The sequence below is a fragment of the Cibotium barometz genome, chromosome 12 (assembly GCF_041138505.1).
Source record: "Cibotium barometz isolate CiBa-2024 chromosome 12, ASM4113850v1, whole genome shotgun sequence".
NCBI classification, from domain to species: domain Eukaryota; kingdom Viridiplantae; phylum Streptophyta; class Polypodiopsida; order Cyatheales; family Cibotiaceae; genus Cibotium; species Cibotium barometz.
Window position 1 is genome coordinate 4,619,344 of NC_141057.1, and position 144,179 is coordinate 4,763,522.

Sequence of the window (144,179 nt, forward strand, 5' to 3'; positions counted from 1 at the left end):
ATTTTCTATTATTCCTTAAAAATCCTCTACTTTTGGGGAGCTTGGAGCTTCTCTCTCTCTTCAACAACTCTTGGAGCTCTCTTATCCACTTGCTAAACCAATTGATTGGTTGGGGGCTTCACTTCTAGAAAAAGAAGCAAGCTAATCTTTGAGGTAAGAATGAATTTTATGGTTTTTTGTTAATATTCTCAAATGATTCTCTTCTCAACCCCTCTCAAGCTTGAGAAGTTTCTAATTGGTTGTTTTAAATTCAAATCAAGCTTTCCCCAAGAATTTTAATGTGTAATCAAGAAAATTTTAATCTTTATGCTTAATTAAAATGCTTTCTTATGTATATATCTCTCTCAAAAAGAATGGTCATTCCTATGGCTAATTCTTTAGCAAAAGAATGCTTCTCATTGATAAATTCTTATTTCAAAACCAAACTCTAAGCTTGTTAAGCTAGAGAATAAGAAAATGGTATTTTTATACTTTTATGTTAATAAAATAATGATAAATTCTTTTAGAATATTTATAAGTAGTTAAAAACTACTTTAATTGATTCTAAATGAGAAAGAGATAATCCTATCAATTTGGGAAAAGAGGAATAATGAAAATAGCTTAATCTAGTAGAATAATCATAATTAAGTTTATGATTATGGTTAAAATTATGATTCAAATTCATAATTTAGATTTAAGTTTAAGCATAGATCTTCTATCATATTTGCATTACAATGTTTTATTCTTTTAACAAAAAAATTAAAAAATTATCAGTAATAGCAGCGAAGCTATGGTAACATTTTCAGAAAATAATACATATCTTATTTTTATGCATAATGCTAAAAGAGGACTTCCTACCATATTCTAGGATTGGACATCCTATGCAAAAAGAATGATTTTCATCATATTCATGTGAAATAAATTTTAGTATTTATGCATAAATATTTAATTAAAAGAAAAGAGAAATTTTAGATAAATTTATTTTATGCATAAGAAATTTTTAAATGATAAAAGAGGAATTCCCATGACATTTGGAATTTAATCAGTAAATACAAAAATTGAAATTTTTGACATATTTAAAATAATGAATATTTTTATTTAATTTTAAAAAAAAAGAAATTTTAGATAAATTTATTTTATGATAAAATAGGAATTCCCATGACATTTGGAATTCAATCATTTAAATGCAAAAAGAGGAATTTTAAGCATATTCAAAATGGATAGTTGTATTTAATTAAAAGAAGAATTTTTATGGTATTTTAAGTAGAGAAAGGTTTAAATTAAATTTTGGTGACAAAAGAGTAATTTTCACCATAATTCCACCTAGAAACTTAGGGTTGATAATTAAATTGGTAGAAAGAATATTCTTAGATATCTTAGGTGGATAAATCACCAAATCAATATTTACCCAAAATTAGATTAATGGAAGAAGAGTATTTTTATAAAAATCCAATATTCTCATATAGAACCATTTCTGCATCTATTATGGAGTTAGGAAGGAATGAAATTCATAAAGTTAGAATTTTCCTTACGGTTAAAAGTTCAATAGATTTTGATCTGAAGAAAATCCTTAGGAATCACAATTAGAAGTAAACCGAATAATTTTGGTTAGACCACGACTGTGAGAGGGGCAGTCAATAAACTACTTGCCCATCTCTTGAATCTAAATCAAGCAAAAACCTCATGAGACCAATTCTAATTATTGACACAAAGAATAGACTACCATTGAATTAGCATAGTTTTCCCTTAACCAAAATCATCAAGAATCTAGTTGGAAATTCAGTTAAATGATGGGTAGATTACCCTAATGAGAGATCAATGATTCTCATTAAGAAAATCTGGATTAAGGGAAAAGGGTTTTGTGGAACCAATCTCTCATCAGGGTAGATTACCTTGATGAGAGATCAATGATTCTCATTAAGAAAATCTGGATTAAGGAAAAACGGTTTTGTGAAACCAATCTCAAACTAGGAATTCTACTTGCATAGAATCTCTGTTTTCTTTAAAGGACTGTTTTACGCCAGAATGCTGGAGGAAGCATTTGGTGTGTGATTAACTAAGGAGAGACTCGTTTTGCAACAGCTGGCGGGGAGTCGTCAAGGGACATCGCTCGTCGTCGCGGCAAAGTCTACCGAGGTCTTGACCAACCTCGGTATGGTTAAAATGGTGCGCTTCCGGTACGATGAGCGAGGACCGATGAAGCGGTCCCTGAGTGAAGTGCTAGGACACCTAAGTAGGATCGTAGAGGGTTCTAACCAGGTGATGCACAGGCTCGCGATTGTTAGGACACCCATGCGTACGTCGAGGAAGATACGGATGAACTGAAAAGAGACTTTTGTGAATGGAATTTTGATATTGGATCTCGTTGGTTAACCAGCTAGTCTTCAACAGAGAGTCCAGATGATATATTTTGTAAAATAATGGAGTCAATATTTTTGAGGATTATGATCAATAATACTATGATTTCATTGAAAGATTATTTTAAAGACCGAATCTTTTAAAATGGCAATTTCATATTGGGTGTGTAAGTGGTATGACTACCTTGAATTTTGCTTGAAACGCTGGCTACGGAGCCTGGGAACTCTTTTCCTCAGTACCCGGGCAAAACATAACCAAATTTTTATAAAGAAATCCCACCAATACACTGGTTGCCCATGGGCCAATTGCCCATGGGCCAATTGGGGTTAGGTTGGATCGGGGTATTCATGCGATACAAATAGTTACGATTAAGTTACGTTAGGTAGAATAAGTCCTAGGAAGGCCCTTGTTCTGTGTTGGGAGGGAATCAGCGGCGACTGTGCCTCGCTCTAAAGGAGGAAAAAAGCGGTGATTCTATGGACCAAGTGCAAGTCTCTTCCTTGATCTGAACAATGACTTTCGGGTTTGGTTAGATCAGTTTAGTTAGTTAAGACTTTGACTCGTTAGATCAATTCTCCCATTAAATGATTTTCTTGGCGGAATCGCCTGTGCCTTCCGGGCGAGGAAAGTTTTTTCAGGTTCGATTTTGGAGGAACCACCGGGCTAGTCTCTTGTCTGGATATCCCTGGGCGAGGCCCCGAGTGTGGATTCATGCCCCGTGCAAGAGGCTGACACTACTTCCGCCCCACCAACGCCCCGTGCAAGAGGCTGACACTACTTCCGCCCCACCAACGCCCTCGGAGGGGGCATCGCGGAGGAGGCGGGGGTCTCACAAAGTCCTGACAGGAAAGCAATTAACACAAAGTGGACACAGAGTAGACAGAACTATGTACTCCTTAAGAAGGTGCGACTAATGCTTGCTATTGTTTTGTAAGGAACACTTGTCTCTAATGATAATGTAAAAGAGACATGTCCTAATTGTTGTGATAAACTATAGTTGTTGGGATGTTTTTTGGGATAAACCTAGCATAGGATCGACACCAAATGTTTAAAACATTGTGGCATTGATCACTTTCTATGAGGTTCTTAGTCTCTTACTCTCTCTCCCCTCACTAGCACTTCACCCAAAAAGTTTTGGAGATTCACAGGGGTATTGTTTTACCGGGAGTAGATGGAATATTGATGAGAAGGTGTATAACCATCCAAGAGCGAGAGATAATACTACATGAAGCACTTTTGTCTTTGTCCATTGTGCCTATTATTTTGTACTCTTTGGCTCTCCTCTCTAGCAGGCCAAACTCTTTAATTAAGTCATCATCCTCTAAACGATTGATCTCTTCTCCCTCTGCCAGCAATTGGAATACCTCGGCTACATACAAGGGACATAATTCCCTCTTCTCTCCTGAGGGCATAGTAATAATGTTGGATTTTTTGACCTCTTCTAACTGCTCCTCGGCTCTGAAATTGTGTTGGAGCTCCTCCCAGGGCAGCTGAAAACACTACTTCAGGCCCATCTTCTCCAGCCATTCTACATGTTTATCTGCCTCCTTGTACAAGATGGACGACATCTATTCAAATTTCACCATCCTATTAGACAAGTGATAGCTAGGGCTGAGAGAAAGAAGGTAAGGATGACATCAGAGCTTAGCAACGAGAGAGTAGGAAGTGCAATGAAGTAGAGAGCTTTTTCACAATACAGACATGCAAATTAGGCATTCGATTGAGAAAGTGAGATGATTTCCAGCCGTGTCGTGTGGCACATGCCTCCCTTTGGTATGGCCATAACTGCATGATATCTCCATGATTCTCCCTAATCCTTTTCAAATTCTATCCCATGAGTGCCTACTCCACGAGCCGCACGATGTTGAGAAATGCAATTTGTGAGGGTGCACCATGATTAGAGCAAGGGGAGAAGCATGCACATTAGAAAAGGATAGACTAAGGGTACATTGGGATAGGTTGATTTGTATGGTCATTTGTAAAAGGTGAAGTCAAAGGTCAAAAAGGTAGCACATGGAAAGTAAAGGGGAGTACATGTAGTGTGAGCATTTATGGACACATGGTTGGCACTAGGGTGCACACATCTTGTGAGTTGGGAGCTCCATAAGAGCTATAAAATGATGTACTTGGATCAAATATAATGCAATGAGATTATGTGGATTTGTGCTTAATCACTTGTCATTATCTTGGTATTAGCTTAATCACACTTTGTATTATCTTAATCAATATGCTTAATCATGTTTCTCGTATGCTTTGATCCACTATGAGCCCAACCATACTTGATTTCTCAACATGGCATCAGAGCCATGCCTCTTCACTCATCCCATCTCAAGCCAATAGCTAAAATAGGGTCCATTAATCTTGATTAAGCTCACTAATCCCACATTATCCCTCTTTCTCCTTTGTGCCCAAATTTCAAGTGGCTTGTGTCTCCAATTCTCTTCATCATTTAGGGAGATCCTCTTGCTACATCTTAATCACATCACTAGGTGAATCCATGACATGGAGAAATTGATCAAATTTGACGAGTCAATGACTGCTTGATTTTTACATTGGTTTGCTGACTGGTCTTCTGCGTCGTTCTTCGCATATGTGCGAATTAGGCCAAGCCCTCTTGTGGGTATCTTGCCTATACCCTAAGGAGCTCACATATCAAAGATTGTCAAAAATCATCACAAGGGTATATGCCACAACAACCAGAAATACAATTGCCTATTTGCAGTCATCTAGCACCACATACCAGAAATACAGTCATCTAGCACCATTTTTTGGAAAAACATTGAGGTATAATCTTTAAGTTGCCTACTCCTCTCATTAAGGTCTTATAATGTATGTAAAAGTCCCTATCAAGAAGTTCTCCTACAAGCTCAAATAATGAAGGCTCCAAGCTCACAAGCTTACTAGTCACAGTTTTGGGCACTAATCCAATTATTAAGATATAATTAATAGTAATTAGGGTTAATTAAAGGTATAATTAAAAAATTGGAACTAAGTGTTGCATCAGGAAGTGTCACTTGCATTCAAATCTCCTTTGTATTGAGATTAGACACACACTGACCTTGGGTAGTACTCAAGTATTAAGACCTTCTCAAACCCAAAAATGACTACTTCATTTGTGCTTGAAAAGTTCAAAGGGAAGTCCTTCCACACATGGCAAGTTGAAATAAAATTATGTTAATGAAGGATGATCTATGGGGCATTGTAAGTGGAAGGGAAAAATGTCTAGAGGATGAAGGGGATGAAAAGAACAAATGGTTAAGCCAGAATGAAAAGGGATTAGCTATCATTGTATTAGGATTGGGAGATGGATTTATCCATCACATTGCATCACAAGATACATCTAAGGGTGTTTGGGATGATCTAAAGAAATTGTTTGGAGCAAAGCAAAAGAATTCAAAAATAAGCTTGAAAATACAATTATTTGGCTTGGACATAAAAGATAGTGAATCGCTTTTAGCACACCTTAACAAAATGAAAAGCATATCACACTGGCATTGGGGCACTAGCAGCAGAAGAGGATGACAGCCATATTATTCAAAATCATGACACTTGCGAAGTATGGTCCCCTAGTGGCTACCTTGATGAACCTCCCAAATCCAACCATTGCAGGAGTGGAAGCAACACTCATAGAAGAAGAGAGGCAGATTTGAGTGAAGACAAATCAAGATACATTAAGTGAGGAGAAAGAACTCTTCTCAAGAGAACCATGACCAAGGACTAGAGAAGGACCAAAGAACAAAGTTAACCTCTCATTATTGTGGCAAAATTGGTCACATTTCTAGCATAAAAAGAGAGCCAAAGAAGCCAATGTAATGTCATTCCGCTTAATTTAGAAAAGTAGATGACTGTTCTGCTAAAACATTAAAAAAACAAAAAGTAAATAGTCCATGCTAGAGAATTGAGATAAAGGACATTTTATTATTGCAACATGAAGGATCTTTTACACAATGTCATCAACAGTACGAGGCCCTTTTCACATTGTTCTCCTACTGCTGAAAATTCTCATTAGGTCCTCCTTTTTTATAGTGGGTTGATGTATAAACATATTATGGTTCGCATCTAACCTAAAGATATGAAAATATACAAAATAAAGGTGCTCGCATGCACAATATGGTCGTCCAACACCTACCCTGATTTGAAAATCAGGACATGTGCATGATGGATTCTTTCCCATAGTCAACCAATATTTTTCATTGCATACTAGTGATTCCTCAGTCTTAATTTTAAAAACTTCCATCTGCCTGGCCTTAATGACCAAATGCTCAAAGACCATAGCTGTGCTTGAAATTGCCAAATCTATTCTCTTAGCTGCCATATCTGATATGTCACTTCTGTACCTTGTTAAAACTAATGGCCTACATCATGTGCGTCCTAATGTAATCCCTCTTGCAGCACAAACCCACCAACCTCCAATGCTCGGATCTCATCCACAATTAGGTTTGTACCTCATCCCACGAGCCAAACAACTGAGGGTCTAGCAAGTGATTGATAGATAGTGTTACATACTGTCCAAGTATGATCCATGTTGCTGTTACACAACCACATGAACTGACATATTTTTCCCCCAGACCATTCTCTTATACCATAGAAAGAAGGAGCTGGAACACCTTGCCCCCACAGTTCTTGATGTTTTTTTTGCACTTGCCATCTTGGCCACCTAACCATCATTGGCAAGTTACCTTGCTGTGTAGCAATGTTCGATATATATAGCCCACATTGAGTCGTGTATGTCACTCTCCACAATTTCTTGCACCTCTACTTCAATTATCTCTCGCTCTGCATTGTGTTGTGACCACCTTCTATAGCTAAAGGAATATTGGATGGAAAGTTTAATCTCCTACCTTGTTTCTTGCATGGCTGGTTTTTTGTGACATACTCTGGATGATGTGATGAGTTATCTTCCTCAAGATTTATAACTGTGGGTTTTTGACGTCGGCTAACGGTAATGTTATCACCAAAAAAGTTTGGTTGCAAGTGCATTGGTGTGGCACACACTGCCCACTAATCTACTAGTGCGACGAACTTGGAGCTTTTAATGTTCTGGCCTTCTCCATCTACTTTTTTATTGCAGGGCCTACTCCGTGATATTTACCTTGCATAAATGCATGCTTCTTTGTGGATTTCAAGAGGACATTAACGAGGTCTGAAACAGCTACATCATATAAGGAGATTGGTGATTGGTGGTGGTCAGCATGTGCGACACACTGGCATTGTCGACATCCTACCAGGAGATTAAGTTAATTGCAAGCTCCAACCACATTCCATAACTAGAAGATTAACTTGACAATTCAGATTCCAAATACAAGCTATTCTTTTCTAAAACCAAGAAAGTAATACTTACCCCTACAAGATGTTTCCTCCAATGGGGATATATAGTATGCCACCAACTAAGCCAACAATCCATGGCTGGTAAGTTTGCATCAGTGACTTTACCGTTCATCCACCATGATCTAATGTGTCTGTGTTTTAAAGTTCCTCTTCTTCACTCAATGCACAACACCACTGATGACATAGTCGCTTCTTGTGCTCTTCCTAGAAATTCCTAACTACATATTATACTGTATGGATGTTCAAGCTTTGCTCCCAATGAAAAAGACACAAATGCTCACTACCTTCTAATATATTCTCTGGTCCATTATTATAGATTATCCTAACTGCCCTCAAGTTGGCTCCAGCCTCATCAGTCCCCATGAAGCCAAAAAAAAAATCTGGTTTGGAAAAGTCTTTTTAGACCACAACATTGTTAATCATTTCCCATAAAAGCACTTGTGCCACTGTGTCCTCCTCTTTCATTTCGCAAGTTGCAACTGTCATGAGCTCTTGCAACTGTATGCCATCATACAATAGTTGGAAAACTACTGAAAACAAGATCAAATTTATTAAGAACTTTACAAGGCCAAACTATACCTTCAATCATATACATGTGCAGCCATTGTTGTCCATCCTTGCACATGCTTGGTTGAAAAGATGCAGGGGGGAAGAGAGCTTGAGCTCTTGCAAGCACACACACACACTCACAAAACCCTAATAGAGAACACACAAGGTGAGAGGCTGAAAATCTTCTTCTTCTCTACTCAACACTCAACACACCATATACAAGAATAAGAGTACACATAATATGAAAGGTACTCAACCAATACATACACGGGTTCTCTATAGTGTGAACCCGACTAAATGAGCTGGCGCTATAACTATGCCAGTCTCTAGAATGGCTGTCACACAGCCTGTCATCCCACTGGCCGCATATCTCCCATGATCTCACCAACCATGCCAGTGGTGTAAGTGTGGGGCCTATCCCCCACCAGTGTCCACCGCCTCACTAGATGAGCTCGATATCTCAACACTCCCCCTCGAGCTCAACTCCATCTCATGTACACCAAGTGAAGCCCTGAATCTGCGGAGCTTCTCTGTACCCAATGCTTTGGTGAAGATGTCAGCTACCTGATCCTCTGTGCTGACATAAACAAGGTCAAGGTCTCCTGCCAAGACCTTCTCTCTGACGAAGTGGTAGTGGACCTCTATGTGCTTCGTACGAGCATGAAAGACTGGGTTTCTGGCCAACTGTATACTGCTAATGTTGTCACAAAAAATGACAACTTGTCTATCCACTGATAGACCCAAATTTGCAAGTAGCTTTCTCAACCAAGCTACCTCACATGCTGCCATAGCAGCTCCTCTGTACTCGGCCTCTGTACTCGATAGAGCAACCGTAGGTTGCTTCTTGCTGCTCCAAGTCACAGTAGCACTCCCCAAAGAAAACATGAATCCACTGGTAGATCTTCTATCTGAGATACTACCAACCCAATCAGCATCTGTGTACCCATGTACACATATCTCTGTCCCAGTCTCATAGAATAGTCCACAATGCAAAGTAGACTTCACATACCTCAGTATGCGTCTCACTGCATCCAAATGCGGTTTCCGTGGAACCTGCATAAACTGACTCACCAACCCAACAGCATAGCTCAAATCTGGTCTGGTGATCGTCATGTAGATCAAACTTCCTACTATGCGTCTGTACATAGTAGGATCCTCCAAGATCTCTCCTGAATCTGCACTCAACTTGCCATTCTGATCCAATGGCACAGAAATAGGCTTACAGCCTGTCATACCATACTTGGACAACATGTCCAAGCCATACTGTCTCTGCAGTAATCCAATACCATGTGGTGACCTAATCACCTCAATGCCCAAGAAATATCTGAGCTCCCCCAGATCCTTCATCTCAAACTTCTGTCTTAGCAAGATCTTTACATCAAAGATCTCTGCATCATGGTCCCCCGTAATGATCAAGTCATCTACATAGATGACAACAAGCACAACTCCTCTATCACCATGTCTCACATACAGCGAGAAATCTGCATTGGCTACATGAAAGCCAATAGTGACAAGATATTCAGAAATCTTGTCAGACCATGCTCTTGGTGCTTGTTTTAAGCCATACAAGGCTTTCTTCAACCTGCAAACATGCTCGGGGTGACCCACATCCTCATATCCAGGTGGCTGCAACATATACACCTCTTCTTGCAAATCCCCATGCAAGAATGCATTCTTTACATCCATCTGATGTAAAGACCATTGCTTTGACGCAGCCACTGCTATCACAACTCTCACCGTTGCCATCTTGGCAACTGGGCTGAAAGTTTCCTCATAATCAATCCCATATGTCTGTGCATATCCTTTGGCTACCAATCTAGCCTTGTACCTGTTTATGCTTCCATCACTGTTATGTTTAACTTTGTATACCCACTTGCATCCAATGGCTTTCTTGCCTTCAGGCAATTGCACTAAATCCCAAGTCTCATTTCCATATAGTGCATCCATCTCCTCATCCATGGCTTTCTCCCAATACACATTTCCAACAGCCTCATCAATGCATGTGGGCTCAACAACCTGCACAACCTTTGCCATATATGCATAGTGATGTGCCACATAACCATCATATGTAAATCTCTGCACAGGGTTCTTCACTCTCCCTGATCTTCGCAGCTTTTCATTCATGGCTTCCATAGCCTTCTTTACACCAGGTGTTCTCATAGCTGGGATTCCAAGCTCCTCATCAAGGCTCATATCTGAGCCACTAGACTCTCCATCAACATGAGAATGCCCTGCAGAAATGTCAGGCATACCAAGGGGCTCAACCACTTTCTCTTTTCCTTTACGTGATGTACTAATCAAATTTGGAGGACTGGTATTATGACGCAGCCTGCCACACCATGGTCTATCAACAGACCCACTAGATGAGGACTCTCCTGGTCCACTCAAAGACTGTGATTACTGACCTGCATTCTGTGCAACCACACTTCCACTCACATCAGCCCCAACAGCTTCTTTTTCAGCAGCATACCAGCTGCTCATCTCATCAAATACTACATCCCTGCTTACCCTCAACTCACGTGTAGCAGGGTTATAACACCTGTATCCCTTTTGCTCAAGGGAATATCCAATAAACACACATTTTTCAGCTTTCGGATCCAGCTTAGTTCTCAGCTCATCTGGCACATGCACATATGCAATGCATCCAAAGACTTTCAGATGAGACAAATCTGGTTTTCTGCCAGTAAACCTCTCCTCTGGAGTTACATCATGTATGGCTGCAGTTGGAGTCCTGTTCATGATGTATACTGCTGTAGAAACAGCCTTAGTCCAATAGCAATGCGGCATATTCTTCTCTTCCATCAATGCTCGCGCAATCTCAGCAATGTGCCTGTTTTTCCGCTCAGCAACTCCATTTTGCTGCGGAGTGTATCTGCATGTGTACTGTCTCCGAATACCATTCTTCTTCAAATATTTAGAGAACTCATTGGAGAAGTACTCTCCCCCTCCATCTGACCTTAGGCACTTTACATATTTCCCTGTTTGCTTTTCAACCAAAAATCTGAAATTCTGAAAGTGAGTGAACACCTCACTCTTCTCCTTCATGAAATATACCCACACTTTCCTTGTGTGGTCATCAATGAAAGTCACATAGTACCTGCAGCCTCCCATAGATATGGTCTTCGTAGGACCCCATACATCTGAATGCAGAACATCTAGTGCATTTCTGCTCACATATCTGTTACGTGGAAACACATGCTTTGTTTGCTTCCCAAATTGGCATGCTTCACATATTTTCTGCATACCTTCAACTTTAAATTTTGGCAGCCCTGTCACAATTCCTTTTGTCTACATAGACTTCAATCTCTGCACATTTACATGTCCAATTCTTTTATGCCATATGTCTGTGTCTGCAACAACTCCTGAACCATTTGCAAACATCGCAGCACTCACATTTCAGGCATGTCTACATTCAACGTAAACATTCTGCCCACTCTGTTGCCTTTTGCAACCAACCTGCACTTGTCTTTGAAATCTTCAACATAACACCCATCAGGGTTAAACCGAACCTACAAACCCTGCTCAATCATCTGGCCAACTGAAACCAGATTCTTTGTTATGTTCGGTACATGAAGTACATCTGCAAGGTACTTCACTTTGCCATCCTGCATAGACAATGGCACATCTCCAATGTGGGCAATTGGATGAGCAGTGTCATCCCCTGTTTCCACAAAACCTGGTCTTTTCGGGTTTTTCATCTCCTTGAACCACTCCCCATGACTCGTCATGTGGTTCGAAGCGCCTGAATCCACATACCATACATTATCTTTTTGTGCTGCATCAACATTTTCAGACATGGCATTCACGACATGCTGCATAACAAACAACCTTTCATTATCCTCATTATTTCTGCTTGAGGATGCATAGTTGTTTTGTTGCACTTTCCCATTTTGCATGTCAGCCTACTTCTTATAACATTCTGCCTGCACATGTCCAGGCTTACCACAGTAATAGCATTCACGTGCATCATTAAATTACCTTTGCCAATTTCCACGGCCTCTTTGACTCCCCCTGCCTCTGAATTTTCCTCTTCCACCTATGTGTTGTTGTTGTTGTTGTTGATTCTGGGACTGTTGTTGCTGCTGCTGCTGCTGACCATAATTCTGATTACCTGTTCGGCCACCTCCTTGACCGCGTCCACGGCCTCCTCTACCAAGGCCTGTTGCTCTGAACTGTTTTTGCTTTGTGAAGACTGTTGGTCTTCACCCAAGCTCTTCTCTTCGATAATCAGCATAGACACCAAATCTGTAAAGTTGGGAATGTTTTCCCGAGTCTGGATAGACATCTTGAACGCCTTGTATTGTGGCCCGAGACCACGTAGACAGACTTCCACCTTGTCATCATCATCTACTGACACACCAATAGATGCAAGGGATTCCACAATACCCTTTATCTTCAGCGCATAGTCATTCACAGACATGCTCTTTTTCTCCACAGTATGAAGTTCATTCTTCAACTGTATCTTGATATTTGTTTCATAAAGCTTTACCAAGGTGTCCCACGCCTCCTTGGGGGACTTGGCATCCTGAATGTGCCCAATCATGGTGTCCTGTATACTAATGGATAGCCAATACATAACCTTCCTGGCTCCTTGGTTCCAGTCTTTAAACTCTTTCACATCTGCAGCAGTCGGCCGGTATCTCTGGTGCCTCTTCATGCTCACCTTCTATGTAGTCCCAATAGCCTTTTCCCATAAGGAAATTCGTCAACCTAAACCTCCAAGCATGGAAGTTATTCTTATCCAGCTTCTCAGCCACAATCTGTGTTATGCCATCATTAGACATCTTGCCAAACACACAATTTCACCAGAAACTGCACTCTGGTTTTTCTACACAAATGCTGTATTTTCTGCACAGCGGTACTGTAGTACTCTCAAATGTCACAACCAGTGACTGCAATGTGCATACATACACCCAATGGCAACTGTAGACCTCTTTGCAGCACCCACAGTGTCTGCACAGTCAATCTGTCTTCCTGCAGTTCTTAAAACAGAGTTCTGCAGAGAATCGATGACTTACCCGCAGTGCTCGAATTCGCCTGCTTTCTGAAAAACGGAGGTCTAGACGCGCCCGAAACGCGTTTTCGGCCCGAAAAATATAGTCCAAAGGACTGTATAGTTGCCCTGTAGCTTTACTCCCGCGAAGAAAGCTCCTCAATCAGAGACCGTTTGCTGGTGCCTCCCGTAGAGCTCCCGACAAGGGTGTAGTCACCAACACAATAGGGAAGAGTAGTTGAAGCTCTTACCCTCGTACCACTTCCTGTGGTTCTCTTGCTTGTCCCCTTAGCACGAACCAGGCTCTGATACCATGAAAAGATGCAGGGGGGAAGAGAGCTTGAGCTCTTGCAAGCACACACACACACTCACAAAACCCTAATAGAGAACACACAAGGTGAGAGGCTGAAAATCTTCTTCTTCTCTACTCAACACTCAACACACCATATATAAGAATAAGAGTACACATAATATGAAAGGTACTCAACCAATACATACACGGGTTCTCTATAGTGTGAACCCGACTAAATGAGCTGGCGCTATAACTATGCCAGTCTCTAGAATGGCTGTCACACAGCCTGTCATCCCACTGGCCGCATATCTCCCATGATCTCACCAACCATGCCAGTGGTGTAAGTGTGGGGCCTATCCCCCAAGCGGGTCATCAGTGTCCACCGCCTCACTAGATGAGCTCGATATCTCAACATTGGTGTGATCAAAACAAACCCAAGTCCTCCTCAAGTCATCATCTCCTATTTGGCCCATACGATTCACGAGATCCAAACCTGCTGATGTAGGCCCTGTGGTTGACATTTTAAACATGTAACACCACTCTAACTACTCTAAAGCTTACCTAGGAAAATGACTACCATGGAAAAAATCAAAAGCACATTGTCTCTTCAATTCTGTGATATTTGACTCTGCTCCTTGTACTGAACCATTGATTCTAGAAGCACATACCATTCTCCTGAATCTACAAGAGAATTAGACAACTTAACAATCTATGTAAACTTAATTTCACAAGAATTAAAATCAATATGGAATTAACATTACCTTCTTTGACATTGAATTAGAGGATGCATGTGTTCCAATAATAGTGACAACTCCATGTTGCTAATATTTGATTCATTCTTCCTATGCCTCCTAACAACGACATCCAATATGAGTTGTTTGGTTATATCCATTTGTATCTTCCTTGGACCACTTGTAGCCACCTCTGAAAGTGCCCCATCACGCCAAAGATCACCTATTTGGGGGATTATGTTGACAAGGTGGTGCAGGGAAACATATTGCTAGATTAGGAGACAATGCAATAGATACACAATGGAGAGAATGTTAGAATTGTGCATCTCAGTGTTCTGGGGCTTTACCATTTATTTAGGTATTTTATTGTATTTCTCCTATTTATTTATCCTGTGAGCAGTCGGCCAGCTCACTCATGCACTATATAAGGAGTTCCCCATTATTCACTTCTTCATCCATTTCCCTTGCACATAGTTCAACACTCAATTGCTGGCCATTGCCATTGTAAAGCTTTACTACTGTTATAAAAGGTGATCTTGTCCAACTCTCACATTCTACTTTGCACTCTCTCATATGTTCACTATTTATGCTTCCGCCTGTGCTATCTCCTTCATGGTATCATACGCTTAGGTCCAGGCTGCTCCAAACTCTGCAAATCTACCCACCTTTCCCTCCTTTTGCTGTGTGTTTTTTCTTCACTTCTCTCCCAGCTGTGCAGATCGGTGACAACAGTGGCTGCGTTTCCCTAATAGTGCTACGTTTTTAGGTCCAGCCAACCGACTGTTTGTTTGTTGCAAGCCAATTTTGGTGGCTGCATTTTCTCCTGTGCAGAGGCGATCCGGCTAGTTCACTTGGCTACATTTGCTTCTACAAAGTTAAAAGGTGAAGTTATGGCTGTGTTTTCTGCACTGGCATTTGGTTTTTAGTGAGTTCTTTACATTTGGTGCTACCATACAAGCGTCCCTATATTGTCCTCTTCCTCCATGAGTCCCTTCCCTTCCAGTAGGAGGTTCCTGATGGATCTTAGACTATTTTGCTGACATCCCGCCTCTTTCTCTCTATGGTTTGAGAGGGGCCCGATTGTTCCTGGTGCCTCGCTTCATTTGGAAAGCACTTCAGAGAAGTGTTTGAGAGCTGAAATTTGTTCTTTGCTATTGTGGATATGGCTCCCCCTATACGAACAAAGATGACAAGTTGAAAGGACCCAACTACGCTCATTGGAAGCTTCAGATGCAGGTCTGGTTCATCCATAAGGTTTTGTGGGACATTGTTCAGGGCATTGAAAGGAAGCTTGAGCGTCCTCAAAACTCTAGGAGGTGGACTTAGGATCAGGAGGATGAATTTGCTATGGAATTACAAGACTGGGAGAATAGGGACTCAAAGGCACATTCTCTACTTGTGCGGACCATCACCAACACAAGGAGGTCTCACCGGCAGTGCAAACTCTCTCCACTGCTCAATAGGTATGGTCAAAGTTGGAGGATCTCTTTGCATGAGATTCATCTCGATGAGGGCACAACTCTACAGTTTGTTATTTCTTGAAGCCAATTCCATGTAGTCTTTTCTCATGAAGGCCAAGGTTATCCATGACCAGTTATTTACTGGCTATGGGTGCTGCTTTGTCCTCTTCTTAGCTGGCTGCTCTTATCCCTCACCAAGATTCCTCCAAACTATGATGTTATTTCTTGATCTTTGTTGCGGTGCCAAGTCACTTTCACTCAGTTGGATTTTGATGATCTTAGCTCCCCTACTTTTGGAGGAGGAGTCGGTTCTCATCTTACAGGGCAAGTTAAAGGTGTCAGTAAATAGTTTTGACTAGGCACTTTCCTCAGTTCAAAAGAAAGATTGGAGTCGTTACTTCTCTTGTGGGAAAAGAGGACATCTGTCCCAGGATTGTTTCTCCAAGAAGAAGGACAAGAACAAGGGCAAGGCTTCATCTCAATGAAAAGTGAAAAGGCAAAGACACAACACAGGATAGTGATACAGATTCTAGTACTACTTCTAGGGCTCCCAGGGTGCTTCCGACTCAAGAGACCCCAAATGGTGTGCTTCTCTAGTACACATGCAGCTTCCCCCCATGTGCTTCCAGCCAAAAGAGGCTTGTGGGTGGGAGAGGGGGCTAATTGCAGCTCCACCTATTTGTGCATGGGGACCATGATTTGGAGTTCTAAGCATTAGACATCTGGTAAGAGAGAGAGAGAAATGAAATGAAATGTTATATTAACATCTTCAAAAGGCCAAAGTGACCTATGAGACCAAAGTTCAACCATGTGACATCTGATATACTGTCTAGAAAAGAAAAGAAAGAACTGAAGGTAAGTATCTAGCCCTACAATACATTAGTAGAGGGAGTATCCGAAAGCAGCAACTAGGGAGAGTGGGAAGCTAATGCTACTAGTCAAAATGGGGTACATGAGTACATGGATACATGAATAGATGAATATGGGGGAGTACAAAAGTGACAGTGAGTACAAAAGTATATGGCTGGAGTGGTAATCATCCTAGGAGCTCTAGCATGGGTCTCTGCCGGATGGCCTGGATATCTGCCATAGTGAGAACAGAGATTATGAACTGGATCTGTTCCAAGTTCATTGTTCGAGGCTTTTGGAATGTGATGTGTTCCATCCACTATTGGGGATTATGGGCACGGTGTGTCCAGCAGCTCATCATCTATTTTGGGAGTTCACTACACACTTGTGTAGGAATTCGTGGCCAAGCAAAGTTCCTTGCTGTTCATGGTGGCATCTTGTTTTGAGGAAATAGGTCGGTGGGTGCTCTCTCTGAGGTGATTCCAATATTCGTGGTGCTGGAGGGTCCATGGTTACATCTTCATCAACTTATCTTCTTTCGACTCTTACACACTATGAGCTGTTAAGAGGGTGTTAAAATTGTGCATCTCGGTGTTCTAGGGCTTTACCATTTATCTGGGTATTTTATTATATTTCTCCTATTTATTTGTCCTATGAGCAGTCGGTCAACCCTAGAGGCAATCAGCCGGGGGCCAGCTCACTCATGCACTATATAAGGAGTTCCCCATTATTCACTCCTTCATCCATTATTCACTCCTTCATCCATTTCCCTTGCACATAGTTCGACACTCAATTGTTGGCCATTGCCATTGTAAAGCTTTACTGCTGTTATATAAAAGGTGACCTTGTCTAACTCTCTCATTCTAATTTGCACTCTCTCATATGTTTACTGTTTATTATGATTCCGCATGTGCTATCTCCTTCTTCAGAGAATTTAAAAATTTTGATTATACCAAAGAGGTACAAATGATGGTGCTATCCACCTGTGCGCTCTCAAGTAGAGCTTAGATGGCGATCTAGACAAACTCTGGATGGAGGATGTACGAAGTATAGAAGAGGTACAAATGATGGTGCTATCCACCTGTGCGCTCTCAAAGTAGAGCTTAGATGGCGATCTAGACAAACTCTGGATGGAGGATGTACGAAATATAGAAGGGAGTGGATAGTCATAAGCATTGGATGCCTTAGCTCATGGCAACCATGTCCATATATAGTATTGTAAGCGATGTGGTAGACGCATATACAACAAGGGCAGTTACACTTCATAGACACAGTAATCGACCACATATCAAGAACGCGGCCCACATATCAAGAACGCGGCCCACCGAACGACCACCGCCCACTAATGATGGACCTGGTATCCAAGGGAATATTCCTCATGATAAAAAAACAGAACCAGGAGGGAGCACACACAAGAGAAGCAAACCCTAATCCATATCCAATCATAAAGAAGGAGAGAAGCCATAGTCATCATCTCTCTCACACACACAAAGAAGAACACAACATAGTGTTATGTCCACACTACAAAAGTAAACCTAATGTAATGTCCACACCACACATGACCAGCTGGACGCGGTCATAAACACACCACACGATATCTATCTACCATACTGTCACTCTGTCAGCACCCATGTGCTATCCTCCAGCTATATACGAGCTTGACATTTCAACACTCCCCCTCAAGTTCGACATGTCCATCTCTAGGACTCCCAATCTAGTACGGAAATACTCGAACTTATCCTTACCAAGTGCTTTGGTAAAGATATCTGCAACCTGCTCATCTGTCTGCACATATGTCAAATCAACATGCCCATCTAGCACTTTCTCTCTGACGAAGTGATAGTGGACCTCAATATGTTTGGTCCTGGCATGATAAACTGGGTTGCTTGCAAGCTGAATACTACTCATGTTGTCACAATGAATGACAACTCTCATATCACTCTGTAACCTGACATCATCTAGCAACTTCTTCAACCACATAGCCTCACATGCAGCTATGGTGGCTGCTCCACGATACTCTGCCTCTGTGGTAGATAAAGCAACTGTAGGTTGCTTTTTACTGCTCCAACTCACAGCTCCACTACCAAGGCTGAAAACATAGCCACTAGTAGACCGCCTGTCATATGCACTACCGGCCCAATCTGCATCTGTATATCCATAGACATGCATGTCTTTTCCTGCCTCATAGAAAAGACCATAATGCACGGTAGTTTTGACGTATCTCAGAATACGTCTCACAGCATCCAAGTGAGGTTTACGAGGACTCTGCATAAACTGACTCACCAAACCAACTGCATAACTGAGATCGGGCCTCGTAATGGTCATGTAGATAAGGCTACCAACCATTTTCCTGTACATGGTGATATCATCAAGCTCATCACCCAAATCAGCCCTAAGCTTCATGTTTTGCTCTAATGGTATCAACATTGGTTTGCATGCTGTCATACCATACTTTGCCAGCATGTGAAGTGCATATTGCCTTTGCACCAACCATATACCCTTGCTTGTTCTAATCACCTCAATGCCAAGAAAGAACCTTAAATCACCAAGGTCTTTCATATCAAACTCTTTGCATAAAGAGGCCTTAACCTCATCAATGCCTTTCCCACAATCACCTGTGATAATCAAATCATCAACATAAATGACTATCATCACAATACCATCATGTGTCTTCTTCACATAAAGTGAAGACTCTGCATTTCCAACCACAAATCCAATACTGACAAGATATCTGCTGATCTTGTCACTCCAAGCACGAGGTGCTTGCTTCAAACCATAGATTGCTTTCTTTAACCTGCAAACAAAAGTCGGATATTTTGGATGTACATATCCTTCTGGTTGTTCCATGTACACCTCTTCTTGTAGTTCACCATTCAAGAAAGCATTTTTTACATCCATTTGATGTAAAGCCCAACCTTTTTGTGCTGCTAGTGCAATGATAGACCTCACTGTAGCCATCTTAGCCACTGGGCTGAAAGTTTCATCATAATCAAGACCATAAGTTTGTGCATATCCTTTAGCGACCAGCCTTGCCTTATGTCTCTCTAGGCTCCCATCTGACTTGCACTTTACCTTATACACCCATTTGCAACCAATTGCATTCTTTCCTTGAGGTAACTCAGCCAATTCCCATGTATCATTTTTGTCCAAAGCATCCATCTCTTCATCCATGGCTTTCTCCCATACATGCTCTCCAATAGCCTCTGTATAGCATGTAGGTTCCACATGCTTTACCATAGATGTCATGTATGCATAGTGCATAGCAAAATCTCGATATGTCAATCTTTCAACTGGATATCTGACTCTCTGGGATCTCCGCAATGCATGCGGGTCACTCTGTACACCTGTAACTCTAGCATGTGGTGGTACATATCTGTCCTGCCTAGCACCAGGTGTGCGTAAAATAGGTATGCCAAGCTCCTCATCCAAACTCTCAGAACTAGATGACTCATAACCTGTGATTCCAATTCCTTCGACTTTCTTCTTGCCTTTATCCATAGCACTACTCCCAGTGCTCACACTCTCATGCCTCAAACGTCCTGACCACGGACGTACACTGCTACTCTCAGCTTCTGCTCTGCTGCTGGCCCAGACATATTAGTAGAACTAGAACTTGCTTGTGGCAAGTTCACAGGCACATCTGCCTCAAGTGAGTCAAGGACTCCCTCATCTTTTGCTTTGTACCAACTAGCAAGCTCATCAAACACCACATCTCGTGAGATGACTACTTGTCTAGTTTGAGGGTTATAACATTTGATCCTGTGCATATCCAACAAATACACATTTCTCTGCCTTAGGATCCAACTTCCGTCTTCTTTCATCAGGCACATGGACATAAGCTACGCATCCAAAGACTTTGAGATGTCCAATGTCTGGCCTGTAACCTGTAAGCCGCATCTCTGGCATGCTTCCATGAATGGCTGCTGTAGGTGTTTTGTTCAGGATATACACTGCAGTAGCACATGCTTCTGCCCAATAGTAATCTGGCATGCTCTTTTCATTGAGCATTGCCCTTACAAATGGTTATGTGGTCACAGGAGATGATACTCAGCATCTTATAACACATGTTGGCAGTGTGCCTTTGAAGATGCATGATGGAAATGTGAAGAATATGTCAGAAGTGCTATATGTACCATCCATTACAAAGAATTTAGCATCAGTAGGCCAAATGGTTGAGCAGGGACTACAAGTAAGATTCAATGAGAATGGCTGTTTTGTGGAAGACTTTAAGCATGGCTGTAGATTGATTACCAAGGGCAAGAAGGAAGGAAGGTTGTTCAAATTGGATGCAGGCATACCAGAATTGAGCTCAGCCATGTTTTCAAAGAGCAATGGGATTGTGCAGGACATTGACATGTGGCACAAGAGGATTGGACATGTCAATATACAGAGATTAAAGAACACGCAAACAAGAGGCATTGTCAGTGGATTGCCTAGATTCAAATATGATGGACATATGCATGTTTGTGAAGCCTGTCAGTTTGGAAAGCAGGCAAGGTTGAGGTTTCCTAGATAAGGAAATATGAGTAACAGGCCACTTGAGATAGTACACAGTGATGTATGGGGCCCTGCACAAAATCCATCTATCAAAGGAAGTCTATACTATGTGACATTTATAGATGATTTCAGCAGGATGACATGGATATACTTTCTGAGAGAGAAGAGTGAAGTGCTGGAAAAGTTCATGGATTTCAAAGCTCTTGTAGAAAAGCAATATGGCTGTTGGATTAAATGTTTGAGAACACATGGAGGTGGTGAATACACCTCAAAAGCTTTTGAACATTTCTTGAAGAAGCATGGGATAAGAAGACAGTTGACATGCAGGTATACACCTCAGCAGAATGGTGTGGCTGAGAGAAAGAATCGAGTCATATGTGATTTGGTTGAGGAGGTAGGAATGGCTCTGGGTCTTCATCCGATACAAGGCTCCACAATCCTTTGCCTTTCAAAAAACTCTTCATTCGAAACTTCCACACTTGGAAGTTAGTTCTGTCAAGCTTCTCTCCAACAATTTGTACTGGGCCATCTCCCATTTTGAATACCTGTGATGTACCCTGATGTAACACTCTTCCCGATGCTTTCCAAAGCTCCAAATGATTATGAACCAAGCTCAATATGTGCTATACATATGCATTCACACCACAAATGACTTCATGTTGCATAAGAACTTCATTTGTATCATCAAAATTGAAAAGGGGTAAAGTTGAATTTTTTGGTTTTTTCTCGCCAGTAATTTCTCGCCAGTAACCAATCAAAGATTATGCTCTAAATCCTTCAAATCTTGTCCAAATTCAATGATTCAACTTGCATTAGCTTCCCAACACATTGCTCCAACATATCCTAGAAGGGTTTAATCAAATTCTTCAAGGTGAATGAGAACCACCAATTTTTGTAGCTCCCTGGTTTGCCTTTTTCTGCATTTGTCAGGTACCACCTCTCACTAAAAGTGCTCTATCTCCTTCAAATCTTATCCAAATTCAAAAATTTTTGAATCAAAAGTTTAGCAACTCATAGCACTCTACTTGTACCAAAGGAATTAGGCCAATTTGATATAGACAAGGATTAATGCCTTGATTAATAATGCTCTGTTTCTGGACAGACTTTCTGCAAACCTGCACACCTCTGATAAATGACTTCAATGAGCTCCAAATACATCAAATGAGCTACAACAAAGCTTCACCATGCCTTAGCAATGTCTTTGATAAACTCCCCAAGCTTTGAATGGCATCAAATGGAGTAGTATTGAGTGAATTACATGAATTTTATTGAAAACTGTCAGGACTTCAGCTCCAGAATGCGCCACCTGCTCCAGAGGGCTGTAGAAGAAGGGCAAATCACAATTGAGTTGATAATATTCTTAGCAATTACCTAAACCAACTTGTGCTTGAAGGGTTTGGCTCAATTTTGCTTCAATCTTCCGCATTCGATCCTCCACCGGGCATATGTTCTCTGTTTTTGTAGAGTCCAAAAAACCAGAATTTTTTCCTTCACAAATTGCCTGTAATGCATCAATTTTCCATGCAATGACTTGCCCCAAAGTTGCTAATACATGTGTTCATTCACAATACATGAGAGCCTCAGTGTTTGCTTTGCATTTGATCCAATACATTTGCCAAGACACACTCCTTCATAAGCTTTCCATTAAAGCTTCAAAACAGAAATTTTCTGCTTGCTTTTGCACCTTTAATCTTCTCTTACACTTGCTCTTGATACCTGCAATCTGCAGAGGGGGTCTTGCTACACTTACCAATGGTCCTTAGCTCTCAGATCTGATGCCGATGTGTGCTCCACAGCTTCTCCTTTGCTCCAAGCTCCAATGGCTTCCTTCACAGCTTTTTCTTCTTCTTCCCTCTTCTCTCACTCACTCTCACAACACAACTAATGAGCTCTAGGCTCTGATACCATGATAAAAAAATAGAACCAGGAGGGAGCACACAAGAGAAGCAAACCCTAATCCATATCCATCAATCATAAAGAAGGAGAGAAGCCATAGTCATCATCTCTCTCACACACACAAAGAAGAACACAACATAGTGTTATGTCCACACTACAAAAGTAAACCTAATGTAATGTCCACACCACACATGACCAGCTGGACGCGGTCATAAACACACCACACGATATCTATCTACCATACTGTCACTCTGTCAGCACCCATGTGCCAGCTGTATACGAGCTTGACATTTCAACACCTCATACCATTGCCTCGGGGGTTCCTACCCCCAAACCCTCACCAAGGGGGCTACTAGCCCCCCTAAGACCCCCTAAGACCCCCCAACCGAAGCACTGCCCCGGGCCCCAGCTACTAGCCCCCCTAAGACCCCCCAACCAAAGCACTGCCCCGGGCCCCAGCTAACGCTCATACCTCTGACCGTCTCTCCTAACCATCATCAATGGTCATAATAATGACTCCATCAACGTCTAAGATGGGGTTCCCGCTAAAGAAATATGCACCATGACTAGTCCTCATAATGGGAGCCTAACAAAAAAGCATTATACATCAAAGTGAGATACATGTTGAGAGCTAGGCATTGAGCGTATACTAACATGTCTTTTGGAACGCCCACAATGTAGAGTGTAGCTTCTCATCCGAGCCTATTCTATTTTGATTGACTATTTTTCTGAGGATCTACTTCACACCTGATTTGTAGACTCTGCTTGACCGTTTGCCTATGGATAGTAAACAGTTGATTTTTTGTGGAGGGTCATGTGCTGTTGAGTCAGTTTCTAAATCACCTCATTGTTGATGAAGTGTCCATGATGTTCTCGTATAAGAACTTGGCTACTTCTCATAGCTAAATTGTCTTTGAGGGCTCTTGCTTCCATCCATTTGGTGTAGAAGTCAGTGTTTGCCATGAGGATGTATTTGTTACTAGTCCTTCTTGAATGGTCCCACAAAATCCATTCCCCACTTATAAAGGGTTCAAGTGTGGCAGGACTGGCTAATGAGGCATCCGATCATAGCTAAATTGTCTTTGAGGGCTCTTGCTTCCATCCATTTGGTGTAGAAGTCAGTGTTTGCCATGAGGATGTATTTGTTACTAGTCCTTCTTGAATGGTCCCACAAAATCCATTCCCCACTTATAAAGGGTTCAAGTGGCAGGACTGGCTAATGAGGCATCCGATCATAGCTAAATTGTCTTTGAGGGCTCTTGCTTCCATCCATTTGGTGTAGAAGTCAGTGTTTGCCATGAGGATGTATTTGTTACTAGTCCTTCTTGAATGGTCCCACAAAATCCATTCCCCACTTATAAAGGGTTCAAGTGGCAGGACTGGCTGATGAGGCATCCGATCATAATGACTGTCCGAGTTGCTGACACACATCACATTCTCGGGCATGACCCCATGCATCTTCAAGTATAGTGGGCCACCACCATAAGCCTATTGCAAGACTTTTCAGCTTGTTGTTCCTCTAGAGTAGTGTCCTCCTGACGCTCCTTGATGGCTTCTCTTATCTTTTGCAATGTTTGCCTTGATGTGCCCCTTTGCATCTCATGCAAATATTCCCCTTGATGTATCATCAATCTTGTCATATGTGGGTTAGCAAGCATACAATAGTACACCATAGTACCACACATTCTTCTACATACCGATTTGTTATGCATAAGAAATAAGCTAGTGATCCATATCCATCCATTGTTAAGCCCAGCGAGGGAAGCTTCTGTGTGAGCTTGCCTATTATGTGTAAAGTTACAGACTTCCAATAAATACTCTTATTAATCAAAGTTTACTGAAATTGAGTCAAGATAATAAGCTTACTAATCCATGATGTTGTATTTGGTGTGCCGTTCATAGTTCTGCTTCCACACAAGGCATAAGTGCACTCAAATAAGCCTCCATGTGAACTCTTTCGTACAACTCCATGAAACTTCACATGACTCTCCGCAGGTTTCACCCAACAATAACCATCATGTGCTTGCTCTATTCCTTGCATTGGAGAGCCTGAAGGATCGCATACATTTGATAAACTCAAAAGCCACATTGCTATTATAGATTTGAGGAATCTCTTCTACTTTCTCAATATGTGTATTATAGATTTGAGGAATCTCTTCTACTTTCTCAATATGTGTGCTTTTTCTAATAAAATTCTACGAAGAATAGCAGCATAAGATTCCTCAAACAATAAGTATTTGACAACACTCTTCTAAAGTGGTGTATCTATGGAAGAATCTTTTATTATAATATCAATAATGACTTCTTTTGGGATGCTTGTTTCTATAGTGTTGCTTGACTCTCCTATTATTGGAGCAACAAGGTATTCTATTGTTATATATTTATCAAAGATATAACATGGTTCCTCTTCAGTGGGTCTAGCTAACTGGATAGATATAAGATGATCTACACCATCATCCTGCGGTTTGATTGCAAAAACTTTCAATCCAAAATGAGGACATAATAATCCATCAAAATCATCAGCTTTAGTAACATAAAAATGACCCTGGACGGTTTTAACAATAAGATCACTCTCCAAACCTCCTTTTAAAAAATGAAAAGAAGTGTTCTCCATGGCAAGAAAAGCTCTCAAAAAAACAACTCACAAACACACAACAAAGTAATGATAACGAATTCAAAATCTAAACACTAATTCTATACATATTAGAAAAAAAATTTATCTATAGATATATTTATATATTCATTTTTAAAAAGTAATCAATATTCTGACAAACATAAAAACATTCTTCAATCATTATAAATAGTGTCATTAATATACAAAATTTAAAATTTATTTTTAATATTATATTATATAATAAATGCTTACATAACGAACTCCCATTTAATGATTATTTCATAACTAACTCCCATATAATGATTGCATAACCTTTACATGCCCTTTGTGATCCCAAACTAGGCTATAACCTTACTGCCACTCATCATCTAGGACTATTGCAAAGCAATAGCACACGAAGGTTCATCAAATAGCTCTTGTAACTTTTTATGATTCCATCCATTTTTATTTCAAGTAGAGTACATGCCCTTGTATAGTTCTTAAGACATTGATTTTAACATGAAGTGACAAGTACATACCCAATTATAGTTCTTAATTGATCCGTATTTAATCCCTTATATCTTTGTATAGTTCTTAATCCATTCATTTTAATCCCAAGTAAAGAGTATAGACCCTTGTGTAGTTTTTAAGTTTTCATTTCAATCACAATAAAGAGTACAAACCGTTGTATAATCCTTAAGCTAGTTCTTAATCCATCCATTATAATCTTAAGTAAACAGTACAAACCCTTGTATAGTTCTTAATCCATCCATTTTAATCCCTTGTATAGTTCTTAATCCATCCATCTTAATCCCTTATACTTTTATATAATGCTTAATCCATCCATTTCAACAAGTAAAGAGTTTAAAGACTACCACATTTAATGTTAAGGTTAACAAAAAAATATTATAGAGTGAACATAAAAATTACAAGTCTAATTTTCTACATTGTTAAGAGTACTTTTGTACTATTGAATAGAGGTAATTAAATGAAAGAGAAGAGAGAGAGAGAGAGAGAGAGAGAGAGAGAGAGAGAGAGAGAGAGAGAGAGAGCATTTTGCATTTAAGGAGAAGGGAAGAGAAGGGAAGAGAATGCGCATTTAAGGAGAAGGGAAGAGAATGCGCATTTAAGGAGAAGGGAAGAGAATGCGCATTTCGAGAATGCATGTTTCACGTTTAAGGGGGAGGGTAAGCTGTTGTCCGTCCCCCACTAAGAGCGAGTCACCCTTAGTGAGGATGAGAGGTGGCACACTCCCCTCCCACTAAGGGCGACCACCCTTCGTTGTTGGTGGGGAGTGTCTCACCCCCCACTAAGGGCAGTCGTCGCCCTTAGTAGGGGCGGACAACAACTTGCCCTCCACCCCTAAAATGTGCATCCCCCCTTAAACGGGAAACGTGCCTCCCCCTTAAACCCTTAAACGGTGCATGCGCTTACAGTTAGCAGGCCCATGGTTTGATGATGATGGTGTTGATGAACCCCCCTTACTTGTTGAGAATCCCACCTCCTTTGCCAAGACCATGACTCAAAGCAACGCAACAATGTTGTCTGCCCCCCACTAAGGGTGACGGTCGCCCTTAGTGAGGGTGAGGGGTGGGACACCCCCCACCAAGGAAGTAGACCCCACTATGGGATCAAGGTAGCTATTGGGACCATTTCGCACATAGCCAGAAAAGATGCAGGGGAGAAGAGAGCTTGACTCACAAAACCCTAAAAGAGAACACACAAGGTGAGAGGTTGAAAATCTTCTTCTTCTTCACACAACACTCAACACACTATATACAAAGATAAGAGTACACACAATATGAAAGGTACTCAACCAAAACATACTAGGGTTCTCTATAGTGTAAACCCAACTAAATGAGCTGGCGCTATAACTATGCCAGTCTCTAGAATGGCTGTCACACAGCCTGTCATCCCACTAGCCGCATATCATCCATGATCTCACCAACCATGCCAGTGGTGTAAGTGTGGGGCCTATCTCCCAGGTGGATCATCAGTGTCCACCGCCTCACTAGATGAGCTCAACTCCATCTCATGTACACCAAGTGAAGCCCTGAACCTGTGGAGCTTCTCTGTACCCAATGCTTTGGTGAAGATGTCAGCAACCTGATCCTGTGTGCTGACATAAACAAGGTCAACATCTCCTGTCCTCCCAAGACCTTCTCTCTAACAAAATGGTAGTGGACCTCTATATGCTTCGTGCGAGCATGAAAAACTGGGTTCCTAGCCAACTGTATACTACTGATGTTGTCACAGAAAATGATAACTTGTCTATCCACTGATAGACCCAAATCTGCAAGTAGCTTTCTCAACCAAGCTACCTCACATGCTGCCATAGCAGCACCTCTATACTCAGCCTCTGTACTAGATAGAGCAACCGTAGGCTGCTTCTTGCTACTCCAAGTCACAATAGCACTCCCCAAAGAAAACATGAAGCCACTAGTAGATCTTCTATCTGAGATACTACCAGTCCAATCAGCATCTATGTACCCATGAAGCCACTAGTAGATCTTCTATCTGAGATACTACCAGTCCAATCAGCATCTATGTACCCATGTACACATCTCTATCCCAGTTTCCTAAAAAAGTCCACAATGCAAAGTAGACCTCACATACCTCAGTATGCGTCTCAATGCATCCAAATACAGCTTCCGAGGAACCTGCATAAACTGACTCACCAACCCAACAGCATAGCTCAAATCTGGCCTGGTGATCGTCATGTAGATCAAGCTTCCTACTATGCGCTTATACATAGTAGGATCCTCCAAAATCTCTCCTGAATCTACACTCAACTTGCCATTCTGATCCAATGGCACTGAGATAGGCTTACAACCTCGCAAAGAAAGCTCCTCAATCAGAGATCGTTTGCCGGTGCCTCTCGTAGAGCTCTCGAGCGACAAGGGTGTAGTCGCCAACACAAATAGGGAAGAGTAAATGAAGCTCTTACCCTCTTACCGCTTCCTGTGCTTCTCTTGCTTGCAGCTCAGCCCTTATCATGAACCATGCTCTGATTACCAAGAAAAGATGCAGGGGAGAAGAGAGCTTGAGCTCTTGCAAGCACACACACACTCACAAAACCCTAAAAGAGAACACACAAGGTGAGAGGTTGAAAATCTTCTTCTTCTTCACACAACACTCAACACACCATATACAAAGATAAGAGTACACACAATATGAAAGGTACTAAACCAGATACATCAATGAGTTAGCGCTATAACTATGCCAGTCTCTAGAATGGCTGTCACACAGCCTGTCATCCCACTGGCCGCATATCACCCATGATCTCACCAACCATGCCAGTGGTGTAAGTGTGGGGCCTATCCCCCAGGCGGGTCATCAGTGTCCACCGCCTCACTATCATACACAATCCTTGAATAGAATTCCAACTCCATAATACCTAAAAAGTGGTTAAAACCACCTTTTAGGGATTGTGAACAAGTTGATGCTCATGTCATGCAATAATTCCTTACAAAGTGGTTAAACCACCTCTGATTAATCTTAGTTTGAGGCTTGACAACTCAATTTCTACCACCACATCAAAACAACTCCATGGAATTCCTTCAATCATATTGCATAGTTGCATACACATATTCATCCACACAAGGGAGGTGTTAACCACTCCGTAGCTTAACATGGTTTCACATGCCCGACCTACATCTCCCCTTCTTCCCTCTTCTTGCTTGCTTGCATGCTATTGGATTACTACATACTAGATGGATGCTTGTTTTAATAGGTATGATTATAGGTTTCCGTCTTTCAGTAGCTTCTTCATTCCTTGCATTATTTTGTGTGAGAGAGCCATCACAAAGGAATATCTCTTCTTGAATCCATCTAGTAGGCATTGAGAGCTCTACCTTCACACCATTAGCAAAGTAGCATTTTGGAGTGTGTTGAGATTCAAGCTCGTTGTCAGTGTGAGCCAGCTATGCTATGTGCTGGCAGATTAGGTAGGAACATATGTGAGACATAAATGACCGCGTGTCCAGCTGGTCATAGTGTGTGGACATTAGCTAGGGTTAGTAGAGTGTGGACACAACTCATTGTGTGTGTGTGGATTATGGATTAGTGCATTATGCTTTGTGTGAGAGTGGACATGGCTTTCCCTCTATGGTTAGGTTTTACAATATACATTAGGGTTTGCTCCTGTGTGTGTGTCTCCTCCTCCTCTACCGTTCTTTCAACATGGTATCAGAGCCTTGTGCTATTTATTAGGGTTTATGAGTGAGTGAGTGAAGAGGGAGAAGAAGCTGTGAAGCTGGCCATTGGAGCTGTGAAGCTTGGAGCACACCAAATACTATCAGATCTGAGAGCTTGGCCTATCGGGTAAGGTCTTCTAAACATCCTTGAGAGGATTGCAGGTGATACAGGCAAAAGCAAAGCAAAATAGAGCAAATCAAAGCAAGAAAAATTTTGGTTTTTTGGAAGCTTTCCATTAAAGCTTGGCAACATTGATGTATGGTGGAAATACATGTAAATCTGGCAAAGCAAACATGTATCTGACAATGAGAGATGTAATGGAAACTCTTATGCAAGCCCTATTGTGATTTTGGAGCATTTTTGGAAGCATTTGAATGTGTGAAAATTTTGGTTTTTTGAGCTCTTACAAAACAGAGAGAAGGAAGCCCAAAATTGATGCATTTGGAGTGAGTTTTTTGCAAAAATCCAAGCATTGGTGGATTGCACATGTACCTAGGTGTGTTGGGCATCTATAACCATCATCAAACAACATTATAAACCTTCCCAAATCCCCTAATTGCAGGCGGCGCAGCCCATACAGAGGAAACAGGGCAGAATTCTGGTTTTTTACCCACGAGGAGATCAAATTCTCATTCGGTCCTTGATATCTTCCACAACTTCCTTAGAAATTGGATGCTTTACACCTTGGAGAAGAGGGCTATGTGATTTGTTTGGTCAATGATGCCTAATTGAGCTGGGAATGAGCTGATTAAAACAGGCTGTCCACTGGTTGCAGAGAAACAGAGCATTTTAATTGAGCAATTAATCTTTGGTGTTTTACAATTGGACAAATTCCTCTTACATGGAGTTGATGGACACTAATGCTAAGCTAATGAATGCCTGGTTGCCCAATTTGGACAAATATTGAAGGAATTAGAGCAAATTTTCTACTGGTTTTTCTGGTTTTTTCCAAAAACAGAGAAAGGGGTTTTCAAAAATCGATATGTACACATGTCATATGGTGTTGATACTCAACATTGAGGTTGATTAGGTGTCAATGCAAGTTGCCCATACTTGATTGCACCATTACATTGCGATTTGGAGTCTTGGAAGGCGTGTCAATTCAGGGTATCCCGCACTGAGTGAGTCAGTTCATCTTGGATGATTACAGGTTGATTTCCTACATCAAATTTGGAGTTTGTTGGCTACCTTGGAGTATCTGGAGCATTCATTGGAGTGTGGTTGAGCTGAGGAAGGCTCATTTACAGATTTGAAGTGTGCGGAAGGTGTATGCATTGAGCAACATGTCGGACAATCCAGTTCAGATTGTTGGTGAAAAACTGGATAGGAAGAACTTCCAGGCATGGAAGTACAGGATAAAGAGTTTCTTGAAAGGGAAAGGATTTTGGAATCTCATTACAGGTGCTGAGCCTGAGCCTGAGCTACCTCGGCAACCTACACAGCAGCAGCTTATTGCTCATAAGCAATGGTCAGAGAGAGCATTCAAAGTGCTGCATTATTTGTCTATATGCATTTCTGATGCTATGCTCATACACATTCAGGATGCTGAGAATCCCAAAGATGCATGGGATACTTTGGTCAAGATGTTTGATACAGATACGAGTGCTCGCAAGTCTCAATTGCGACAGCAGATACACAATGTGAAAAGGAATAAAAGGAGCATACATGATTATGTGCAAGAAATCAAGAAGTTTGCATATGCATTGGCCACAATAAATGCCCCCATGCCTGATGATGATTTGGTGGATATTACTTTGTGTGGTCTTGGCAAGGAATATAAATCATTTGATACATCTATCTCAGTGAGGAGTACAGGTTTACCCGACTTCGATGAGTTGGTTTCACTCTTATTGGTTGAGGAAATCAAGCTCAGTGATTCATTTCTGGATGCATCTACTAGCCATGATGATGGCAGAAATCAGGCTTTCTACTCGCAGAGAGGCTTTAGAGGCAGGGGGAGATTCGCATCACGTGGACGTGGTGGTAATGGTCATGGATGGCAGGATAGGTCTCCACAACAGAATTTTCAGCCTTCATATGGTGCTCGAGGTGGTCGTGGATATGCACCTCAGCGAGGCAGAGGTACCCCCCGTGGTCGAGGACGTTGGCAAGGCCAACAAATTCTATGCAAGATGTGGAATGCCATTATTGTGGCAAATATGGTCATATGGCGAGAGATTGTTTCCGCAAACAGAATGATTTGAGAGGGGGAAGAGCACAACGCGGTGGTCATTATGGTGGAAACTATGCACAACAACTATGCATCAAGTAGCAATGATGGAACTGCAAATCATTTGTTTGCCATGAAGCATGTTGTGGGTTCTATGACAACAAATGCTGAGAATGATGATACATGGTATATGGACTCAAGAGCATCAAACCATATGACATGTCATGGTGAATGGTTTGAGCATATGATACCCAGCATGTCATTACACATGTTGGAAGTGTACCATTGGTCATGCACAATGGTCAGACAAAGTCTATGTCAGATGTGCTGTATGTGCCTTCGATCACTAAAAGCTTGGCCTCAGTTGGTCAAATGGTGGAACAGGGATTACAGGTTCGTTTCAACGAGCATGGATGCTTTGTTGAAGACTTCAAACATGGATGTAGAGTGATTGCTAAAGGCAAGAAAGAAGGAAGATTGTTTAAGCTGGATGCTGGAATTCCTGAGCTAAAATCAGCCATGTTCTCAAAGAGCAGGAATGTGGTACAAGACATTGATATGTGGCACAAGAGGATTGGCCATGTCAATATACAGAGATTAAAGAACATGCAAACAAGAGGCATTGTCAATGGATTGCCTAGGTTCAAATATGATGGACATATGCATGTTTGTGAAGCCTGTCAGTTTGGGAAGCAGGCAAGGTTGAGGTTTCCTAGAGAAGGAAATATGAGTAACATGCCACTTGAGATAGTACACAGTGATGTATGGGGTCCTGCACAAAACCCATCTATCAAAGGCAGTTTATACTATGTTACATTCATAGATGATTTTAGCAGGATGACATGGATATACTTTCTGAAAGAGAAGAGTGAAGTGTTAGAAAAATTCATGGATTTCAAAGCTTTTGCAGAAAAGCAATATGGCTGTTGGATTAAATGTCTGAGGACAGATGGAGGTGGTGAATACACCTCAAAAGCTTTTGAGCATTTCTTGAGGAAGCATGGAATAAGAAGACAATTGACTTGCAGGTATACACCTCAGTAGAATGGTGTGGCTGAGAGAAAGAATAGAGTCATATGTGAAGTGGCAAGGGCGATGCTCAATGAAAAGAGCATGCCAGATTACTATTGGGCAGAAGCATGTGCTACTGCAGTTTATATATTGAACAAAACACCTACAGCAGCCATTCATGGAAGCACGCCAGAGATGCGGCTTACAGGTTACAGGCCAGACATTGGACATCTTAAAGTTTTTGGATGTATAGCTTACATACATGTGCCTGATGAAAGAAGAAGGAAGTTGGATCCTAAAGCAGAGAAATGTGTATTTGTTGGATATGCACAGGATCGAAAGGCATACAAATGTTATAACCCTCAAACTAGACAAGTAGTCATCTCACGAGATATGGTGTTTGATGAGCTTGCTAGTTGGTACAAAGCAAAAGATGAGGGTGTCATTGAGTCACTTGAGGCTGATGTGCATGTGAACTTGCCACCACAAGCAAGTTCTAGTTCTACTACTATGTCTGGGCCAGCAGAGCAGAAGCTGAGAGCAGCAGTGTACGTCCATGGTCAGGACGTTTGAGGCATGAGAGTGTGAGCACTGGGAGTAGTGATATGGATAAAGGCAAAAAGAAAGTCGAAGGAATTGGAATCACAGGTTATGAGTCATCTAGTTCTGAGAGTTTGGATGAGGAGCTTGGCATACCTGTTTTACGCACACCTGGTGCTAGGCAGGACAGATATGTGCCACCACATGCTAGAGTTACAGGTGTACAGAGTGACCGGCAGGCATTGCGGAGATCCCAGAGAGTCAGATATCCTGTTGACAGATTGACATATAGAGATTTTGCTATGCACTATGCATATATGACATCTATGGTGAAGCATGTGGAACCTACATGCTATACAGAGGCTATTGGAGAGCATGTATGGGAAAAAGCAATGGATGTTGAGATGGACGCATTGGTCCATAATGATACATGGGATTTGGTTGCACTACCAAAGGACAAGAATGTTATTGGATGTAAATGGGTTTACAAAGTGAAGTGCAAATCTGATGGTTCTATTGAGAGACATAAAGCAAGATTGGTAGCAAAGGGTTATGCACAGACCCAAGGATTGGATTATGATGCGACGTTTAGTCCAGTGGCTAAGATGGGCACAGTGAGAGCAGTCATTGCTATGGCTGCAGCTAATGGCTGGGAAATGCATCAGATGGATGTTAAGAATGCATTTCTGAATGGAGATCTACAAGAGGAAGTGTACATGGCACAGCCAGAAGGGTATGTACACCCTAGATATCCCACTCACGTATGCAGGTTGAAAAAGGCATTGTATGGTCTGAAGCAAGCACCTCGTGCTTGGAGTGATAAGATGAGCAGATATCTTATCTCACTTGGTTTTCAGATTTCTACAGCAGATTCTTCACTCTATGTGAAGAAGACACAGGATGGGATTGTTTTACTAGTCATCTATGTGGATGATTCGATTATTACAGGTGATCATGGTGCAGATGTGATGCATGTCAAGAAAGCTTTGAGTGGGCAATTTGACATGAAAGATCTTGGTGAGTTGAGATACTTTCTTGGAATAGAAGTGGTGAAAGATCATGCAGGTACTTGGTTAGTACAGCGCCAATATGCATTGGATATGTTGGCAAAATATGGCATGACAGGGTGTAAGCCTATGAGTACACCATTGGAGCAAAATGTGAAGTTGCCGGCTGATTATGGCGAGGAATTGGATGATCCTTCTATGTACAGGAAGCTGGTTGGTAGTCTCATATACATGACTATCACACGCCCGGATTTGAGTTATGCAGTGGGGCTAGTCAGCCAGTTTATGCAGAGCCCCAGGAAACCACATTTGGATGCAGTGAGATGCATCATGAGATATGTGAAGACCACAGCACATTATGGTTTATTTTATGAGAGTGGTAAAAGCTTGGACATACATGGCTACACAGATGCTGATTGGGCAGGTAGCGCATATGACAGGAGGTCTACTAGTGGATATGCTTTTACACTTGGAAGTGCCGTGGTGAGTTAGAGTAGCAAAAAGCAACCTACAGTTGCTTTATCCAGTACAGAGGTGCAGCCATTGCTACTTGTGAGGCTATATGGTTAAAGAGTCTCTTGGCAGATTTATGTGAGCCTCTTGATGGCAAAGTTGTCATTCATTGTGACAACATGAGCAGTATACAGTTGGCAAAGAATCCAGTGTTTCATGCGAGGACCAAACACATAGAGGTCCATTATCACTTTGTCAGAGAGAAGGTGCTGGATGGTACAGTTGATCTTCACTATGTGAAGACTGATGAGCAGGTGGCAGACATCTTCACGAAGCCACTTAGTAGGGAGAAGTTTGAGTACTTCCGAACTATGTTGGGAGTACATGGGATGAGCTTGAGGGGGAGTGTTGAGAGTCTTGATATCCCAAGCTCATCTACATCTTCATCGGCAGTACATCATGAGCTTGAGAGGGGCTGTTGAGATTCAAGCTCGATGTCAGTGTGAGCCAGCTATGCTATGTGCTGGCAGATTAGGTAGGACCATGTGTGAGACATAAATGACCGCGTGTCCAGCTGGTCATAGTGTGTGTGGACATTAGCTAGGGTTAGTAGAGTGTGGACACAACTCATTGTGTGTGTGTGGATTATGGATTAGTGCATTATGCTTTGTGTGAGTGGACATGGCTTTCCCTCTATGGTTAGGGTTTACAATATACATTAGGGTTTGCTCCTGTGTGTGTGTCTCCTCCTCTACCGTTCTTTCAACAGAGTGAGGGCATGATACGGATGAGCCACATTGGGAAGTTATATTTGTAGCTCTAAGGTAAGACCCAACCACACATATTTTACTAAGGCCAAGGTAAGCTCTTGACTTGAACATATTTGGCACTATCGAGACTATGTCTAGGGCTTAGCTCCACTTTTCACCCATTCCAAGCTATTGGAATCACCCAATATTACTCGATGTTTATTAGTAGGTCACACTCCAAAAAGCCAATAACCCAATATAACTCGGTGTTGATTAGTAAGTATCACACTCCCAAAAACATTTGATTTTGAAGCCATTAGATGTGTTTGTTTGTTATGTCTAATTTTGATTTGAAGTTTAGTTGCATTAGGGCATTTTATTTTTATCTATTAATAGGAAGAAACCCTAGTTCTTTGGTGATTTGCATAAAATTGGAGCCTAAGAGGCCAAGACTGCAATGCTTTGATCTTCCAAGGATTAGCTTAGAAATTATGATTAGGAGTGAAATCCACTCCAAAAAACATGAGCATTGAGCTCCATTAGGGTGAATTAGAGTGGGATAGTCAATTTTTATTCATGAATTATTAAATTGGTAGATTAGAAGCATACAAATCCATTAAAAATAATAAAAAATATTTAATTACTTGCATCACATCCATTAATTAGCATTAATATCATTAATCACATCCCATCAAGTTTTAAAAATCTCAAAAACTAGGCCAAACCAACTCTTGGGTAGGGGACATGAGCCCATAGTCCCACGTTGTCTAAACACATAAGCATGTAGACTTGAGACGTGAGACTAGACACGTAAGCCATGAGTCTAGAAATGTGAGCTTTCATACGTGAGCCTCGAGACGACATGATCTAGAGAAATGTATACCTAACATTGTATGGACCAATTATTACCACCATAAAGACTCGTACAAACACACCTATGTCATACAATCTGTACCAGTTACAAATTCCAAGGAAAAATCTTGTCCTTCACAAGTATAATTATTACCCACAATAAGTGTACACCAACCTTGTCATAGTCCAGTACCTAGATTTTTGTGCCTCGAGAATGTTTATTTCATATAAGGGAAGTACGTGAGCCGAGTTCATACTAAAAAAATGTAAGCCCCCACACAGGGGTCTAGAGGCATGAATCTACATACATAAACTGAACATGTGAGACTCTAGACGTGAACCTGCAGATGTGAGCTTAGACACATGAGCCTATAGATGTGAATCTCTAGAGGCATGAACCTGGACACGTGAGCCTATATAGACGATAATCTACATACATGAGCCTAGCAACATTTTAAAAAAACGTATTTCAAGCCATTTCAAACCTCATCTTAGCAAATTCAATATGGAATAATTATTAGTTAAACAACCAACACTCAACAGAGTGTTATTAAGAAGCTAGCCTACTTCGGTTCCACCTCCACCGAGAAGCCTTTAAAAGAAATGAGCCAATGAAACATTTACATGAGTGGAGGAACATTGGAACACACCTTGAAAGAGGAGCCAGCTTCGGATTCACCAACTGGATCTATAAACAATACCTTAAATTTTATGAAGAAAGCATTTAAACGCCCTATCTTTGGATGCAGCTCTTCAGGGAAGGAGTGAGGGACCTCAAGGTTCTCTCCCACATGAATTGCTCAAACCATATCCAACTCCACAATGTGTTTCAAACATTTGGTGTCAATCCTACGTTAGGTTTATCCCATGGTCAATAAACAACCTAACAACCATAGTTATGACAATCGAGACATGTCTCTTTTATTTTACCACCAAGGAAAAACGTTCTATAGTACACCCAACACCAAGGAAAAACGTTCTATAGTACACCCAACACCAAGTCCACACATCGCAAAAGTAAGAGTCTTGCTCTCCACACAAGAGCTTAATATAGAAGCGCCTTTACCACAGAACCAAGTTCCAGCTCTTCTTCATTTGGACGACAAAGAACAGGGAACACGAGGAAGGGTAAAGAACCATCATGGAGGACGAGTGCCATTAGAAACTACACAGCCCAGCCTGAAGAGATCCTTCACCTTACGTTCCATCATTTCCATATGAATATGTAAAAGACATAATGAGGATGATGTTTAAAATGGGAAGGGGGGTTGCAACCAACATAGCACCTAGAGGCGGCTCACAGTTGGGGAAAACCAAGCCAATCCACATTTCAAGGATAATCATCAAATTTTATGGAAGAAGAGATCATTAAATTTGAGGAAAAATGGGACGAGAATTGATGATCCCACTAAGATGGTTTTCTCAAGTAGACCATGGCCAACAAGGAGCCCAACAACCACAATTACGACAATCAGGAAATGTCTCTTTTGTTGTTCCACAAGGGCCAAGTGTTCCATAATACACATAACAACAAGCACACACAACGCAAAGCACACACAACGCAAAGCAGGACTACCTCAAATCAAAGGGGTCCATAAGAGCATTCACGTACCGTGTCCTTGGCCAAGCCTGCAGAGCAACCTCAAAACTAAGCCAACACCATATAGGACAAGTGCCATTAGAAATCGCACAGCCTAGCCCCATGGGGCAAAAAACCCCAAATCTTGAAACAGAGGGTTTTGTGTAACCACTCACTTACATTCCACCGCCACATGAATATGTAGGACATACTTAGGATGACATTTGAAATGGGAAGGGGGGTTGCCACAAACATAATACCTAGAGACTCAGAGTTGGGCAAAATAAAGCCAATCCACATCTCAAGGATGATGATGAAAATCAAGATTCCATTCAGTACTTAGAGAAGTTGGATCAAATTTACGAGGCCATGAGACACGGATTGATGATCCCACAAAGATTTGTTCATTCCAACTTCTTTTACCAACAAGCTAGTGGTCTAGATCACTAAACCCACTTGAAAAAGCTAGCTGCAAGAAGGTGTTGAGACACACATTTGTTGTTGGATACTCACCCACCCAGTGGGTCTAGATGAAGCACCATCATGCACAAATATATAACCTCAAGTAACAGGAAGGCAAAAAAATGCGGGACTACATTTCTAGAACCAAGTATCTCCACATGAGATGTAGTTCGTGAGAGACTAGATGACTTATCACTCATTGACCATTTTATGGCTGGTCTCAAGAGCAAAGAGGCTTCATGACAATCTCTACAGGTCTAGACACTACATCTTTGATGAGTTGCTTTGATTCAATAGACGTACTAGACAATCTCCCATGTAGAAGTCATCCACCCAAACAAAGAGATAGGAGATGCATCATCCAAAGCCACACTGTGGCTAAGGATACCCCACCATCACCAGCTAGAGTCCTAGACAAGGACATGAGCATGGACAGATAGGGGACACATCATCCACAGCCTCAATGACTAAGGGTGCCGAACCAGCATCAGCTAGAGTCGTAGCCACAAGGACATGAGCATGGACGCGTTGGCAAAAAATCTACTAAATCAGTTAGTCCAGAAGTGGTAAGGCCAAATCCAAGAGAAACTTCAAGGCCCACCCTAGTCAACACCTCAAGCTAAACACCCACACCTACTCCCACCACAAAGAGATATGGTATGGTGTGGAATCTGCCGTTGAGATCATTACAAGTACAGAGTGTCCAATGCTCAGGCCTAGACATCAACATTTTTTTGCTCATTGCTAGCGCCATGGAAACCATGACACAGCTCGTGTTGGTATTAGGGAAACTCAACACCACAACCTATGCTCCAGTGCCAAAGTAACATGTCAAGCCTCCATGCAAGGAGCTCTAGCTCTCTGAATCTAGCCTCATGCAAAAAATGTGAGATAGAAGAACCCAAAAATAGCTAAAATAAACCTAGCCTAGCAGACCATGTTTAACCACCCAACCATTATATATACCAGTGACCCCGGGTGTCCAGTGTGTACCTTACCGGTCACACACCATACTTACGCGTCCCCCGTGTCCCCAATGGTACCCCCATGCTACACATCAATGGGTCTTTGGCCTACAACCGTCACCCCTGAGCGTTACCCATTCACACTTATTAATATAAAGTGATGATGTGCAATAGTATGCCACCATTGATTTTCCAATGCGACGCCTGTGTCTCACACATTACTAGTGTGTAATTTTCACGTATCAATGTGTACGCATCTGCATCCCACGTGTTGCCACGTGTAAAGGTAATAACATAACCACTAGCCATACTAACCATATATGCCAAATGCTTTTTAATCGGCACATACTCTTGTGCATATTTATTTAGAACCCTACACTAAGAGGCGTATATACAGACCGCTACTACCAATGCCATACCCAGCTCCAATATTACCCTATCCGATTCGTCCTAGAACCGCATTAGTACAACAATACTACAATATGACCACCCACACCGGTTCCTCCTAGAGCTGCACCAGTACAATAGTACACAGTGACATTGTCAATAGAGCAGACTCGGAGAGTCCACAACATGAACTATGAGTCACATGAACAATACGATTCATCTAGATATCCATAACCCCTAGCCATAGGCTATACCTCTCTATTCACTATTACCACTCCAATCAGTTTCTTCTTGTATAACACCAGTACAATAGTACTTGGTGACATTGTCAGTGGACTCAGAGAGTCCAGAACAGGAGAGCTATGAGTCGTATGAGTAATATGATTCATATGGATATCCACAACCCCTAGCCATACACTATACCTCTCTACTCAAAGCCATGGTGCACCAAAGGGCAAGAGAACTATGAGTCACATGAGCAATACGATTCATATGAGAAGGCCACCTTTTCACAATGTGTCTATTGTAAGGACCTGCACCGTGTCGCTAAGTGTTCTCATAGAGCCATCGCACCAAGTACCCCAAATCCAGTGCCAAACCCCAATGTCAGTCCATACAAACACACATGTTACAAGTGTGGATTGGAGTACACTTCAAAAGGGAGTGCCCCCACTAAGTCTCGGCCAAAGCTACTTTAAAAAAAACATCTATGCTTTGTCAAGGTTATATTTAAGCTATAGGATAACTCACATTATGCAAGATTTGCATAACAAACCTCCTTCAAGGAGTGATTAGGGACTCACCATACAATCAAACATGCTAAGTGTTTAAGGGAGAAGAGCTCACCATTCTTCATGGATGCAATGGTGCTCACATGATTCAAGATTCAATGGATAAAGAGAGTGATAAAGTCTCGCACACTTCCACAAGGTACCCTATGCTTTTTTCCTCTTTTTTGTTTTCTTCTCTTCATTTTTGAAATTCAAGCTCATGAGTCTATGAGCTCGTGAATACACATTAACATTTAGCTTGAAATATGGGCGATTAGCATTAAAGTTCTTAGCTTTGATCATCAATGAGTCTATGAGCTTGTGAACACGCATAAACATTTAGCTTGAAATATGGGCAATTAGCATCTAAGTTCTTAGCTTTGATCACATCAATGAGGTGATTATGGTTTTGATTAGTGGATTTTTAACCATGGATTAGGGTTTGTGTGAGATTTTGCAATGGTGTGTTGGCTACCATTGGATGCCCAAAAAGCAACCCACTAACAATGAGGCCACCCTATTCTCTTTGATTCTTTACTTTTTTTGATGGCGTTGATTTTCAACCCCTTCACTAGTAAGTCTACAATATTTCTCCTCTATAATACTTATTTTAAGTTTCCATCTTATCATGCAAGCTTGTGAAATCTTAGGTTTCATTATGCCTTTAAACTTTAGATTTTTGAAACAAGCAAAACACCATGCAAATTTATACCCATGTTGCTGTACCTTTCTATTGTTCACACAAAGAACTGAGTTCTGAAACCAAAAAACCGCCTTCCCATTGTGTGTGTGTGTGTGAGAGAGAGAGAGAGAACATAAACACCATGTGGGAAAACCACCAAGACTATTATATTCCTCCACACAGGATGGGAAAGGCTACAGCTCAGAGATGAAACTCAAGAGCTCGCGCTTGGACGAAAAGATTTTCTATGGCATAAACATGTATGCATTCATACATTGATCACCTCAACATTTTCAAAACTGCCTCATAAACCAGAAATGTTATGGAAGATGCCGGTACATTCTTCAAAAGGTTGGGCACAATACCTTTGTAAAGGCCGTGTACTCCTTCATATCTGCCCACCAAACACATTATTCAATTGTGCTTACATGTAGTCCCAAAACAAAGATCAAACATCACAGGCACACAGACATATAAAAGTCCAAACAAGTGACACAAAAACAAACACCACAAGCACACAGACATATAAAAGTCCAAACAAGTGACACAAAAACGTGACCTCAGTGTTTCTCGTAAAGCGTGCCAGCTGCTTGCGTATTTTGCCCTTCCATCCGTGTTTGGCCTTTGCTGCAAGAGACACTGACATTTTTAGAAGGCAGAATTGTGTATCTTCTGGTACACTCTGCATCTCCACAACCACTAGCCTTCAATCATCTTGTCAGCCAAATACCTTTTGACATGTCTGAATTATGATATAATATTTTACAAGGTCTTCAAAAGGTATTTGTTTCAACTTAAACAAAGTACACAAGTTAGACACTTTGGGATCTATACCATAGCCAAGCGTTGGCCATGTTGCTGAGCTGTGTGCGCGTGTGCGTGCATGTGTGTGCGCGCGCATGCACGCACTTGCTCCAAGAAGCAGGGAGGGCTTAACCCGACATCGACTCACAGAAAGCACAGGGTGCTTGCTATAGAGCCATAAGTGGAACGGGTAGGGTCGGCCACTAGTTTTCCAACCAACCTAGAGCTATGGATCCTGAACAAGAACCACTCATGGCTCGTCCCAGACTATCATGGATCTACCGCTGTGAGACAGCGAGTCCCGTGCATCCCATACCCCATTGAAACCCCTGGAAGGACCCCTCAAACCAGTTAAAATCCTGATAGACCAGTCTGGACTCCTGATCCTCAAGATCAGAGTCCGAGTCCGGATCCTCAAGATCAGAATCACTATGAATGAGACAGTCATGTGCCTTAAATAGGCCAGCCTAGACTGCTTTTTCCTATAATTAACTCCTTAAAGCTATTCGTGCATGCTTGGCTGTGCATCTGTGTTAGATACCATTTTTTGATAATGATGCAGAAAACCAGATACAGACTAAAAAGAATACATCAAAAAGATTGACAAAGGTCTACTCTCATTGATCAGTCAAACCTACCTGAATCCGAGCTCGAATCACCTGAAATGTACCAATAACATATCAGCTCAGGAACCCTAGACAAAAGACCTGAACAAACTACCTGACACGGTGGACAAAATGGAGCCTGGTCAAGCCTTTACAGAATGTTACACAAACCTGATATGGATATGTTACAGATGTTGCAAATACTTTTGAAAGTCCACCCAAGATTGCAAAGTCCATTGGTTTCTGCACATGTTAAATATAGCATGTTCAGTCTTGTTTAAAACCTTCTCAACAATTCTTTACTTTTATTATGCAGATTTGTAACACAATCTTTACTCTATAGTACCAAGCAAGCATCTCTGTCATCCTCATAGTCTGAGCTATATGGCCTACGAAGCTTAATGGCAAACTTCCGACCCTCTTCATAAGCCGTGAACTGAAGTGATCCATGAGAAACCTGAAAGGTTGGACACTCTACAATGTTCAGAGCAATATGCTTTTTTTGAGTTGTAAATGCAGCAAAGAAACCCTTTTCTCTCTCTCTCTCTGTCTCTCTCTCTCTCTCTCACACACACACACGTACATACGTAAGTATGATGTATACAAATCTATATACATATATTTACATATACATATACACAAAAATAAATACATATACATATACACATATACATATATATCTCCATAATATACAGATGTATGTATGTATGTCTATATGTATATATATATATATATGTGTGTGTGTGTGTGTGTGTGTGTGTGCATATACATATACATATACATACATACAAACGTACATACACGTGCACGCACGCACACACATATATGTATATACACACATGAATACCACAAAGATTACCTTAATGCAATGAGGAGATAAGCTTATGTCCACACAGGATCCACCAAGTATATTACCAACATATGGTAGCTTGCACAAAACACTTACAAAGACTCTCTCTACACATCCAAAGAGTGTAGGACCTTGTTTATATAGAGAACCAAGGGAAAAACGTGTGAGCTCCCTAGATTGGCTCCACCATCCCCTAATTATCTCACCAGTCTCTACCATAAAGTGACTCCTACATAAAGGGAACCACCTACCATGCCTACACTAGTAAACCATGGTAATTAGAGACCAAATGATCTTAGGATGTCTTTCCCTAAGGTGCACACAATATCTATCCACCAAGGACTGATGCTAATGGATGCTAGATCACACAAATCTCAACACCCTCTCTTGATCAAGCATCCACACCACGCAGAGTGTGCTTGGATCAGATCTACCACTAAGGAAAAAACAATTCACTAAGATATCACTAAGAGAAAATGAATGTCACACAAACTTTTAACAATGTAAGGAGCACAAAGCTTTAGAAAAGATTATCACTGGTGGCCACATTGGCCTCATGATGACTGCTTCCGGATTGTTTGTCTTCTTTCTTCTTGTTCTCCTCGTTCCGCTTCTTTTTGGAACACACTATGGCTTCATGTCTCTTCTTCTTGCAGTAATAGCAAGTTCAAAGAAAATTCTTCTCATCCATGATGAAAGCCGATTCCACTTGAACTGACGATGTGGACTCCTTGTAAGTCCTTTTTGCTGCCATTATGGTCTCCTCGAGGATCAAGGACGAAGCTACTGATGCCAGAGTAATGTTGGATTGCTGAATTGCTGTTCTCTCTTCTACTGCTGTCCACGTGTGAATCAGATCCAGAAACCTCAGACACATGACAATTGTCAACCAAACCAGCTCAAAGAAGCAGCCTGGATGCAAAACGCCAAGTGCAATCACCCAAAAATGCCTCTAGGAAATGCAAGCCCTACTGTACTCAAACAGCAGCACAGCATGCAAAACACAACCTCTAGAGCATAAGGTTGCAGAAAACGCAAGCTCAAGAGGAGGAGAAACAGCAAGAAAAGCCAGCAATTTCCACGTCAACCATCGGTGTCTCCTATATATGACCCCTTCCCAAGGTAAAAATCGCAACTTCTGCAGGAAAGGAGACAGGTGCACAACAGCCCCACAGCAACCTTGAAACAGCACTTCAGGGGGCAAGCTGCAAGAAAGGCATCGTCAACTCCACATGCAGCTCTACCACATAACGAGTTGCCAAGAAGTACCATGCTCAAGCACAAAAACCTGGCTCAGCCCGCCTTGCACTCGTTTGGGCCCAGTACAGTCCACGTCGAAGGCTCCGACACCCAAGTGTAGCAACAAAAAAACCACACAAAATAGAACAGCATGGAAAAAAACCACAGCTCACTTCAGCATGCATGTAGTGCCTAGCAGATTCAGCCTTGCGCATAGTCGCAGATCACTGCAAAACTCCAGTAGATTCCTCCAGCACTCTCAAATGCAGCAGAGATGGATCAATGCCCCATCTCTGATACCATGTCAGAGGTAGACAATGATGAATAAGAATGCTTAAGGCAGAAAGGCTTCAAGGTGCTGAGTATATCCCACAATGTGTATTTACAATGTATTTGCATTGCTCTTCTTATAGTGGGCTTCAAGATGGCCGACTGCAGTAAAATAACACAAGACTGCAACAGTGTGTCCACACATAAGTGTCCATCAATGCAGCCCAAGCCCACCCTCTCAAATCAAGCAAATATTCGCACACCCACAGTGCTCTCCGACCGTCCCCCATAGGGGCTCACAAATGGAGATGCGATGTATACACATTCCAACATGATCTGCATGAATAAAAATGGTGTCTGAGTCATAATTCACCCCATCAATCAAGGAGTACTGTGTTAACGATCCTATGCATAGAACCTGTCAGGATCCAGAAAAAGGAGCAAGCTCTGCCCAATGCATACCCAGTCATCTCTGTGTACATTTCTTAGTACAAAAGATTGAATGAAAATGATTTCGGTATAGACAATAAGATATGAAAATGATTTCGGTATAGACAATAAGATAATGGATGTCTTGACACAGGAAAGTGTGTGGGTTCTTAAGACGAGTGTGTGACTTAGGTGAGTGTTTTGATAGATGTTCAGGTTGCTTAGAGACAAGGGTGTTTTGGTAGACCTTGCAACCTTATGAATGACTACATCAAACAAGGGCTAAACTGATTTTCAAGAACATTTCACTTCGCATTCAGAATCTATAAAAGATAAAGATTGAAATGTTTTATACTGACGAGTAAAAGGCTGGGTCCAAGTCCTTTATATAGTGCCCGCCAACCCTCACCCTTCACAATACTCCTTAATGCATCTGCTCAGAAAAAACAAGATGTCTTTATATGTTCAAACATCAATACAGCTTTAAAATGGAAAATAATGATTAGTTGCCACACTATAGAAGTGATTATATCATAATATTGGAATATATCCAAGCTTGCACTTACTAACATCAAACAAACACAAACAAGGAAAACACTAGAAAAAGCTTTACGAGGAATACAAAGACATAAAGAAAAAAATATACATTTAACGTGCATCTGGTTACTGATAGAATAACTACTAAAACAAGAAACTTGGCAAGTTATGATTTAACTCAAGAAAATTAGTCTATAAAAAATAGGGGGAGAAAGAAAGAAAGAAAGAAAGAAAGATATATTAACGTCTGCAAAAGGCCAAAATTGGCCTATGAGACAAACAAGTAGTACAATGATGTTCCTCCAGTCATCAAGAGGAAGAATAAAATGTACAAGTATGACAACACGACCATAGGGGACTCAATGGTGGTGTACAAACGAGAGGGTGTGGATGGAGTACTAGGGCTACTAATGCATCTCTATATGCTGAAGGGGTGATACAAGTATGATATGTTATCTACTCCTAACTCCATCCAGTCCCATAGTCTGGGTACAATATGTCATACATCCGATCTGAGGATGCCGTAAATGTCTGGAACATGCGTCCTCGATCAGAGCGAAAATGTGCCAGCTGCTCCTGGACCTCATGCTGGTGTCGAGACCGGATGGCCGCGATCTCTATGTGGTATAGCCGTGGTGTCTGGTAGCCAGCTAGTCTGGGTCATCGCCTAGCTCGAATCTCCTCCGCTCGCTAAGATGTCACTCCCAATGTGTGTGGATGGGCTACTGGTGCCAATCTCTGGAAGAAGTCAGTCAACTGGGACTGTCTTCCTCCGCTATGATGTGCGGGTGACTGAAGTAAGATCTCCCTGTGTCTCTGTAGTGCTAGTAGTAGTCTGCCTAGCTGTCTCTGGTCCGATCTCTCCCAGATCTATCTGAGTGATGTGGTCCCTCTAAAAACCTCAGGATAGCATGCCCTCATCTCCTGCAAAGCACCACACTAGCAAACAAAATGCTCCTCTGTCTCTACCCCCGTCTGGCATAATCTGCAAATGCGCTCTGCTCGAGGGATGCGTGCTGCTCTCCCAATCTCAATCTCTAGTTGGTGTGATGAGACCCTTAGTCGCCCAATGGCTACTCTGGCTCCATGTGATAAGTGGACCTCCAAGTATCGTGGTCGCTGGATGAAGCCGTCTGTGGAGGTGCTCAAGAAGTGGTCTCTGTAGTAGAGCATCTTCGTCGGGAGTGGCTGACTAGGAGATAGCCAAGTCTCCTGTATGTGGCCCTGCCAAATGTCATGTCTCATGACTCTGTTCCTCTCTGTCTGAGAGAGGCGTCTGTGTGGTGCAGCTAGGTCATACTGTAAGGGTGGTAATCTGTCAATATCAATCATGTGTGATGATATCCACTGTACCACTTGGGAGTACCATGACCAGGTATGTCGCTCCTCAGCAAGCTGTCTGGATGCCTCAAAAGCAGCCCGAGATACCCGATCTAGTGGGAGCTCCCGCATCCTGTGTATAAAAGATATAGTCTGGAACATGGCCTCTACTAATATAGGTGGTACAGCAAACTCCGCTCGAAGGATATCATGTGGTACTGAAGGTTTGCTGCGGATCATCCGTGAGAGCATCAAAATCTGAGGGCGCTCTATCTGTGTCCATGAGGATGTAGCCAAACCTGGTGCCCATACTGTTGCTGCATACATCAATGCTGGAGTAACTAGTGTATCAAATAGCCACCCCTTAGTACGGGGCTCCTGGAAGTGTGCTTGGTGACACTGGCGTTCCAAAATTGCTAGTGTTGCGTACCCTCACGTCACTCTGTCTCTGGCTGCCTGTGCCATAGAGAATCTCCCTGATGGGCTAGTAAATGTGACCTCAAGGTATACATATGAGCCCACCACCTCTACCTGTCCCCAGTCCTCGCTCCGCACAGAAAGTATCCAGGGCCTGTAGATGCCTTTGTAGCCCTGCCCGAGTATCCGACACCACAATGATATCATCAGCATATAATAGGATGTGTACAATCGTACCGGAGATGTCAATCCCAGAGCCTCCTCCGAGTATGATGTAGTCTGCTACCTCGTCAATGTATAAGCCAAAGAGTGTCGAGGAGAGAGGGCAGCCTTGCTTCACACCAATGGTGCTGGCAATCATATCTGATAGTCCCCCTGGGCATCTAACTCGTCCAAACACTTGCTCATATAATCTGTAAATCCCCCACATCATGTCGGGGGGTATGCCCAGTGTCTGTAAGCGGTGGAAGAGGCGCTCTCTCAGGACTGTGTCGAAGGCTTTGCGGAAGTCCACAAAACAGCAATAGAGTCTCTGTCTCCGTGCCCGAGTTTGGTCAATCAAGCATCTCAGGGTGAAAATGTGATCAATAGTAGAGAAGGCTCGCCGAAAACCTGCTTGACCAGGGGCACGAAGCCCCTCCCTCTCAGCGTGTGTGCTCAATTCTGCCTCCAGGACAGCCCCATAGAGTTTGGCCAAGGTATGACCAATCATGATAGTCCTGTAATTACCAGGGTCCAACATGTCCCCAGCTTTGTGGATCGATACAATAGTGTGCATCGTCCACTCAGCCGGGAAACCTTCTACCAGAGCCCTGTTAAAGAGGTAAGCAATAAAAGGAGAGAGTGTGTCAGTTGCATAAATGAAATGCTCACCCTGTAAGCCGGTGTGATCCTCAGCTCTCCCATGTTGGAATCTATGTATAGCTCGAGATACCATATCGGTAGTAAAGAAAACCGATGAGGTCGGTGGGGCGAGGGATGAGTGGCTGGTGCGAAACATCATACAGCCCTTCTGCATAACTCTGCCAGCGTTGAGGATCAGTAATCGGGGTGGGGGGGGCGTGGCTCTCTGAGTCGTCGCCAAGCAGTGGCTGCATCTTTTCTCATGAGCATGTGGTAGATGTCCTAGTACTGAGCCTCCTCATATGTGCGTCGCTTACAGAGTGTAAGAGACCGCATCTGTCTACTGGCTTGCTGCTGTGTTATTTCCCCTTTCGCTATCTGGGCTCGGAGATGTCGATGAAGCTCTCTGCACTCATTATCATACCATCTATTCTGGGGCATGTCCCCGGATCTAGGTGGCTTCCTTGTCTGGAGATGGTGTGGAAAGCTGTGGCTAGCTGCTGTGTGCAGTATGTGTGAAAGCTGGGCCGTCAGTACATCGATGGGTGCTGTAGGGTCCATACCAAAGAGGCCCTCATGTACTTTTGAATCATAAACGTCTGCAAGCTCCCGGGTAAAGTGGAAGATGGTACGAGATGCCTGAGTGGTCGGGGGTGGCAGATCAAGAGAGCTCCTAAGAGAAAAAGCCAAATAAGTTGGTCCGCACCAATGGGGCATGTAGGGATAGTGAAAGAGTCTATCAGGTTTGTGCTCTCCCGCGAGCCCAATATGTAGTCCACAGTGCTACTGCCTCCTGATGATGGGAAACATGTGAGTCTTCCCGATTCTGGCCATTGTGACATCCCCTTATAAATAACGAGATGGTGTCTAGCTCCCAGGTCCAGAAGGTGTTGCCCATAACCTGTACTGTCTGGCCCACTGTCCTCTGACATCCTCGTGGTCCCTGCATCTACATCGTCTAGTGCCTGTAGGATGAGGGGATTTGTGAAGTCGAATGATTCACACTGTCGATTCTGTGTGCGTGCATTGAAGTCCCCTATCAGGAGAACCTCCCCCATGGTCGAATAGTGTAGGATATCTGCAGATAGAGTGGCGTATGGAGACTCACTAATCTGGTCCTCCATGTGACCTGTGTTGAATCTCGACCCCTTCAGCGGGAAGTAGCGTATTGCCAAGTAAACTGTTCTCACCTCTGAGAGCTGTAGGCTAATCCACATGTAGTGTGCCTCTGGGTCTCTCGACACCACCCTGATACGCTGGTGTAGTGCTCGTCTGAATAGTATAGCGATCCCACCTGAGCCTCTGGAAGTGCCCTGTCGCATCCCTTGTCTATACACTGATTCCCACTGGTACCCTGCTACCCGTGGTAAGCCTCTCTCTGGGCTTTCATGTGTCTCTGTCAGAAACATGATGTCCCGTTTCTCCATAACCTCCTCTAGTCTGCCTGGATGTGTCCATAGAGCCCCATTGCAGTTCCAAACTGCTGCATATATCTCCTTGTGCTTCTTGATAATTTCCTGTGTCCCATAGGCCATATGGTGCTATGCCACCATCTTGCCCTCTATGTATACATGGCCGTCTGAGAGGAGCTTCAGCCACTCATCCATGTTATGCACCGTGATGAGAGCGCAAGGTACATGTGGGTCAGAGTGAGGGCAGATGAGGGTAGACCCCTATACATTGCTATATATTACTTTCCTCTCATTGTGCATCGCCCAAGGGGTATAAGTAACTTTTGGGCGCCCAAACTTTAATGAAGTGGGAACGCACTCACTTATAAATATTGGCTAAGTCCTAAGGGCTATTTGAGCCTAGATTGGGTAATACTTACCACCTGTTCACACGCCACACAACCATGTCAGCAGACACTTTCACACGCACGGTTCACGAGCGGGCGTCCCCTTACCCGGAACTACACATTGGTCAAGCAAGCATGAAAACAACATGCAATTTCAATTGCAAGCTAGCACATAAAGATGCTATGCAATGCAGCATTGGTATGGACAATCCCCGTTCATGAGACTATACCAAAATAGATGTGCTCCAGGCAAGTACACGAGGTACCAGACCCAATGGAACACCAATCCACCAAGCATTTCCGGGCATGTACATGGAGGCACAAGTCCCAACGGAAAGCCAAGTCTACAGTATCACATGAGTGGCATCAATCCTCAGCATAAACAACTGCCATGGACACCAGCCCAATGTACATACATGATAAGAAAGCATGGGTGGACCGATTGGGTGGCCAAATGGTGACAGCATCACAGTAGCAATAGAGGATAAGGCCCATTATATGTTCAGTTGCCCGGCTTACTATGAGATACGAGGGAGATTCCACTGCCTTTTCCGAGAGGGATTCGGACCACTCACACGGGTGATACAGTTTGAGGATGAGAGGTGCTTGGGCATGTACTTGATGGAGCTCACACGACACAGGGATGTAGTGTTGAGGCAACATGCTGAGAGACAGGCCCGGCTCCGACAAGACATCTTTGCGTGGCGTGGATCTCTGGGATTGGCTTGTTACACCAGCCAATGCCACCCCTCCCACCCTTGCTTCCGGTGGTGTGACTCGGGCACAGATTGATATTTGGCGGTCGAATGATCGACGTGTTTTCTCCTTCCTGATGTTGAACTGTCAGGATGTTGTTTTCTCTCATGTGCGTACAGCAGATGCCGCACATGAAGTTTGGAAGGCTTTTGCAGATCTCTATGAGATTAAGTCTCCGGGTCGGATTTTGGCATTGGAAAAGCAACTTATGAACTTATCAGCTTCTGCGTTTCCATCTTTATCTGCTTTCATCTTGAAGATGAAAGATCTCCAAGACGAGCTTGCTGTTTGTGGCAAGGATATCTCCACAGAGGATATGGCTATTCGGCTGCTCTCCAAAATTCCACAGAGGTTTGATGCATACTTTCAGTCTCTGGTTTCTTCTCCTCGTCCTGTTCCAGTTACTTGGGAGGAAGTTCTCCCCTCCGTTATGCAGATTGAGTCTCACTTTGAGGAGCAGACTGGCACCTCCGGTGGCCCTGATGCTGTGTCAATTGCTTAATCACCTTGCCTTAAAGGGAAGAGGATTTAGCATCACTTTTGGGTGGAGGTTTGGCCATAGAACCACTTCTGACAAGAACTCCAGGGATTCCGATAAGGATAAAGACAACAAATCTTCAAAGAATAAGGACATTGAATGTCATTATTGTGGCAAGAAGGGTCGTCACAAGTCACCCCAATGTCACAGGAAGAAGCGTGATGAAGCAACAAAGAACTCTTCCTCAAAGGCGGTGTCTCAACCCAAGAAGGATGATGGAATTTTTCTCTTAGCAGGTACTCGGCGTATACTTGCTCTTGTGACTTCTCAGTCACGGTCTTGGATTGTTGATAGCGGTGAGACTGCTCATATGACACCCCATCGCGATTGGTTCGAGGACTTCCCTGCCAGATCAGGCGAGATCACTCTGGGTGATTCTTCTTCTGTGCCAATACATGGTCATGGCACTATCCCCATCTTCCGTTCTGACGAGGATAAGAGGTACTTCTCTGACGTTCTGTATATTCCAAATTTGGCTTTTAACCTTTTGTCAGTGAGTGCTCTTATAGCTCAGGGTGCGGAGGTGATCTTTTCTCGTTTTGAGATTACCATTTGTGATAAGGCGACTGGTAGCATCTTGGCTCAGGGAGTCCAAGATAGTGGTCTTTACAAATTGACCGCTCTGCTTTCTTCTAGTGCTTCTTCTGCTCTTCGGCATGCTCAGTTTGGCCATTTGAGCTATCAGCTTCTGCAGCGAGCTTCGAAGGATGGGTTGGTTGATGGATTACCGACCATCAAGGCTCCGTCTTCTACTTGTTCCTCTTGTTTACAGGGGAAGCAACACCGAGCCGCCTTTCCGAAGGAGGCGACACACAGATCTTCGACATCACTTGCTCTCATTCATGCAAACTTATGTGGTCCTATGAGTACCGCGTCTTTGAGTAAGGCATTGTACATGCTCGTGATGGTGGAGGATTTTACCAGATATACTTGGGTTTTCTTTCTGAAGACCGAGGATGAGACTTTCCATCACTTCTGTGATTGGAAAGCCGAGGTGGAAAAAGAGACCGGTCACTCGGTCAAGGCTCTCAGGACCGATGGAGGGGGTGAGTTCACATCCCAAGAGTTTCAGCAATATTGCAAGACACATGGCATTCGGAGACAGCTTTCTACAACATATACTCCATCACAGAATGGAGTTGCCGAGAGGAAGAATAGGACCATTATGGAGATGGCCCGTGCTATGCTTAAGCATTCTTCATTACCTCGACGTTTCTGGGCTGAGGCGGCTTCCACTGCTGTCTACATTCAGAATAGGTCTCCTACTGCTGCTCTTCCCGACAAAACTCCATATGAGGCTTTCCATGGTGAGAAGCCCTCCGTTGTTCATTTCCAGATATTTGGATGTACGGCGTATGTTCATGTGCCTAAGGAGCACCGCTCCAAGTTGGACTCGAAGTCTCAGGCTTCAGCACATGACTTTTCTCGGATACAGCACTGTGTCCAAGGCATATCGTCTTTATGATCCTCAGGCCGGTAAAGTAGTTGTGAGCCGTGATGTGGTGTTCGACGAGACTCCTACATCTTCAGAGGGGGCTGGTGAGCTTCTTCTTCCTGCACCTCCTTCTCCTCCTCCTCCTACTCCCGCTGTTACTGTTACACCTCCAGCTGAGGATACTCAGTCAGATGATGATGACTCTGCTCCTCCTCCAGCGAGTTCGAGCAGATCTGTACCTGGTTGGTATTATCAGACAGTTCGTGACTCTGGGTTACGTGAGCTTCCTTCTGCTCCTCCGCCTGGTTCTCTTCAGCGTTCTTCCAGAGTTACAGGGAAACAAATTCATGAGGGCAACATGTTTGTTAATTATGCTCTTATGTCTACAATTATTAATGGTCCTTCTGATCCCACTTCTGTAGACGAGGCTCTTTCACATGAGTCTTGGCGTCATGCTATGCAGACAGAGCTGGATGCTATCGAACGGAATGGCACTTGGATTTTGGTGCCTCGGCCTCTGCAGCGTAAGGTGATTGGTGTGTGTTGGATTTTTAAATCAAAGTTCCGATCTGATGGCAGCTTGGACAAGCACAAGGCGAGGTTGGTTGCCAAGGGTTATGCTCAGCGCCCTAGTGTTGACTTCGATGAGACCTTCGCTCCTATGGCCCGGATGACTACCATTCGCACCGTTCTTGCACTTGCAGGACATCATAGATGGCCCGTTTTCCAGATGGACGTCAAGTCAGCTTTCTTGAATGGAGAGCTTACACAGGAGGTTTATATTGATCAGCCGCCAGGATTTGTTGTTCCGGGCAAACAAGATCATGTGTACCGGCTGAAGAAGGCTTTATATGGTCTAAAGCACGCTCCGCGGACTTGGTACCAGCGGATTGTTGAGTTCTTTCAGAAGCTCGGCCTGCGTCGTTCTCATGCAAATTCGAACCTTTATATCCTCCTTGAGAGGAGGTTGATTGTTATCATTGTGGTCTATGTTGATGACCTCATCTTTACAGGTTCTTATTCTGTGCGGATCCATTCTGTTATGGATGCTTTGGAGACAGAGTTTGAGATGACGGATCTTGGCCTCTTGCATTATTTTCTTGGCTTTGAGATTTGGCAGACCTCGAAGGGCATTCTATGGATATTGGTGAGAAGCTTTCTTCACTTGATGCTTCTCCTGGGACTGATCAGAAACAGTATCGGGTTCTCGTCGGTTGTTTGGTATGGTTGACCTACTCCCGATTGGACATATGCTTCGCAATCAATTTATTGAGTTCCTTCTCATCCAAACCCAGTCAGCAGCATTGGCGGTGTGCTCTCAGAGTTCTTCGGTACTTGCGTGGCACTCCGGATTTTGGCATCTTTTATAGCCAAGGACGCACTCTTGTTGGATGGTCTAACTCAGACCCGGCTGGAGATCCAGATACACGACGTTCGACCACTGGTTGTGTTTTTTCACTTGGGTCTGGAGCCATTTCTTGGAGCAGTAAAAAGCAGCCTACTGTGGCGCTTTCCTCTACCGAGGCGGAGTACCGTGCAGTTTGTTATGCTGCATGTGAGGTGATATGGTTGCGGAGATTATTGGAGGAGCTCGGCTGTCCTCCTACTGGATCTACTCTTCTTTAGTGTGACAATCAGAGTTGCATGGCCATCGCCAAGAACCCATGGCCCTTGCTTGTGGACTGGCCACTCCTTTTTACTATTTTTTTGGAATTTTTCCCAACCATTCTTGCATTTTTCCAGTCGGCCATGTCCAACAGCTCCAGTCGGCCAGCACTCCCCCACTATAAATAGTGGGTGCTGGCCTCTCATTTCTCATTCAGTCTTGTACATATTTTGCTCCCTCACGTATGAGACTATCTGTGTCTCTTGCTTGGGACTGTTTTGCTTCAGTATATTCAGCATAGTTTGCTCCATATCTCTCTCTCTCTCTCTTGCACTCTTTGTTCAGCACATTCTAGTGCCACTCTGCTTCCGCTCTGTGCACTCTTTCACCCACAACAGTTCCTCTACTACGACATTAGAGCCCACCACCCGTACCCACGCTCCAGCTCCACGCCTCAAGAGTTCTTAGTGAGAGAGCTCGATCCATTTTGCGAGCCATACGTCCCCCACCCAGAGCATCAGGACCCTCCACCACACAAAGACAAATTCGTGAGGTTCTCCGCCAACATGTCACGCTCCCATCACAAAGGCCTGACATTCACTCCACCATCAGATCGGTTCTGGCCGAGGCGGGTATCGTTATTAGCTGATCACAGCATATCTCTCTCTACACAAGATCATCTGCTGATCACATGTACTGTCAGATGTTTTCATTTTACTTTTTCTTTCAGTTTTCCATGGCTCAGTATATCCATGGTAACATTGAATTACTTTTGGTCTCATAGGCCCTTGGGGTCTTTAGTAGACATTAATATAACTTTCTTTCTTTCTTTCTCTCTCTCTCTTTCATCCCACTCATTTCGGAGTTTACCATCTCGCCTCGCTCCATCGGTGTTGCAGCCGACCATGCATACTTTGTCATGTGCATCACAGATGCCATGGACATTTCTAGGGCTAGATCCAGAAGAGGCAGCCAGATAAAGAGTAGAATCAAGATGCTAGAGCACAGAACATGGATGGCAGTGTAGACTGAAGCAAGGCTTGGAGAAGAACCTAAAGAGGCTGTCGGCTGCCAGAAAGGCCTGTCGGCTGCATGAAGGAGGATACAGTGATAGAGGTGTGCTGGCTGCAAGCGCTACAGGATGCGTGGACATGAGACCAGAGTCGGGCAGCAGCCTGCGCATCAATATCCAAGAGGAGGACCAAGTCGGCAAGTTAAATATCATTTTATGAATTCAGAACTGGCCGACCAGCAGTCGGCCAGCTCCTACATTGTCCAAGGCCCATATAAAAAGGCTCTAGTACTCATCATTGTAAGCATTCCACCCACTAGGGGTGTGGGTCACTTAGAGGTCCCATAGGGGACAGAATTCAGGGTTAGGAACCTTTTTATGAAGGCAGCCCATGGCTGCAAAGATCTGTACCTTTTTTGTACATAGTATATACTGAAATTCCAGCACTTCTCACTCTCTCTCTCTACTCTCTCTCTACCTGCGTTTTTGCATCATGGTGCGTTTTTGCATCAGAAGGTCTTCAAGAGTGTTTAGGGCTGAAAGAAGACTACCCAGAGCTTCCGCGCGTTACATACTTGGCCTTCTCCCTCACATGCCGAAACACCACCCAACCACCTGCTTTGCCCCATCACCATCCGAGATACCACTTCACCAGAGAGACCTCTTCCATCTATTCTGATCACGTCTACACATCCTCTCCAACCTCGACCCCCACATCCCACTTGATGAGCTTACCACACCTCTCTTAGCCACCCTCCATGCATCCGCTGCAGCCGCCTTCCCGCACTCTAGAACCACCCCTACATCACCAGGAGGGACTGTCCCATAGAATAGCTAGTACGTTGAGGAATGTCGTGATACCCAAGCCCGTCTACATCGGGAGATGGCACCAGGATCCACCACTCACCAGCAGGCGCGAGTAATCTTTCGACGTCTCACACAGAGAAAGAAGAGAGCCTACCTAACCACGCTTGAGCAAGAGCTATACCAGCTATTTCTTGGAAGGGACTATAAGGAGGCCTAGAGGATCTTCCAGGATCATCGCCTGCGGACTCCGATTACTTCACCCAACACCTAGCACATCTATGCCACCTCTCTCTACCATGCCCCTGAGCAACCACATGTCCCCCATCCACCCGAACCTTGTCCCCAACAGTCTTCCTTCTTTCACCTGAGCATGGTGAGAGATGCTATTGACAGGATGCAGACTGGGACAGCACAGGATCATGATGGACTCCTCACCGAGCATTTCTCCCATGCTAGGGACACGCTAGCCCCTTTACTAGTTCACATGTTTAACAGGGTTTTATGTGAGGGCTTCCCCGCCAGTTGGTCATCGAATACTATTGTGCCTATCTTGAAAGCAGGTAACCCCATGGACCCCAACAACTACAGGGCTATCATGATTGGTCACACCTTGGCCAGGATTTATGGTTAGATTTTGGAGCATGAGCTTCGTAAATGGTCCGAGGAGCAGAGACTCAAAGCAATGGGGCAGGCAGGCTTCAGGAGAGGGCACTCCACACTAGATCATATCTTTACACTACGGAGGATCATTGAGGAGGGGAGAGCTCACAGGCATCGGATATACTACTGCTTTGTGGATTTCCGCAAAGCTTTTGATACCGCCCCACGGGCCAGACTGATGAGGAGACTACAAGATATGGGAGTGCCAGCAGAGATGCTTTGGGGGATCATTACACTCTATGAGTAAGTCACAGGCAGAGTACGGGCTCCAGGAGGTGTCTCAGACATCATACACAGCACTATCGGGGTGAAGCAGGGCTGCCCCTTGTCTCCTACTCTATTTAGTCTATACATTGACGAGATCTTGGATTACATAGACAAACAGGGAGGACCAAGAACACATTTGGCGGGAGCCCTAATACCGATCCTGTTGTATGCAGATGATATTGTTCTTATTTCTGATTCACCAGAGGGGCTGCAGAGGCATTTGGATGCATTACGGGCCTTTTGCGAGGACCAGGACCTCACTGTGAACCTTAAAAGACCAAGGTCATGATCTTTAACACCTCCTCACAGTGGATAAGTAGATCTACAGTACAGATTACATATAGTGGAGAACCTGTGGAGTATGTTACCTCATATGTATACCTTGGGATCACTTTTGCTGGACCTCAGTGCTCGATGCAGAAGGCGGCCGAAGCTAGATTGATGAGGGAATATGCAGCCCTTGGCTCGCTAGAGAGGCACTGCTCACAGATACAGTTTCAAGAGCCGACGACGAAGCTTTGGCTATTTGATACTCTAGTTACACCTGCACTACTGTATGGTGCCCCCATCTGGGGTCCTAGCTTATACCACAGGAGGAGACAGAGGAGAGAGCCGGCCGAGATAGATACAGAGGAGGTATATAATAGGTGGAAGCCGATGGAGAGACCCCTAGTGGTCATAGTTAGCAGGAGTTTTAGAAACGCCTGCTTTGAAACGGGTTTCAAAAAGGTTTCAGAAGTTTCATATTTTTTTGAAACGTCCAAAAAAAGTTTCATACAAAAATTGTAAAATTATATATATTTTTCAATATAGAACATACATGAAAATATAAATTTAGGCCATGACCAAGGCTCAAGCGTCCTTGTTGAGATGGTCAACTAGTCACTATCAAGCCAAAAAGGAATGTCAAAAAAAAGTTAGATACAAAAAATGCAAAAAAAAATATAAGTTTAGAATATACATGAAAATATGTATTCAGGCCATGGCCAAGGATGAAGCGTCCTTCTCAAGATGGTCGGCCAGTCATCGCCAGGCAGGAAAGGACATGCACGTGCAAGTCGAGTAGTCGCCCACAGCCACGCCACCACAGGAGGATCTGGGCCATCATCTCCCATCATCACAGGACCTTCTCGCGCCAGCTGAGTTTTACCACCTTGAGCACCATGTCATAGCGGTCCATGAGGGATATATTAGGGTGATATGAGAGCTCTCTGCTCATGTAACTAGATCAGATTTTATAGTTCTAGATATTTGTTATCTTCCCTTATTACTATTTTGTACCAAGATGATGTACCTCATTGATATGATGTAACCTTTTGGTCTCATAGGTCATTTTGGCCTGTTGGCCACATGCTGGCCAAACTCTATGGTGCAGTGCTGGAGCAAGAGCTTAGCTTATATGCTGAGCGAGCAAGTTTACGCTCATCAGGGCAGGCAGGCTTCAGGAGAGCTTTCTCTACCACTGACCATGTATTCACTTTGAGATGTATGATTGATCAGGCCAGAGTGAGGAAGAGAAAGCTCTATTGCTGCTTTGTGGATTTCCGCAAGGCATTTGACACAGTACCACGAGAGAGGCTCTTTCAGCGCCTGCAGTCTCTTGGCATACCAGCAGATATGACATGGGGCATCTATGCATTATATGAGCAGGTTTTTGGGCGAGTCAGATGTCCAGGAGGTATGTCCGAGACTATTGCTAGCACCATTGGTGTGAAGCAAGGATGCCCACTTTCCCCCACGCTATTTGGGTTATACATTGATGAGGTGGCTGACTTCATTACACGGGGAGGCGGAGATGGAGTTGATTTAGCAGGTACCTCAGTACATATTATGCTCTATGCTGATGATATTGTATTAGTGTCTGAGTCCCCAGGTGGTCTACAGCAGCATCTACATGCACTCGATGATTTCTGCACACAGAGGGGTCTTACTATGAACCTTGGGAAAACCAAGGTTATGGTCTTTCATACATCGAGACAGGGCAGGAGTCAGCTGACATTCACTCTCGCAGGATGCCAGGTGGAGGTGGTGACATCATACGTGTACCTAGGGGTTACCTTCTCTGCAGTAGCCACACGCTTTACCATGGGTTCAGCAGCCAGAGCTAGATTGACACGGGGATATGCAGCATTGGCTATGCTAGAGAGACAGTGCCACCAGGCGCATTTTCAGGAGCCCCGGACGAAGGGGTGGCTATTTGACACATTAGTCACACCGGCATTGATGTATGGAGCAGCAGTATGGGCGCCAGGCCTTGCTACCCATTGGTGGACACAGATAGAGAGACCACAGGCCCTCATGATGGCACGCATGATACGCAGCAAACCGTCGGTACCTCATGACATTATCCGAGAAGAGTTTGCTGCGCCTCCTATGATGGTAGAGGCCATATTCCAGACTATATGCCTGCTAGACAGATTCAGAGAGATGCCACAGGACAGATTATCATACAGAGCTTTTCAGGCATCTAGACAGTTGGCTGAGGCAGGAGACAGAGGATCATGGTATGCAGAGGTCACACATTGGTTCTCACAGGATGGCCTAGACATGGATCATCTACCACCATTCCAGTATGACAGGGATGCACCACATATCCGTCTCTCATAGTGAGAGGAACAGAGTATTGAGACAGGATCTATGGCAGCTCTATACACGAGAGACATGGATATCGCCTACACAGCCTCTTCCACCGAAGATGCTATACTACAGAGATCACTTCATGAGTATCACTGATGATGGATTTATAGAGAGGCCTAGATACATGGAGGGCTTTTTACCACACGGCTCCCGAGTGGCTATTGGTCAGCTCAGAGTTTCATCACACCGATTGGAGATTGAGACTGGTAGAGCAGCACGGATCCCCCGAGAGGAGAGGATATGCAGATTGTGCAGAGAGGAGGTGGAGAGTGAGGAGCATTATGTATGCAGATGCAGAGCATATACAGCCATCAGAGAGAGATATCCCATTTTATTCAGAGAGCCACATTCCCTACGCCAGATCTTTGAGGCAGCAGACCAGCGCATACTGGGGAGATACATTCTAGACATACAGCGCCACAGAGAGACATTATTACAGGCTCAGACAGCTCCAGAGGGGGGGCGACAGACACAAATTACTACATTTTTTCAGAGATCCGTACCCCTCCCAGCCCCTACACGGCAGGGAATTACTCTCCAGAGAGCACAGACACTTAGAGCCCGCAGGAGACAGAGGACACCTGGCTTTCGGACACCACGCCTATACCAGAGAGAGATGACAGAGATTAGAGCTCAGTTTCACAGAGAGGGTGCGGAGCGACTGGCTCGCTTCAGAGCACACCCAGGCATGTTCTTCAGGGAGCTGTGGACACCCCCTTCACTGATGTATACCATTTTATACCCCCAGTATGGTACAGGATGGAGCTAGCTAGGTTGCATATCATGATTGTATACTCCATGCATATAGCTTTGCATTCTCCTAGTAGTAGAGCTCCATCCCCTGCACACCCATATTCAGCTTTTTTATTCAGTACTTTTTTCATTTTGTTGGGATGACAGAGGATACCCCATACAGGTACTCCAATTTGTCTCATAGGCCGAGTTCGGTCTTTTGGAAGACGTTAATAAAATCTTTCTTTCTTTCTTTCTTTCTCTCTCTCTCTCTCTCTCTCTCGCTCGCTCGCTCGCTCGCTCGCTCGCTGGTTCGCAGGTTCGCTGTTTGTGCTGTTGCTTGTTTCTCGCCCACCCCTTCGCCCTCGCCCACCCACCTCGCCCACCCTTCCGCCATTCGCCCTCGCCCTCGCCCTCGCCCTCGCCCTCCCCTTCGCCTACCCTCCTCGCACTCCCCTCTCACCCACCCTCCACTCTCGCCCATTCCCTCCCTCACCCTTGCCTACTCTCCGCCCCTCCCCTCCCACCCACCCAACCACCCACCCGCCAAGCACTCCTGCCTCGCCTGCCTGCCTGTGCTCTCTCGCGCTGCCTACCCTTCGCTCCCCCCTCACGTTGCCTGCCCTTCGCTCTCTCTCTGCCCTCCCCCCGTCTCTCTCTCCTGCGCATCTCTCCCTCCCCTCCCTCCCACCTGTGCACCCTCTTGCCCGCCTGCACCCTGCCCTTTGTCCCCTCCATCTCTCTCTCTCTCTCCTGAAGGTCAGCACCATGTTGAGACCAACCCTGGTCTGCTGAAGTAACAGTCACAGCCCACAAGGATTAACGACAGAAGAAACGTCATGGAGGCACGTATGGAAAAGCTCGAAAAGATACTGAAGGATTTGAAGAAAACCACGGTCAGCAACCTCAACACTGTCCAGAAGAGCCTCCTCGATCGCATTGCTAAGCAGGAGACCGAGGCAGAAACACGGAAGAAAGAAAAGGAAACAATGCAGGAGGAGATTGCCCAGCTTAAAGGTGAAGTAGCTTCACTGCGTGAACGCCCAGAAGAAGGGGAAATCCTCGAGGCAGACAAAGAAGCCATGAAGGAGGAGCTCACCCAGACGATTACCAAAACCCTGGAGGGCAAGATGGAAGCAGTAAGAGAGGGATGGGTGGAAGTGGTCAAGAAAAACATTAAGAAAGAAGTACAAGAGGACACGCACATGGTCCAATCCACACTAGATGAGAAGATGAGGAGAATCCGTCGCCTGAACATACGCATGACAGGTATTCCAGAGACAGAGGGGTGCACCCCTAAGGCGGACGGCCGAAACTTATGCATAAAATTAGGCCACGCGGAGGATGCACCACTTCCATTCACCAAGATATGGAGGACAGCCCCACCCAAAGTAAAGCCCTAGTGCTACAGTTCGCAGACGAAGTGAGCAGGCAAACCTTCATGAGACACAGAGTTATTCTGAGAAACCTACCAAGGGACCCCATCTACTTTGATGATGACCTAACTTGGATGCAGAGACAACATAGGAAATCATGCATGCCACAAGTTAAAGCAACACGTGCTGAAGGGAAAAAGGCACATTACAGAGACGGCCATGTATACATAGAGGGCAAGATGGTGGCATAGCGCCATATGGCGGCCAATGGGACACAGGAAATAATCAAGAAGCACAAGGAGATATATGCAGCAGTTTGGAACTGCAATGGGGCTCTATGGACACATCCAGGCAGACTAGAGGAGGTTATGGAGAACCGGGACATCACATGAAAGCCCAGAGAGAGGCCTACCACGGGTAGCAGGGTACCAGTGGGAATCAGTGTATAGACAAGGGATGTGACAGGGTACTTCCAAAGGCTCAGGTGGGATCGCTATACTATTCAGACGAGCACTACACCAGCGTATCAGGGTGGTGTCGAGAGACCCCGAGGCACTCTACATGTGGATTAGCCTACAGCTCTCAGAGGTGAGAACAGTTTACTTGGCAATATGCTACTTCCTGCCGAAGGGGTCGAGATTCAACACAAGTCACATGGAGGACCAGATTGGAGGAGGAGAGGAGTCTCCATACGCCACTCTATCCGCAGATATCCTACACTATTCGACCATGGGGGAGGTTCTCCTGATGGGGGACTTCAATGCACGCACACAGAATCGACAGTGTGAATCATTCAACTTCACAGATCCCCTCATCCTACAGGCACTAGACGATGTAGATGCAGGGACCAGGAGGATGTCAGAGGACAGTGGGCCAGACAGTACAGGTTATGGGCAACACCTTCTGGACCTGGGAGCTAGACACCATCTCGTTATTTATAACGGGATGTCACAATGGCCAGAATCGGGAAGACTCACATGTTTCCCATCATCAGGAGGCAGCAGCACTGTGGACTACATATTGGGCTCACGGGAGAGCACAGACCTGATAGACTCTTTCACTATCCCTACATGCCCCATTGGTGCGGACCATACTGATTTGGCTTTTTCTCTTAGGAGCTCTCTTGATCTGCCACCCCCGACCACTCAAGCATCTCGTACCATCTTCCACTTTACCTGGGAGCTTGCAGACGTTTATGATTCAAAAGTACATGATGGCCTCTTTGGTATGGACCCTACAGCACCCATCGATGTACTGACGGCCCAGCTTTCACACATACTGCACACAGCAACTAGCCACAGCTTTCCACACCATCTCCAGACAGGGAAGCTACCTAGATCCGGGGACATGCCCCAGAATAGATGGTATGATAATGAGTGCAGAGAGCTTCATCGACATCTCCGAGCCCAGATAGCGAAAGGGGAAATAACACAGCAGCAGGCCAGTAGACAGATGCGGTCTCTTACACGCCGTAAGCGACGCACATATGAGGAGGCTCAGTACTAGGACATCTACCACATGCTCATGAGCAAAGATGCAGCCACTGCTTGGCGACGACTCAGAGAGCCACGCCCCCCCACCCCGATTACTGATCCTCGACGCTGGCAGAGTTATGCAAAAGGGCTTTATGATGTTTCACACCAGCCACTCATCCCTCGCCCCACCGAGACTCCACCGACCTCATCGGTTTTCTTTACTACCGATATGGTATCTCGAAATATACATAGATTCCAACATGGGAGAGCTGAGGATCACACCGGCTTACAGGGTGAGCATTTCATTTATGCAACTGACACACTCTCTCCTTTTATTGCTTACCTCTTTAACAGGGCTCTGGTAGAAGGTTTCCCGGCTGAGTGGACGATGCACACTATTGTATCGATCCACAAAGCTGGGGACATGTTGGACCCTGGTAATTACAGGACTATCATGATTGGTCATACCTTGGCCAAACTCTATGGGGCTGTCCTGGAGGCAGAATTGAGCACACACGCTGAGAGGGAGGGGCTTCGTGCCCCTGATCAAGCAGGTTTTCGGCGAGCCTTCTCTACTATTGATCACATTTTCACCCTGAGATGCTTGATTGACCAAACTCGGGCACGGAGACAGAGACTCTATTGCTGTTTTGTGGACTTCCGCAAAGCCTTCGACACAGTCCTGAGAGAGCGCCTCTTCCACCGCTTAGAGACACTGGGCATACCCCCCGACATGATGTGGGTGATTTACAGATTATATGAGCAAGTGTTTGGATGAGTTAGATGCCCAGGGGGACTATCAGATATGATTGCCAGCACCATTGGTGTGAAGCAGGGCTGCCCTCTCTCCCCGACACTCTTTGGCTTATACATCGACGAGGTAGCAGACTACATCATACATGGCGGAGGCTCTGGGATTGACATCTCAGGTACGACTGTACACATTCTATTAGATGCTGATGATATCATTCTTGTGTCGGATACTCGGACAGGGCTACAAAGGCATCTACAGGCCCTAGATACTTTCTATGCGGAGCCACGACTCACAGTGAACCTTGGGAAAACCAAGGTTATGGTCTTTCATACATCAGCAGCAGTCAGATGCCAGACTATCCTTACACTAGCCCGGGGAGGACAGGTAGAGGTGGTGGGCTCGTATGTATACCTTGGGGTCACATTTACCAGCTCATCAGGGAGATTCTCTATGGCACAGGCAGCCAGAGACAGAGTGACACGAGGGTACGCAGCACTAGCAATTTTGGAACGCCAATGTCACCAGGCACACTTCCAAGAGCCCCGTACTAAGGGGTGGCTATTTGATACACTAGTTACTCCAGCATTGATGTATGCAGCAACAGTATGGACACCAAGTTTGGCTACATCCTCATGGACACAGATAGAGTGCCCTCAGATTTTGATGCCCTCACGGATGATCCGCAGCAAACCTTCAGTACCACATGATATCCTTCGAGCGGAGTTTGCTGTACCACCTATGTTAGTAGAGGCCATGTTCCAAACTATATCTTTTATACACAGGATGCGGGAGCTCCCACTAAATCGGGTACCTCGGGCTGCTTTTGAGGCATCCAGACAACTTGCTGAGGAGCGACATACCTGGTCATGGTACTCCCAAGTGGTACAGTGGATATCATCAGACAGGATTGATATTGACAGATTACCACCCTTACAGTATGACCTAGCTGCAGCACACAGACGCCTCTCTCAGACAGAGAGAAACAGAGTCATGAGACATGACATTTGGCAAGGCCACATACAGGAGACTTGGCTATCTCCCAGGCAGCCACTCCCGACGAAGATGCTCTACTACAGAGACCACTTCTTGAGCACCTCCACAGACGGCTTCATCCAACGACCACGATACTTGCAGGTCCACTTATCACATGAAGCCAGAGTAGCCATTGGGCGACTAAGGGTCTCATCACACCAACTAGAGACCGAGACTGGGAGAGCAGCACATGACAACACGACCATAGGGGACTCAATGGTGGTGTACAAACGAGAGGGTGTGGATGGAGTACTAGGGCTACTAATGCATCTCTATATGCTGAAGGGGTGATACAAGTATGATATGTTATCTACTCCTAACTCCATCCAGTCCCATAGTCTGGGTACAATATGTCATACATCCGATCTGAGGATGTCGTAAATGTCTGGAACATGCGTCCTGGATCAGAGCGAAAATGTGCCAGCTGCTCTAGGACCTCTTGCTGGTGTCGAGACCGGATGGCCGCGATCTCTCTGTGGTGTAGCCATGGTGTCTGGTAGCCGGCTAGTCTGGGTCGTCGCCTAGCTCGAATCTCCTCCGCTCGCGCTGAGATGCCACTCCCAATGTGTGTGGCTGGGCTACTGGTGCCAATCTCTGGAAGAAGTCAGTCAACTGGGAGTGTCTTCCTCCGCTATGATGTGCGGGTGTCTGAAGTGTACATTTTATTCTCACTCCACATTTTCCTCTTGATGACTGGAGGAACATCATTGTACTACTTGTTTGTCTCATAGGCCGAGTTCGGTCTTTTGGAAGACGTTAATAAAATCTTTCTTTCTTTTCTTTCTTTCTCTCTCTCTCTCTCACTAGGGGTGGGAGACAGTCCCAGCTCACAGATTTCTTCCAGAGAGCTATGCCAGTGCCAGCTGATGTACCACGTGGGGTGACCGCACACAGAGCAGAGGAATTGAGAGCCAGGAGGAGACCTAGACAGACTGGACATAGAACACCCCGACTCCGTCACCGAGAGATAGCAGCTATCCGAATGAGACACCGGATGGAGACACAGGAGAGGGTAGCTCGCTTTCATTCAGACTCAGGGTACATGGTCACGCCATTCACTCACAGCCTCAGCATCGGCGATGTATGATATCTTATATCCCTCTTATGGCACTGGATGGAGTTAGACATAGATCTGCATAGCATGCTTGTACTACCCCTTCAACATATAGAGATGCATCTTGCCTTAGCACTCCATCCACATCCCCACCCGCCCTTATATTGTTTGTATTGTTAGAAGTCATCTCCTGTCTATTTTTATACACCAGAGCCTTTGTTGTGGGTGTGCCCGCCCTTATCCGGAGTTTTATCATTTTTCCTCACTCCCCGTAATTTTCCCCTATTTCTTCCCATTTTTCTGAGGCTTGGGAGGGTTGCCAAAGGATGCCTGGAGCACTCCAGTGCTGGCCGACTGTATGTTCATCAGTCGTGGGTTACTGGGCTGCTGGCCGACTGGATTTCATCAATCGTGGGCACCTGTTTGCTGGCCGAGTGAATTTATGCAGTCGTGGGACCTATTCAGCAGTCGTGGGGACTTTATCTGCTGGCCGACTGCTCTTCCAGGGAGGTATATATAGGCCCCCATCCCCCATACCTTATTTGTATCATTTCTCGGGATCTTCTTGTGTATATAGAGCAGAGTTACACGCCTACATCTCTCTCTCTCTTGTGCTGTTTTTCTGCCTGCGTTTTTTTGCTCGTGTTCCCAGATTTGGTCATCATCTCCACTGCGTATTCTGACATGGTATCAGAGCCCTAGGCTCTAGATAGGTCTTGGGATTTGTGTGAGCAAGAGGGGGACTGTTTTGTGGCTGATTGGTGGACTGTTTTGGACTGTTCGGGAAGAGGAGAAGCAAGAGGAAGGCGGGCTGATTTGCTGGACAGCCACTTGCAGGTTTTAGTTCTTCTTTGTTCCCACCCACCCACCCTTTTCAGAGTACATCCCCGCTATGGCAGATCTGTTTGAGATGGCCGAGAGACACGTGAAGATTCCGACACTCCCCACGTTCCCGGTGGACCGTCAGTTGGACGGGAGCAACTACGGCATATGGAAGGTGATGATGGAATCCGTTCTGGAGTCCTACGATCTCGCCGATTTCGTCGTTCTTGGTGTTCCACGGCCGGAAGTAGAGGAAGGGGAGTTACTGTCGATCTGGAAGGACCGGGAGGCCCAGACACAGATGTGGGATCGTGTCAACGCCAGGGTCCGTTCGTTTATTTTCCTCAACTGCACACCACAGGTAATCAATCATGTAAAGCACATGACGCTGGCCAGAGGTATATGGCAGCATTTGGCCTCACTTTACAACAGGGTATCGCCCATGAAGAGGATTTCCTTGGAAGTACAGATGCGGGTTATGAGCCCTGAGTCGTCGATGATGCGGGAGCATATTAACAAGCTGCAGGCTCTTCAGCAGGAAGTTCTTCAGGCTGGGAAGGAGATATCGTCAGAGGACACGGCCATCACGTTGCTGTCACATTTGCCCTCTTCGTACTCAGCATTTTACTCCTCTTTGTGGCAGGCTCAGCACCATCACGTTGTGCCCATGGTCCTGGACCAGGAGGAACGATTCACGAACCCTCCTCAGGGTGGAGGTTCGGAGGCCTTTACTGGCCAACGGTCGAAAGGCCGTAACTCGGGCAAAGGGAAAGCTTCATCGGAGAAGTCTTCTGAGAAGATGTCCGACGCTGACCGCGAGAAACTGAAGGCAGAGAGGACCTGTAATGATTGTGGCGAGAAAGGCCACTACTGGAGGCAGTGTCCCAAGCAGAAGACCGAGAAGGGTGAAGACTCCTCATCAGCAACAATCATGAAGACTCCGGCTTTTGTGCACCTGGAGGTGATGGACACAGATGCTTCATTTTCTTTAGGAAGGGAGGAGATTGGAGGACTCTCCGCAATGGATACTCGGGAGTGGATTCTCGATAGTGATGCTTCCAGGCACATGACTCCTTCCCGTTCCGGTTTACAGGATCTCTGCAGGCTTTCTGGTCATATTCTTACTGGGGATACGTCCACTATCCCAGTTCACAGCGAGGGCAGGATGGAGATAGTTCCCAATGGCAGAGGGGGGAAGCATTCCTCCGAGGTGTTGTATGTTCCGGCACTTGGTTTTCATCTGTTGTCAGTGCATCAGGTTTGCAAGACTGGCGTACGGGTGGAGTTTGATGAGCATTTTGTTGCTCTCCGAGACAAAGCAACAGGCCAAGTGGTTTGGGAAGGCGGAGTGGAGAATGGAGTTTACAAGCTTTCAGCACTCTCTCCCCCAGGTCCTCAGGATTGTGATGAGTGGCAGTCTGTTAATGGCTACTCAAGTGTGAATACGCTGCAGGTGCGGGCTTTCCGAGGCCAGGTGGTGGATAGCTTGCCAGTAGATGGTAGCAGTTGGCAGGAACTTTCCAGTACTGATGTTGGTAGTTCTTGTGTTCGTCAGTCAGAGGAAGCTAAACAGGTCACTTATGCTCTGATGTCTCGTAGTGTTCGGGACATAGAACTTCCAGTAGTTGAGGATGTTCTTTCCACGGGGACCTTTCGGAAAGCCAGGCAGGTGGCAGCAGGTGCTTACTTGCAGAAGGAGGTGGTTTCTCCAGGCTTTGTGGTTCCGGATTCAGAGGGGGTGGTTGACAGGTTTCATCAGGTTTCCAGGACTTGCTTGCGCACCGTAACAGGTGTTGATCCTTGTGAGCAGTGTGATGTCTCTTTGACTCAGAAGCTGTATGGTTCATTGATCTGGTTGATGGACACCAGATTGGACGGGAGCTTCCTGATGAGGCGGTTGAGCTCATGGTTGCAGATGTCTCTTTGGGAGGCAGGATTGCGTTTCCTGTGGTTTCTGCGGCATGCGAAGGATCAAGGACTCTTGTACACAGGAGGGGGATTGTTGGATGGAGTCCGACTCCACGGTTGGAGTGACTCGGTTTGGGGAGGAGATCCGGACACGAGGAGATCTACTTATGGCCCAGGAGCAATTTCACGGAGCAGGAGGAGGTTACATTGCAGGTTTGGGCTTCCATTGGAGGATCCCATGGTCATCCAGAGGCACTTTGTTCGTGAACAGATCGTTGCTGATGACATCTTGCTAGAGTTCTGTTCGACGGAGGACAGTACGGTGGACCTCTTCACGAAGTCGCTCTCTCAGGATTTGCTCAGGCGGCACCCCAGCTCCCAGTGGTTGGTTACACAGCCAGGAACTGAGAGGGGGTGTTAGAAGTCATCTCCTGTCTATTTTTATACACCAGGGCCTTTGTTGTGGGTGTGCCCGCCCTTATCAGGTGTTTTATCATTTTTCCTCACTCCCCGTATTTTTCCCCTATTTCTTCCCATTTTTCTGAGGCTTGGGAGGGTTGCCAGAGGATGCCTGGAGCACTCCAGTGCTGGCCGACTGTATGTTCATCAGTCGTGGGCTACTGGGCTGCTGGCCGACTGGATTTCATCAGTCGTGGGCACCTATTTGCTGGCCAACTGCATTTATGCAGTCGTGGGACCTATTCAGCAGTCGTGGGCACTTTATCTGCTGGCCGACTGCTCTTCCAGGGAGGTCCCCCAGCCCCCATACCTTATTTGTATCATTTCTCGGGATCTTCTTGTGTATATAGAGCAGAGTTACACACCTACATCTCTCTCTCTTGTGCTGTTTTTCTGCCTGCGTTTTTTTGCTCGTGTTCCCAGATTTGGTCATCATCTCCGCTGCGTATTCTAACATGTATATGGGCTCCACCGATCCATTGATTCACAGTTGTATCCAGACACATACACTTTTTCTTTTCTTTCTTTTCTTCCGATGACCGGAAGAACACAGTTGTATTATTTTTTGTCTCATAGGCCGACTTTGGCCTCTCGTAGACGTTAATATATCTTTCTTTCTTTCTTTCTTTCTTTCTCTCTTTCGGACACCACGCCTATACCAGAGAGAGATGACAGAGATCAGAGCTCAGTTTCACAGAGAGGGTGCGGAGCAACTGGCTCGCTTCAGAGCACACCCAGGCATGTTCTTCAAGGAGCTGTGGACACCCCCTTCATTGATGTATACCATTTTATACCCCCAGTATGGTACAGGATGGAGCTAGCTAGGTTGCATATCATGATTGTATACTCCATGCATATAGCTTTGCATTCTCCTAGTAGTAGAGCTCCATCCCCTTCACCACTCATTGTACTTATTGCACACCCAGATTCAGCTTTTTAGTTCAGTACTTTTTCATTTTGTTGGGATGACAGAGGATACCCCATACAGGTACTCCGATTGTCTCATAGGCCGAGTTCGGTCTTTTCCATGTTTCATTTTCAGATTGTGCATACTCCAGGAAAGAAAAATGCGGTGGCCGATGCATTATCTAGGAGGCCTTATGCTGTTGCAGTCTCAGTGGCCTCTCATGGAGACCTATCTGCTATGAGAGATTTGTATCATTTGGATGCTGATTTTTGCCATATATGGACTGATTTGATGGCTGGTCATTCACATGCCTCTTATGTTATCGACGAGGGTTATCTTATGAAGGATAATTGCCTATGTGTGGTGAAGGATTTGCGTCCTAAGGTTATGGATGAATGTCACGCTCCACCATATGCTGGTCATAGAGGTATTATGCCTACTACTCGCATGATTCAGAGGTATTTCTTTTGGCCGAGCATGCGTAAAGACATTGAGGCTTATGTGCGTGCATGTATCACTTGCCAAAAGGTGAAATTTGACAGGCAAAAGCCTCCAGGTTTGCTTCAGCCATTACCTATTCCCCCGCAACCTTGGGAAAGTGATGGATTTTATTATGGACTTGCCTAGATCCCAGCATGGGAATGATGCTATTTGGACTATTGTGGACAGGTTTAGCAAGCAAGCTCACTTCTTGCCCGTCAAGAAAACCATCAAAGCTGATCATATGGTAAAGCTTTTTCTTGCTAATATTTTCAAGCATCATGGTATGCCTAAATCCATTGTTGGGGATAGAGATCCCAGGACTACAAGCCTATTTTGGAGGGCTTTGTTTGATAATATGGGTACTAAGCTTGAGTTTTCATCAGCTTATCATCCCCAAACGGATGGCCAAAGTGAAGCTGCAAATTCAGCCGTGTTGGATTTATTGAAATGTTATGTGGCAGATCAAAAGAGTGCATGGGAGAAGTATCTTCCACTTGTTGAGTTTGCCTACAACAATACAATCCATGCTTCCACAGGAAAGGCTCCGTTTGAGATTATTTATGGCAGAGTGGTCTTGCCACCCATCCTTCGTACAAAGGATGAGATTTTTGCAGCTGATGAATATGTTCGAGACTTGGATATTGCCTATGGTCAGGTGCGGACAGCCATTGCAAGATCTCAAGATAAGCATAAAATGGCTGCTGACAAGCATAGAAGGGACATGAAAGTCAAAGAAGGTGATTGGGTATTGCTGAAATTTGAGAAGGCTCGGCTTCGGAAGAGGCCAGGACGCGAAGGATCATATCCTAAGCTTTCTCCTCGCTATTATGGACCCTTCAAGGTGATTCACAAGATCAATGAAGTGTCCTACAGCTTGCTTTACCTAGTCATTGGAAGATTCACAATGCTTTTCATGTGAGTCTATTTCGGAAATATGTGGGGCCAGATCCTGATGAGCCTGTCACAGAAGATCCGCCAGAGATTGAAGAGCTTGAGGAGATCCTCCAGCCAGAACAGATTGTTTTTCACAAGGAGAGAAAGCTACCTGCAGGAAAGCTTTCCAGGAGATACCTTGTGAAGTTTAAGAATTATTTGCCTATTGATGCCAAGTGAGTAAATGAGGATTATTTTGCAGATTATCCGCAATTGTTGCAGGCATATCTTGAGGCTTTTCAGTTGAGGTCAACTCTTTAGAAGCCCGGGGGGATGTCACCAATTGGCCGACCATTTGGTCCATCTCCAGTTTTTTGCGTCTCGTTCACTTGAGACCAGGCCGGTGTCTCATGTGAAGAGGCCAGTATTTTGCTGACATGGACGGGAGCCAGACTGGTGCCACCCGTGTGTTAGCAGGATGGTGTCGTATGGACGGGAGCCAGACTAGTGCCACCCGTGTATGACCTGGACTGTGTTCGACCCATGGGACTGTCACGCCATGGAAGAGCCAGTATTCGTGCCGTGTTTTGCCTATGGGACTGTCACACCATAGGGAGACTCGTGCCTGGAACTGTGTCTTACCTATGGGACTGTCACTCCATAGGAAGACCAGCTGCTTGGGCTCCTCCACACTGCGGCCAGGCATCTCCTCCCTTGCAAGTGGATGCTTCTTCTCTCACAGCAGGCGGCTGTACCCTTTGTGGTGGTACTTGTCTTGATGGTTCTACACGAGGCAACTGTTTCTTCAACAAGGGTGGCTTCATATTCTACACAAACACCACAAGTATTGGTTTTCTATCAACCATCTACAAGTAAGTGAATTTCAGATTTAAGTAAAGTATTTTATGTTTAAATCTGGTAAGGGATTCATCCCGCTCGGCCAACGCCGGGTTGTCCAAGCTATATTGGCGTACCTCGGTCCAAAGGTGTTGAGATCGGGAGAGCTAGGCGTTAGTACGAGAGCGCCTGTTTGTGCGTGGTCTCGGAACACCAGTGAGGCGCTCTCCGCGGAGTCCAGTGAAAGCACAGGACCGTAGAGATTGGACCACACTAGTGGTCGTACTGCTTCGAGCTTCTACATCGAAATTCGACTTCGAGCCTATTTGTTTGGTACTGTTTTCATATGTACATGGACATTATCTGGTTCTTGGAACCCATGGAGCATTGTATTTATTAAATACTCCCAATAAATATATCATGTATTGAGGGGGGGGTCGGCCCGTTCCGGCCCCAGTGCTGGTGTGCATCTATTCCATTTCATTTCATTTAAATTTCAAGTTGTATTAAGTTGTCCATTTCAAATTTGTGGTTTTAAAGTTGTGCTATTAAGCGTGTGGGTGTCCAACGGAGTCTTTCCCACTTGACGGGATCGGTTTCACAACTCAACTGAATCAGTTGGTCGGAATCAGCTGATCAGTCGAAATCAACAAGGCAATCAGAATTAGATTGTTGAGGAAGACTTGAAGAAAATCCTTGAGAAAAACTCCTTGCCCAATATTTTGGCCGCTTGAGCGCATAGTGAGGAGCTGAAAAACATGATGATGTCGACTTGAGAGCTGCAACTATGCAAGCTATCGTCGGATGCTGAACTCTGACATGTGCTGGACGTCAACGGTTGGAAAGGATGTTGTTGATTGTTGATGGCATGGACTATTGGAGAGAAGCATAGCTGAAGAAGAACCTTGAACAGCAAATCAAAACAAGTGTGGCACAAACACGCGGGCTACAGCAACGGGTGATGGTAGAGAGTAGCGTAGCAGAAGTGGTGTCTGGCTCTGATACCAATTATTGAAATCTACGGTGGATCAAAAGCTAAATACTTCATGGTGATAATGAAAACATGATCAGTGTAACGAGATTAACAGAATAACGCAGTGAAATGACAGTAATCAGAAACACACATTCTACTTTGTATTAAATGCGCCTTTAGATAGGGAAAAGGTTCAAGCGGTGTACATCATCGATTAGATCTTCAAGTTGCATATTCTCCTCCATAATCTTCTCCACGAAATCAGCTCCTTGATTCTCTCAATCAAAGTAGATGCTCACAAGCTTTCCCTTTTATGTTTGGTGAAAGAGGTTTACTAAATGACTCCTATAATTGCTAAAACAACCTTAGGAAATGTAGCACATGTTTGGGCACTATTTTTAACATATATCTCAATATATATATATGTATGTAAATGTACATCTATCCATGCTTTCTTAAGCAATGAAGTTGTATGGAAAGTTTCCTTCAAGTAACTTCTTGCTTGTAATTTTCCACAGTGTTCAGTTCATGGACTGTGAATTACCTGTAAATCCTGCATAAGGTTTGTGTACACTGTAGCCTGGATCTTGAAGTTGCAGACGAGTCTTCACCAGCCATAATGGGTTGGTTATGAGACACACCTGCAAAAACCGCTGATTTTACTACAACCCTCGAAAACATGGCAAACACAGACTTACTCCCAAAATGGTCCACAAATCCACAGCAATAAAGCTCAAGTTTCTGATGCATTAAACACAGCATAACACTGTAAACAGCAAAAAGACTCAAGTGCCAAAGGTTCTGCATGTTATTTTTCTTAGCAAGTCATAGAAATCTAATATGACCCCTTCAAGAGCCTTGGTGCCACCTATCAATGGCACCTTCCAGGCAACTCTTTGCAACCTATATAATAAGTTTCTAATGAGGTGTGTTGCATCAAGACTAAATTCCACAACATGTTTTAAATAGAACAGATTTTGTAAGAAAAAACACTAATCAGAACTTGATCACAAGACAAAAAACTTGAAGCAAGAGATATGGAGAATAAGATGGTCTAATTGCCCTCCGGTAGACTCATTGAGCCGCCCGCTAGGGATACATCAGAAGAACTACACACCTCGGAAGATCACTCTAACATGCAGAGAGCACCCCAGATTCCCCAAATTGAGATTCCTCAAGTCGCTGCTGTAAGTACTTCTACCCTGAGTACTCCTACCGGGGATCCTCTCATGGCAATCTTGCATGCTATTACTCAGCAAAACCTCACCACCTCGACCTCTTTGCAACAAGTACTCCAATCCTTCGATGATTCGGAGGAAGCCAAGCATCGATATGGAATCTAAAGACTGTCCCCTTGAACGCAAAGAACGTCACTTGGAATGTGAACGCGAAGAACACCGCCAAGAACACAAAGCACAACGGGTGCTTGAAGAGGAGCACCTCCGCGCAGGTGAGGCTCACATCAACAAGCAGCCGAGGACCGCCATCAACAAGAGCTCGCAGCCATCCTTAAAAAAGCTTTGGCCGCCATTGACATCGTCATCATCAGCAACAACTCTTCTCAAGAAGATCCAGTTGAGTAAGTATGATGGTAAGATAGCATGGATGACAAAGAAGATCCAAACTCAGAGCGAGCATGTCCTGTGCACGCTAGGGGCAGGAGTTTGGCGAGCTAGAGTGTGATATGTTGTGGGCGGACGTGTTTTTGGGTCCGTTATTGATAGCGTGTGCTTTTTGGGCATTCCTTCCCTATTTATTGGGGGGAGGGGTACCAGTTGGGCACCCTAACGGATGGAGCACAAGAGTGCAAAGCGCATGGACCAGGAGCACCATTGCGCAAGAGGCCGTCGTCCTTGGGGGACAACCCCGGGTGGTAAGAGGACACCGGATGAGGACGATGGCAAGGCACTCACGAGAGCATGACGCTCAGTGGGGATGGCCAAGATTGTGAGCCTCACTCACAGCAGCTGTCATGGTTGGGTGGCGAGTATGCCTGCACCCCCTTCATGGTTTATGGTTTATTTTGTAGGTTTGCCTTATGGGTTGATCCTGGAGGCTTGACAGTGGTATCAAAGCCAACCCTAACGCAAGAAGCTGAAAGGTATGTGTGGGTATGCTTCACATCTGACAAGAGACCCGGGTATGCTTCTCATCGTTCTCTTCCTATGAATCAGAGGGGAGAAGAGATCCGGGTGGTTTATGTGTGGAGTGAGCCCTCTTTTGAAGAGTCTAATGCTTGACCATGCTGGCTATCCTAAGGGGCAGATGGCTGTACAGAGGTCGCACCAGGTATAGCAGCCGTACAAGACTGTACCGGCCTGTGCATAGAGGTACAGCAACCACACATGTGGTGGGTCTGGATAGAGGCCTGGACAGGCCATACTTGTGGTACAGGGGTCGTACGAGCACAGTATACACAGCTGTACGTATGTACGGACTAGTGTGCAGTAAAAGCAGCATCAGACCTGCACGACCACCTCTGAATAGTCTGTACAATGTATGGATAGCAGTGCGCAAGAGGGAAAAGCAGCCGGCAGTAGTCTAAAAACAGCGTATCTCAGTTTTTGAAAAGAAAAAACAGAATGTTTTTTTTGTTTAAAAAAAACTAAGCATTCATTTCTCACAAGAAAAAAGCATGATGTTATCTATAAAAAAAGCATGGCATGACTTTTTGAACAAAGCTGGACATTGTTTTTAGAAAAGCATGGGACCGTTTTTTTTTTAATATCAAGGGGAGTCATATATTTACACACTTTAGAAAAAAATAAAAAACACGTACCTTCGCGAAGCCGATGGCGTGTGTGGGGGTCCCTTACCTGGTCGCCTGGGCGACGGATGTGGGAAGGGCTGTCAACGACACTTGTGAAGGGCTGTTGGAGTCGACCAAGGTTGTCGGCGGCTGCAGGGATTGTCGGGGCTCGATAGGGCCTTAGGTAACGGTCCCAAGGGAGGTTGATCCTACAAGGGTGATGTGAGGGTGCCAGACTCATCTCTCAAGAATGAAGACCAGGACGGTGTTCAAAATCAGGGCAGGAACGGATTGTGGACTAGAGGAAAACCAGATGCATAGATCTTCAACAGAGACAGAGTGGTTTGGAGAACAGGCTGGGTTTTCAAAGAAAAAGGGGTTGCCAGGGATGGATGATGACAGAGGGACTTCGGGACAAGATTGGGATGATGACAGTCATCCAAGAGCAGGTTGGAATCCCGTCATCAAGATTAGCAGAGGGGGATGTCATGTGCATCATAGATGCCATGGACATTCTCAGGGCTAGATCCAGAAAAGGCAACCACATAAAGAAGACTAGAACCAGGATGATAGAGCACAGATCACCTTTCGCAGTGAAGACTGCAGACAGGCGTGGAGAGCAAACTGAAGACCAGATGGCTGTCGGCTGCAGGAAAAAGGTTGCTGGCTGCACACAAGGTGGTCGGCTGCACTCCAGGTCGGCTGCACACTGGAGTGGTCGGCTATACCAGAAGACAAGGCGACTGTAAAGCGCATGCATTAACTCCAGTCGGGCTGCGTTAAAAGGATAATAATAAAGTTATGACTGGCCGACCAGCAGTCAGCCAGTTCCCCATAGATTTCAAGGGCTATAAATAGCCCAAGTGCTCATTGCTTTAGTCATTCTCTCCCTCTAGGGGATTGGATCATTAGAGGTCCCATAGGGGACAGATTTTGGTGTTAACCAACCTTTTATGAAGGCAGCCCATGGCTGTGTGTAAGAGTACCTTTTTGTACCATAGAATATACTGAATTTTCCAGCACCTCTCTCTCTCTACTCTCTCTCTCTATGATTGCGTTTTTGCATCAGATAGTGTTTAGGGCTGAAAGAAGACTCCCAGAGCTTCCACGTGTTACATCTGCCTCAAGTTCTCATATCCCAGTGAGGCCAGCTGGCCCCACCACGCCCCCGACAAACCCTCCCTCTCCGGTGGATCACTCCCAACCGCTTCCATCTCCCTCTTCCCAGCTTCCCCATCCCCATAGTTGTCACATACGAAGGTACAAAACAAAACAAAGGTATGAAAAAACGATACTAGTACGAGACTTTTTATTTTGGAAAAATAAGTTTGATACAAGAATGGTCCACTTTAAAAAACACTTGAAAAATAGATATTTGTACACATTTAGAAATGCAAAGTCGAGAGAAGGTAGCAAGGTAGAAAGCCCCCATTGCCCAAACAACCATAAAAAATAGTAAAACAGGCATTAAAAAAAGTCGCAAAAACAGCCATTCAAAAAAAAGAGTTTCGCATTAGTTTTGCTTGCATAGTTTCATATCGTACCGTATTTTACGTACCTCATAAGCAAGACAAGTTTCGCAAACAACTATGCCCATCCCCCTCCGCCTCCTCCACGCCCCCCCATCCTCATCCTTGACCCTCGCCTCCCACTCTTCCGGGAGCACTCCCCCCTGCCCCGCCCTCTTCTGAGCCCACACCCCCCCTCCCTCCACTGCTCCTACATATTCCCGTCGTCCTCCAGTAGCACCCGATCCGAAGCAGAGGCAGCCGGCGAGTTCCGTCCACCGTTTGATTCATCGCTTCTCGGAGCCAGTAGAGATGACCATCGCCGCCTCCTCGGTGAGGGCTCTCCCGCCAGAGTCGCCAGGTGGTCCCCCCAAGATCTTGGGGCTGCCAATGGATTATGGTTTCTTCCGATGTCTTCCTGTGGAAGGAATTGATATTTTCACGAGGAGACAATGGCTTCCATTCGGATCTATGTGGTGTTTCATCATTCCAAACCATCCACGCCAGAGAGTGGCGCAATGATCTTCTCCTTTCCTTTGAGTGCAACCCCGAGGACGGAGTGGGATTCGGAGTAGGTGACTGCCGCCATTCAGGGACAGGCAATAGAGCTTTCGCACCATCTTCATGATCTATGCATCACCGACGTGCTCACCCATCTCCGGCACCTGGCTCGGAAGGAGATGGGAGGCTCAAGCCATAGAGATCAAGACAGGGAGGTGGTGTCCGCAAGCCTAGAGGTGCCGCTCTTTGTGTTCCATCATATCTCAGTTGCACTACCCCTTCCCCCCTCTTACAGATACCTTCATTGTGATCGATGGAAAACGCTTACTCTCGCGCTCGAACAAAGTGGCGACACATGGAGGACGGGATCCGCGCCCACTGGCATGCCTTTGCCCCAAGACTGACTGTGACTACTCCCCATCAAAACCCATGACCGAGACTCTTCAAGTGGAGGGCAATTAAGATAGTTCCACCTCCAACAAAGATTGATATGCAGCTTGCATCATGGAACATTCAGGGTTCGGGGAAGCCTCGGTGCTTTCAGAGGCGAGGCGTCCTTAGGACAGCTCCATAGAGCTACAATCGGGGGACCCATCGACATTCTTTTTCTCCACGAGTACCATCTTTTCGAGGGGCGTACCCGCCACTACGCGAAGATTTTACGAGTCACTTTGTGGTCTTTTCGGCCCCTCCGAGACAAGGGGGGAGTTTGTATTTCTGTCAATGAGCAGCTCTTGCTGACAGTGGCTGGCTTAGGTGTCATAGTCACTGGGCGAGCTCAGTGGGTTACCATTAGGATTGGAGAGGACTCTGCGGGCTTCCTCAATGTTTATACCCCGAACGTCACAGCAGGTAGAGCCACCTTCTAGAGTACAGTCCGTCAGTCCCTTCCTCAGACTGACTTTTGGTTCATTGGTGGAGACTTTAACATGGTGGAGTCAATAGAGGACAGACTCCGAGGAGACACGGCTACAGTCTCGGGCGCAGAGTACTTTGCTTGGGAGGAGTTGATCCTTGCACTTAGGGGACCCTTGGCACCTGCCATATTTTGGGCGCCAACCCCAACCTCTCACAACTTGATAGATTCTATGTGGGTGAGTGGGCTTGCGGTCATGGGGGCATGATTGGTATCTTGGTGGGCACCGACTTCTCATATCATACTCCGGTTATTCTATCCTTAGAGGACCCATGGAGGTAGGACAGGCATGTGAGCACGAGGATTCCGGACAGCCTCATACAAGACCCAAGATCTACAGCAAGATAGAGCAGACATGGGAGGGACTAGATTTTATTTCAAGTTCTGCCACGCGCACCTTAGATGTGGGCCTCGGCGAGATCAGTAGCTTTTTGCAAGAGGCAGCTTAGAGCAGATAGGAGGGATTTCGTGAGCAAGAAAGGAGCATTCGGAGGGGTCTTGCTTCTCTCCAACGTCTTCAAGAGAGTTCCCCCTATAGCCCGTGGATTGATCAGATCCATCGAGGAGAGGAGGGTGAAGTACAAATACCATGCAAGAGCTTCCTTCTGGACCCAAGCTGGAGATAAGAGTCACTAGGACTTCTTTGAGATTGCAGGCCCTCACAAGCGGAGAGATGGTATTCACAAGCTGCGTGGCCAGGATGGATCTAGCGTTTTGGACGCCCCCCAATGTGAGAGCCATTGCCACGGATTTTTTCAGATGCCTTCTCATGAGTTCCCCATTGTCCTCATAGGTGGTGGACATGCAAGAGTGGGTCTGGCAACACATAGGAGAGGTGGTTTCCCTCGCTCTCCGAACCTTCTTATTGGCTCCCTTCACATAGCAGAGGAGCTAGCGAAGGACTTGACGGCTCTTCTTAAGGGCAAATGCCCGGGGGCGGACAGGCTTCCAATTTCCTCTTTCTTCGCCACCAGGATCTCATGGAAGGTGGCCTTGGAGCAGCCTTCAATGAGAATATGACTACGGTGCCATGCCAGAAAGGCTTTCAGAGGGTTTGATTCACTTGATTTCTAAGGAAGGTGGTGACAGATTGGAGATCCAGCAGCATTGGAGACCCATCACCCTCCTTGGAACCGCCTACAAGATTTTGGCCAAGACCATCAACCGAAGACTTCAGCCTTTCCTCCCCGACTTGATCCATGACACTCAAACAAGTTTTGTTCAAGATCACAGCATTCTGAACAACATCTTCACTTTCTGGGAGGAAACAGCTTCAACCAGGATGCGGCAACAGGACCTCATTGTGCTCCTTCTAGATTTTGAGAAAGCTCATGATAGAGTTGACTAGGGCTTTCTAGAGGGCACGATGTATCGGATGAGGTTCCCAGTGGAGTAGATCCACGGTGTTTCAAGCCTCTACTCAACCTCTCACAATCACATTCTCATTCAGGGAGCCCTAGGTGACAGATTTCCCCTTTCTCGCTCAGTCTGGCAAGGCTGTCCACTAGCACCATACCTCTTCCTATTTATCGTTGAGGCCATGAGCAGTTTTCTCTCGGCTCAAGAGATGGGGCTCTAGGGATTGCGTCTCCCCATCCGTACTCAGGAGGAGTTGCAGGACTCAAAGTTTGCAAACGACGCAGCAGCATACTTATCCGGAGATGTGGGGAATCTCCAGAGACTCGCAGAGGCGATTGAGATCTTTTGTCGCGCATCAAGAGCAAAGATCGACTGGCACAAGTCGTGTGATTGGCTCTACACCCTCGACTTGGCGTCCAATTGAGGCTTTCTAGTGGATCCCGAGGGGCACTCCAATCCGCCATCTTGGATGCCAGGTGGGCATGGGCATCCATATGTACGAAAGTCATATCAAGATAAGGTCTTGCTAGCCGCCATACATCTCATTGGAGATGCTAGCTTGTGGTGGGCAAATTGGACCAATGGCCACTCGGATGATTTTTTCGACAAGGTTGCGTTCTTACCTCCTTTGTGGACATTGTGGCTCCCGTATCCAATGTTGTGGGTTCTAGTGCCTCCCTATTCACCCCTCTATGCTGGAAAAAACTGGTGATGGTAGGCTAAGAGGAGGAGTGTTGGGGGCAAGGATCTCTCAAGTAGTGACTCCCTATGTCAGTTGAGCTCCAATAGGAAGAGTCCAAGGCACCTCTGATCTGGGTACTCCATGGTCCGGGATAAGGGTCCAAAGCCTTCTCTGAATAGACAGTGAAATCTCCCTCTAATCTCGTAGTAGATTGGGCATCCTTTGTGAATGCCTACCATTGGACCCTCTTGTCAATGCACCTTCCTCCACTCGTCTCGCCGAAGGTTGACTGAGAGCCCCCTCTGTGTGCAAAAATCCTGTAAAGCATCCATGTGCTTCTGTAGCCCCTCGTTCTGCAATGAGTACAATATCAACAACATATAAAAGTATGGAAGCAAGAATACCTCCTAGAGAAGCTCCTCCACCTCCGGCTCTGTCAATGAAGTCTAAGATCTCATCTATGTAGAGTCCAAAGAGGGTCAGAGATAGTACAAAAAGGTGACATAAATGTCTGTACATCCACCACGCCCTTGGTCTACCCAATAGGGTGACCTCTGGCCTTCTACAAGCTTCTACTGACTTCTAAACTTCTTCAAAAGGTTGTTATGAATGCAAATGATGGCTTATCCTTTTATAGACTTTGATAAAACTGGTTGGCCAGTAGAAGAGGCTGTCGGCCAGATGATCTGTCCACGACCTGATTATTCAGCATTAAATGCTGTCTCACTCACACGTGTGGCCTTGATGCTCTCCTTGCTGCCAACTGGCTGCCCATTTTGCTGCCGACTGCTCCTAGGCCCATAAACTAGCCTTGCTGATGTCCTAAATGCTGTCCTAAATCAGGGAATATGCTGAATATGCTGAGGTTTATGCATGGCACGAGCGTGCACGTGACAGATGGTGCTAGAGACCTCCTGGTCACACAGTAAGATTTTTGGCTATGTATTTGCTCGAGTTGTGGGCCAACACCCGAGAGGCAGAGATGGGAGTGATCTTACCCAAACATTCATCACAAATTTCTTTGTCTCACACCAGATAGACTCATCACCACTTCGAGCCAGCCAAAAACCACCCTGCCAATAACTGACTCATATAAGGCATTGATAGCCCAGATCATGTCAGAAGGGACCAGTGTCAACCATGTCTAGCTCGTGTGAAGCCATGCCAGATCTAGACAAATGATGTCTGATAAAAGGGGGGAGTCTAGGTTGTACTCGAAGGGTGCCAATCATCTGTAACCCATGTGCCTCAAACCATCGGACCACCTTGGAGTACCAAAATCTGCTATCCCTCCTGTGAGAACTGCCTAGAGGACTCAAATATCATTCTAGGAAGCCGGTCTTTGTTGGCGTGTAGAGGTGAGAGATGTAAGTGAGCGTCTAGAAGAGGACATCAAGGATGAGTAAGTGCTCCAGACTCTGCGAGAATGATCTCATGGGGTACTAATAGCTTACTCCTCATCATGCAAGAGAACATCATCACCTGCACCCTCTCGATCCTCCTCCAATCCTGCTCTCCCAAAGCCAGTCCCCCTGTACATCATACATAGCTGGTCTAACCAATGCGTCAAAGAGAGAGTTCTTCGTGCTGGCTTCCTGGAGGTGGGCTGAAAGTACTCTCTCCAAGCATGCTAAGGTGGCATTACCCCATTGCCAGTCGTGCCTCGGCAGCCAGCCACAGAGTGAATATGGGACCCGTGAAAGTGACCCTTAGATATACATGGGAGGGGACTCACCTCTGTATGAAAAAGCATATATAGCTGCAACCTGATGTGAGGTATTAAAAAGCTTAATCTTGGTCTTGCCAAGGTTACTGTAAGTTCCCTCTTCTTAAAAAATGTCTGCAGGGCATCCACATGTTTCTGTAGTTCCTCCTCTGAGTCTGGTATGAGGACAATGTCATTTGCATGTAAAGACAACCACAGGTCTGCGCTCACGCTTGAACATTTCTAAAATATCCTCAGACATGGAAGGAGAAAAACACAAGAACACAACTTTATAAACTCTCTTATCTTCCACAACAAAACATTTGATTCAAAGCAAACATATAACGTGCAAAAGCCATGAGATTCACTCCCACTTAGGAGATACTAAAGTTTATTTCCTCGATGGCTATGCTCACCACAATCTTATAAAAAGATTGTATAGAGTATGACGTGATCCCATACAAGAGCACCAGCTTCTGCTGCCGATATCAAATGTAGTCCAGCACCAAGCTCCTTCCCACTCCAACGCTGATTCCATGATTTGACATTGTTGTAGCTGGACAAAACACGAAAACAATCTTAAAGCAATAGGCATATGCTTCTATGTGTGATGATGTAATGCAAACAGTGGGCGACATGGATCCATCGAATATATGTACATAATATCTAAACATAGTCTACGTCTATCTATCTAACCATGCATACATGCATATACATATATATTTTTATTTTTATTTAGCCATGGAAAAACTCAAACATATTTCTTACATAAGCTGATATATGCACAGAATGCATTGTTAACATTCATACTTACAGAAAGAAGTACATTCCCCACGACAGGCTTGATCCTAATACAGCTGGGAGGAGCCCTGCATAGAGTCCTCTTAAACCCTGAAAGAATCTTATCAGAACTCACATTTAAGCAGCATGCAAAATGGAAATGTCAAGTATTGTGGCATCTATTTTCAGAAATAGTGCACCACAGTTTCTTTTGATTTAAGAAGTAAAAATGCGATACCTCTGTACGTGTGATCATAAGCAAGGCGGTCACAGTACTGCTATATTTTGGAACCGTTGCATCACGCCCATCATGTACTGTACACATCAAATACCTATAGTTAAAAAGAGACTGATATGGCAGGGTATGTAGAACTCAGCTGCATCATGATCTCACATGTTCTATGAGGACTAAAACTGCCCTTCTCATCCTTGGCCTAGTTGCTAGTAAGAGGCCAGGATGATGGCCCTTGCTCACTATGACTCTGTAACTTATATAGTGGCAATGAGAGGAGAAGAGCCAAACTTTGCAAGGAGGGCATGGTGAGGATATGTACAAGTAAGCTGCACCATGACCTCACATGTTCTATGAGAAAAGATCGACCTCAGATGATCTAGCGGCCACCCCACCTTTTTCAACAGGTACTCGTAACGCATCAACTACAACCTGGCATGGCCTTTCCAGGCCCCCCTTAACCAACAATAAGATTGTGTGATGTAGACGGTCGTTTGAATATGTGCCTGAGCTTTCTTTCCTCTCCGCCGTGATTTCTACGCTTGATGAGAAGACAAGACAATTACTAAAAGAAAGGGTCTGTGGAGCACCTTGGAAGCGAGTGCGGACGACGTCGAGGGGATGGAGGGCCACTACAGTTGTGAGGCCTGCCACTGCTCCCGCCACTGCATTCTCCACTTGCCATGGCATAGCTGCCCCGGCGCCTTCAAAGAGCAAGCCCAACGATGCTATTTTCCACGTGGGGTTTAGTGGTAAAACATGTCTATTTTTTACCTCTTTTTTTAGCAAATAATTATCGAGTTATGTTTTTAACAAGATTCTTTCATACATTTTTGTGAGTATGTTGTGTGTCCTCTAATGGCTCTCCAACCTAGAAAAACTCATAGCTTGTGATCCACAAAGGCTATTGAAAATTTGTCACCATAGAAATTTTTTTCTCAATGCACTGAAAATTCCTATGGAGATCAAATTTCCTTAGAACAAGGAGGAGGCATAGGCAAAGATCTCTAAAGCCTATGAGGTGATTGCCCATGTGATGCTTGCATAAAGATGCAAGTAAATGTGGTGCGCAATATTTGATACTTTTGTACAATCACCAGCCAATAGACTGGGCGGCATTTTTCTTAAAGGAGATTTGCAGCTTCTGCAAGGCACCCCGTGGGATTTGGCACAAATTGCAGAATTGACACTTCCCAAATCAAAGTAGCCAACACATCGCCCACATACCAGAAGCCAAGGGGAACGTAGTAAGGTGGAGAGCGCCAACTTGCCATGAAGAACGTATGCTAGGAAGCCAGTAATTGTGCCAGTTTTGGTAGATATGAAGAAGTGCCAGAAGGATCTGCCTAGATATCTCCGTCAACAGAATAAGTGCTTTGGCTGGTGATGTGGCATTCTGTGCTCGGTAGGGAGGAGGAGACGGATATGCTTTTCGCAATACAGTCGGGAAGAGGAAGATCGCGAATTACAGTTGCAATCGTTGGAAATAAAAATGCAATAATTAATAAATAAAAAATATTATTACGTAAGTTTTTAATCCTAAGGTCAAACCTTACTAACACAAACCTTAATAACACTCAATTAATTAATGGAATTTATTTTTCCACTCGTTGTAGGCCCCTATTACGTTGGCTTATATGATATAAGAGCTTTTAAGTTTTGTATACATCTTCTTTGCAAGTCTAGTTGACATGGTTTTGTATACATCTTCTTTGCAAGTCTAGTTGACATTAGATTGTGCGATATGCCATCCAAGAAGGATCACACTTAGGTAGGGTGTCATATTTGGTAAATTGGACCCTATTAGGTCTTGAGGTAGAAGTAAGGGATCTCATTAAATCTAATCTAGTTGACATTAGATTATGAGATATCCCATTATTTATACTCCAACAAGGGTCTCACTTAGGTACTGTGTCTTATTTGGTAAATTAGACCCTATTAGGTCTTGAAGGAGAAGTAAGGGATCTAATTGGGCCTTAATTAGGTCCCTAAACCTAAACCCTAAACCTTAACACAATTGAATTTATATCAATTAGGCATGAAATATATTATGAATATCTAATCAATTGGGTATGAAATATGTATATCTAATCAATTGGGTATGAAATATGTATTATGAATATCTAATCAAGTTATAAGAACACATCAAGTAAATTTCATCCAAATAGGCATGAAATATCAATTAGGCATGAAACCTAAGCATAATTGAATTTACATCAATTAGGCATGAAATATATTATGAATATCTAATCAATTGGGCATGAAATATATTATGAATATCTAATCAATTGGGCATGAAATATATATTATGAATATCTAATCAAGTTATAAGAACACATCAAATAAATTTCATCCAAATCGCACAAGACATCCTTAGTGCTAAATTTTAGGGTATGTGGTTTAGGGTTTAGGATTATTTATTTTTTGAAGCCCCACAATATTTATCCTTACTATAATGCTTAGTATAATCTTTGCTTTAAGCCTCACTATAAGCATTGCCTTAGTCTTTTCACAATAATTGAAAGTGCATAGCTCCTCCTAGACAAGTCAAAGATCAAGATGACTTCTAAATATCCTACATATGAATGCAATGAGAAGAATGACTTTTTAATATCTGTTTATATTATCTTTGCTTACCCAAAGAGCATGTAAATAGTTATCCAATTAATTATTTTTATGTGTTGTAAACTTGTAGCCCTTTGAACAAGTTATATACCAGAGAGTAATTTAGGTACACTAGCACAATTTTAATTTAGGGTCCATTTGGACACTATCACCCTTCCTTGGTGTGGGTGAATTTGGAGACTACCACCCTTTAGGCCTAGGAGCTATTAATATTGCCATTTTTCACAATAACTTCTTGTCCCCTGCATATGAATGCAATGATAAGAATGGCTTATAAATGTCCTTATTGTACTTTAGTTACTTTAGTTAAACTAGTAGACGGGGCTGGTTATTGCAAGGTTGGGATATCAATAAGGATATGAATGGCATCATTGACAATAATTGATGCTTGCACACCTAACAAGGGAATCCAAGCGTGATGGGTTTTGCCATGGACTATGCTTTCGCCTACCATGGCCCCCCTATCTAGAGATGAACCCGAATGGATGATGAGGTTATGGTGCATGTAAACTTTGTAGTACTTCTACCTTTAGTGAGCACCAGTGTTCGTTCATTTTCCTCACGATCTCGACAAATCTATCAAGGAGATCCATGAGCCTCTTTTGTGGAGCATTTTTTTTCTATGATGTCTTTGGTTTACATGTGTTCCTTATGGTTATGTCCTTATTTTCAAGTTGAGAGCTTACCTTAGCCTTTGTCGAATCATGTATCATTTCGGTCTTGCCTTTAAGCCACAACATAACTCCTTGATGTGGGTGCACTAGCTTATCTATCATGTCCTCACTCCATTGTCACATTGGAATGCTTCTTTTGCTAAGGGGGGTGAAAGAAGAGCTCTCTTTGCCTAGATAGAGGCAAATATAGAGATTAGCCTTAACAATGGTTTTCTCTCACAAAAGGTGAGGGAAGAAGAAGAAGTTGATGCAAGAGGGAAAACTATAAACAAACATATATAGCAAGCATTCATTAAGCATACAAGATTCAATCGAGCACAAGCAAGAAAGAGTAGTGAAGTAGGGGAGCTCACAAGTATTCTATTACAAGGGAATGATTGTGTATTGCTTACCGTCAAAAAATGACTTATATAAAAGGGACTAAGTTTTCACACTAGGCTAACAAAACTTAAAAATGGTCCGGCCTCTATTACTAGTCCTAAGTAAGTATATACAAGAAGTCCTAAGACTTTCTCTATTTAACATTAAACTCAAGGTAAGTCCGCTTTATATGTTCCAGCATTGTCTTACAAAAGTTAAGTGCCCATTCAAGCACAGGTAAGATGGCAAAGTGCTTTATGGATGCCCTTCACGAAAATGCAAGTGGTGTGCTTTTGGGCAAAGGGTGAAATGTATGCCCATGTGTGTACTATAATCTTGAAGTTTTCTTCAACTCAACTAATTTCTTTGAACTCTTTCCTCGACAGTTGCTTGACATCTATTTTCTTGGGGGGTCAAGATTGTTAGATTGTTGTCGCATGGCAACTAACTTTGTGGACGTGGTGGGTTACCTCTCTTGCTCAAGGAATTTGGCATTATTGAGCATCGGGGATATTCTCTCTAGATGGCTATTGTTCAAGTCAAGAGCTTACCGTAATCGTGTCGAATCATGTATCATTGGTCCTTGCCTTAGAGCCACAAATTGTAACTCCTGAATGTAGGTGTGCTAGCTCGTTCGTCGCATCCTTACTCCGTTGTCACACCGGAGTGCTCGTTTTCAAATTGGGTGAAGGAAGAGCTTTCTATGCCTAGATGGAGGCAAAAAGATATAACCTTCACCACCATGATTCTCTCTCGTGTAAGAGAAAAACCTACAAACAAACCTTTTTAGCATGCATCCATTAAGTAAACAAGATCCAATAACATACATGCAAGCAAGAATAGAGAAGAGAAGAGCTCATAGAAATTATATTACATGGGAATGATTATGTTATTTATTGTCAAAAATGTCTTATATGCGAGTGACTAGTTTTCACACTAGACTGATCAAACTTAAAAATGGTATGGCCTCTATTACTAGTCTTAAGCAAGTATTAAACAGGTATATTCAAGAAGTCCTTAGACTTTCCCTATTTAACATTATGCTCATCAAGGTAAGGCCACTTTATATGTTTTAGCTCTATCTTACAAAAGATAAGTGCCCGTTAGAGCGGGTAAGAAAGAAAAGTTCCTTATGATAGGTCGGGTGAGTGAAACTATGTTAACCTAAGGAGTGGTTAACATACCCCCCTTCCTAATTGTATGATCACGTCCTCACCTTACCCAAGTTAGTGGTGATGTTGCTTTTGAGGTGGAAAGGTGTGGATTATCCAAAGGATTGGCATGCAAGGTTAAGTGGTATGGTTTGGGCTATAGCCAGCGGTCGAATGTAGGGTATATTGGCAGCATTATATAGCCTTGGATAGCTTATCAAGGTGGCATGAAAGTTAGTTAACTGATGTAGGGTATATTGGTGATAAGAATTATATAGCTTTGGTAGCTTATCAAGGTGGCATGAAAGGTAGCAGTAGAAGTTTTTTGTACAAGGCTTCCTTCTGTTATGGAAGTGGCTACTAGGACCCTATAAAACTAGGTAGTTGGAAGAAGTGGTCCATATTAAGTGATTGGCGAGATGAGTACTAGAACCACCATGGAATGATTTGCATGGGTAGATGGTGGTCCAAATCTTTTTTGCATGACATGATAGTATGTCCCGATCTTGTAGTATGATGCTTAGGGATTGGGTCCCTTCGTGCGACGGATACGTTTCCAGGGCGAGGTTATGTTGATGATGATTGGAGTCAAATTATAGGTTGCATGCATTCAAGCTCTTTGGAGGAACCTGCAATGTTAAGGGCTCACCTGCCATGGTCCCGCCATCCCAAAGATGTACATGGAGGGTTGGCATTGACAAGACTAGTTGCAAGTGCATGTGTTTGTGTGTGTCGTGAGTTGTGAAAAAAATGTGATGCCGTAGTGAATTTTGTAGGTGATGTGCATAGGCAATAGGCAAAAGGTATGCCCCATGTGTGTACTCCTTCAAACTCAAAGATTTCTCCAACTCACTCTTTTCTTCAACTCTCTTTGCTTTCTTCTTTGACAATTACTCAACATATGAGGAGTCAAGATTGTTAAATTGTAAATGCATGGTAGCAAACTTTTCTCCACCTCTGTGGCTTGAGGGATTTGTCATTAGCGAGAATTAGGGATAGAGGGAATGTGGATCAATTGGTGGTGGGGCAAAGAGAGGCCGGTTCGTGTTGATTTGAGGAAGGTTTAGGTGATGGGTTGTACCATGGTTTAGGCTTGCACCCGCCATGGTCCCCCCATCCACAATTTTACATGGATGGTTTGTCAACGACGAATCTTCATGTAGGTACTTGAGATATCATTGCCTATTGATTTGTCTACTAGATGTAAAGTCTGTATGTATATTGCAGGTGTCATGCATAGGCATTGGGCAAATGTGTGCTTGTGTAGGAGCTCCTTTTAGTGAAAACTCCAACACACTACTTTCTTTGACACTTGTTTGTCTACTTTCTTCTACTCTTACACATGGTTTAAGATAGGGAATCGAGTGTAGAGGTTAGCGGGTGTGCATGAGGTTGGGTTTTCCACAAGAGTGGAAGAATTTAGGATGCCTAGTATGGTATGTACATTGGTAAAAACTGTGAGCTGTAAGTGGCTAGTCCAGACATGGCCAAATGGATCTGGCAGAGCCTCTTTTTGAAAGGTTGGTGGCTTCTCAACCTGCTTGCTTAACGATGGTGGCAGAAAGAAATGAAGCATAATAAAGCTTGCATGACTTTGAGGTGAAATTTTAGGTCATGTGACTTTGCTTGACCTTTGGTACATCTCTACCTTGCTTGATGTTTTAGCATGGTTGTAGGAATATTTTGTGCCTTGGAAGGAGATACAGAGCCCATGGAATCCTAGGCTTTTTGTCACCTTTGGTTGTTGTGAGCTCTTTCTCTTCTCGGTTCTCCTTCTTAGGGGAGGTTTTCATGCTCTCTCTCTCTCTTCTTGGTTCTCTTTTCGGGGCAGGTTTTCATGCTCTCTGTCTTTATCTATCCCTCCTCTCTCTTCTACCCTCTTTCTCCTCGTGTCTCTTTCTCTCCTCTAAAATAAAGTAATAAAGACATTTTTTCCCAAAATTTATGTTCCTTTTTTGGGGTGATGTGGCATCGTGGGCCTGCGTTGCCATGTGGTGTAAATAACCTTTTTTTCTGAGTTTTTTTGTGTGATGTGGTATTGTGGGCCTACATTGCCTCATGGCACATGTAACCTTAATTTCTTTTTCAAACTTTTTTTGTTGTGACATGGCATTATACATGTACGTTGTGACATGGCATAGGTAACCTTTTTTTAAGGTGATATCGCACTCAGTGCCAAGTGGCATTATGAACCTACATTATTGGGTGGCACATGTAACCTTTAGTTATGTGTATGTATGAGTGTGTATGTGTGTACATAGGTGTATGTAGTGTTTTTATTTTTATTTTATCTTTTTTAGTATTATTTTGGTCACTAACCCATCCACCACGACAAAAGCCTTGATGTCATTACCATCTTGTTTACTGGTGGTGTAGTTGATTGAGCTTTGTCTTTCCTGTTTCATTAGTGAGTTAGTGTTGTGGCATGGTGCACATAGGTGTTGTGAGGTCGTGGTGATCTTTTTTGAAGACTTGGGGAGCAGTGCCATGGAAGTGTGTGCACAGCTCTCTTTGGGGTTTAGCACCATGGGTGGCTCTTATTTGATGGAAAAAAGAATGGGTATGGTGCTAACTCTTGCTGCTTGGCATCCACGGACTTCTCTGACTTCTTTGAAGGTGGTGTCAGTACATGAGTCAAGGTGGAACCCATTGCTCTCCATTCCTACTTAAGCTTTGAGGTTGGCATCGGAGGCATGGCTTTAGGTCTTCATTGGTCTAGTGTTTGATACCGTGGTTTGATAACATGTTGTGGGTTTTCTTGACTTTGGAACCCAAATATATAGGGGTTCCCTTCGTAGAAGCCTAGCAACTTGGTTAGGACCCAACAGAATGTCGGCACTCTTGGGATTGAGCTGGTGTTTCAGGTTGCCCCTTGACTTTCTTTAACTTTGGAGATTGGGGTGCAGTTCATGAGGTTTTAGGCCTAAAACCCAGACAGAAGGGTTTCCATCGTAGAAGCCTAGAGCTTCTAACATCTTGATAGGGATCCCCAATGGGGGTTGGGAGGTGGGTAAAACTCTATTGATCAGGGCTTCTACTTGGAAAATATATGTTCATGTGTAGGCTTCTGGCTAAATGGTAGATGTCACGTCTTTGCATCATGGGCATTGTTGTACTTTCCTTGGCTAGCTCGGGTACTCTTTGGTACCCCCACTCCTTCTTGGTCTCATGACCTCCTTGAAGGGTTGTTGAGGTTGAGGTTTAGGAGGTTGTATTCGTCTTTGTAGGCTATGAGGTTTTAGGTCTCCATAATGGTTTGAGGGGGTGGTCGGCACGGAAAGGTGAGAGGGTTGTTGAGTTTTGGGGTTACCTGAGGTGATGGCTTGGAGGATGAGGCTTGGGATGTTGATAGGTGAAAGGTTCTCTCATCCACACCAAGGGTACAGTAACCATTCTATGGGGAAGCTTAAGTGTTACAGTTCTTTTTTGCCAATTGACTACACAATCATGGTTGTAATTCATCCCCTCCCAAGGATGATGATTTCTTTCATTGTGCCTACAGCGGTCACATAGATTCAAGTTTAGTTCTAATATTAAAATTTATTTCAAAACAACCGATGGTCATGGTTCAAGAATTATTTATCGCGGTAATGGTATTTATTAAAAATGATACGCAGGAGGTAGATGGGCCTAATGAGGTCCACGTCTCCCAAGACAACACATTGTGGCTAGCCTTGATGTCAACTAAGGAAGGCCATGTAGCTATGTGATGCAACTAGGTGGTCTTTTTGGCTCAAGGTAAGTGGGTTCCACTACTGTTGGTTCTTTTTTGAATACGTCAAGCACGAATAGGGATATAATGTTGGCACCATCTAATCGTGCAAACCTTGTCCCAAGATTTTGTGGAAGAGTGTCCATGGTCACCAAAACATGAATCCAATCCTTAGAGTCCAAGAGGGGCTCATATTCTTAGTCCTCATCTTCGCCATCCAAGAGGGGCTCATATTCTTAGTCCTCATCTTCGCCATCCAACATCTTATAATTATAATAAGCTCTACATATATTAATTGGCATGGTCCAACAAAAATGTCAGACTCATTGGCAAGAATGCCTCAACCCATGGAATGAGTTTTCCTTGTTTTCAAGGACTAGTTATCTTTAAGTATGTAAATGTGATTGGTTTCCCAAATGTGATCCAACCTTACGTCTCTCATGTAAGGCCTTCTGAGGATTATGGTATACGACTCTCTTCTCTCAAAATCCATCAAGTGCACGAATGTGTGGTGGAACCTTAGCTCAAAGGTCTTAATATTTGCATTTTGAAGGATGCCCAAATGTTTAGTTGTGTTCCCGTTGGCAAGCTTGACTGAAAAGTTGCAGGGGGGAAGAGAGCTTGAGCTCTTGCAAGCACACACACACACTCACAAAACCCTAATAGAGAACACACAAGGTGAGAGGCTGAAAATCTTCTTCTTCTCTACTCAACACTCAACACACCATATACAAGATAAGAGTACACATAATATGAAAGGTACTCAACCAATACATACACAGGTTCTCTATAGTGTGAACTCGACTAAATGAGCTGGCGCTATAACTATGCCAGTCTCTAGAATGGCTATCACACAGCCTGTCATCCCACTGGCCGCATATCACCCAAGATCTCACCAACCATGCCAGTGGTGTAAGTGTGGGGCCTATCCCCCAGGCGGGTCGTCAGTGTCCACCGCCTCACTAGATGAGCTCGATATCTCAACACTCCCCCTCGAGCTCAACTCCATCTCATGTACACCAAGCGAAGCCCTGAATCTGCGGAGCTTCTCTGTACCCAATGCTTTGGTAAAGATGTCAGCTACCTGATCCTCTATGCTGACATAAACAAGGTCAAGATCTCCTGCCAAGACCTTCTCTCTGACAAAGTGATAGTGGACCTCTATGTGCTTCGTACAAGCATGAAAGACTGGGTTCTTGGCCAATTGTATACTGCTAATGTTGTCACAGAAAATGACAACTTGTCTATCCACTGATAGACCCAAATCTGCAAGTAGCTTTCTCAACCAAGCTACCTCACATGCTGCCATAGCAACTCCTTTGTACTCGGCCTCTGTAGTACTGGATAGAGCAACCATAGGCTGCTTCTTGCTGCTCCAAGTCACAGCAGCACTCCCCAAAGAAAACATGAAGCCACTGGTAGATCTTCTGTCTGAGATACTACCAGCCCAATCAGCATCTGTGTACCCATGTACACATATCTCTGTACCAGTCTCATAGAACAGTCCACAATGCAAAGTAGACTTCACATACCTCAGTATGCGTCTCACTGCATCCAAATGCGGTTTCCGTGGAACCTGCATAAACTGACTCACCAACCCAACAGCATAGCTCAAATCTGGTCTAGTGATCGTCATGTAAATCAAACTTCCTACTATGCTTCTGTATATAGTAGGGTCCTCCAAGATCTCTCCTGAATCTGCACTCAACTTGCCATTCTGATCCAATGGCACAGAAATAGACTTACAGCCTGTCATACCATACTTGGACAACATGTCCAAGCCATACTATCTCTGCAGTAATCCAATACCATGTGGTGACCTAATCACCTCAATGCCCAAGAAATATCTGAGCTCCCCCAGATCCTTCATCTCAAACTTCTGTCTAAGAAAGATCTTTACATCAAAGATCTCTGCATCATGGTCCCCCGTAATGATCAAGTCATCTACATAGATGACAACAAGCACAACTCCTCTATCACCATGTCTCACATACAATGAGAAATCTGCATTGGCTACATGAAAGTCAATAGTGACAAGATATTCAGAAATCTTGTCAGACCATGCTCTTGGTGCTTGCTTTAAGCCATACAAGGCTTTCTTCAACTTGCAAACATGCTCGGGGTGACCCTCATCCTCATAACCAGGTGGCTGCAACATATACACCTCTTCTTGCAAATCCCCATGCAAGAATGCATTCTTTACATCCATCTGATGTAAAGACCATTGCTTTGACGCAGCCACTGCTATCACAACTCTCACCGTTGCCATCTTGGCAACAGGGCTGAAAGTTTCCTCATAATCAATCCCATATGTCTGCGCATATCCTTTGGCTACCAATCTAGCCTTGTACATGTTTATGCTTCCATCACTGTTATGTTTAACTTTGTACACCCACTTGCATCCAATGGCTTTCTTGCCTTGAGGCAATTGCACTAAATCCCAAGTCTCATTTCCATATAGTGCATCCATCTCCTCATCCATGGCTTTCTCCCAATACACATTTCCAACAGCCTCATCAATGCCTGTGGGCTCTACAACCTGCACAACCTTTGCCATATATGCATAGTGATGTGCCACATAACCATCATAAGTAAACCTCTGCACAGGGTTCTTCACTCTACCAGATCTTCGCAGCTTTTCATTCATGGCTTCCATAGCCTTCTTTACACCAGGTGTTCTCATAGCTGGGATCCCAAGCTCCTCATCAAGGCTCATATCTGAGCCACTAGACTCTCCATCAACATGAGAATGCCCTGCAGAAATGTCAGGCATACCAAGGGGCTCAACCACTTTCTCTTTTCCTTTACGTGATGTACTAATCACATTTGCAGGGCTGGTATTATGACGCAGCTTGCCACTCCATGGTCTATCAACAGACCCACTAGATGAGGACTCTCCTGGTCCACTCAAAGACTGTGATTGCTGACCTGCATTCTGTGCAACCACACTTCCACTCACATCAGCCCCAACAGCTTCTTTTTCAGCAGCATACCAGCTGCTCATCTCATCAAAGACAACATCCCTGCTTACCCTCAACTCACGTGTAGCAGGGTTATAACACCTGTATCCCTTTTGCTCAAGGGAGTATCCAATAAACACACATTTTTCAGCTTTCGGATCCAGCTTAGTTCTCAGCTCATCTGGCACATGCACATATGCAATGCATCCAAAGACTTTCAGATGAGACAAATCTGGTTTTCTGCCAGTAAACCTCTCCTCTGGGAGTTACATCATGTATGGCTGCAGTTGGAGTCCTGTTCATGATGTATACTGCTGTAGAAACAACCTTAGCCCAATAGCAATGCGGCATATTTTTCTCTTCCATCAATGCTCGCGCAATCTCAGCAATGTGCCTATTTTTCCGCTCAGCAACTCCATTTTGCTGCGGCGGCGGCAGAGTGTATCTGCATGTAAATTGTCTCCGAATACCATTCTTCTTCAAAAATTCAGAGAACTCATTGGAGAAGTACTCTCCCCCTCCATCTGACCTTAGGCACTTTACATATTTCCCTGTTTGCTTTTCAACCAAAACTCTGAAATTCTGAAAGTGAGTGAACACCTCACTCTTCTCCTTCATGAAATATACCCACACTTTCCTTGTGTGGTCATCAATGAAAGTCACATAATACCTGCAGCCTCCCATAGATATGGTCTTTGTAGGACCCCATACATCTGAATGCACAACATCTAGTGCATTTCTGCTCACATATCTGTTACGTGGAAACACATGCTTTGTTTGCTTCCCAAATTGGCATGCTTCACATATTTTCTGCATACCTTCCACTTTAAATTTAGGCAGCCCTGTCACAATTCCTTTTGTCTACATAGACTTCAATCTCTGCACATTTACATGTCCAATCCTTTTATGCCAAATGTCTATGTCTGCAACAATTCCTGAACCATTTGCAAACATCGCAGCACTCATTTCAGGCATGTCTACATTCAACGTAAACATTCTACCCACTCTGTTGCCTTTTGCAACCAACCTGCACTTGTCTTTGAAATCTTCAACATAACACCCATCAGGGTTAAACCGAACCTGCAAACCCTGCTCAATCATCTGGCCAACTGAAACCAGATTCTTTGTTATGTTCGGTACATGAAGTACATCTGCAAGGTACTTCACTTTGCCATCCTGCATAGATAATGGCACATCTCCAACATGGGCAATTGGATGAGCAGTGTCATCCCCTGTTTCAACAAAACCCGGTCTTTCTGGGTTTTTCATCTCCTTGAACCACTCCCCATGACTCGTCATGTGGTTCGAAGCGCCTGAATCCACATACCATACATTATCTTTTTGTGCTACATCAACATTTTCAGACATGGCATTCACGACATGCTGCATAACAAACAACCTTTCATTATCCTCATTATTTCTGCTTGAGGATGCATAGTTGTTTTGCTGCACTTTCCCATTTTGCATGTCAGCCTGCTTCTTATAACATTCTGCCTGCACATGTCTAGGCTTACCACAATAATAGCATTCACGTGCATCATTATATTGCCTTTGCCAATTTCCACGGCCTCTTTGACTCCCCCTGCCTCTGAATTTGCCTCTTCCACCTGCGTGTTGTTGTTGTTGTTGATTCTGGGACTGTTGTTGTTGCTGCTGCTCTGCTGGCCATAATTCTGATTACCTGTTCGGCCACCTCCTTGACCGCGTCCACGGCCTCCTCTACCTCGTCCTCTTCCTGAACTCGTGTAGAAGGCCTGTTGCTCTGAACTGTTTTTGCTTTGTGAAGACTGTTGGTCTTCACCCAAGCTCTTCTCTTCGCGATAATCAGCATAGACACCAAATCTGTAAAGTTGGGAATGTTTTCCCGAGTCTGAATAGACGTCTTGAACGCCTTGTATTGTGGCCCAAGACCACGTAGACAGACTTCCACCTTGTCATCATCATCTACTGACACACCAATAGATGCAAGGGATTCCACAATACCCTTTATCTTCAGCGCATAGTCATTCACAGACATGCTCTTTTTCTCCACAGTATGAAGTTCATTCTTCAACTGTATCTTACGTGCCTTGGTATTTGTTTCATAGAGCTTTACCAAGGTGTCCCATGCCTCCTTGGGGGACTTGGCATCCTGAATGTGCCCAATCATGGTGTCTTGTATACTAATGGAGAGCCAATACATGACTTTCCTAGCTCCTTGGTTCCAGTCTTTAAACTCTTTCACATCTGCAGCAGTCGGATTTATATCCGGTATCTCCGGTGCCTCTTCATGCTCACCTTCTATGTAGTCCCAATAGCCTTTTCCCATCAGGAAATTCGTCAACATGAACCTCCAAGCATGGAAGTTATTCTTATCCAGCTTCTCAGCCACATCTGTGTTATGCCATCATTAGACATCTTGCCAAACACACAATTTTACCAGAAACTGCACTCTGGTTTTTCTGCACAACCTGCAGTATTTTCTGCACAGCGGTACTGTAGTACTCTCAAATGTCACAACTAGTGACTTCAATGTGCATACATACACCCAATGGCAACTGTAGACCTCTTTGCAGCACCCACAGTGTCTGCACAGTCAATTTGTCTTCCTGCAGTTCTTAAAACAGAGTTCTGCAGAGAATCGATGACTTACCCGCAGTGCTCGAAATCGCCTGCTTTCTGAAAAACGGAGGTCTAGACGCGCCCGAAACGCGTTTTCGGCCTGAAAAATGTAGTCCAATAGGACTAAAGTTGCCCTATAGCTTTACTCCCGCGAAGAAAGCTCCTCAATCAGAGACCGTTTGCCGGTGCCTCCCGTAGAGCTCCCGACGGGGTTGTAGTCACCAACACAATAGGGAAGAGTAGTTGAAGCTCTTACCCTCATACCGCTTCCTGTGGTTCTCTTGCTTGCAGCTCAGCCCTTAGCATGAACCAGGCTCTGATACCATGAAAAGATGCAGGGGGGAAGAGAGCTTGAGCTCTTGCAAGCACACACACACACTCACAAAACCCTAATAGAGAACACACAAGGTGAGAGGCTGAAAATCTTCTTCTTCTCTACTCAACACTCAACACACCATATACAAGATAAGAGTACACATAATATGAAAGGTACTCAACCAATACATACACGGGTTCTCTATAGTGTGAACTTGACTAAATGAGCTGGCGCTATACCTATGCCAGTCTCTAGAATGGCTGTCACACAGCCTGTCATCCCACTGGCCGCATATCACCCAAGATCTCACCAACCATGCCAGTGGTGTAAGTGTGGGGCCTCTCCCCCAGGCGGGTCGTCAGTGTCCACCGCCTCACTAGATGAGCTCGATATCTCAACATTGACCACCACGAGGCTTGTGCTATGAGTGGCGGGCTTCCCTAGGACTCCCAATAATCCTCGGTGATTATGTTGACACCAGCACCGTATAGAGATCATCATGCCTTTATAAACCACACGTAACACGGAGTTCATTTCATTGTTTTTGAAATAGTGCCCTAGCTTGTTCATGGGCACTTTTGGCTCTCCTTTTGTCTTGGGTATGGAAGAAGAGAACTCAATGTGGCATGACTCATCCTCCTCCTCCCTGTTCTAGAGTGTGGGCTCGTAAGTTCCCAATCATTCAATTGAATAAGTAAGTCTCTCCAAAGTTGAGAATTTCCTTGAAAAAAGAACTATCGAGACTTGGACTTCTGAGGATAATAAGGTTGTGGAGGTGTGTTATGTCCCTCATGCAATATTTGTGCTCAGTTGGCTTGTACTCACTCAGAGGTGGGCTTGGACGTGGGAATGTGTAGGGAATGTGCACTGATCCTTCCCTAGGAGGCAATACCTTTGATGGGGTCTCACCTATCACATTGGAGAAAATATTATGATGACTATAATGGCCCATGAAAGGCAATACCTTTGATGGGGTCTCACCTATCACATTGGAGAAAATATTATGATGACTATAATGGCCAGTGAAAGGCCAACTTTCACCTCCTAATGAGTTCTCCTTCACTGCATCTAGCAATACAGAATGCGGAATCTAGTTGGATTGGTTCCAGAGGTAGAGGCTCCAAAATTGGCTCTTTTTGTGGCTTCCTAAGAATGGTCGCGAGTTGGCTAACAGACTTTGGTATGCTCTGAGGTTCCCTTATTATTGGTTCTCTGATTGACTCTGGTATATGATCTAGGATACGCTCTTATGGGATTAGTGGTTTGTACTCGACAACTTGCTCAAGTAGTACTGGCTATAGTTTAGGCTGCATCTTCCTTACAAGCGCTTGAGCTCATTTCATTTGCCTCTTCTCTCTAGCACGGGGTTGGGGTTGGGAAGGTTTGTGTAATCAATGGGTTTCTTCTCTTTGAGTAGTTTAAGCAAGAGATCGATCATTGTCTCTACAAAGGGAGTCATCTTCGGAGCTACTATCCAAACCACTTTCAATGGTCATGATGTCAATGCTCTTGATATAACTAATCGTGTGTCATGTTTTTGTGTTCCCTTCAAGGTTTTCATCTTTTGGACCTTTGATTCTAGTGCTTTAGTCTTTTTAGGGGCTACTGTAGCCTACAGGGCTTGCATCTCAGGCTCTTAGCTTTGAGATTGAAGCCTGAGCTTTCTAGCTACCATGGATGTTTCCTTGGCAACTATTCTCGTGTTAGTTTGAAGCCTTGTGATGGCATTAATGGGCACTATATGAATAAGTCATTCTTGTATACTTGACAAGTTAAGGCTCGTTAAAGTGAGTGATGCTCCGGCCACTGGGGTGATTGTCACCATGTTTGTGACAATCCTTGAAAGCATGTTTGAATCCATACTTGTAACATGTGTCACTAAATGGAACGACATTAGGGTTTATCATTGGATTCGAGGATGAAGTAAGGGTATTTGGCTTTGCGAGACGGCTCTACAAGGACACTAAAAAACATGGTGTGGGCCCGTGCAATAATGGAAATATTGGAGACTTGTGACCTACACAACATGTTATTGAAGTCTCTTGCTCTTTGTTGCGTTGCACCTAGCTTCAAATAAAGAGGTATAGTTCAATAGGGGTTGTTTTGGATATCCATATAAATTGTATGGCTCAAACAAGGAGACATAGTTATTGGATGGATGTTGTTCTAGATATCCATATGAATTGTAGCTGTCCTATTGTTGACTCTTAGAGTTTGCTTCTTACAAAGTCAACATTTACTGTTGTACTGATGTGATTCCAAGAAGAACCGAATAGGGTGGTAATATTAGAAATGCATATGGCATTGGTGTGGCACGAAATGTATATACCTTATGATATAAGATTTTGATAAATTGGACATTGGATTATGCATTGGCTATGAAGCATTTGGTATGGGCGATAGGGCTAGTGGTTGTTTGGTGTCGATGAGAGCATATGTTGTGGTGCTTGGTAGTATCAATAATGGGTTGTATTATGGTTCCCATAGCACTGGAAATAAGTATAATATTATTGTTATCTAGACCTTACCTGCTTGTCTAGGCCTTATCAGTGGTTTTAGTGGAACATTGCACACCAAACCATATATCTATGCAGAAATAAACATGTGTGTCCCACTTGAGGAACTGGATGGGGTTGGCCCTGCCCCACTACTGACCTAAATAGTTGAGCACCTTTTTTACTAACTTGTTCATGCTCAAGTCCTTGGATAAGACTCTAGCTAGTGATGGTTGGGCACCCTTAGCCATTGAGACTTTGGATGACACATCCTCTATTTCTTGGTTCAAGTGGATGACCTGTACATCCTTATCTTATATATTGTCCACTAGGTCATCAAAGATGTAGTGTCCACGTGGCAACACTCATTAAAGATGTAGTGTCTACAACTGTAGAGATGCTCAAAAAGCCAAGAGCTCTTGAGACCAATCATAAATTGATTGATAAGTCATCTAGTATCTTGCACATAAATTGATTGATGAGCAATAAGTCATCTAGTATCTTGCACATAAATTGATTGATGTACGATAAGTCGTCTAGACTCTTGCACATAGGCTACATCTGATGTCAAGATACTTGGTTCTAGCAATGTAGTTTGGCATTATTTCACCCTCCTCTTGCATGAGGTGCAAGTGGCTCCACCAAGCAAGAATCCCACAATGAATGTGTGTCTCAAGATCTTGTATAGATGCCCTTTTCATGTGGGTTTAGAGACCTAAACCACTTGTTTGCTTTAGTGTTAAGCCAAAGTCCGAATGAACAGCTCTTGGTGGGATCACCAATCTTTCCCCCACGACCTCAAAAATTTGATCAAACTTCTCTAGATACTGAATGGGATCTCCTTTTCCATCAAATTTGGTCATCATCCTTGAGATGTGGATTTGCTTTATTTTGCTCAAGTGTGAGCCTCTATTATGTTTGTGGGGTAATCCCCCTTGCCGTTTCAAACGATATGCTAAGCATGTCTTCCGCATATATCACATGGTGGTGAAATCTAAGGGAGTGGTTCCATAGAACCCTCTATTTCAGAGTTAGGGTTCTCTTGCCCCATGGGGTTGGGCTGTGTGGTTTTCTAATGGCACTTGTTCTATGTTGGCATGACTTTGAGGCTGCCAGCAGAGCAGACAGCAAGTCTACTACAACTGAGGACACATTATGTGAATGCTCTTCTGGATCCCTTTGTCTTGAGGTAGTCCAAGACATTGGCTTTTTACCCTTCCATGCATTCCTTGTTCCTTGTTTGAACGAAGAAGAAGAAGTGGAACTTAGGTCCGATAAATATGCTTCTATAACAAGCTCTTGCAAAACGTGGGACTTATCATGCTTGCATGGGGATGGCCACCAAGGGAGCTTGGTGGAGGAAGTTTTTCTTGGTTGCCCTCTCTCTCTACTTGAACAATCTCTCTCTAATTATTACCGCCACCATCTCCGCCCAACCACCGCCCAGCCTAGCCCCCTCCACCACCAACCTTGCTCCTTCCTTTCCCTCTCTATCTATTACCATCATCCCTTCCTCTCCTCTCTCCAACTAACATCTAAGTCTTTTGGTTGCTCTTCTCTCTCTATATCTGTCTCTTTACTCACTCTCTCTATCTACCATCCCTCTCTCTCTCTCTCTCTCTCTCTCTCTCTCTCTCTCTCTCTCTCTCTCTATCCTTCTCTTACCTCTTATCCTCCTTCCCTCTCTCGCTCTCTATTTTCTACTCTCTCTCTCTCTCTCTCTCTCTCTCTCTCTCTCTCTCTCTATCCTTCTCTTTACTAACTCTCTCTATCCTCCCTCATCAACTCTCTCTATCCTTCTCTTACCTCTTATCCTCTTATCCTCCTTATCTCTCTCTCTCTCTCTCTCTCTCTCTCTCTCTCTCTCTCTACCTTTCTCTTACCTCTTATCCTCTTATCCTCATTCTCTCTCTCGCTCTCTATTTTCTCCTCTCTTTCTATCCATTTCTTTGCTCACTCTCTCTATCCTTCTCTTTGCTCACTCTCTCAATCCTCCCTCACTAACTCTCTCTATCCCTCTCTTTTCTAACTCTCTTTATTCTCCCCCTGTCACTCTCTCTATGCTTCTCTTTTCTCACTCTCTCTATCCTCTCTCTCTCTCTCTCTCTCTCTCTCTATCCTTCTCTTTACTCACTCTCTCTATCCTCCACCCTCTCTCTCTATCCTTCTATTGGCTCTCGCTCTCGCTCTCTCTATCTTCTCTTTGTTCACTTTCTCTATCCTTCTCTCTCTTTTGTAGCTCTCTCTATCCTCTTCCTGTCTCAATCTCTCTATCATTCTCTTTACTTGCTCTCTCTATCCTCTCTCTCTCTCTCTCTCTCTCTCTACCCTTCTCTTTGCTCTCTCTCTCTTTCTCACCCTTTCTATCTTTCTGTCCTTCTCTTTGCTCACTCTCTCTATCCTTCCTCTCTCTCTATCTCTATCTCTACCCTTCTCTTTGCTCTCTCTCTCTCTCTCTCTCTCTCTCTCTCTCTCTCTCTTTGCTCACTCTTTCTATATTTCCTTCTCATTTCTCAACACAGCACACTTAACTCGTGTTTTGCATATAGATCCTCAAGTCTACAAACTCTTCACTACCTTATTCATTCACACAATACAGAAAATGTCAATTCTTTATTGGTTTCTATGACATGTTGTACATAAACTTGCAATTGTGAATGATGTCTTATTGCAAAAACCCAACATGCGTTGCTCTCGCTCTCTTTCTATCCTTTTTAATATGAAAAATAAGATCATGACACAATCATAAACAATTACTAAGCCCAGTCACTTGAATATTCACAAATAAATATGTTTACTGCACTACAATGAAATCTTCATCAAGACACCCTCCTCTATGTCCTCTTTGGGATTAATATAAACAATTTTCATGCCTATTTTTTGTGCTACCATAGCATAATCTCCACATCTAGCATAAAGCTCTACTATCACTTTCCCCTTTTTTTACATGACGCTTTAATAGGCTATCCCAAAAGTCATATCCACACTGAGATCCACCTGCAAAGAAAACATCTCTCTTAATTCCACCAAAAAATGTAACGCCCTTATTTTGGAGCACAAAAATGTTAACTTTATACCTCGCCATGTTGTCTCATCTGGGCGTCTACCCCAATGCATCATGTTGCAAGGATCAACGATATAATCAGGTGAGAAAGATTGTGTATGGTTTTGTCCAACTATGCTCGTGAAGGTAGTAGCGAGCGATGAGGGTATGTATCTACACAAGAGTATGAGATGATTTTTTGTAGCAAAAAGTGATGCTCAATGGTAACCTCTATGGTTAGTGTTGCTTACCTCTTGTCCAAATGCCTTTCTACTCTGCGTTGTACATCGCACATTCACCAAGGTGTCTAAGGAGAAGCCAGAGCACTCGGCCTGCGCTATAATTGTTGCCACTTGATATGCAGTACTGATGACAATAATAGAGCCATTGCCATCTAAGATGGTCTCACAAATCTGAAACAATATAGGCTCCTCTCCATCTATATGTGGCATCAGAATGACATACACAAAAATGTAAGAATGACATACACACAACAATACATAAGGTCTTAATGAGGGAAAATCATCTCATCACTCACATGTGTAGAGATTCCATGGTGGGACAATGTCATTGGGGTAGCCATAGATAGAACCTCCTGTGGGCAACCTCACTACAATACAATCACATGTTATGCTTGTATATTGATACCTTTAACACTAAAGGTCTTGTGTCTCTCTTTGACCTTCTACAATATATCAAAGACATGTACTAGCTCTTGTGGATGCTCCTGGTTCAGAATTGCACGGCTTATCTTCAAAGGATCCTCAACAAATGCCCTCATCTTTGTAGAATGATGTCATGCCACACCATGTTGAGTAGAGTTACATATTAATTGTCATTACAAGATATAAAAGACACACCTTTACAATCCCTTCACATTTGGTCACAATTGATTATTACACTTGTTAATGGTGGAGAAACTAGCACTTTGATGTTCGCTCGAAAATTCGAGGACTACTGTTGTGGTATGATGAGACACTCCCACAAAGCGTACGTTTTGTAAGTGCATGAACCACACATATAAATTACATTATCATTACCAATGAGTAAAATCATACTTGGCAAATTCATTTGGATTGGGGTCAGGTCACCCAAGCTAGGTGGATTAATATGTGACATTGGTGCATTTGGCGCTTAACCTCTTGCCAAGCTTATCTCGATCTATAACTTAATCTATGTTAGTATTATCTAAACAATGTAACAATAATACCAATGAACCACAAGTAAAAGAGTGCTTACCTGTGTTGCTGTATGACCCACTTCTTCAACTTTTGGGGTTGCCTCGATCTTGCAAGTGCTATCATCGGAATCGCTTTCGTTATATTCTGATGGAGAGGTATTAGAGTCGTCCTCTTCTTGTAGTGCCTTTTCTTTTTTCTTTCCCTCCGTTGCATCCTTCTTTTTACTTTTTTCCCTTCATCATCATAATCCTCTTCATCGCTATCATCCTCTTCATCATTCCCTTCATCTTTCATAAGACCTTTGCCCTTGCCTTGAACATGTGATTAGTCACATAGACTTCTAGGCTTCACAATAGAATTCACAATTAAAAAAGATATAAGAAATAATATTTAAAATAAACTAAAATATCTAATTATATAGTTCATACCATGGTTGATTGCCTTGCTTTAAGGGATCGAGTATACATCTCTCCTTCTCACTCTTGGGAAGTTGCCACTTGAAAAGTCAAGGAACAATGGGTATATCCCTACATCCTAAAGGTCTCAAAGTTGCTGCTGTGTATACATAGTGCTCTCATGTTTTGGATTGCGCTAATCTTTTAAGATTGTAGGCACAACTATAATATATCTCTCCAATGCATGGCACTTACAAATCGATCTACACATTATTATTTCTATCCAGTTTACGAATATAAGAGTACAACTAAGTAGTAAGTAAGTTTTGTAGAATGTTACACACCTAAACACAACATGGTTGGTAGCCTTGACGATAATAGGGTTTGAAACTACCACACCTTGTTTCTTTAGGGATCCCAGTATTTCCTCGAATAGCTTCCCAAAATATAGTCTCTTAAGATCGGCGAGGTCCTCCAAAAATGTATCTGGGAAAATTATCTTGTACTTTTTTGATATTTTTGCAAGGACAGCTACACCATGTGCTCTGATCTTATGCCATATGACTTCTCTTAGAAGCCAATCCCTAAATAAACTTGCATTTGCTTCGTTGCCATTAAAATTGTTATTCAAACAAAATAGAGTGTTTTGTATATATCAAGAAGATAGGTAAAGTAATTATTACTTACTTTTACGGATTTGTGAATCATTCAGCTTCTGTAAATTTCCATCAATCAAAATATCCAGAATCTATGCTTTGTGGTCATTTGGCAATAAGCTAGATGCTAAGTTGTATAGCCTATCCTCTGTCAAACAATCCGGTTTCTCTTCTCAATTAACTTACACTAGTTGTCTGCAACATAACACCAGAATTAAACCGCAACATTAAAACCATAAAATGTTATTGCATGTGAAATAGATAGAGGAAAGAGTGTAGGATTTCTTACTCAAAGAAACCTTCCCCTTATGCAAGGTTTTGGAATCATTGCCAGCTGTCTTTTGTAGCATGCCTCCACTTACTTTCATATTTGTAAAATGCAATTCTCCATTTCTCTTCGAACTCGCGTAAGCAAGCTATCTACTAGGGAGTCAATATGTCGTGTGGCTGCGAGGTACTCATCCTATTATTCACATGTTACAACATTAGTTGATAATATGCAAATGTTAATCATATATTGTAAGTGTCAAAGGATTGAAGGTTTACGTGGAATACTATTTGGGAAAGTTCTAAAAGCTTGTAGAAATACCAGGATGGGCGACCCTTTTTTTCTGTATCGAGGCATGTGCCTTGTTCATCTCTCTAGTGTGCTTCATAATTTTTTCTTTGTTTGCCAGTCCAAGCACCCTAATGAGGCACACTTTTTCCACAAGAGACAAAGAAACATAGCCCACTTCATTTATCCTATGGTAAAAAAATTTAAGGTTATGATGGAAGATTGAAACATAGTACGTCAAACATTCCAAATTCAAAGAGACTTAAGACATATATTCTCTTACATGTTTAAGCGAGCTATCACTGTGAGAACCTCCCCCTTGCTATCCTCATTGAATTCAGTAAGGATAGTGTCAGCACAAGGATGTCTTTATATGACATTCTTGAATGCTACAATTAGATAGTGCGAATCTAATTAGTCCCAAAACTATTTAATAAAACTAAAGACCGCATTCAAAAAGTAGGCAATTTAAGTAGACTCACATTTATTAATCTCCTCCATTCATGTCACAACTCGATGATTGCCATTCCACACATACAACATATTGTTGCTCATGAATTCCCACTCATTGCCTTTGATCATATTCTCATGAATTCCCACTCATTGCCTTTGATCATATTCTCGAACTCCTCATATTTCAATCGCCAGATGTCATCCCATGCAATAACATCATCTTGAGTTACTTCTCTAATAGGATTATGAGATGAGGAGATAGAGCAAATGAACCTGTATCTATCGGAAACATAGCCATTCATATAGAATTCCCTTGCTAGTTTCTTGTACCTAAATTGCACTCTTCGTATATAGAGGGGTTAGGCACAAGTATGCACAAGGGAATAGGTGGCAAAGGGCCTGCAATGTACACACACACACACACACACACACACACACACACGTTATGCTTGGTAATCAAGAAAATACCTTATGTAAGATTTGATAAAAAGTGGATAACAATTACCTTCACTCTCTTAAGACTATCTTGTGGGAGTTCTAATCACAAGCGAGTTGCATGCGTCACCATAAAACCCTCTTCATTCTTACCTTCTTTTTCAATTCCCTCGCCCACCTCTCCTACTTTCTTAGTTTCTTTAATGGATTTTGAAGAAGCACCTTTTTTTGAAGACTTAGCAACTCGACTTGGATTCCTTCAAGGAGGAGTCCAATCATCATCATCTTCCTCTTGCACTATTTTCCTCTTCTTCGTACTTCTCACTTATTGGCTTGCTTGTTTGGCAGGTGTGCTCTTTACGCATTTTGCACGCTTTAGATGTGGGATTTCCTTTGATGATGTTTGGATCAATCTAAACACATCAACATATACAAGATAAATTGTTCTAAAAAAACCACTAAAAAAGAGCATAATTGGAAAGGTGGAGAGATATAAATGACACTTATGCAAACTTTGGCTGGCCGAGCTCAATATCTCAACAGCCCCCCCCCACTATGGATACTATCCATGGAATTGTTTTGCCGCTTGGTCATGTTGGCATATCAATAGAAGATGTTGAAGTGCGAGAAGTACCTCTTTCTTTTCCTCTAAAAAATGGTAATATCGACAAGTTAAATCAAACCAAAGGCTACATCATTGTACTGCAATGCTCTTCTCCACAAGCACCGCCTTGCTATGCGCCAATCCCTACTCTTTGATGACTGCTCCTTCTTCATACATGGCCTCTTGTAGGTCTTCTTTAATTGTGTGCTATGTCATCACATTAGCACTCTTCTTCCACCTGTAGTAATGTGAATATAGCTTGTCACATAACAAGAGGTTGCCAATAGAAGCATAAGAGGTATCGCACCATATGAAGCATTTAAAAATCTAAAACTTAAAATTGGTCATTTGAGAATATTTGGATGTATTGATTTTATTCATATTGCTAATGAGTTGATATAAAATATTGATATGAAAGCAAAGAAAGTTTTACTTGTTGGTGGTTATTATTGTGAACAAAGAAATGCTACAAAATGTTGTCAATGGGTTGAGAATATTTGGATGTGTTGGTTTTTCTCACATTTCTGATGAGTTGAGACAAAATCTTGATGTAAAAGCAAGGAAATGTTTGTTTGTTGGTTACTGTGAACAAAGGAAAGGTTCGAAAATGCATGATTTATGTACAAAGAAATTGATTGTTTCAAGAGATGTTATTTTTTTATTAGAATGGAAATGGAATGCAAGTCAGGCCACTCAATGGGAACATATTGGTGAAGGTGATGATGATGAAGAAGACAACTAGCTTGCTGGTGATGCAAGACAACATGTACCCCAAGAAGAAGAAGAAGCAGCTCTAAAGAGGTCACAAAGAGATAGGAAATAACCCTAATGACTCACATATGGAAAGAAAGGTAGCCCAATCATCATTGAGGAAAATCATTATACTTTGCTTACATCATTCATAGAAGTAGAAGAGTTTGAAGATGTTCTCTTAACTTTTGTATGTGCCAAGTTTAAAGACACACTATACCTTACATGGCAACTCAAGTGGTACAATTCACATTGTTGGAAATGATAATGCATTAATATTGATGGATATAGATAGAGATAATAACAATGCAGCTATGAATGTGGTAAGAGAAGTCACCACACATGTGAGATGAAAAGATGATAGCATCTTATATTTTATAAAAAAGGATTTCATGTAGGATTTACATGAGAATGCCAAGAAGAGAACTCAAAAAATTACATATAGGTTAAAGATGATTTCATGTAGAATTTACATGAGCAGGTAAAGGAGAGCACACACAAACTTTACATGAGCAGGTAAAGGAGAGCACACACAAACTTACATGAGCAGGATTTCATGTAGGATTTACATGAGAATGCCAAGAAGAGAACTCAAAAAATTACATATAGGTTAAAGATGATTTCATGTAGAATTTACATGAGCAGGTAAAGGAGAGCACACACAAACTTTACATGAGCAGGTAAAGGAGAGCACACACAAACTTACATACAGGTTGAAGAGAAGGATCATGGACCTGAAACATGTATCAAAACATTAGCATGTGTTAACCACTCTAGTTAACATTATTTTCAAGCATGGTTACGCTTCATGTAGCTCATTTTTATGTAACCGCGGTAAGCGCTTCATGTAAAAGATATATGGGATGACAGAGCTTACGTAACTCACTTTTATATAACCGCGATTAAGCGCTTCATGTAAAAGATATACGGGATGACTGAGCTTACGACTTGTGTAATGCTGGCCATGAGGATAAGCCTAGGTGTACATAGAGCTAGAAGAATCATTTTTGGACCCCCAAGGGTGTGGTAGGGCCGGCCATTGTAAAAAGAAAGCTCATGCATATAAGTGACTTATGAAATATGAAAAGGGACAGTCCTATTATCACAATTGAATTTCCCCCTTTCTGTCTCACACTCTCTTGTGGCTATGATGGTAAGATTGTTTGAATATATGCATGCTTGCTTGATTGTTGTGTGTGCATGTAGGTGAGGTTCTCATCGCTTGCCTCTTCTTCTTCTTGCTCTCTCTCTCTCTCTCTTTCACTCTTGCACACATGAGGGCATTGAGTAGAATTTGAGCTCTCCATAGCTCCTTCTCTATTTTCTCCTCACCTGGCTTGTGGAAACCTCCACTTGAGTGACACAAGTGGTGGTGGAGTGAGCCCCTAGCGGCCTCGCATCGAGGAGTTAACCCTCATTAGGGTTGGCTAATTGCTAGTTCCCGAACCGACCCTTACATAGTCTTTTTTCTCTTCTCTTCTCTCTCTTTTGTGTAAGGAAGCATGTTCATTTTGGTGAACATCTTTGGCGATGCTACTGGGGAATGCATTAAGCTTAGGGTTCTCCACATCCTATCACTTGCTAGAGTTTTGATTTGCCTGGTTGGAATGCAAATCTACCGGTAGGATTATGTTATGATATACATGTTTGTTTGGTTTGATCTTGTTTTTCTTCATCCATTGGAGTGTTCAATGGAGCAGCTGGAGCATGAGGGGCTTGGGAAGCTACATCAAAATTGGGAGCTACATGCAGTGCCCTAATCTTACTCTTGAGTCCATTAATTTCTTATTTTCCTTTAAACTAGCTAAAAACCTTCATAATAAGTAGCTTAATCTCAATCTTAGGTCATAGGTTTAATTAGGAATTCTGGGCATCATTGGATAGCTTGGGGTTAGACTAAGCCATCCACAAAAAGAAAAACATAAAAAATCATCAAGGAAGGGCTAAAATCATGGATAGCTTGGGGTTAGCCTAAGCCATCCACGAAAAGAAAAACATAAAAAATCATCAAGGCTAAAATCACTGAGAATCTAGAGGAGAAATTGGGTGCATTCAATTTTGGCCAGTTTTTCTGTGAAGTACATGGTTGTTCACTTCTCGGATGTACAGTTGTATGTTCCTTAGCCACGATCGTTTGCTTCTCCTGGCAATATCCTCCCAAATCTGCCCCATCAATGAGAGTAGTAAAGCATTAAAAAGGAATAAAGTGCATTAAAGGGAGCATAAAGAGCATTAAAAAGGGGTATACAGAGAGCACAACTATACTATCAGCAGAGAGCAACTAGCAAAAAACACGTCATTTCGGTGTATTCAAGAGAACTGCCCAATGCCTACAAGCATACACCTATACCTTCACAAATGTACGATCGTACTTTAGCAAGTGAACGTCAGTTCCTGTACAAGTGAATGGTCGTACCTTCTCTAAGCCATGCTCGTATCTCCCAAAGTGTATGCCCATTCTCTACCATATCCATGGCCGTACCCTTCTAGCTAGTGAACGCTCGTACCTCCCTAAGTGTATGTCCATTCCCTAACAGATCCATGATTGTACCCACTTTAACGTACGGTCGCACCTCTCACAGATGTACGGCCATACCTAAGGCTTTAAAATAAAAAATAAAAAATCCATTGTCTCTCGAGTGTGATCTTGCACTATCACTTAACACATTCATGCACCTACGCTTAAGGAAATAGGTGCGAAAAACCCCTCTGTTTACGATGTTGAGCCATCAAACCCATAATCACTTGTGAGATTAGATCCTTTGGTTAACACAGAGTGGAGCCAAACAATGTTAGTCCTTCACAACACTAACAAAAGTGAAGAGCATCCCAACATGGGACACACTACCCCTGACCTATGGGTAAGAGGATTGGCTTCCTTCACAACACTAACAAAAGTGAAGAGCATCCCAACATGGGACACACTACCCCTGACCTGTGGGTAAGAGGATTGGCTTCCCAGTACATGGACAGACCACCAATTCTTGGAGTAAGACCCAGGATCCCCTGCACATTCTCAAAGCAGCCTCTCTTCAAGGCTACAAAACTTTATCCTGGGAAACGTGCAATCGGAAGAGCCTCATCCTAGGGACTCATCCATGGAACATCAGCTAGCGAGAATCATTACACCACTCACTAGACCCTAGACCAGAGGTGGGGCAAAGTTCCCGTAACCCAATCCAGCAGCTTAGGGAGCCATGCTGACTACTGTAACAATAGATTCATACCAAGACCATAGGCCGGCACCAACAAACCTAGGTTAGGAGCTAGCTCACCAAGGCCTTGGGACCTTCTATCAAAGGGAAAGAGCCTACCGAAACATTTTAGCCAGCACACAACACCTATGTACAACTACTTCCCACCTCGTGAGATGTATCCTAGATACCACGTGGATCCCTATGATGCACACGTTGGCCCACCACTTAGGTAAGGACCACAACTGGGATACTATCCTTTAGGCCTAGCTCCCCCACCCTTCATACCCCAACCTACACCGGCACCAACCATGGCAAGACTAACACCAAAAATGTTGAGGATAGCCATGGAAATAGGGAGGAAGTAGCTTCAGGAATTGCACCACCAGAACCTATTCAATCGGTGTAAGGGCCAAGAAAGGAGAGGAATAAAGCAGCCCATACCTCTAAATTGATCACTAAGTTTGATGGGACTCGAGATCCCATACCCAATCTGAAAATGTTCAACAAGACTTGTGAGAAATTCGGCCATGTGGATGATAAAGTAAAGGTAAGTTCCTTTGGCCTCATCCCAGATGGAAAAGCATAACATTGGTTTTGATCATGAAGGTAGAAGACAAGGCTACCTTTGAGGCTTTCAAAATGGGATATTCAAGACAAGGAACTCTATGGAGCCCAATCGAATAGTTACACAACATAAGATAAAAGGCTGAATAATCCATCTAGGACTATATTAAACGGGTGCGACATCTCCATTTTTGATATAAATGATAGAGACAAGTTCTCTGATAAAAGACTGATCAGGTGATTCCTAGAGGGCCTAAAAAATGTAGCCATGCACAACTTCCTGTACACTCTAGCCTACACTTCCTTTGAGCAATGCTATAGGAGTTTGATGGATTTCGAGGACAATTTCAAGAGGGAGCTCATTCCCATGAATTGCAAAAGGAAACTTTTGAAGCATCCTTCAAAACTACTAGCACAAAATCTGAAGGAAAGGGAAAAGAGTCCTCTTTAGGACAACAAGTGGAGAGTTAGTTGCGCTAATGCAACAAATGACCCAACACTGGAGAACAGGCCAAGGCTGTGACCGAGTTGGGAAACCCCATCTTTACCCAAAGAGAGAACTGGAATGGTGCTCAATTTGTCAAGCTAACCACACTAGTACAGAGTGTCCACATTTGAGACCCTGACCCACTGTCTACTTTGCTTACTGCCAAAGGTGGGTTAATCATGAGACCTCCAATTGTTACCATCAAAGAGTTGCTCAAGCATGAGCTCTACCCCCCAGGCCTTGCCTCCAAACCCTAGACAACCGTTGGCCTTGCCAGCCCTAGCGCAACACAATGCACCTCAACCAGGCCATGAAGTAACCTCGAGAGGAGTCCTTAAGGTGACCGAGGTACCCTTACCACCTCTAGGACTACCACTGTAACCTCTATTACTTCAAATTACCCTGGTCACTAGTTGACTTTAACAGAGATATTTGAAGAAGGTAAGGAGGGAGATGCCATTAATAATACCACCTTTGCACCCATTGAGTTAGGCAGTCCACCCCCTTGCAGATCCTAAGTCACTATGTGATGGAGAGTGAACACATGTACCCTGTGTACCTAGTAGCCCCAACCCCATGGGGACGAGACTTAAATATCTAGGTGCACATGTACCTTGTCTACCTAGTACATGTGTACCTACTAGGTACACATGTACCTTATGTACCTAGTAGCCCCGAGCCCATGGGGATGAGACTTAAATAACATGGCTAAATGACCTACTGTGCAATGCTATCATTTTGCGGGACCTCATCAAATAGCTGAGTGTGTAGTCAAGAAAGGGATGGCTATTACTCTTGTGAGTGCCTTAACTCCTTTATGCACAGAATGTGGGATAGACCATATATACAAGGATTGTCCATTGAGAATGGGTACACTTGGGAAAGGAAACGAAGCTAAACCTAGCACCAGCCTTAACTTGCTAAGTGTACAAGATGGCTTCATTTACACAGGTGCCTCTAAATGTGGTCACCATAATGCAGAGTAGAAGGAGAGCCGCAACTCATGCTGCCGTCGAAGCGTCTGCATCTTGCAAAATCAAGAAACCATGGGACATTCAAGAATTTTCCCCCCTAAGGAAGTCCTCGAACAAGCATGTGTAGAAGAAAAAGGCCACAAAGATTGGCAAAGGGGATATAGTCATGTGGTCACATAGAGAGTGGGTCCAATGAGGGGACAACCACCAATGTGTCATCTTCTTCATCTGATGAGAGGAGAAGATGCTACCATGAGCCCCTCAAGCAAGAGGGATAATAGATCCCAATCGGCTACCCCAAAAGTTAGCCAAATACCCAAACCCCATCGAAGAGAAGGAAAGGCTAAAGGCTGCTTATTAGGAGTTGGTTAAGGAGTGTCAAGCTCAATTGGAGGAGGAACCTCAAGCGGTACATGTTGTGGAAGGTCCCCCTATGCTGAACTTTCAACCCACTGAGGAAACCCAAGAACTAGACAAATATCCTGACAACTAAGCACTCCTTGAGACACTTCCTTAAAAGATAAATCCAAAATCCATGGCAACCCCGAACTAGGTAGACCCTGTTTTGCGGAGTATCTCAAAAACTTAAGAATTATCAGCAAAAAAGAACAGACACATGGAAGCTCATATTCCAATACCCTACACCCAGAAAAGCCTAATCATAAATAGGGATAATCCAACTCAGGAACGCACATCCATTTCGAGAGGCATTACAGGTCTTTCCTGTTGAAATATACAAGTGAATAGGGTGTGTGCGGGAACAAGCCCTTGGTTAGAGGCTGTAAAAGAGAATCTGTAAATGTGAGAGAACCTATGAAAAGGTGAGAAGAATCTACTGGGAGAGAATAAAGGGTAGCATGAGAAGATTTAGGAAGTGTGGAGATATTCTGGGAGAGGTGGAGAGAATCAAGCAAAAGAGGTGGAGTGAATCAAGGAGAAATCAATGGGATTAGATGCTTGGATGTAAACTCTATAAATTGAGGCATTGGCCTTATGAGAACTTGCTGGTTTTTGATTATCCATGCCTACATTAAGCTATTAGTTAATTACTCACTAATCACATCTTAATTATTATCTAATCACTTTGTTAATGATGTTGATTCTAGCATTTGATCCACCATAGCTCATGACATTGCTATAATTTCAATATGGTATCAGAGCCAAGCCTAGAATCCATCAAGTTTATGAGCCCATTATCTAGTTAATTAAGATTAGTAGATAATTAGAAAATAATCAATTTTTTTTTGTTATTTTCAAGAAGCTTTCTATACCCCCAGCCAGTGGAGGAGCTCCCTCTCCTCGTAGGCTCAACCATTGCCCAAACCCTTCTAGCCCAACATAGCCAACTCGTTTGTGCTCCAGCTAGTCGAATCAGAAGCGCAAACTGCCGATGCATTCAGGAGAAATCACGATTTTATCAAGCGCTTAATTCTGGGAGCAAAATTGAGATCTTCTCTTCCACGGATCAAATGGGTCTAATTCCTTTTAGCCCCAAGGGTTTTCAAGCATGCTCTACAAGCTGGTGAAGTCAGAATTTGATTTGATTAAGTCTACAGTGAGATCCAAGCTCTTCATCAAATCTGTAGGTGACTTTGGTAAAACAGAGATTAAGCATTCAATGTTTGGTCAAATCTTGTGTTTCTTGGCTTAATCCTCTACTAGACTAATTGCTATTGATGGCCTTAAAAGGATTTGAGCTCATTTGAAGTCTAAGGTCCCAGATCTGGGCTCCCCGCATACTCTGTTTTCTACACACAAAATAGAGGATTAATTTGCTAATCAATGGATTAATCAGTGCTAATTATTATATTTTGGTGCAATTGAGGATTCAAATTAACCATTAGGTATCTGATACAGATCCCTATAACTTCATATTGCAATTCGGAGATGGTTTGATACTCCAACCATTCCGTACAAATTGGCTACCCTTGATTTAATGTAATTTCTGGTGATTTTATGCTGTTGATAAATCTGTTGTAATCATCTCTTAAACACTAGATTGAGTTGTAAAAGGGTAGACACTGCCCTTGAATCTTGAAATTGGATCATGAGGTAAGACCCCCTTCACATCATCTCATGAGTACAGCATAAGAAATAGCCAAATTTAATGGGGAGCAGTTTTACACATGGCAGACAAAAACCATGTATCTGCTCATGAGAAAAAATCCGTGGGGGCTAGTTGAGGGAACAGATGAATGCCTAGAGGTGAGAGGGAAAAATGAGTGGAAGAGCAGGAATGAAAAAGCATTGGGACTTATTGCACTCAATTTAAATGATGAAATCATTCATCACATCAGAGAGGGATACAATGGGTAAAAGATGCATGGGATGAACTCAATAAATTATTTGGCACACAAGCTAAAAATTCAAAGATAAATCTGTTAATGCAATTCTACAAATTGGATATGAAGGAAAGTGAACCTTTAATCACACACTTGAACAGATATAAAAGCATTAAGCAACAACTGGCAGCTATTGGCAAAAAGGTAGAAGATGATGAGGCACTGAAGAGTGTGAACAAAGGTGAATATGAAAACATTGTAGCAACACTAAAGAATGTACCTGAATTGAAGCTACACGAGATAGAAGGAGCTCTACTAGAGCAAGAGAGCAGAGGCAAAGAGAAGAAATGGCTCGACTCAACAGCAGGAGAAGAAAAAGCATTCTTCACCCGAGGAGGATTCTCTCGAGGACGAGGACGAGGAAGAGGCAGAGTAGGAGGAAGGACCTTCACTTGCCACAACTGTGGAAAGCCAGGACACATGGCAAGAGATTGCTATAGCAAACCCAGTGGAGAAGGAACGACATCGGCAAACTTCATGGAGGCTCCAAAGGAAGTGGAGTCGGATCATCTTTTCTGAGAGAGAGAGAGAGAGAAACCCCACAACCCAATGTAACCTACCCCAACAAAGTAAAACCACCTCTGAGCCACCGATGATGTAGGCTACGTGGTAGATGTATGTGTGAGCACTTTAGTCAAGGTCACGGGCACTTGTAGTAGCCTTGGACACATAGAGAGAGAGAGTGTCAAGGACTATGAGTTTAGGGACTTGAGGCACTGGTCGCAGACTATCAAGTAAGAGAGAAACTTGGTATAGGGTCCAGGTGTGCTAGGAGTATTCACTTGAGGGGAGGTGTCGAAATATACAAGTGAAAAGGGTGTGTGTGGGAACAAGCCCTTGGTTAGAGGCTGTAAAAGAGAATCTGTAAATGTGAGAGAACCTGTGAAAAGGTGAGAAGAATCTACTGGGAGAGAATAAAGGGTAGCATGAGAAGATTTAGGAAGTGTGGAGATACTCTAGGAGAGATGGAGAGAATCAAGCAAAAGAGGTGGAGTGAATCAAGGAGAAATCAGTGGGATTAGATGCTTGGATGTAAACTCTATAAATTGAGGCATTGACCTAATGAGAACTTGCTGGTTTTTGATTATCCATGCCTACATTAAGCTATTAGTTAATTACTCACTAATCACATCTTAATTATTATCTAATCACTTTGTTATTTAATGATGTTGATTCTAGCATTTGATTCACCATAGCTCATCACATTGCTGTAATTTCAACATTTCCTCCTTCCTTTCTTCACAAATCCAAATTCCCATTGGTACCTTACTTCAAGGAAGACCGAGTTTGTAGAAAGATTTGAAAGATTGGATGGAAGGAAGGCTTGGATCAAGAATGGAAGAATCGGTAGAACTAGGGAGTTTCAACGAGACTGATGAGGACGGATTCATAGAACCAAATAGAATCACCAATGTTCCCATGTCCAAGTAAACACGTTAGGGCAGTGCTTTGAAGGAGATGAACTTAACACATCACTGCCCTTAACTTTCGATGACCTCAAAAAGTCACTGAAATCCTAGATGATAGGAGGGCAGGAGTGAGCATTGCTATCAAACAATTCTAGGAGAAATGGGGATAACCTCCCATGGATGACATAGCTTTACTCATGAAACTTGTTGATGGAGTCACCGCAAAGCCCATAGGTCTTTTATGTGATTTGAAGATAAAGATTCTCGGGAACCAACTTCCGACACACCTCGTGGTGATGAACTTTGGCTTCAGCCTATTTCTTATGATTGCATCCTAGGACGTCCCTTTATGAGGAAACCAAAATGATACATGATTGGGACACGTATCATATTTACATTCGAAAGAAAGACCAAACGCTAAAGGTCAACCTGCGCACTTGGAAAATCCATGAGTGGGAGACCCTTCATAGAGGATTTGGTAATGATGGCCTGATCCACAGCAATCCACTTGTGTCAAACATGGCATAAAACACTGGATGAAGAAATGGGATAGTGTGGAATTTGCACTCCTCCCTGAGCTGGAAGACTTTGAGAACTAGATGCATATACTTTATATCTTGAATATAATTCCAAAATGCATGAGCACTAGATTTCCAATGCCTAATGGGTAAGAAATCACATCCCTCTACATGCTTAATGCCACATGCATGCTTGATTCTACAAGACATGAACTTGTGAGCATCAGAGAAGAAAGATCGTTACCAGGAAACCATCCCCGCAAAACACATAAATCCAATGGCTTCCCAGAAAAAGAGGCATACATCTTCCCAATCGAGTCGGAAGAACATTGATTGAGGTATGAGAAGATATCTACACACATTCCTACTTCTGCCAAGTCTAGAAAAAGTAGCTCAATGAGTTCCCCATTCGAGTTAACAGTGTAATCGCAAAATTGAAAGAAAAATTGCTTGATACAAGGGCTAGCATAATGTAATTTCCTTTAATGCATGGAACTAGTTGGGAAAACCTCAACTTGTAGATACCTCTTTCAAGGTGAAAGGTATCCATGGTAGAATACCAAGGTTCTTGGGCTACTACAAATAGAGACATATTGTGATGGCAACAAGCACCTAGTGGGAGACTTCCTGGTTATGCGTTTCAGAACAATATCTAAACTGGTAATACTTGGTCGCACATGGATGAAGGCTATTGGATGTATGATTGACTGGTCGATAGGATGTGTCTCTATGGGTGAAGCCACTGCTGAACATTCTACTCATAAACCCCTGCCACCTGTCACTTTATTGAGAGTCGCAAATGAGGAGGAAGATGCAACATCCACAAAATCTAAGGAAACTCCCTCCCCTTCAGCGTTTAGTATTCAAGTAACTCGATTATTTTACCTCCACATAGTAAACACCTTAATGTCAAAAGGACGAGCAGATACGACGAGCTAAAAAGTGGTAACCCAAATCAACCTTAAAATGGGTTTCTAAAATTTATCCATCTGTACCATCTCAACCAATAAAGAAAAGAAGGTCTCAACATTATAATTAGTGCAAGAAGTCTAAATTACGAGCTACCCCAAAATGGATACCCAAATGCTTATTGAAAGCTCAAGGCTACTACTACGAGGATAACCCAAAACATAAATGTATACCACTAGTCTCGCTATCATCGCTTACGATTTCTAAGTCTCCTCAGCAATCTGGATAAAATCTTCAATAGCTCAAATTCCAACAAAGGGAAGCCTATTGCATGAGAACCTCTAGCACCCAAACAAGTATGGATTTCAAAGAGAAACCCTATCACACAAGACATGGTGATTAATGGTGAAGCTTCTACATCACAAAATCTTACAAAACCATTGTTGGCTATCCAAGCCCCAATCCCATTGGTTTCCTTAGAGAAATCCTCTATGCAAGTACAAATTATCTTGCCCGCAAGTGTCAACTTCATTGCTCATCTATAAGGGAGAATCCAAAACCATTGTTGGCTATCCAAGCCCCAGCCCCATTGGTTTCCCTAGAGAAATCCTCTATGTAAGTATAAATTGTCTTGCCCACAAGTGTCAACTTCATTGCTCATCTATAAGGGAGAACCCATAAGCTCCATCTGGTCTTATGAGAGCCCTTTATTGCCATTAAAGTTGGAAATTGACATGCCACAACAAGTAACAAAGGGCGCTCTTGGCCAACAATCATTGAAGGGATGGGTACAAAAAACCTACAACACCTTCCAAGTATAATAAAAAGCAGGAAGGGGGGATTTATGCTAATATCGTTACTTTTACCCCCGCACATTTTTCTTCTCAAAAAATTTCATGTCCACATCAAGAGAGGGAGCGTGTTAAAAAAAGCTAACCCATGACAATATAGCTTGCACCAACATGTACAACAATAGATACAAGTGACCCTATTCCTAGACTCGGATTTTCTAGATTAGTACTATCAAGGGTAGCTACGTATTTCTCCTTTCCAAACCCACTCATGTTATTTTTATGCACCACTAGGGGAGTGATATTATGAAGCCACCTTTGTGGACATGTTCTACCTAGAGTTTCATCCCCCTGAACCATGTCTTAGCTGTGAACGTTGCATGCTGTCCACAACGTCCTACTTATGCTGGCATTGTAGAACTTATTTTAGGTGCTATGGGACATGAATCTTGTAGTCCATGGTAGAAGAGACACCACAATGACATGATGATGTGCGTGTCCTTTACCCAGTGGGAGGACCTTATCAAGTAAGAAATGCACAAGAAGAGCCTGAAGAGTACGGGAGGAGGGAAAGAGCTTATGCACTTACACCGTAATTGTATGAAATAATGTTACCAACTCCTTGTCCCTTTTAGAGGATGGTGGGTCATTTCCTACACAGCTTACTTATCGTTGGTAGCTACTTAGCTCACTTGCCTATAGTACCCATGCCAAATCACAGTGAGGATGCACTTAGCACATTACCTCGTACACCACCAGAGGAGGCATATATATTAGAATATGAGTTATGGCTATCTGATGATGACATGTTGCCTTGATTTTTAAAGTTCATAGGAAGCACAAGGGAAGTTCTCAACATTACAAGTATAATTCCCAAGACCGACTTCCCAACCATACAACTAACCAAGTGCATTCTAAAACCATTCTCAACTAATGCTATTGTTTACAATTTTAATCTTTTTTTTATAATTCTCCATTTAATGTATATTTGAGTGCTTTCTTACATTGTTTCGGACTGGTCTATTGCTTTTCTAGTCATTACTTGGATAACCATTGAGGATTTGGTCCTAGTTCAAACCTTTTTGAGGATTTGGTCCTAGTTCAAACCTTTTTGAGATCGACCTTAAAGTATGCCAAAGGAGTATGCTAAGTACTCTACCTTTCTTAGTGTGCCCTCTTTAGTTAGAATAGAGCCTTCTAGGTGAAGTGTGAAAGTGAAGGTAGTTTAAACAAAAAACCAAAAATATCCCAAAAAAGAGAGAGAAAAAACCCAAGAAGATAACCTTCACCATGTGCGATCTAGGTAGGACTTTTGGCTCTTATTGATGGAGCCTTGGGATGGGATGGGATCTTATGGCTAAAGACCTACTAATAAAGGGTTTTAAATTTAAATTAAAAGCATCACTATAGAGGTACTTAGCAGTTCTTAGATACTCTTATATGAGGTCTTTGGGTCATTGCTTGGGTCTCTGTAGGGTGGTTCCCTACTTTTACATTTTTATCTTCCTATTAAATAAATAAATAATAATAATTCAAAGGAAAAAGATTATAATAATCACTTAGCAGTTTCATTTATGAGGCTAGATAATAGCTAGAGATGGTTTCACCAAAGTGATAGTGTGTAGAGACTAGGGTCATAACCCAAGGCATGCTCTTTGCTCCATCTTAGTTTAGATTGAATTTAGACTAACCTTAATATTACCCTTGTCTTAACTAGAAAAATTTGACCAGTCATGACAATATTTCCTCACTACTTGATTAGGTGTTTGCATTATGCTTAAATTTTAATTTTTTCCACAAGAAAACCTTACTGGTTATACCATGTTGCCTTGCAAACCTTACAAGATCTGTGATATTTCCAATGCCACCATGCATCCAACATTTAACCTTGATGCATTTTCATTGACATATTTGGGGGGCAGAATTCACATATAAGGAACGGGGGCTTGCCAATGAAGACCTCTATGGCATCGAAGTCAGCCACCATATTATTTTCACTTCTTTTGGGCCACAAGCATTGGAATAGCTAGAATTCATTGGAAAACAATGTATTGTATATTTTACGTGTGTGCTCACTTCTTATCTATTAAAGGCATACCACGGGATCCTAGGTTAAGAGTGCTAGCTTTAAAATAGGTTTTTGCACTAGCTAGAGTGGCCAAATGCATTGGAGGACCAGACTTAATTTTGGCCGCCCAAGAGTGAACCCTAGAGGTTACCTACAAAACCTAAAATGTAACTCTTGCCACTCATTCTTTATGCGAATTTAATAGAATGCTCTTCTTCTCTATCTAGTATCGTATGCTATTTCTCGCGCTTGCTTGTTTGAGCTCTTAGGTATGCTTTCATGTGAGAGAGTGAGTGTGAGACTAAGCGATGAGAGGAGGGTCGAGCTTCTATTGGAGTGGGCGGTAGTGGTGGAGTGGAGCTCTTGGGTGCTCCTACAACAATGATAGCCATAAGAATCCTAGCAACAACCTTTCATCACGAGGAGCCGCTACGAGAGGAGTGAAAGAATAGAATAGCCCATAAAAGCGCATAGATGTAGGAACCGTAGGTAGTTATGGTATGTTATCAATTATAAACAACGTTTGATTGCAGTAGTCCTTATAAGTACATAGTTGTTTTAGGCCTGAGATGATGATGTAATAACCTTTGTGGAATAAAGTGGTCTTAACTATAGATCGCCTTGTATTTTATATTAATTACCTTGTCAAATTTTTGGTTTGTTGTTGTTTTGATTAATTAAATGAAAATTTTAATTTTTTGTATGTTTTGAATACCAATTATGATAGAAGAGTTATATTTGGAAGTTGTATGTGAGTGACCTTAGTTTTATTTGTAATTGAAAGCACTATTTTCGATCCTAAGGATGTAATGTCATCATGTTCTTCTCTCTCTCACTCCCTCTCGCTCTATCTCTCCCTCTTCCTCTCAAATAGTTATGCTATGACCTCAATCATAATTGAAAAATTATTGACCTTAATAAATTTACATTCTTCACCGTTTCTTATGAAACAATATACAAGGAATACTAGATATCTTACCTACTAGAATGAAATTATCTTGTATGTATAATTGTGTACATTATTCACCTTGTCAATTGTACTCGCATGTAAAGGCTTCAAATGACATACATTCACCTTGTCAATTGTACTCGCATGTAAAGGCTTCAAATGACATACAATCACATGCAATGAACATGCAACATTATGCAAAGGGCAAGAAGTACCATGTAATAACATCTAGATGCAATGCCATGCCATGCAATGCAATGTATTGTAATGGCACATACATGCATTGACATGTAAATGGAAAATAAAGAGTAGGTAATATCATGCAAACATAAAAATGAAAAATAAAGAGTAGGTAATATCATGCAAACATAAAAATGCAAATGTAGAAAATAAATTCACATGCAATGCTATGCAAATGCATGTGAAGATAAGGGAGAAAGAGAAAAAGATGTGAAAGAGAGACATGGGGCAAAGGGAGGGAAGAAGAGATTATGCATAGGGAGGGTGGGATAAGGAGAGAGAGAGGAAAAAGGATGTGAGAGGAGAGAGAGGGAGGGTGGGAGAGTGAAAGGGAGACAGAGGGAGGGGAGAGAGAGGGAGGGTTGGAGAGTGAAAGAGGGAGGGAGAGGGAAATGAAGGAGAGAGAGAGAGTGAGAGGGGGAGGGAAGAGGGTGGGAGAAGGAGAGAGAGGAAGGGTGAGAGAGTGAAAGGGAGGGAGGGAGAGGGAAATGAAGGAGAGAGAGAGGGTGGGGGATAGAGAGAGCTACCAAAGAGAGCGAGGGATAGAGAGAGTTAACAAAGAGAGAGAGAGAGAGAGAGAGAGAGAGAGAGAGAGAGAAGGATAGAGAGAGTGAGTAAAGAGAAAGATGGAGAGAGTGAGATAGGGAGGACAAAGAGAGCTAGCAAAGAGAGATAAGGATAGAGAGAGTGAGTAAAGAAAAGGATGGAGAGAGTGAGATAGGGAGGACAGAGAGAGCTAGCAAAGAGAGATAAGGACAGAGCGAGTGAGATAGGGAGGATAGAGAGAGTGAGACAGGGAGGATAGAGAGAGTGAGTAAAGAGAAGGATAGAGAAAGTGAGACAGGGAGGATCCAAAGAGTGAGAAAGAGAAGGATAGAGAGAGTGAGAGGGGGAGTATAGAGAGAGTTAGCAAAGAGAGACAAGGATAGAGAGAGTGAGAGAGGGAGGGTGGGAGAGTGAAAGAGAGAGAGAGAGAGGGAGAGGGAAATGAAGGAGAGAGAGAGAGAGAGAGAGAGAGAGAGAGAGAGGGGAGGGAAGAGGGTGGGAGAACGAGAGAGAGGGAGGGAGGGAGAGGAAGGGACGGTGGTAATAGATAGAGAGAGAAAGGAAGGAGCAAGGTTGGTGGTTTGGGTTGGGCTGGTGGGTGTGGTGGTGAGAGCGGAGATGGTGATGACAATAGTTAGAGAGAGATTGTTCAAGTAGAGAGAGAGGGCATCCAAAAAAAGCTCCCTCCACCAAGCTCCCTAAAAAATCACACTTTGCTCTTGCACTATGTTGTTGTGTGTTCTGAGGAACACTTGTCCTTAATGGCACAACAAAGGAAACATGTCCTGATTGTCATAAACTGTAGTTGTTGGTGGGCTACTTCTCATGGTGGCTAGGTTGGGATGTGTTTTGAGGAACACTTGTCCCTAATGGTACAATAAAGGAGACACGTCTCGATTGTTGTAAATTATGGTTGTTGGGCTACTTATTGGTTGTGGTTAGCTTTGGGTTGCTGCTTGGCCATGGGGGCAGCTTAGGATAAGCCCAACTTAGGATCGACACCAAACACATTGTGGCATCATCACTTCCTGAGGGAGTCAACCTTGAGGTTTGTCTTTACAGAGCCGAATTGTGAATTTAGGGCTCAAAGGACTGTGGAAGACAGACTTGAGACAAGTGATGTTCATTGCTTAAAAATGGTCCCCTTTTATATTGGTGAGTATAGCATTGGCTTTGCTAGCTCACGTGGGATAATTTAGCTTTGCTAGCTCATGTGGCTTCTTGTTGGAGAATGTCTTCTTTGGCTTACTCAACTCATTCCCTACCAACTCCTATGCTCAATGGTACCACATTTGTCAGCACCCCCCCTTGGTGCCATTTTCTTAGGCTATTGCAAGGTGGGTCAAATGTGAGGTTTACAAATACTTCACCCGCCCTTAATGTAGGTCATATGTGGATTGACATTTGGACTTGGACATGGAACATTTCCCCCCATGGGGGTGATTGATTAGCTACTCTCAGGTGGTCAGGAGTGTTTACATTTACATCACTTACCCTAGGTACTCTCTAGCTACTCTTAGGTGGTAAAATGTGCTTCCAAACACATAGATTTGCCTACTCATTTTATGAATTGATTAGGTTAGGGTAGTGGTTGGTAGATCCTTTGTTACTTGCACATGCTTGTTGTTCATGATTTGCTCTTCCTTTCTTTGATGTTGATATTGATGGCCTTCTTCTTCGTGTTGGATCCTTGGCTCCTTGGCTCTTGGTCTTTGCTCCTTGGTAGCTTCTTGATGTGGACTAGATGCTCCTTTCGCATAATGCTTTGTACTTGTTGGTATCAAGATACTGTGAGCCAAGATATGATTGTACCAACATGAGGCCTTCACCAAATTTTCGGTGCTTGAGAAAATACACAATATGCCACAACATCATCCTTAGAGAGCTGATCACTAGAGATACAACTTCTAGTGAGGAGGTACTAATCAAAATGCTCTGTGATGATGCTGATATTGTTCTTCTTTGGGGATATTGTGCGCACTTCTCCAACCTCTTCCTCTCTTCTTCTAGCTGCTAGCTTACTACTCATAACACCCTCACAAGCTGTAAACTTGTTGGAACTGTAGCCCCTTTCTCTTTAATCAGATCTTGCTTTGATAGAAGCTGTGACTCTCTTCATTTCACTCCAGGCTTCTACAATGCCACAACAACACAACTTCTCTCTCTTTATCTTGCCTACTATGCTTTTGAGATATCCAGACTAGCTTTTAATTCCCATGATATCTCTCTTAAGATGAAATCTACACTCATACTTTTTCATCTTACTCTAGTAGGATTGTTTGGGGTAGAATCGATTCAACCCCAGAAGTTGGTTTGATTTAACCAAGGTGGTGGGTAGATTTATCTGATTCAACCCCAAAAGTTGGATCAATTTGAGTAGGCTGGCATACGATCATTGACCTGACATTTGGCACAGTCGAGGCATCGCCACCCTGACATTGATAGTAGTTTCCAGAGACAGTCGGGATTGTGAGGATCCCAAAATGTAATCGTTGATCCAAGTCTTGGATTGCGAGTAAACTAGGATTGCTATGATCCAAGAGTTGATTCATCCAAGGCCTGGTAGCGATCCCAAAAATAGGATTGTACAAGTTTTTAAATTGTTCTTTAGTAGAATTGTTTAAACAAGAATCGCTCCATCATTGATCTTAATGAGAATAAATTCTAGAAGCATTAAAATTTATGAAAAAGCAACTAGTGCAAGGGAATTAGACCATCACCATAGACCTACACTTTCTAAACCACACTGGAGAAAAAACTATAAAACCTTCTAAAAACCCAAAATATTAATGAGACCATAGTGTTTATAGGAGAGTCATTGAAGGAGGTGAAAGGCCCCAAGAAGCCAGTGGGTGAGAGAAGGGCCATGAACGAACAAGTTAAAGGCTAGACCAACAACATAGAAACCAGTGAAGAAACATAGAGTTAGAAGCCAACTAGCACAATGAGATACTAGTAGTAGGATACTTTATGACACATATGGCCAATGTGCTCCTAGAATCCTTACCAAAATCATTAGTTGGAGTACTAGCCTATGGGTACATGGGACCATCCTATGCACTTATACCTGTGAGAGTTGAATCTAGATACATAGCCCTAATAGCTCCAGAACTAACAATCGAGCCTATAGAACCTAGAGCATGAGCTCATGTTCTTGACAAAGCAAGAAGAGTGCTAGATGCCATTCCTATAGTGGTCAGATTGCCTAGAGGAATAACAAACTCACACATATCCAAGCAAGTGTCCAAGTTCAAAGGATCAAGGTATCCCTATAGCCACCTACATGCATTTAGACAAATCTACATGGCAGAGAGGATTCACAAAAGGGGACCATGGAGGATCTCGAGCTAGCATTTACCACAAGCTTCTCAAAGACTAGTGTTATGCATAGCTCAGTTACACAATTGTATCAATTCAAATAACTTGAGCAGCACAAAGCTATGGAGAGAATATATCAAACACCTTAAGAACTTGAATAGCAGATGTCCTTGTGAGGAAAAACCAAGCCAAACCAGCCTGATCTCATTGTTCTTAGAGGAGGAGCAAACGATTACATGATACATTGTATGTCCAAAGACACATAACACTAGTGGAGTGTTGGCTAAATGCAATAGATTTTGATGATAACTTTAAAGGCATCCCTTCCATGGAAAGTAGAAGACCAGACTCTTTGGTCAAAACAAAACCCAATGTCAAAAATTCAAGATACTAATTTACCTCCTCTTTAGCTCTAATATGGGAAATGACTTGGTATGTAGTTTGCAGAAACAACCACATGGTGCATGAGTGGTGAGTCTTAAGAGCAAGAGGGAGCTAGTGGTGTGGGTTTTGCAGACGATACCAAAATCATGAATTGTCTATAATTGCTACCATGTATAATGAATGGCTAGAATGAAAGGAGTGCCTGCATTATTTGGCAACTCCTTAGCCATTGGTGTTCCCAGCCCCACCTACAGTTGGAGAAAATGTTATTCATATAGCAATGAATCCTACGTTGGCAAGAAACCCATTTAGAACATTGGATGTTTCACATTTGGTGTTACCGCCACAACCAATGCTACCAGGAACCATGTTGATGAGGCTAGTTGTTGGTACTGACCATATTTAAGATGAACCCCTAGCACGTTGGAATTTTGTATTGACTATCCGAATTCAATCCTTGGAAGCTTGACTCTCAAAGTGAATACCGTTTAGGTCAATTAGGATCAATGATCTGAGATGATACGCAACAATTGACTATCTTAATGCAAATAGCATTTGGAGCTTACAGACCACAAAACATTAATGGACTAAGGAGAGCCCCTCTTACTTGGCCAAGCCCCCCCTCCTCTTGCCTAAGCCACACCAGCCCCTGAAGCTCTTTGAAGCTAGGGAGATCTATTTGGAGGCAGCTAGCCTCAAATAGCTCTTTGAAGCCAGGGAGAGCTATTTGGAGGTAGCAAGCTCTTTTAAGCTAGGGAGAGATATTTGGAGGCATCAAGCCTCAAAGTCGTGGTGGGTGGCACAATCCTAAAGTTTCAATTTTGGTATCACTACTTTGTGGGGCCGTCCCGACACCAAAATACCATAGGCACTATTTATAGAAGATTGGGCTATTGCCATTGTTTGAGCTACCTCCTTGGGGAATGGACCTCGATGCTGCCGAGCCATCGCATGAGACATTATTTATAGAAGATTGGGCTATTGCCATTGTTTGAGCTACCTCCTTGGGGAATGGACCTCGATGCTGCCGAGCCATCGCATGAGACATTTGTCATACAACCAACTAGGGTCATCGAGCAATGAACAAAGAGTAGTAAATCTTGCACAAGAATTTGTTAGGTGCAGTCATTAAATTTACCCATGGTCACTAGGGAGCGGGACTTTAAATAAACAAGCCAACAAAGAAGGCTGCATGTTTTAAAACAAATAAGCACAAGCTACATTGGGAGGATGTTATCTTACCTCACCTTACCATGTCGTGTATGCTATATTACATGTATTTGTCCTTTTATAAGCCACATTGCACAACCCAAGTGGATATAAGGCTACTCACTTGGTTCAATAAAGTCACCTGTGTGCACAAATCCCCTTCAAGCAAAAGAAAATTGGGCAGAAGTAATTTATGTAGAGATCAAAAGGGCGTTAACACTAAAGAATCCAAAAGATCCTTACTTGGGAATAGCACCCCTACTCACACAAGTAATATACCAAGCCAAAGATTTGTTGGACTAGCTGTTGCCCTATCACTCAAACCATAGGTTCTAGTTCCCAACAAAGGATGCCCCCCAAAGACAAGAAGGATAGGAAGGACAAAAGAAACAAAAGACCAAACCCAAAAAACCACAATTCTCTATTGGTGATGAACACAGTACTATCACCATTGATGAATTAGGGTCAGCGATGGAGGCTAGCATGGAAACAAAAAAAGATGCCCAACAGGAAATAAAGAAGGGTAAAGACTAAGTAGAAGAAGGCGAGGAGACTCAGGTTAAGGTAGAAGAACATTAGCAAGCTGCATTAACACTATAGCCTACTCCATAACTTCCAACACAACCACCACCAACACATGGTCGAGCCACCCATTCCATAGTCTTCATGCATTTGCAACAACAAAAGGCCAGTTTTCCAAACTTTCAGAGAATGCCAAGGAGATAGTGTTGAAAACAAGTACTTATTTGGATTATGCAGTTGTGCTAAGCTTGAAAATGAAAACTTACAAAATACTAGAGGACATGGCATGCCTGGCTTATGCACCTACAAACTTTTTATTACAATATCTCCATGTCCATAGGTAGCTTCAATTGCAGATCAAGGGAATGCATGTTTTTTGAAATAGAACATGTGGCTTATCCTATCCCATAAGAAGGGCAGGGAGAAGTCAAAGATGGAATGTTTAGACAAGCACAAAGGGCCAGAAGAGCTAGACGGTGTAGAAGAGGGAGAATAAGAAAATGATAGGTAAGATAAGAAAGGGGACAAAGAGCCTATAGAGGACAAAGACAAGGAAGACCAACCATTGGCTGATCCAAGCTAAGGGCCAGGGACAAGGGAAGACTCCTAGAGCTAGCCAGATAAATAGAATCAGCCCGAAGAAGGCCAAGGCCACCGGATCGATAGCTCTACATAGGAACTGCCCAAGGCTAGAGAACACATTAGGCAACTAAGGGAAGGGGAAGAGCTCATACACATCATCAACACATTGAGTTTGAAGATCTACCTTCTTCTACAAGCCCACAAAAGCAGGAGCATAACCCTTGGCACTACCACCCAACCAAGCCACATTGAAGATCTACCTTCTTGTACACGTAGCAGCACCCTTGGCACTACCCCCCAACCAAGCCACATTGAAGATCCCCAAGGATTTTCCAACCGTCATTCCCATGGAAGAACCATGGTTGGTCCCTCAATCCCTTGGCACACACTAATACTAGAACATGAAGAAAGTGCGCGAAAGGAAAGCTCGGATGAGGAGAGGAATTACGAAAAACTTTAGAAGTTATTCTCCTTTGCAAACAAAAATTCAAAGTTATAACAATTTCATCTACACCATAGTCCGACATAGAGTGCAATCTTTGGTGACACTAAACATCTACAAGATGGAGTTGCCTTTGTTGAAGAAGATGGAGGAAATGGAATATAGACCACATAGAACATGAGAGGGCGGGCTACCACATGCCACAAAAGGATATTTTTTTTCACAAGAAGAACAATGGAAAACTAGTCGGCCTACTAGCGACTCATATGGTTTACAAGGGGCCCACAATATAGGAATACATATTGCAAAAGAAGGCACTGACCCAACATCGAATAGATCCATAATACATGCCACTCAAAATGATCTATTTGTGTGAGGACATAATTCGAATGGCAAGCAACCAATTCTTTTTTGATCACCTTTTTAAAGCTACCCTCTCCTCCGCTAGGTGAAGCAAACTGGATGCTCAAAATCATGAGCATGTTCATGGGTGATTATAAAGATCTTGAGGATCTACACCTCTAAATCACTAACTAAATATTCCACATATTGTCAATTTTCCTTGAAGGTTTTGATGAAGTATAGAGCACTCAGGGTGGCACATACATCATGAAAGTGGAAGTATAGAAATTAGCCTTCGACTTTGCTATCAACCTGACTTTGAGGCAAATTTATGGCTACTATGAGTGAGTTCGCTACCTCTTGTCCCATCACTAAAGGATGTTCAAGGAATGTTTTATGATAGAAATTTTCCAATGTGGCATGCCAAATATTTTCTAGCCTTTTTCCATCAATCCTCTTCTTTGATAGAATGCAATCCATAACTTCTCGCTTATGCCACTCGCTATGTAATGATGCTTTTGAGGACCAAAGCTAACCTAGGTAGGGAGGGTTGTCACTTCTTTTCTTTACACGCCTTGTAATCCCCACCCTAGCTTACATGTTTCACATTGTATATGGCTAAATGCCCACCATTGTAGAATTTGTAATGAGAACATGTTTTAGGCACCCAACAAAATTTGGGCTCTGCAGCCCAACAACAAAGCCCACTTGGATATAAGTGAGTAAAGAAACTTTTCATAATATAATCTATAATTGATCTTAAGTTTGGGGACTCCTTCCTTCTTGCATGTTTTGTTCATGTCCTAATTCGCACCTCATAAATTTGGGCGGTTGGCTAAGAAAAGCCCACTTGGATATATGTGAGTAAAGGCACTTTTCATAATACAATCTACAACTGAGCTCAAGCTTGGGAGCTCCTTGCTTCTTGCATGTTTTGTTCCTTTCCTAATTATTGTATGCTTTATGTTTATGTTTATCATTGGCTATGTAATCTTGATAAGTTGCTTTTCTTGCATGTGTGAGTGCTTAAGTGTGTGTGAGTGTTTGAGGTAAGTTAGCTTGATTCTTGCTTGTGATTAACTAGATGTGAAGTGTGATTGAGAGAGAGAGAGAGAGAGAGAGAGAGAGAGAGAGAGTTGCTTTTCTTGCATGTGTGAGTGCTTAAGTGTGTGTGAGTGTTTGAGGTAAGTTAGCTTGATTCTTGCTTGTGATTAACTAGATGTGAAGTGTGATTGATAGAGAGAGAGAGAGAGAGAGAGAGAGAGAGAGAGAGATAGAGAGAGAGAGAGAGAGATAGGGTGAGAAGAGAGGAAGTTTGCTACCTTCTCCCTTATGAGTGATTAGATTACCAAGGTTGGTAGTCTAAGAGCTTGAGGGCCTGACCACCCTTGAGGTTCCCATTTCCACGTTTTATGTGCTTTCATGCTCTAGACAACTTATACTCCTTGGGGTGGAGAAAATGCTTATTATGAAGCTACAATTTCCCTAAATAGTGTTGCTAGTCATTCGGCCCACTTATTTGAAGCATGACGATGTCGATGGAAAGAAGTGAAGCATTCTAGAGCATTTTCCAATAATGCCGACTTGGGGATGAAATTTTGGATTGCCCAATAATGCTGACTTGGCATTGTCATCATGTAGATTTGCATTGATATCTTGGGCATCTATACCACACTTTGATTAGTAAGGTTGTAAGCATGGTTTGCACCTTGGAGGGAGATGTGGAGCCTGCTTGATTCTTAGGCCTTTTTTTCGGTTTCAATAGCATTGCCAGCTTTTCTCCTAGGTCTTTTATCGTGTTGGTTGTAATGTGGTTCCTTGTTTGGATGCTTGCAGCATTTTGATGTCTCGCTTAACATGGTTTATCCATTGTATGCCCAGTCTCAGTTTCTCTTGTTGGCCCAATTGGCTTGCTCATATATTTTTTAATTAATTTTTAATTAATTGTATGCCCAGCCTCAGTTTCTCTTGTTGGCCCAATTGGCTTGCTCATATATTTTTTAATTAATTTTTTGATGTCTCGCTTAACATGGTTTATCCATTGTATGCCCAGCCTCAGTTGCTCTTGTTGGCCCAATTGGCTTGCTCATATATTTTTTATGGCGTGCCTTGTGGCATGTGTTACCACATGGCCATGCAACCAATGTGTATTTTTTAAATAATTTTTATGTGGTACCTTATGGTATGTGTTACCACATGGCGATGCAACCAAAATGTATCTTCTTATTTTGTAAGTTTTTTTTGGGTGCCACATGTGTGTTGCCACATGCTGATGTAACCAATGTTTTTTGAAATAATAATATTTTTGAATAATTTTATTTTCTTTTGGGGAGCCATGTGGCGACAAAACCAACATTTTTTAAAGTTTTTTCTTGGGTGCCATGTGGTGATGCAACCAAAATTTTAAAAACATCTTGAGATTTTTTTCTTTTTTTTTTTGGATGCCACATGGCTTGCATGCTAGGTGGTGGTGCAATCAACATTTTTTAAAAGCATTTTTTTTCTTGGGTGCCATGTAGCAACACATCTAATGTTTTTTTAGGAACTTTGTTTTTCCAAGAGGGGGTAAATTTATTTTTGGGGGCAGGGGGTGAAATTAAAAAAGCCTAGGGGCTGTGTGTATGTGCATATGTTAGTGTGTGTGTGTACTTTTGTTGTGTGCATGTGTGTATAGGGGGTGCGTGTATGTACATGTGTGGGTTCATGTGCGTGTATGTACATGTGTGGGTTCATGTGCGTGTATGTACATGTGTGGGTTCATGTGCGTGCATGTGTGGGTGATACACATGTGTCAAAGTAAAAATGTGTGCACTTACATGCAAGTACATGCAACTGGTTATCTTATGTGTGCATGCACATGTGGTGTGTGTATGTGTATTTGTTTTAGTTTTTTATTATTGCTTAGTTTGTTTTGCTTTTTAGATTTTTATTATTCCACGAGTATATATGTGTCTATAAAATTTCTAGGGGAGCTACATTACATATGTACAATGAAGGTTTTAAGATTTTAGCTTACTGTGTGGTCTCACTAAAATAGAAGATAGAGAATCACTTGCCCATCCAACAAAATTTTTTGAGGTCATTGCCATTGGCTTTGCTAGTGTGCTTGATTGAACTTTGTTCTTTTAGTTCCAGTTGTGGTGGCGAGTTGGCATTGTAGTGTGGCACACACGAGTATGTGGTGATCCTTTTGGGCCTTGGGGTTGCTCCTTTGACGGGGCCATCAAAGCATGTTCATGGCTCTCTTTGGGGTTTTGCACCATGGGTGGCTCTTCTTTGATAGGAATGGGGTTACATGGGACCATTACACATGGGTAAGGTGTTGCCTCTTGCTACTTGGTGTCCATTAACTTTTTCAACTTCTCTAGAAGTGGTGTCAAAACATGAGTTGAAGTGGAAGAATTTGCTCTACACCATAATATCGGCTATCGGGCTCAAATTGGGGGTTTGAGGAGGCCGACACGAATCTCGTAAACTTTGCATATTGGGATGCATACCTTGAGTTTTTTGGGACCCAAATAGAAGGGTGTCCATCAAAGAAGCCTTCAGCTTCTAACAGCTTGACAGGGCAAGGAAATAAGATTGATGTGCCAGCTGGAACCTCCTTAGGACATTGTAGATATGGCTTGGATCTCGTCATTGGAGTTTTTGAAACTCCAAACATGACCAACTTCTTTCATGTGACATGTAAATGAGCTCAATCCTTGAAGATCATGGTGTGTTGGAATATATATCTAAGTAATATTTATTTTCTAACCATTTCTTTCTCCACTCTGGCTGCTTGCCATACCATCCTTCCTTTTATGCAACTATGTCTTCTTCTATGATAGTATAACCACTTTGCTATGTAGATTGATGTTCATTCCTCCACCTTTGAAAACACATGTCAATGATAAAACCATTCAGATTTCTAATAAATCTACAAGATGAGGATTAGAGAGTTTGGCATCCCTTGCCATTGTGTCCCATAGCTCCCAATGTTAGACATAATTCCATGATGACTTGTTTGTTAACACATGGTGCATAAGACATATTATTTTTTTGGTGAGGTGGGTTTTCCTAGCCATATGGGATTACCCATTTCATAACTTTTTAGAAAAGATCTGGTCTTTGATGAATAGTTTCCCATGTGATAGAGTTATATTCCCAAGATTCCAAGCCATCAAAGATGCCATCCTCAGGGTGATGCAACACTGCCTCTTGCACCTATGACAAACTGTGTCCTTTTTGCCTGAGTGACTAGACTCTGGATTTGTAAGTGCAGAATCTTGTGAAATTGGCAAGGATTTGGAGGTGCCTCATGTTACCTATGGGGTGTGTTCAAACCAAATAGTAAAAGAAGTTGAAGATATGACTATCACAATAAGGCAATAAAAAAGCTAAAAGAAGTTATGAAGTGATCAAGGTAGAGACTTCATTTCAATGGAATTCATAGCCATATTACACCTACACACAAAAGCATAGCACTACCAAGAGACAAGAGAGCATAAGAGCTAGAGAGTAAGAGCTAGAGTAAGAGCACAAGAGGCAAGAGCTTAGTTCTTAATCCAACCGAAGGGAATTTCCCTTTCTCACTAGATAGGTTCACTTATATATAAGTCACTTATTAGTCTTGGGCATCTAGACTTCACTTACTTTTGGGTGCCCAAGGGGACCTTAGTCTAATACTGGTGTAGATACAAGAATATGAGTGCATGGGATGTTGACTTCACATATGGCATGGCCATCCCTCGGGTTACAACTTAAAGTGTAATTTATGCAAGATTACAATACAGTAGAGTTATTAATCCTATATCTCTAGGTAAGCATGCACACATGGGTCCAAGCACAATAGGGTGTATGTACTTTTGGCCATGTACTATGTGTACTATGGAGGCTCTGTAATCATTAGTTTGAATTGTGAGGCTCCACAATCAATGTACTATAGAGAGAGAGAGAGGTTGGCATAAGGTTAAGGACCCATAATTAAATATAAAAGTATAATCTTGATGGCCAAAAAGTACTATTTTTTGGTTAAAAAAGTATTACTTTTTGGTACACCCTACTGTGCCTAGACCCACATAATTAAATATAAAAGTATAATCTTGATGGCAAAAAAGTACTATTTTTTGGTTAAAAGTATATTACAATACATGGCCAAAAAGTATTACTTTTTGGTACATCCTACTGTGCCTAGACCCACATGGGGTATGTCGCCTTGAGTTTGTAGCTACTCCATAACCCATATGACCTTGATTCCTTAGGCTTATCTAGCTTCATTTATTTGTTGCTTGATGATACCTTTTTTTTCTCCCTTCACTTAGTGTTGATATAGCCCAAGCATGTGGAAGTAATGTTGAGCACCTAGTAGTTAACCTTGGATTAATATTTCCCCCTCCCGATTCTACCATCCTTGGTCCTAGCAATGGAGGTGTCTATTTGGAAAGGTTAAAGAATCTGAGAGGGATTGCTGCTGGAGGTTGTTAATGGTGAGGGTACTAATGTTAGTGTAAATGCATGTGCCTAGGTGGAAACAAGTAAGTGTGCTTAATGCATGCAGTTGTATGTATCATAAAAAGTGGTATAAGTAAGAGTATATGCAAGGGAGGGCTTTTGATGTTGAGGCTCTAACTATGGTTCATACTCGGCGCATAGTGTGTGAGTATTAGTGTACTGTGCATGTAATGTAGAACCATGACAGAAGTTTTGCATAATGTACTCCTCCCTCCTCCATACAAAGCATAGTTTGACATTTTATGCTTGTCCATTTGACAGAAGTGACTTGACTTAGTCTCTTATGCATGTATCTCCAACACACATGACTTAGACAATGATGAATAATTGGAAAATAAAGAAGACTTTACCACATAAAATGCTACAAAGATTGACTAGCAGTGACAACTCTTCACCGTATTTTGGGATTTTAGTAGACTCTAAATGGTTTAGGCTTACACACTAAATGATTCTCGATCCCTCTCAAAGTAGAGTTGTAGATGATTAAGATTAAGGACTAGTGTATGTCGATGGTAAGCCATCCCCCATTGTAGGTATTTTCTAGAAGTGAGTTTGGATAATATCTTTAAAAGTAATATGGCAGTGACTTGGTAGGTACTGCAAGGTCAAATTGGTAGTAGTAGAAGGCTATGTGATCTAGATCCGGGCCATCATTGAGATCAAGGATAAAGTGCGATGCATTCCATTATGCTGGCCATCTATGTTCGATCAAGATGACAATGAGGATATAATAATGAGGTTGAGAAAGCATCACCTACTTTTTGTAATAAAATCTAGGTTAGGGATGTAATTTCATTGCAGGAGTAGAGAGAGTATATAAGCCTTGAAGTCAAGGAAAGAAGATTGATGTGCCAGTTGGAACTTCCCTAGAACATTGTTGACATGGCTAGGATCTCATCATTGGAGTTTGTGAAACTCTAAACGTGACCAACTTCTTTCATGCGACATGTAAGTGAGCTCAATCCTTGAAGATCCATTAGGGGAATTTCGGACTCAACTTTGGGCCCTCTAAGAAGTGCCAACTAAGCTTAGAGAGAGATAATCCAAAAAGCCTAAAAAATAAGGTGAATTTGATTTTGGCGTATTTTCTCTTGGCATTTTCTTGAGATACAAAAGATATATTTCTATTCTTAAATGTACATAAAAATGATAGAATATTGCCAGTTCTTGAAGTCTTCAATCTGTTCATGTACTATATGTATTACGTGAACAATGAAATGGTTAATTCTCCAAGTTTAATGGCTTATATCTCAAAATCTCTATGTACAAGCCGAAATAGAATATTTCTTGAAATTTAAACCAAGGATCATCCAAACATAGTTTGAGTTCCCTCCCTCTGCAAGAAATTTCACCTCAAATTTTGAAGGTTTTCGACTTCCCTCCCTGCAAGAAACTTTACCTCAAATTTCGAAGGTTTTACATATCAAAGTTTGCAGGTATTGGTACCTTCAAAATCAAGATTTTTCTTGCAAATTAGCTGGACTCTTTACTTCTTTTCACTATTTTGGCACCTTTCTCTTTCCATTTAGATTTTTCTACTAATCAAGAGCAAGAAGGAACATAGAGAGAATCAAGAGGATGGCAGAGGGATCAAGAGCAAGGAGGAATACATAGAAAAGAGACGTTTACAACCTGCACATCGAGAGCTTGAACATAAATATAAACCTCTAAGTAAGAGAAATAAACCTAATACTTTGTGTACTGTTTCTAAAGAAATGTTGAGGATGCAAGGGAAGAAAAACATAGATTTATGGATTGATGGGAGAAGTTATATCCAAAAGACCCTTTTACAAACTCCACACCCCCATTTAGAAATACATCTCTGCTTAACTTTGTTGGAGATGGCTATAATGGGCTCCTAGGATATACACATCATTTGAAAGCAACAAGCAATGTTCTTAAATTAGAAAGAGATTTGTTTGAGAAGGAGAACATTCATTGAAGAAAACCATGGAGCATTGTGTGCAAAAGTTATTAAGCAATAAGAAAACCATTTCAGGGCTTGAAAAAAAAAAGTCTGAATTAAGACATAAGTAGACCTCATTAGGTCTCTGTATAGACGACAAAAAAAAACTAAGGGATATTGAGCAAATGAAGCTAGGGGGTGGTGGCATCAAGAAGAGAATACATGCAATCAAAGTAAGCTCCTTTTTATTAACTGGTTTATTATTTCTATTGTGATATTTTATGAATAGCAATCATTATTGCATATGTTCATGTATATCAATTTCTACATTTCAATATGATATCAGATCATTATTGCACCCTAATAAATAAAGAATCAACGATAGAACCTTCTGGCGCACATTTAAGTCTTCTTTTAGATTGCCAGTATGTAGAAGCACTGATGAATAAGAAGAAATATAAGAAGGTCTCAGAAAAGCAAATAGATGACTTTCTCAAAGAGAATCAACTCAATCCACAGAACATCCAGGCAATACTTGATGAGCTTGGTATATTACACAGAGGCTACTCAACCATTTATAAGACTTTGTAGGAAAAGATGAAGGATTCTAGTATGAAAGGATCATTATTGCCAAATTCTGTAGTAGTAGCAATGCTCGCCACGTCTCTCTCTCTCTCTCTCTCTCTCTCTCTCTCAAAGGTTAAAAACCTCTACCACCACGTGCACAAAATGATGACTGCGAATCATGTTGTTGTTGTGGTAGCCTATCATGCCAACCACGTCCATCTATATGTCCTCTCGCATTGTAGTGATTTGGACCTATTTTATCATCATAGGTGTTGTTAGGTGTATTGGTCTTGTGTTATTTTGTCAAATGAAAGGGTCTCTTTGAGAAATCAATACAACGCGAGGAGTTGATGTAGATTTTGTCTGAAGTACCCATATTGCGTTATAGTGATTTGAAGCTAATTCGTTATCCAAGTTAACTTTTTTAGTAGTTTTTGTATTATTGTCCTATGTATTTATTGAGAAACTTATCATGTAACATTATGACTATTTTCAGATGGTGCATACGAAGAAGACGGTAAGGCTCTCATCTATAGATGATCCTCAATTAGATAGAGAATCTAGTTTGGGAAAGAAAATGTTCGCATTGCGCTCAATGAGGAGACGCAGATAACGACCAACATAGATCCGTCCTTCTTGAACTAAGAGAAAGGTGGAGAAACATATGCATTGTGCAGTTCCAAAGTCTCCGTACCAGTGCTGCGTAGTCCGATATACATGCGAGAATTTTGGCATTAATATGCGTTGGTGGCATGCCTTTGCCCTAGGATGTTTGCAAGAGGCTGCAAAAGATTGGCTTGTCGAGTTATTTCAAGATAGCTATGTCCTTGCCATGCATGCACACAGAATCACTGTGATGTGTAAAGACATGAACTCGCTTCGTTTGCTCAGGTTCAGATATGACCGTACGCTAGAGCCCATCCTACTTATTTTAGTGACAAGAGAATGAAGGGGATTTTGGAAATCCCGCCTTCGACAAAGAAAGTTATGATCACAAAAGTGACAGAGGCTAGTCATTCACGTGACACAATGCTCAACGCAAGGTTGAACGCACAAAGGATTGGTGACCAAGCCAGGATGTAGGAGCTCCAAGAATTACAATTGAAGAAATGGGCTATTCGGGAAATGCATAAGTCAAATGTGAGAGCTTTGAGATATTTTGTCCCCTCGTTTCACATTAGACTTCCGGTGTGAGGCACCACGTAATTTTTCCCTTTCAATGCTGCGGAGGAGATTGATGTTTTATCCAATGTTTTAAGGGAGGTCAACGATAGAATTATCATAATAGTTCTAAGGTTTGCTACGTCCTTTTCATCATCTTGATTGTAAAGTGTAACTAATATAATGTAATTTTCTTATGCAGCTTGGTTATATCAAATCTCCTATTTGATGTTCAAAATCATGTATATATTGTAGATTCCCTTCTTTCCTCGGTTCTTACTGCACAACATACTTCATTGGTTGATGTATGTCTGTGGTTTAGTTCGATAAATTTTGATGTAGCTCATAATTCTAATGGAATACAATGAAGAGTAAGTGACATGCAATCTCATTTATAGTCTTAGTATTGTGACCTAAATTTACTATATATTTTTGATGTTACTTCTGATACTCCTAATTGCATGTTGTAGTTCTCTTTGGAGTTTGATCCTTTACGATATGGAATCCAAGACTTGTTACTTGGCCGATTCGGGTGAAGAATTCCATGGCACTGTGAGACAGTAAGTCCACACATTCATTATTTATATATCGTCGAGTTGGAGAGAGAGAGAGAGAGAGAGAGAGAGAGAGAGAGAGAGAGAGAGAGAGAGAGAGAGAGAGAGAGAGAGAGAGAGAGAGAGAGAAGTAGTTAGAGAACTTACAGTATTGACAACAGTATTGTTTCGTGCAGATCGGTTAGAAAGCTAATACCTTCTCTCGAGGCCATAATCCAAGACACACTGCTAGAATACACAAGGACTGTGAGATGCAGAGTCCCGCAGCAAAACGGGATGGCCATAGTTGCGATTGGAAGGTGTGCTACAACGCAAAGTTGCTGATACACTTAGTTCTCTTATTGCCCTTAGAAAATGTAAGCGTGCTTCTTTTTTTAAAATAATATCTTACTTTCATTCCTCATTCTTTGACGGCACATATCTATTTTTTGGCTTTTTGTAGAATCCACGATTATCAGAATACTCCGATGTGGATTTAGGGCTATTCAGGGAAGAGGCCATTGAGCATATTATTGTCAGCATTCATAGCAGGTCGCCTAGTATCCCTGTTGCGTTTGTGCCCCCTCCACCACGACCACGACCAGGACCACTGCCATGGCAATACCCCCGAACACAAGTCGATAGGTTTGTTGTCGAGCTTCCAAAATCTGATGAATCTGAAGATGTCGATTTGGAAGCTTCAACCCCGATAGCAAGCTTCAGTTCCAGAAGAGAAACCACCGCAAGAGCAACCACCCCAAGAGCATCCGGAAGAGCAACTACCCCAAGAGTGTCCAGAAGAGCAACCAATCCAAGAGCGTCCCAAAGAGCAACCAACCCAAGAGCGTCCCTGAAGAGCAAGCACTCCCTCAATGACAAGCCTCACTGCCCCAACAACAAGAATCATCCCACACACAATAGCACGCTTCGTAGGAAAAAATAAGAACATGCTATCAATGTTTTAAACATCCAATAAGAAAATGTAGAATATTTGTTTTAGTTTTTATTGCTCTAAGAAATACAAAATGTTATCATGATTGATGTAACTATATGCTATCAAAAATACATTTATCTCCATTTATCTCTATGTGATGGTTGTTTGCACCACGAAAACCCTGTAATATCTTTATATTGAATGGTCCTTTCTTTTCTCCTTGTGGTACCTATTTCCAAAAATCAAAGTAATGTATATAAGTAAAAATGATTATGGCGTAGTTTTGGAATGAATACTTTTTCGAGGTTAGATTGAATAACATACCTTATGGTTGTTGCACTTGAACACATAATCATCAGGCACTTGTAGGTCATCCTCATTTTCCAAGTCTGTTTCTCACTTGATGCAGTGAGATTTTTGACCTTATATTGAGTATTGTCAAGAGCTCATGTTCAAACCATACCTCTAATAACATCAATGGATTTTCAATGTCATCCTCCAAGTCTTGTGATCAATTGCTACAAGTTTTCCATTGACATAATGCCATCTCATGTAATGGAAGGCCAAAATAAAATTCTGGGAGCCAATCATATATTTACAGATAATAGATTTCCTATGGATTGGTAACCCCATTTAATTGTTTCACATCCCAATTTTGACCTAAGAAATCCAAACATTGCTTTGATTTACAGATAAACATTGACGATATTTTTTTGACCTCCTTGCCATAAAAGAAGTCGACAAAAACATGCAATGGCATAAAGACAACGATTTTCACCTGACGATTTGCTACATTTGGTCTTATACACCTCTGCACGTCTTGGTATATCTTTAATCTAAAGCACTCACTTGTTTCTACTATTGGTATGGGCCATTCTGGACTGTCGAATGAAGGAAGTGGTAATGCTTTCAAAGATCCATAACCTATAACAGTATGAGGTTCCGTGTAAAATTCATTATAAAAGAAAACTCCTCTCTCTGCCAAAGACCTGCTTGATGTTTCTTTGTATAGCTTCTCAATAGATGCATGAAAAACATCGAAGATTCCCAATATAGTACTATCTATAGGCTGCTAGTCAAACAAGTTTGAATGATATATATCTATACAGACGAATACAAGAGAAGCATAAGTACATTACATAAACATAATGTTAAAACATTTACTTACTATTTGGTCTATGGAGTGGGATTCCATTAGGCAAACGTTGCAGACACAGTTCTAAGTGCATGTAGGAATGTTGTATAAGGACTTACTTAATGCTCCTACTTGTGTCAGAGAGTTTGAAGTCTTGAACTCTGTCTTCGGAAGTGTCGATGAGCTCATTCTTTGTTTTTTTTTTGCTTCCTAGTATGCAACATAATCCAACTACCAATAGAGATTGTGGTAGGAATCCACCTTTTATTATCCATATCAAAACTTTTGTATACTATAATAGTTCTAGTAGAGGAGCAGGGGCGCCTAGGACGTCTGGTTTCCATGGAAGCAAATAGAAAATAAAAGCAAATGTAAGAAGATGGAAGAAGATGAGATGGCAGAAGAGATAACCTCCAAAACATGCAAAATTTTTAGAGGAAAATCCATTCATTAAATGACCTAGGAACTTTGAAGAGAACATTTCAAATTTTTAGAGGAAAAAAGCACTTTTATTAAATGAGCTGAACGAGGGAAATTTTTAGATTGAAAACCATTCATTAAATGAGTTGAGATTTATTAAATGAGCTGACAACACTCTAATTTTCATATATATTTAAGAAATGACATTATAAAGTATGGTCAAATGCATTTCGTATTTCTTTAATAACAATATATTCATATAAAGAATATATGAAAAACGTCTAATTATCAAAAGTTCTGTTAATACGGTGGCTCTCTTCCTATTGGTTGAAAGCCTTTCTCTCACTAGAGGAAAAAGGCCCAAAGTTGATTCCAAAATTCGTCTAATGATGGTGTGTTGGAATAGATATCTGAGTAATATTTCTTTTCTAACCATTTCTTTCTCCACTCTGGCTACTTGCCATACCATCCTTCCTTACTTGCCATACCATCCTTCCTTTTGTGCAACTATGTCTTCTTCTATGATAGTACAACCACTTTGTTTTGTAGATTGGTGTTCATTCCTCCACCTTTGAAAACACATGTGAATGATAAAGGTAAAACCATTTTGATTTCTAATAAATCTACAAGATGAGGATTTGAGAGTTTGGCATCCCTTGCCATTGTGTCCCCATAGCTCCCGATGTCAGCCATAATTCCATGATGACTTGTTTGTTAACACGTGGTGCATAAGCCAGATTATTTTTTGGCAAGGTGGATTTTCCTTGCCATATGGGATTACCCATTTCACAACTTTTTAGAAAAGATTTGGTCTTTAATGAATAGTTTCCCATATGATAGAGTTATATTCCCAAGATTCTAAGCTATCAAAGATTTCATCCTCAGGGTGATGCAACATTGCCTTGAAACTAACAAACTTTGTCCTTTTTGCCTGAGTGACTAGGCTTTGGATTTGTAAGTGCAGAATCTTGTGA

At 43.0% G+C, this 144,179-nt stretch overlaps 1 protein-coding gene and 1 pseudogene across 2 annotated transcripts; both read right to left on the reverse strand.

The window, feature by feature from the left end:
* Positions 1-41,577: 41,577 nt before the first annotated feature.
* On the reverse strand, positions 41,578-85,031 carry FOLT1 (folate transporter 1). Of its 2 annotated transcripts, none has more exons than XM_086805970.1 (11): positions 84,887-85,031; positions 84,303-84,379; positions 84,099-84,175; positions 83,747-83,840; positions 74,409-74,505; positions 45,906-45,979; positions 43,105-43,215; positions 42,930-43,001; positions 42,792-42,812; positions 41,909-41,976; positions 41,578-41,743 (listed from the first exon to the last, which is right to left on the reverse strand). In XM_086805970.1, the coding sequence occupies exons 1-11, from the start codon at positions 84,984-84,986 to the stop codon at positions 41,629-41,631; spliced, it is 906 nt and encodes a 301-aa protein (XP_086662096.1). In that variant the 5' UTR covers positions 84,987-85,031; the 3' UTR covers positions 41,578-41,628. The 2 variants fall into 2 exon arrangements, with proteins under 2 accessions (XP_086662096.1, XP_086662097.1); XM_086805971.1 differs by having other exon boundaries at positions 42,788-42,812.
* LOC147632971 (uncharacterized) lies at positions 47,023-50,198 on the reverse strand (annotated as a pseudogene).
* Positions 85,032-144,179: the final 59,148 nt, after the last annotated feature.

Bases quoted from the DNA above. Each gene is read 5' to 3' on its own strand.
- FOLT1 (XM_086805970.1), bottom strand. From the start codon at position 84,986: ATGCCATGGCAAGTGGAGAATGCAGTGGCGGGAGCAGTGGCAGGCCTC. The intron at 83,841-84,098 runs GTAAGTATGAAT...TGTTTTGTCCAG, and splicing joins TGGGGAATGTACTTCTTTCT to CTACAACAATGTCAAATCAT. The intron at 43,002-43,104 runs GTACTATAGAGT...TAACATGTGCAG, and splicing joins ATGACAGAGATGCTTGCTTG to AAACCAATGGACTTTGCAAT.